The 144179-nt window shown below is 36.9% G+C and overlaps 4 protein-coding genes across 11 annotated transcripts; 2 read left to right on the plus strand and 2 right to left on the minus strand.

Annotated features, from left to right (window-relative positions):
* Positions 1-5804: 5804 nt before the first annotated feature.
* LOC130430200 (lisH domain-containing protein ARMC9) lies at positions 5805-42508 on the minus strand. 5 transcript variants are annotated; one of them, XM_056759219.1, is made up of 26 exons: positions 42349-42508; positions 41960-42045; positions 41747-41856; positions 41447-41617; positions 41010-41165; positions 36080-36172; positions 30723-30747; positions 28660-28817; positions 28459-28557; positions 27696-27731; positions 25570-25604; positions 24474-24585; positions 22405-22497; positions 21967-22057; positions 21665-21788; positions 21025-21164; positions 20784-20860; positions 18567-18641; positions 17644-17734; positions 17343-17410; positions 17044-17142; positions 16700-16806; positions 14559-14695; positions 11947-12055; positions 9936-10117; positions 5805-6431 (listed from the first exon to the last, which is right to left on the minus strand). In XM_056759219.1, the coding sequence occupies exons 3-26, from the start codon at positions 41819-41821 to the stop codon at positions 6409-6411; spliced, it is 2376 nt and encodes a 791-aa protein (XP_056615197.1). In that variant the 5' UTR covers positions 41822-41856; positions 41960-42045; positions 42349-42508; the 3' UTR covers positions 5805-6408. The 5 variants fall into 5 exon arrangements, with proteins under 5 accessions (XP_056615197.1, XP_056615195.1, XP_056615194.1 ...); XM_056759217.1 differs by having other exon boundaries at positions 17044-17143; positions 17350-17410; positions 41747-41872; XM_056759216.1 differs by having other exon boundaries at positions 9936-10114; positions 41747-41872.
* A 475-nt stretch (positions 42509-42983) lies between these two features.
* polr2h (RNA polymerase II, I and III subunit H) lies at positions 42984-45263 on the plus strand. The gene is made up of 5 exons (XM_056759008.1): positions 42984-43399; positions 43486-43569; positions 43817-43910; positions 43996-44079; positions 44837-45263. Exons 1-5 carry the CDS (start codon positions 43327-43329, stop codon positions 44952-44954), a joined length of 453 nt encoding a protein of 150 aa, XP_056614986.1. The 5' UTR covers positions 42984-43326; the 3' UTR covers positions 44955-45263.
* A 2347-nt stretch (positions 45264-47610) lies between these two features.
* On the plus strand, positions 47611-58138 carry mfsd8l1 (major facilitator superfamily domain containing 8-like 1). 4 transcript variants are annotated; one of them, XM_056759657.1, is made up of 12 exons: positions 47611-48067; positions 49197-49382; positions 50584-50646; positions 50724-50843; positions 51280-51359; positions 51442-51733; positions 52884-52957; positions 53503-53716; positions 53791-53913; positions 54110-54240; positions 54359-54448; positions 57512-58138. In XM_056759657.1, exons 1-11 carry the CDS (start codon positions 47992-47994, stop codon positions 54440-54442), a joined length of 1443 nt encoding a protein of 480 aa, XP_056615635.1. In that variant the 5' UTR covers positions 47611-47991; the 3' UTR covers positions 54443-54448; positions 57512-58138. The 4 variants fall into 4 exon arrangements, with proteins under 4 accessions (XP_056615635.1, XP_056615637.1, XP_056615636.1 ...); XM_056759659.1 differs by having other exon boundaries at positions 57528-58138; XM_056759658.1 differs by lacking the exon at positions 57512-58138 and adding an exon at positions 55677-55705.
* Positions 58139-93180: 35042 nt separating this feature from the next.
* LOC130430698 (uncharacterized) lies at positions 93181-108911 on the minus strand (the record flags this gene model as incomplete). Its single annotated transcript, XM_056759839.1, has 4 exons — positions 108872-108911; positions 108476-108539; positions 94143-94402; positions 93181-93947 (listed from the first exon to the last, which is right to left on the minus strand). Coding segments are annotated over exons 1-4 (1131 nt in total), but the record flags the coding sequence as incomplete, so codon positions are not given.
* Between the last annotated feature and the right edge of the window lie 35268 nt (positions 108912-144179).

Here is a 144179-nt window from a genome sequence, read left to right on the forward strand (position 1 = left end):
GAAGATAAAAAAATGTGACTTGTGCTAATACAACATTGCTCTATGCTTTCCTCTGATGTTTCCTGAGTGCGCACTGACTGACGTACACACCCCCCCACACACATTTTTATTGTTTCGCTGTTATGTGCAAGTCACCCTGTTAGCACACTCCATCTGGCTTACGTCTAGTTGATGTCTGCATTTATGGTTATCCGTTATCTGCTATCTGTTTGGCAGGTTACACACTCGAACTTCCGGCCAGCAAACCGAATTCATCAAGAATGCCACAGGGAACACCGTTTGTTCAAAATAAATATCATTATTTCTCAATAACAAATGTAATCTAAAATTTATATTGGCATAAATACTTTAAAAAGCAAGGCAGTCCCAAACTCAATACACACTTTACACCATCAAGATTCTAATTTTCACAACCGGTTTCAGCTTAGTGCCGTGAAGAATAAGCCCTTTATAAGGATGGTAAAGAAACAAAGTAAGTCACAAAAGAAAAGACAACCCCATGATGCAAACAACCCTTAAATCAAAAATAAAGCAGAGCAAGCTCTTTAACTCAGCTGTGTTTCCAGCATCACACACACTTTTAAATCCTTTACGTAGAGTTTAAGGTCAGCACGAGACACAAGTGAAAATAAGGTTCAGTGGTGCTCTGATGAGGTTAAATTTGATACGTTTGATAGCAATAAAACTCAGTAGAACTTCCGGGCAGCAAACCGAATTCATCAAGAATGCCACAGGGAACACCGTTTGTTCAAAATAAATATTGTTATCGTTATTAGATTAGATTCAACTTTATTGTCATTACACATATACAAGTACAGTACATTTCGTTACACTGTACTGTACTTGTATATGTGTAATGCCAATAAAGTTGAATCTAATCTAATCAAAAAGCAAAACAGTCCAAAATTCCACTCGACAGACCTCTATCGTCCCGTTCTGGCGGTTCTCAGCTATTCCAGACACCCATCCCTCAAAATGATGATACCTCTGACGATACCTTCGACTTCAAAGTCTGCAAGAATATATCCTACATAGGGAATATCCAGTCCATTCGTAGCGCTTAGGGCTAACCATGGGATGTCCCCTACTTTGACAGCTTTATTCTCAAACATTTCCTTGCAAAGGCTCTCTGTACAAATCCTCACTTGTGAATCTGTGTCGACTAGACACTGAACCAGTGTATCATCAACCTTGACCTCTACTAATGGGCACGTCCCAGCAAAAGTCTCTCTAAGGGATTCACGAGGTCCCTGCAGGGAAAGTCCAGCTACTTGCCCCACAGTAACTGGTACTCTTTAAAATCCCGCCTAGAATTTTGAACGGCTGAACATTGTCGTCGAATGTGCACCACATCTATCACACACTGGCCTGCCTTGACTATCCCACGTAAATCTTTCAGTCATAGGATGAACAAGAGGCCTCTGGATGCCATGTGTTTGAGCTGAATAGGACTCACTTCGGCCCAGGGTGGTGGACAGAAGGTTCTGATTCTGACGTAACTCTTCAAAATTTCAGTGAACTGCTCTTTTACCTCTGCCATCAACTCACAACACACCGTCTGTTTCCAGTCAGCGACAGGCTCCGCAGCAACACTCTGTGCAGGTACTAGCGCAGGGGAGTCCAAAGTTCTTGCCTCTCGCCCTCCAGACCCAGTGCCTCTTTCTGGACATACTCAAATGTCCATCACTCCGAACCTGAGCCCGTAACTCTTGTTGAACAGGGCCATCTCGCAACCCCATCACAAACTGGTCTCTCAGCAGCGTACCTCCAGGACCGACATTGGACACCCCTGCTGTATGGAGATGCACTTAGGGACTATTATCTTAGCAACTATGATGACATTTGCACCCCACAGGTAGTCTTTAAATTTTTCTTTGACATCCACTTCATTTCTAAAAGTTCTAATGTGAAAGAACTAAAGTTTGCATCATTTCTTTCAGCTGGGTGAAGGCTTCTACTTGCATAGGCTATTACCCGTTCTTTCCTTTCTTGTTGCTGTGCTAACACTGCCCCTAACCCGTGGTTACTGGCATCAGTATAGACGAGGAAGGGCTGTGAGAAGTCTGCATAGATTAGGATGGGGGCTTGCACAAACTCACCGCCCCACACTCGGTTCTCCATACACTATTCTGAACATTTCGGTCCTTATGTCGCCCCCTTCCCACCACCAATGCATTCAGAGGTTTAGAAATCTGGGAAAAGCCCTTGATAAACCGCCTATAGTACCCAGCAAACCACAAAAAGGATCGTACCTGCTTAACAGTCTCAGGAATGGGCCATTCCTGTTCGGTTACCAGCTTACCTGGGTCAGGTGCAACCCCTCCAACACTAACACAGTGGCCCAAGAACTTGACCTGTCTACAAAATAGCTGGCAAAATAGCAAAATAGTTTAAACCCGTACTGCTCCAGGGCCTGGAATACCGCATCTAGATGTTCCAAATGGTTAATTTACAGACATCTGATAGATGTGAGTCATATAGCAGATGAACCAACTATGCACTGCAGATGTCTTGCAGAACATTGCCACATTATCGTAGCAGCATGCTAACGTAAGCTAATCTGGGGTTCGAGTTAAGTCAAGTCTTTATTTTACGCTTCATGTAAACAGCACCGTTTGTCTTGTGCAAAGTTACTAAATATAGACATTTCTGTCATATGAGTTTCACTTTGATGCTTCATTAAAGGATAGTTGCTCACAGTCAAAGATATCAATATTAACAAGATCTGCAATGAATGGGGAGTAATGCAACTCACAAAATGGCCGCTCTAGCGAAGCCCTGCTTTCCAGTGAAATGAACCAATTGTAAATCCATAAAGACTAACGATTATCTGGGGCAGTGCTCTCGTGAGGTGCTGTGCAGCCTATGCGCACTCCATCTAGATGAAGCGAACGAGTGATTTTTAGCGCAATTTAAACTTCACAAACCAAAGTTGTAATTCGTTTTTTATAGGTTTAGTTATTACAGGAAATATGCTGTTCAATTGTGATTTTTCAAGCGATTTAAAGAAGATCTACCTTCCCCCATTCTCGTAAATAGGACTGTGGAATTGCCATGAAGTAACTGCCGGAGGCGTTGCAAATATGGCCACCGAGTGGCAAGACTTCCATAAACTGACTTTGTTACTGTATATATAGACAGTAGATGGGCATGATCCATTTGTACTCGGGTTATCATGACATGTTCAAATAAAACATCTCTCAAAAAATATGGAATCATATCAAAAAACATTGATATATCATAATACATGATGCATAATGTTTTTAACATTGTCACATCTATTATTAAGAACAACAGTTAGAGTACAGAACATAGCCTATACTGTTTTATACAAATAAACAATGTTTTTGTGTGACATGAATATGTAGGCACCCAAGCAGATGAAAAACTGTTGATGATGAACAACGCAGAGCCTCTGTGGTTGGAGTTTGGAGATAGTAAATATCAATGATACACATTTGAAAAAAAATCAGTGGTTGGATATAATATGGACAAACCCACCCTCTGGGTGGATTTATGGATATGGATTTATTTTGGTTCATTTAAACATTAAACGTTTGGATTGTCCATAGTTTACCCAATGATGGATTTAGAGTCTACGTTTAATTTCGAACATAAAAAAGCTTTAGCACTGAAATGTTCTGTAATGATTCTGTAATGGCCAGTCAGCAGTCACCACTTGAACTGACAGTTTCATTTTGAAATATTTTATAAAACAAGACTTGTTTGAGATAACAATTATAGTTTTAGGTTTTGCATCTCCGCTATAAACATATAGTAAGGTTGAAGTATTCAGCTGCTTTTTTTACATCTAGCCGTAGGGTTATAGCCTGTTGGAAACCGGGAAATGAAAAGTATCACACAGCAGAGGATTCAGATGTTTGGTACTCCGTCAGGCAAAACACAAAACAGCTCAGCATGAGTCATCAAAACATGTCAAGAGATCTCATCCCCTGTGGATGTCCAACCTCACCATGTATGCTGTTCCAAAGAGCACAGCATTCCATAAGTGGGACCATTTCTGCTAGAAGGATACTGCCATGCTTCAACTAACTTGACATCTCCTGCTCTTTAACTTTACAACCTCCTTGATATATATTGCTATCTGTGAAAACAAGCTCAGATTTGTCGGTAGTTAACAACAAATAACCCACTCTTCAATGGTTTCCTATGGATATCCTCATTCCCAAGAGGTAACAGATCAGATTGGAAGACTTTATCTGCAGGGCACACTCGTGTACATATGCTGCCAAGAGCTGTATAGTGCCAAGAGCATTATGGTCCAAATGTGTTCTCCTTTCAGGCCAAAAGTGGGGGGACAGGAAAAATCCCCCTTGAAACACAGGATGCACATGGACAGACCATGACAGCTAGAATACGGCAGGATATGGAGAGAGAACGAAAGGAAAAAAGGATTGTGGGACACAGCTGAAGTTAGATTAAATCATTCCTGTTTTGCATGAGTTTTTTTTTACTGCTTCCATAGCGAACCATCCAGGATGCTACAGATTCGGTGCCAACGTCAGAATTTGCCATGTGTCCATTGTTGGATAGTACCACAAAAAAGAATCCCAAAAATATTTTTGTTATTTTTACAAAATATGTGGTCTTTCTAATACAAATACATTACCAAGATACTAATGCTAAGCATCTTGCTGTAGATGCCAAGGAGAATGATATTTAGCTTGTTGCTATGGAAACTCTGTCTGATCGCATTGGAAATCTATTATTATTGGAAATAACTATTTTACGAAGTGGCTATAAATTCGCACAAAGTAAATTGTGTAAAAAATATGATTATAAGAAAAAGCTATGAGAACTGAGTTGAAATGCTCCTACTGCATCATTTTTAGACAATACTTTTAGAGAACAGGATAAGAGACGTAAACAGGGTGCCTGTTCCTTTTAGCATAAAATAAAATACAACTCTAAACACCAAACTAACCAGTTTTATTAGTAGAAATGACATTCAAGTCTTCTAGAGATTGTTGCTCAACATTTATTCAACATTAATCCCATCGCTTTATTGTGGTATATTCCCTACTTCTAGAAAAACTCATGCTTCCCCACACTTAGATATCTGAGACATTAGGTTACACAATACGTGTATAATCAAACTACAAAAGAGCGGAAGAATACTAAAGAGCCCAAAATAGACAGGTATAAAGTTCACTTGAGATTTCAACAGCGTTCAGCTGGGGTATTTTGTGTGTATGCAGTTGCTTGCATTTACAAATGTGCAGATGTTCAAGCCGGCGGGGGAAGGACGTGACACACAGCAGGACACAAGTTCTCATCTGCCATAGCGTGACAGTTTAGATCAAAATATAACGAAAAAATCTTCAAAACTTACTGTTTTATAAGAGTATGTACAAATAGGGCAGAGCAAAGTTTCAAAGTTTCACAAGTATCTAAATGTATTTGGTAATAATCAAATTCAGGGCAAACAAGTCTTTAAAAGTATAAACAATATATAACATTTTTGACCGGTTTCACATACCAGGTTTAAGATTAGGCCCAGACTAATGTTTGAGCTGTCTTAACTGAAATAATTTCTATAATAATATCTTATTATATGTAAATGCTGGTAATATCTATAAGATATATTTAATATCTATAAGAGCATAATATTTGTATATTAAATAAAATTGTTTTATATTAATTTATATTATATGTTTTATATTATTAACTTAGATTTAAGAGAAATCTTTTTTGATGAATTACATTGAAACAACACATTTTTATTTGCCCTTCATTTTAGGCTAGTTACATAATCTTTGTAAATAAAAACAGCAACATTTTTATATTAAATTTATTATTTGTATTTCATATACAAAAATATTCACAATTCGTAAGTAGCAAAGCCTTTTTAAACAAAACCAAGTCAAATAAAATAAAATAAACTACAGAGAATGTCCCAAGTATGAACCCCGTGTTAGTAACACTAACTAGATTTCTCAGTCACATCATGCAAAGCTAATTTAAGATTTTGAATGTATCACTTTGATATAAAGGGGTTAAACATCAACTGAAACCACAAAAAAGCTACAACGAAAACGGTTATCTACAATACAAAACACTGAATTCTAATGGATTACACAATCAAATCTATGGAGCGCAGCCTTGATTTTTTGCACGTTATAAATCTTCCTCATCTAGGTGAGGGTTCAAGATTAACAAAGAAGGTGCGGAGCGGCAGGCGTTCGGACGCTTTTGAGGTAATGAAAGTACTTGTGATTATTGCTGAAGCGTGTTGTGTTACAGAAGCGGGGGCTGAAAGGCCGTTAGAAGCGACAATCCTGAGCTTTGTTCCACCAGGCACACGGCCCCGATGAGATCTCTGGATGCTGTTACAGGAAGTTTGATGCTCCTCTGCTGATAGACCTCACTTGCTGAAATATCCAGTCTTCACTTCCTGTTCGACTGACTGCCTGCAAAGTGCATAAAAAACATTATTATTAACAGTTTGGGTCACTTATTTTAATAATAGTTGACCTATTTATTTTTAATAAAGGCTAAAGACAAACGTTTAATATAAACTCTTATTATAGGAGATGGTGGTCCAGTGGGTTAAACCACTGAACTGGTAAATCCAAGGTTGCTGGTTCGATCCCAGCAGCCACCACCAGTGTGTCCTTGAGCAAGACACTTTACTCCATGTTGCTCCAGGGGGATTGTCCCTGTAATAAGTGCACTGTAAGTCGCTTTGGATAAAAGCGTCTGCCAAATGAGTAAATGTATTATACATATTTTATACATACAAGTGAAAGATTTAAATAAATATATTTAAGAAGGATGTTTTTTAGTACCCTTTTCTACAAAAAAAAAGGAATGACTCCTTTTAAATTGTACTGTTATAATCCAAATTTAATTTCGACAGCCCTAATGTTGGGATGAAATATGATCCATATACAGTATGTTCTTAAGATGTTTAGGGAAATTCACTCTCCAGCATCAATCTAATATTGTGAATTATGTTGTTAAAACTCTATTAGTTCAGTTTATTTTGAAGAACTGATCAGATTGTGGTCAGAACAGACATAATAAGTGCACTTATTCACAAAATGATGTTCAGTAAGATAAAAGGATGACTCATTCTGAAGAGGAAACAGAAACATCATAATGCTTGATGTCATGTTTGCATTACAGTGGATAATTGACTTTACAGTAATGCATCAACAGGAAGCAGTGGCAAATAAAACACAGACATTGATTTAATATCATATTGTATCTGAGAGAAGCAGGTTAGAAAGACAGATCTACATAACATGTTTTATGATATAAGATAAAGTTTGGTATGCAATAAAGTACTTACTTTGAACACTGTAAAAAAATCAGGCCTCACCTTAAACTTTCGTATTGACTGGTAACATCTACATTTTCCTTTTGGTTCAGTTGAAGTTTTGTAAATTTAAGGAACAGTCTGTTGCCACAAGTGATCATTTGCAAGTGTGCCAAACGAAGAATTTGTAACCAGTGGCTACAAAAATTGTAGGCCTGAATTTGTTTTTACAGTGAAACAAAGACCTACAGTGATAGTGCTCAGAACACAAAAGCAAATGTACCTAAAACCCAGTAATGCAAGTATTAAACATGTAATTCAGTCCACAATAGTAAATATGGACAATGTCCGGTCATAATCAACAGGATATGATCCCATTTCATAAGAACAGAGTAGTGAAGAGTCAGATTATTCCATTCCATTCCATTCTCTACCGCTTATCCGAACTACCTCGGGTCACGGGGAGCCTGCGCCTATCTCAGGAGTCATCGGGCATCAAGGCAGGATACACCCTGGATGGAGTGCCAACCCATCGCAGGGCGAGTCAGATTATTGATAATAAATAATCAAGTAAAATGTTAAGAAAAAAAAAAATGGAGTTGAAATTATTTTAGAGAGTTTGGAGTGACACAAGAGACCTAAACAATGTAACATTGCCTGGGTCAATACAGCACATGGGCAATAAAGCACTTTACTTCACCAAATTACCAAATTATTTCAAACATGTCAAGTAACCATCCCATACATAAATCATACTTGCGTTGTATAAGCTAAATAACAGCTTTCCAAATAACTTAAACCTTGAATTGTTTAATCAATAAGGTATTACATCGCAAATATAGTCAAGGCTGAAATAAGTGGTTAGGCACAATGCTAAGAAGTAAAAATATTCAGACACAAACTAATTATTCCTTATTTAGAACAGTGATTCTGGTCAAAGTACGCATGCAGGTTAAAAAGGCTATTGACAAATCAGGATCTGGTAGCTAAACTGTCCATATTATGAATGGCTAGTGTCCTTCATTTTATGTAAAGACATTTGCTACTCTGCAGGACATACAGACTTGTGAAGATACCAGCCTTGGCTGTTCTGCAGCTGTTGTTCCTATTGTTTGACAGATGTTCAAATAAAAACATAAGGGTCAATAACCAGACATTTTTTTAAGTTGTCATAAATCAAAACAAAATGACACATAAATTATGTTTATTAAGAATTATGGCTACGGGTAAAAGATCTTTTACAGGTTTGTGCTCTGCTGTGGACAGTGGATCATAGGGTTAATCAGAGCTTAACCGGCTACCGGCTTCTGTAACTCAAGCCGTTCCCTCCGAAATCCAACACTATGGGAACAACAACAAGATTACCATAAAACCTCTTGTTCTTGTTCAAATCTGTTTTTAGGTACGAGCACAAGCAGTTTCATGACGAACAGAAAGATTTACAAACAATGCTGGAAAAACAAACTAAAGACTAGCTCAGGCAAACTTAAACATTAAGTAAACATCACAAACACGCAGTTCTAGGAAAAACAATGGCGAGCAGAGAAAGGAAATGTGCTCTTGACTGCAATACCAATGTAATAAATAAATATACTTTATTCCGTCTCACCAAATTTTGTGAATGTCTTATAAAGAGCATAATTGTTAAATATTGTTATGAATTGCCATGAGAGACTTATATTGAGCTTTTATCAAGATTATTATCACTGAATAGTGATGCAAATAACTATTTGTTAAGGTTAATGTTTTGTTTGAAACTCTGCCTTTAAAACGTGTGTTTGGTGTGTAATGTTCAACAGAGGCAGAGCTGTAGCTGAGCACCAGCGACAGGTTTGTCTCCTTCAAATAAACAATTTGTTGTATTTGTCCTGTTGTTAGGCATCAGGGTCATCTCTCTTTGTCCTGGATCGGGCTTCTTATTGTAACAAATCTAAATATTTGACTTGCAAATATAAAGTGACTCACAAGAAATGCATATGAAAGAAAAACTTCAGCAGCCGTGAAGCATCATAAGGGGGAGTTTCTTAAAAGTAAACTGTGTGTGTATGTTTACAGTTTTCTATACATCCTCAAAACTCAAACTGATTATTAAACAATCTAAATGATGTATATTTAATGGTGATGAAGGTGTGATGGAAGGTTTAGGGGATAGAATATATACAGTTTGTACAGTACAGTCTACAAACCTGTACATTGTTCACATTTGCTTTGAGAGGTGAATGTCAGTCATCCGTTGTTTTGTTTAAAAAAAAAAGAAATCTTATCCTTAAGTGTATTAATCTTAAATGTTTGATTTAATGTTGTATTCATTGTGTTAATATCATTCCTTTTTGGTATTTTTTTATAGTTGTTTAATCTTGTCAATGCTGTATTGTAAAAAGTGGCTTATATGTATTTCTTTGTCTTTTTAATTTCTTTGTCATTCTTTTCATTTGTATTTCTTTTCTTTCTAAAGAACATCCTTACCCCTTAATGTGAACGTGCTAAACAGATGGGTAGGGGAAAGTGTAGTGGTAAGGGGTAGAAATGGGATGGGTCTTAGTGTTGAATCACAAAGATAAAATAAACATGGGTGTGATCGGTGTCCAATTTCATAGATGGGGAAAAACACACATAAAAGTGTGTTTTGGTGTATGTTTGAAATGATACTTACTCTGTTGATTAAGCCGCCCACCGGAGCCCCCGGCCGATCCGGGCCTGCTGTTGCTCTGCTGGGGCTCGCTGTTGGAGAACTGAGGGGCCAATGTTGGGAGACGGGACCGGCCACCACTGCCTGCGTCACTGTCAGGAGTGCGAGGAATCTTTGGCTGGCACGTAAACCCGATGCGCTGCCTACTAGAAAGCAGAAAATGTACATATAAAACGTGTTATCTTTCACTCGCAGATTCATTTGGATACGAAATTTGGATTTCTCATTTGTCTTTGATTGTTCTCTGCTACCATTATAAAAAAATATATTGCACTATCATAACGCTGCAGCAGACTATTGGCACTGCTTGACATGTCAACTATCCAAATATATACAGGTATATGAGAATCATAATGATCCATAGCCACCAAATTAGCCATGCTTGTTAAACAGTGGTGGACACAAATACATTTCCCTGTAGTGCTCAGAACACTTGGATGATTTTAGTTGTGTAGTGGAAAGCCTACTCCTCCGTTTTAAACCAATGAGGGAAGGATGATGTGCTTTGAAGTAAATGCTCATTTGACTCTTTACAAGTTTATGCAACTTGAGTGAAATGACTATGCTTACATCAGATCCTTTGTTTAATTATATATTAAACTTATTTTACGTATATATAATATTATACGTTCAATAATATTTAAAGGGGTCATATGGCGGGAATACGTGTTTTTCTGATTCTTTGGTGTGTTGTACGTTGCCCGTGCATGTGTTGACTCAGCTTGTGGCATGAGTTGACTAAGACCGCTCAAATGTGAGTAAGGAAGTAAAAAACACATTTGCCTTGTTTCACAGACAAGGCATAAAAATTGGCATCAAACACACAGAATGCACCCCTTACGAAAAATGTAAAAAAAAAAATATGGTAAATTTTCATATGGGTTCTGTGTGTTTCCTGGAATTCAAGTTCATGACGTTTGTCCACAAAAATCTGCCATTTGAGTATAACGAACATTTGAATCCTGCAGAGCAAGTCGGACAGCTTTCCTGTTTATAGTTACCTGCCTCAATAATAATGTTAATAAATCTGGTTTAAATGTTGTACTGTAAAGCGTTTTGTTTTTCTTGTTTTACTGCAGGTAAAACAAAACAAAAACATTGTTAATCTAGTAAAACAATGGTTATCACAAAATAAACATGGTTTAGATTTTTTTTTGGTAAAAAACCAAAGTAAAATATGGTTACTGTAATAAAACCATGGTTTTGCCCCACGCAATCAATGCACCAAAAAACATTTTCACTACACTTGTTCTGGCAGTTTTTGGAATATAATGACGACATTTAGCATTCACGGTTAAATATGCTTGTATTCACACACATGTATAAAGCACATTTTAGCCCTTAGAAATGAGACACAATGAGCATTTACATTTATGGATTTGGCAGACAATTTTATCCAAAGCAACTTACATAACAATCAATGTTCACATTTTATCAGAATGTGTGTTGGTTGGGAATCAAATCCATCACCTTTGAACTGCTAATGCAATTCTCTCCCAAATGATCTACAGTAACAGATGAAGATGTCAAAATTTGCTTGATTAGATGGCAGTATAATACAGCAGAACGTGGTCCACACGTGTTCAAACGTTCATGGCATTCATAGGGCTCCAGGAATAAGGCTGGACAGGGAGTTTGGGAGGGAAGGGACCTGAATCAGCCCTTTGTTTAGCAGCTGCTTGAAACTCATGTCAGCAGCAATGCTGACTCAAGGTTCGATGCCTCGTTCCCACCCCCAAATTCCTTTGGTCTCTTTCCAGCTCACTGCCCTCCAGAGCAAAGTTACAGCCTGTGTACGCCTCGATAACACCGGATCCCTTGAACCTTTACATTTTAGATGTGCCATGCCACAGCGAGCAAGGAATGTCACACTGGGTTCCTTAAAACTTCTGCTAGCACAGTGACACAGTGGTGAAAGATCCAAAGATGGGCAACACTGAAATGAAACCCAAAAGCTAATGCACAGCTAACCCACCTGTAGGAGTGGCCATTGGCATCATCCTGGTCTGGCAGAGGGATGCATCTTTCTGGGGATCCTGCAAGCCCCGACTCCACCGATGAGCGCCAACATTCTGAATCTGTGGCTGGATGGAGAAAAAGGGAACAGATGTCAAACACGCATCTTGCACACGACTGACATCATTAACAAACATACGCCGCTGGAGCTGCTTGCTTTCGCAGGGACATGCTACACCCTTCTAGGACAGGGGTGCCACATGGTTGCCAATCGCGTAGACCAGCGGTTCTCAACCCTGGTCCTCGTGCCCCTTCCGCTCTGCATGTTTTTTGTATCTCTCTTGTTTAACACTCCTGATTTAAATCTCTAGCCAATTAGAAGAGAGCTCAATGAATGAACCGCGTTCCGATTGACGTGTTCCCTGAACTGTGCTCATTGCTCTCTAATCCCTGCACACAGGAAATCGGCTGAAGTTAATTTAAGAACACGAATTTGGGCAACACTACTGCCTGCAGCGTCTTCACACAGACAAAACCTACAACAGAAGATTGAAGGGTTATTTAACCGTAATCTTGACATTTGCGCAACATTATGCCCATTTCGAACTGGAATTATGGCAGAATATCTAGTGATGTTTACTTCGCAGGGCTCTTGCGGGCCTATTGAACAAACCTCCGAAGCGGTAGGAGAAGCATACAAAATATGCAGAGCGGGGGGGCGCGAGGACCAGGATTGAGAACCGCTGGCGTAGACAATGACAAAAAAAGGAGCTTGACGAAAAGTCACTGCAGGGAAAAACATATTTAGAAAATAATGAAAAAGGATAAAAACATTATATAAATGCAATATAGACCGAATTGCAAAAAGCCACCAACACTCGTGGAGTTTTTGAGCACCTGTATTTAATACTGTAAATATAAAAAAATGATATGGTTTTGTTGTTCTTGTAAAACTTGTCTGGTGTGTACTTTATTTTAAGCTACTTTCTGTTACTTTTTTGGTCAAAGGGCCGTCAACAACCCGGAAAGATCTGCTATCTCAAATATACTAATGGGAAAGCAAAAATATTCATTTCATAATGCATTTAGTTGTTGCATGTAACAGATCACTGCAATACTCGGATTTAAATTGTATAACAGAACTATTGTTCAGCAAGCTTGTCAATAAACATCTTGTTAGATTTGGTGAGTTTTTCCTCAGTTGAATTGAACCTCAGATTTACCTCACCTTTAAATAAAAACAAAAGTTTTCACACTAAAGTTTTGCCTTGTGTGCTCAAACAGTAATAAAAAGGTACATTTTTTCAAAGATATTTTGAAGAATGTAGGACAGCAAATTGTCATTTTCCTACTATGGTAGTGAATGGGGTCCAAGAACTGTTTAATAAAAAGTTTAATAAACCAAAACTGTACACATTTTAAATACTTAAAATGTATTTTACAATTATCAATATCAGAAATGTATAGAAATTTCTGTAGCACAGGGAAGGTTGGATGAAGCGATGATGGGTGACTTCGTCTGGAACTTGGACTGTATTAATCATAAAAGACAAAAACTATCAAATGTACAATTCTGAAGTTTTGGATGACTCATTTTTAGTGACTGCTGTTCTGCTTACGAGTAATAATTCCCTAATCTATTAATGTGTGAAAATATTTTTTTGTGTTCAGCAAGTTACTTAAAAATTAAAGCAAAACTACTTTTCTTAAGTTAGTTTCATTGTGAAATAGATATTAATAAGATGCTTCATTGCCATTATGGAGATGAATGCAACGCTCAATATGGCTGCTCGAAAAAGGTGATTTTAGTGCTGTTTAACCTTAGCAAACCAAAGTTATGGTAAAGTTTGTGTTTAATTATTGATCAGAAACATGTTATTTAATTCAGCTTTTTGCCAATTATTTAAGAAACATCAGCCTGTTGTCTTGCTATGATATAAATATCTTCGCGACGGCTTTGCATGGTAGCAGAGTTGCACGACTTTCGTAAATAGACTTTGCCCGTAAAGAGTGATGGCTTATTAGCATTTTTATTCATTTATATGTTTATTTAGTGTTAATATGAAACAATGGCAATCACAAAAATCTGGATTTTATACTCCATTCAGACATCACAAAACATACTACAAAAACATCATATAGAAAACTATAAAAGAATACATAAAAAGTGCCTACTACAATTTCAACGGTTTCAAAACTTCAAATCATCCAAAAACAGAAACATTTTTGGTAACAGTTTGTTCTTATCAGTCTTTTGGGTAGAGCATGCAAAGGGCATGCAAAAAACCTCAGACTAACACCCGCCTGCAGGCAATGGAAGGAAAATCAAAGTGGTTTCATCAACTCATGCATCTAAAACAGAATTCAAAGGGCCCAGAAGACACAAACCAGACCAAAAGCAACGGAAATTAAATAATTTCAAAAAATGAAGAACATGCATTAAAGCTGAACTGTGTTATCATCCTCCAAAAGGTTAAAAAAACAGGGCAGACACAGGGCAATAAAAGGTTGAAATGAAATTACGAAAAGGTCACGTGACCTGCTTTTTCAAATAAAAAAAGTCAATTAATAGAAGTATCTTGTTGTGACAGAAGGATAGAAATATGTTGTGTAAATTAGCGCTTTATGTACCCATTGTTTGCCGTAAGGATTCAGCAGTGCTGGGTCGGCTGCCGGTCCGAGTAGGTGGGCGAGAACTAAAGCGAGAGTGGGCGGCGCTGTCTTCACTTCTTCGGGTGCTGAGAGGGTAGACCACATCCCCACCAGCTCTGCATATACAAACACACATTCATAACCTTTACAATATTCCTAAAATATAAGTGGATACAATTTAATTTAAATGGATTACAAATGTAAATGCATGAAAGGTATTAATCCAATATTAGTGTTTATTAAAGGAATTGTTGTGTAATTTAATTTGTATATTGTACAATGTATATTACAGTCTCATAAAAGTACCAGAAAGAAAGAAAAACTATACAGAATGTATTCGGACTTTGAATATACAGTATCTCACAGAAGTGAGTACCCCCCTCACATTTTTGTAAATATTTTATTATATCTTTTCATTTGACAACACTAAAGAAATGACAATTTATCGGCGTGAGTAAACCGATAACACCGTGTCTACATCGGCGCGACGCAACACGACAAAAGACATTAGAAACGCATTTGAACCATCATAATTTTAAATTTTGTTTACACTGGATGTGTGGCCTGTCGCATCCAGTTCAGACACGGTGTTAGTGAAATTGTTACAACTTTACATTTTAGCAAAGTGTCTTTTCTACAGTGTTGTCACATGTAAAGATAAAAAATATTTAGTAAAATGTGAGGGGCATACTCACAGGGGTGTGTGATACTGTACATGATCTACATTAGATTCATTGGCCAACAGAGAGAAAACACAAGATGAATTCGAAATCAAGTAGAAATAGATCTATATTATCCTACTAAAACAAGAGCTTGGAAAAAATACTTTAATCTTGCACAATCCAAGTCCCAATCTTTCTTAACATTTCAACCATGTCACATACGTCACCGCCAAGGTCAAAACAAAGACAGTCGCTCAACAAACACAAGCAATTGTCCCAGACAGTTCTCATCAATGATCCAGAAACAATAAGGATATCCTAAAAAAAGGCTAGAGTTGTACAAATCCTGCTTGCACATTAACACATTATTTGACTTGAGGGCAGAACTATTTACTTCTTCGCTCTGTTGATGACAAGGCAGCCAAAGACTTAAGACATGTTTCCTGTGGATGTCACGAAGAGCCAATGTTTCGAACTTGCATAATCCAACAATAAAAGTTCTTTAAACGTCTTAAAACAATCATTTTGGTTAATGTATCAATAAGGAAGTAGACAGGTCAAGAAAAAGCAAAATTCAATAAGCCAGTGTAACGTGACATTGCAAGTCTGTAAAGTTTTTTGTTAGTTCCTAAATTTACATTTCTGATAAGGAATTTACAATGGAAGTCACATAGGGCAATGCGTTACACTTCGAACACCATTAAAAAACAACATGTCATCATGGCATTGATGGCAAAAACTTTTGTGCGTTTACAAGAGAATGACTCATTTGATTTTGTTAAGCAGTGTTTCTCAATCCTGGAAAATCCCCAAGACTGTACAATTTGAAGTCAACCATATCTCACACATCAGACACATCTGAACTGGGTGTGTCCGAAACTTGAAAACAGTTATGAATATACTCCCGGAACAGGATTGGGGAACTCTAATGTAAAGAATACTAATGCAATTTTGTTCGATTAGGCCAGAGGAGGCAATTACATGAAATGCTGATATAGAGCCCTATAGATAAATCAGAAACAACAGGGTGTCTTCAAAACCCTCCGTTTTTTAAAAGAAATGTGGTACTGCTTTCTTCCGCCTTCAATGCCAGCTCAGCATAACAGTTTAACAAACCTCCGTTACTAATTCCAAATCGTCACATCTTTAAAATATGCACTGGGCTGCTTCAGTGAAGGTATTAGTGATAAACAATGAGGTGGGACATGCGTGTGAATAAAAGAGTGAGACTGTAAAAGGCAACTCACAGAGAATGTGTTCTTCCCATTGCATTGCGGGAATTTCAACATATGTACGTTTACAGTAGAAGATTGATAGCAATTTCTGTAATGTAAAGTGCGCCTTGAAACCCTGGTGTACTGCACCGTAAAAGACCCAGAAGAGCTACTTAACTACTCCTTTAATACACCGAATACTTTTCTCAAGTTGTGAATATTCTTCATTAAATAAGATTCTTACATTGTGTTTTTGTGGGAACTGGGTGTAACCGGCCTCTGCAGGGGCTCATCAATACTTTGAGATGTAGGACATGATCTTCTTTTCGTCTTTACCATGTTGGTCATTATCTACAAATTGAGAGAGAAGTCCTTTTTGAAGATATAGCTTAACTTCTCTAAGTAATATCCAAACCCAAGGCTGAGGCCAGACAAGTTTACTAATAGATTAGTCATTTATCAGACACATTTTATCAAGCATTTTGAGTTCTGACCTCTTAAACATTTGGTGGTAAACATAAACACAAATTAATATATATCTAGGTTGGGTTTCTATTGTCATATCATAAATATCAACTGCTGGTTTACCCCTAAATACTCTGTTGTTAGTAAAGTCTCCCCAGTGAGCTCTTTGGGCTGAGGCTGCAGGACTTCTTCTTTATCGAGGTCTGCCTCCATAACGTCTTCCTGTTAACCAGAGCACACTTACATTCAACCACAACTATTTCAAAATAAACAGAGAACATTTGAAATGAGAATTCCTTCATCTGAGGAATTCACGTTACGCAAGTAAGCCAAACACTTTCATTTTTTACTTTCCTCAAAAAATTGTAAACGAAAATTTGAGAAATCCTTCGGGATACAATCATCTCAAAAGATTGTGTTACCTCATCATCATCATCATCATCATCGTCCTCTTCATCGTCCGACTCATGTTCATGCTGAGGGACGTCCTCTATGAAGGGCCAAAGCATACATACAGAGAGTACATTAAATAATTTAATGCGACTGTAAAACACTATAGAAATTGGTTTGCTAATCTCAACAGTTTTAAAGATTGTTAGAATAATGTTAATGAGTAGTGTTGTTATGGTTTCAGGTTTCAAATAATATCATTTAGTAATGCATTAAAGTTTTAACGAATAATTTATGCTTTGGTAATGTATTAACCCTGGATTAATATCATACCTGAGTTAAGCTGTTTAATGATGAACTCGATCTGTCTATTGAGTTCTGGGTTTTCATCTTTCGTGTAACAACGTAAGATTTCCTCCATACTCTGAAAACAGCAACACAATACTTTGTTATCTTACAGTATCCGTTTTCTGTTATAACAGTTACTGTGAGGGATTTAGTACAAAGGATGTCCAAAGAATAGTTTAGCCATAAAAGAAAAGTGATCGTTCACACACCCCCAAGTTGACCCAAATCTTCCTTTCTATTGTGATAGGAAACATCAAATTAGAACAAACACTCTTTTTGGTTGAATGTCCCCTACAATGTGAAGCTCTACGATGGACTCAAATAGGCTACACACATGGCAAGCATTGATGTGAAAATCACAAAGAGTTAGTGTAATAGCATTTAAGGTTGATTTGTGAGCTAGAAAAGTTTTCCTGAAGTTTGCATTTTTCATTTTGGACTGTAACGGCTCCAGTTTTTATTAAAAAATGAAATTAAAGAGAATTTAAGAGAACAGCAACATCCACACCACAATTATAACCATACAGTTAGAGAGGAACAATATAGTTGCTATCCCTTTCAGAACAATTTTTCCAGCGTTAAACAAAAACACTTACAGGAAAATAAAATGCCTTCAAATGTATAGGACTTGCACATTTGAAATGCAAAACTACAGGTTTAGAATTAGGCTATAGTTCTGGGTATGAACGGGTTAAATGAAAAAGAAAATGAAAGTCTGATATTCTTAAAAATTTTGCCCATGTTCTATTTAAACCTGAAGTCATATAGGTTTGGGAGAACTGTTTCTTAGCATATCAGCTCAGGTACAGTAAATATCCTTGGTAAACCTAAATAGTCTGAGACCTGGTGTTCTGACAATAGTATTAAAGCTGTGCAGAGCTGAGATAAAACTGTGATTTAATACACACCATCTTCCTCGCCTCCTCTCGTATCTCTGGCATGGACAGGATGCTGTACAAAGCTCCGTTCACATAGTACCTGATCTGTGGTCACACATACAGAATGTACATGAACATGAATACAATATCAAGAATGACTTTATCTTTATATAAATGCGGAAATGCCTAAAAATTAAATATATTGTGACGACATATGAAGATCTTTAAAACAAATAACGTTGGAGTAGTATAACGGGGTAAAATGACACGGCTAAAACAAATATTTTTGACTGTTTTAGATGTAATGCAATGTGTCTACACGATTTAAGGTTAGAAAACGCTGTATTTCTCCTCTTTGCCCCTCCTCTTTTGCGCACATTTTTAACAAAGTTCATAGCTCCGAAAAGCGAGGTGTGCTATGATTGGCCAGTTAACCAGTGCGCAGTGATTGGTCGAATACTGCAAGCGTGTGAAGAAAATGTAACGTCTCTTACCATATTTGGAACTTCAGGCTCCAAAGCAATTGTACTGACAGGTACGCCCACATTACTTACATTTGGGCAGTCTTAGTAAAAATCATACCACCAACTGACGTGAATATGTGTGGGTTCGGTTACACGAGGAGTTTCAGGCAGGTCTGGGTGAGCATTCGCTTTCAGATAGAATGTATCGTTTTTTCCAACATTTTAAGTTTTGCAATTTTACTTGTCTCATACATGCATGGGCAACTTATAACACACCGAAGCCACAGAATAACACGTATTTGTGCCTTATGACCCCTTTAATAGTATAGATTTAACAAGGTTGAACTGATTATTTTAACATAAAAATAATAATAAAAAAAAAAAAATAATAACAGTAGGTGTGTACATGTTTGACAAGGGCTAGTGTTGAATGAGGTTTTCTCAGTTTAATTACATTTTAGGAGTTACAAATTCAGTGCTTGAAGTGGGAAAAAAAAGTTTCCGGTACTCTCTTGTGCACGTTGCCATATGCAAATTATTACCACATTTGAAATTTCTAGAACGAAAAAAATGTATTTGGACATTGCTGGTACAACATATTTATTTACTAAAGGAACCATTTGTCAAATAACTGATTTAATAATATTAAACACAAATTTGACAAAAAATTTGTCATTACATTACCTGTGATATTGGTTCTGCAGTCTATTGAATTCTTCAGTTTATTAAATCTGTCATATACACACTAAAATCTTATGCCTTGTATGCTATGTTTTTAGGCATGTCAAGTCAAACACACATTACATTATGTGACAAACCATCCACGTTTACAAACAGTATAATACACAAAAGTAGAGTTGTTTGCATCTCATAAATTTTACCATTTATCATTTTTTATTGCCGTTGGCTTTGTTATGTTTGTCTTTTCACATCTCACGTCACAGTCATAAGCACCTGGCTTTAGTTTTTTGGCTGAAATGCTGCTTGTCCGTTGTAATTTGATTGGCTGAAATTCCAGAAACCGTATTGGATTGGTCAGTCTTTTGAAATTGGGTAGTTCCGTGCCAAAGACAGTAGATGTAAATCTTTAGCAAAAAAAGCATAACGGCTAATGTTAACTCTGTGGCTCCAGCGAAACGCAGGAAAGGACACCAGAGGCTAGCTTTTTAAGGGAAGTCAATGGGAATTGTTAGTCTTTACGCTTTCTCCAACTGGAACTAATCCCAATGGAAGCATCTTGGGTATGCCTAATCTGTCTCCCTGAGGCCGTTGATCGATCTGAGTGTTCATAGGTCTCATGTCGAACATCGTGTGCAAATCCAGACCATTATTTCTGGAAAGTCGCATAAGTGATCCCTCCCCGTAGCGAGATGTCATCACTATTAATCAACCATTCAATAACTCTTTGACTCGGATTGGTAAAGCACCGGCAACATGTGAGAAATGAAGGTATGCAGGAAAAAGTGAAGGTACGCTAAAGATTAAAATAGAGAAGTTTATCGGCCCACTTCAAGTGTACAAATTTACAAAGCTTTGAGGCCATTGAGCAAATTAAATATAAGGGCAAACACTTCATTCCGGAATTTAAAAAATTGGTAAAAGGGGAGTGAAATATTCAAGAGTAAACTTGCAAGTCAAACAATTTAAACCAAAGTTGACAAAAGGCTCATTTTAGTGACGTGTCTGATTTAAAAGCTGACGCTGCCCCAAGCTATTCACTGGTCAATGACTCAAACTCATACAACACATCCTGTTTCCAACTATTAAGCAACTGGTGCCTCACCTCATGGTTTTCGTGTCCCAGGAGCTCCGTCAGAACTTTCAGGACCTGCTCAGCCTCTTGTGCACACTTCTTCTTTCCTGTAATGTAAGCGGCGCAATAAATGAAAGTCGCAATGCTTACATGCTTTCATTGATCAAATCAAATAGGCAACCCATAAGAAGTGGGTAAAATTAAAAAATAGTGCATACTGTTAGTTCATTTATTTATTAATAATAAAACAGCATTTTGTAGGGCAGTTTACCTTGAGTGCGCAGACAGAGGTTCATGAGCAGAGAGATGGCGTATTCCAGTGTGTAGTCAGACAGACAGTCTGAATCGTGAAGCTCTTTGACCAACCAGCCAATCAGACCGTCTCGTATCATAGCCGACTGCTGTACTCGTCTAGACACATCAGAAAACATTGAGTCTCCATTTCTTGCAATTTCTACTATTCTATTGCATTTATATTTTCTGTTCATTGTTTTGACATGTCAATATTTGAAGGATTACACTTTTTCCAGTAACTCTATATTTTGTAATATTTGTTCATGCAAAAAGTTTTCTGTCAACATTTGTATGTCTTACAGTTGTCTGCAAATGTTGTGGTGCTGTTTTAAATTCACTTATTTTGTAAAATAAAGAACATTGTTGTGGAATTTTCACAATTGTTCACAAACTTTTACCTCATCAAGTTAATTTTGCTATTTTATCTTAGATCTAAACAAAATTATGCAATTATAATCTAAACACAATATTAAACCTGGTCCTAACTAGACACAATGCGATAAAAGTGTCTGTCTATTGTATAAATGTAAAAGCAATTAAATAAAAAATGAATTCATAATTTTTTCTCAGTACCGACATCCTTATAACCATGTGCACAACAGAACGAAACTGAGTACCTGAGGCTGAGCTTTTGCAGTGCCGCGAGCACATTTTCTCGAGTTACTGACTCTTTCTCTTCCGTCCTCAGAGAGTCTACCAGAAACCTCAGTAGCGAAGGTATCTGAGAAAGGTACATGCGGCCTGGGCGTGCATTGTGTAATAATGAATGAGATGACAAAACACATTTTAAAACCCAAGACAGATTTCATTAATTAAAAGGAACTTTCTGTCAATGTGAATAATTAAACAACAAAAAGGAAATTCCTTTCGACACACTGTCCTAAAAGGTGTTTTTAGACATGGCTAATTTTTTACTCACCATCACACAAAGATGCAAAGGCGTTGATAAGTCGTGCCATATACTGTCTGACAATCTCATTCTTGGATTTTATGAGATGAAGAACAGTTTTCTGAAAAAAGTAAAGAAAATGATTTTGGTGCATATGGTGTATTGGTGTATATGAATTTTACATTTTCTTTTTCAGAAACTTTATGTCATTTTTGAAATACTGTCAAAAAACTTAAAATTACAATTTTTTTGTTCCAGTTTTTGTTACGTAATTCCTTTTTACAATGTGTGTCGCATTGTGACGTGCTCAGTGTAGAAACAGTGTTACATTCCTGAGAAAAGCACCTCTTAATTAGCTCTGAGGCAACAGATGAATACAGATAACATCATGGGCTAAGGTAGACTCAAGACTGATAAATAAAAGCATAACTTTATCAACATTGATATGAATTGGGGATTGTAATGCACCTGTTTGGTACTATACCACTCCAGAAGATCACTGCTGATGAAAGCCTGCAGAACTGTGTCTCTCTGCTCACCATGAAGAGATCGAGTCAACCTCTATACATCCAAAAACACATAAAAGAAAACTCAGTATATCATATTCAAGAAACTATTTAAGCAACTTACTTAAAGTTAATATTTCAAGTTGAAGACCCCAGAGAGTAAAGGATAGAAAAATAGAATAAGAATTATACGCTAAATAGACTTCTGGGGACGTTTTTTGAGAGAGTTTTCTTTTCCGCATCTGAAAACCGCCAAAACTGGAAGTGACGTAACGAGAGGGAGTGTGGTCCATGTAGACAATAGGAAAGCAATGGATCGCGATGACAATGAGAGTTCGGAGAGTATTATAAATGTTAATTCATATGATGGACCACTGACATACAATTATGAGCCGGCAATGTGGACAAGAGAGCAGGGACAAAACGAGTAAAACATGTGGACACGATTTTCTGACCGGAAGGAGTTTGTGCAACCTCTACAAATACAATCATTTACCATGACGATGAAAAATTTAAATACATAACCAGTTAAATCAGACTCACTCACGACTGTTCCTACTGAATACATAGATACTCTGCAGTGATCAAAGGCAAAGCGCCGCACTCTTCCCCCTCCCGTGATGTCAAATGACGCGATCCATCCATCCATCCATCCATTTTCTACCGCTTATCCGAACTACCTCGGGTCACGGGGAGCCTGCGCCTATCTCAGGAGTCATCGGGCATCAAGGCAGGATACACCCTGGATGGAGTGCCAACCCATCGCAGGGCACACACACTCACTCATTCATTCACTCACACACACACTCACACTCACACCCTACGGACAATTTTTCCAGAGATGCCAATCAACCTACCATGCATGTCTTTGGACCAGGGGAGGAAACCGGAGTACCCGGAGGAAACCCCCGAGGCACAGGGAGAACATGCAAACTCCACACACACAAGTCGGAAGCGGGAATCGAACCCCCAACCCTGGAGGTGTGAGGCGAATGTGCTAACCACTAAGCCACCGTGCCCCCCCAAATGACGCGATAATGAAAAAAAAAAAAACTATTTTTGACGACTGTCAAAGAAACGGTCACTTCTACCAAATTTGCGCCCTTGAATTTTGAAAAACATTTTAAATCCGGCACTAAACTTTACATATGGTATTTTTTATACAAGGTAATATATTCATTTTATTAAAAAATCTACTTGCAATATGCACTTTAAAGAGACCCTATAAATAAAAATGATATTTTACTCATGCTATTCAAAACCTGTAAATGATTCTTCTGTGGAACACAAAATTATTTTGAGAAATTTTAGTGAGAAATTTCTTGGTGGTTTGGTGCCCATATAATGGAAGTCAATGGGGTCCAGTGTTGTAAGCAGGACAATGATCCAAAACACACCAGCAATTCCACCTCTGAATGGCTAAAAAATCGAAATTAAGGTTTTGCAGTGGCCTGGTCAAAGTCCGTACTTAAATCCATTGAAAAGCTGTGGCTTGACCGGCTGTTCATGTTTGAAGACCCTCCAATGTGGCTTAATTAAAACAATTCTGCAAAGAAGAGTGGGCCCAAATTCCTCCACTGCGATGTGAAATACTCAATGCGAGCTATCGCAAACGCTTGATTGCAGTTGTTGCCGCTGTTGTGGTTAATAGGTTTAGGGGGCAATTACTTTTTCACATAGGTTCAAAAATGTTTGGATTGTTTTTTACCTTTATAAATAAAACCATCATTTAACTTGTTTGATGATCTGGATCATTTAGGAATGATTTTTCACATCACTGTAAGACTGATTTGAGAATTTTGAGAAATCTCTCACATCCAAGGTTTGATGGGATTCAGCGTTTACAACATTCTTGCCCTTGCAAACACCACTACCGACTATAATAATGATAACATCGTAATGTGGTAATGCTAATTCAGTTTAATAAGGGATCATACCATCTCATAAGAAATGATGCCAGCTAATAAATAAGCAGTAACGCTTCAAGATCTCTGGCTTGTTCACTTTTGACATAATTCTGTTTTGAGTTACCCAACGCAAAGCTTGAAGCAGCAAAGCCTTCAGTCTGTCTGATCCATTTAATAAGTCCTTCTTCAACTTCTCATAGTCCAGAGAAGGAAGCAACGGCACATCTTTGGACCTCCTGAGAACACAAAGTAAGGAAAAAGTAATTAAAGTAAATATACTCAGTGGTCGACTTAAGTATGTAATTATTTAAGATGGTCATAATAATGGTAATAAGGCACTTCAAACATTAGTAATTAAACATATGAGACCACAATATAAATGCAACGTGCTTAGATCATTGTTTTCCTCCAATCGAAAATACTTTTAAAAAAGTGCCTCGCATTTAGGTTATTAATATTTAAAATGTTTGTTGAGTAAAGAGAATACAATGCATATCCAAAGAATCAGTTCTTTATTAACTGTTGCACTGCAAACAAGTGAAGGCCACATGTTTATGGCAGAGACACTACAAAATATGTGCAGCACTTCTATCACAAAAGGGAGTCGAGCAGATGATGTATTTTTGATCGCATAACCTGTAAGGGAGTTAGCATTTTAGGACTTGCGGTTACATATCTCCACAAAGTCTATGAGTTAATATAACTAAATATTTGCACGTTGTATTCTATGACGTAAAACACAAAGCCTTATTATGTCTGAAAAACAGTGGTTGCTAACACGTTGCTTAAAGTGAATAATTATTTTGGCGGGGAAGTAAGACGTCATCACGCATATAAAGCTCACAAAAAATACAACATGGGCACAAATCTCTTAAAACGTAGATATGGATTTATGCACGGAGTAATTATATAGGAAACACATTTTTAATAGTTTAAAAGAGCTGTGGGAGGCTTGATGGTGGTTTCGGCTTCAAAAGTAATAAATATTTTATCTAATTTGTAAAGATTATCTTGAAAGACAAAACCTGTAAACATCATAAACCTATAACAGTGTTTGTTTTTTACGATCTTTCAAAAGTCAATGGGAAAAATGCATATGCTTTCGGTCGAGGGAACAAGCGCGGCGCTAAATTATCTCTTTTTACCTCATCTGAGAAACGATCTGACTATACAAGTAGCACAACAAATTCCATATGTATTTTATACTTCAGCAAACTTACTGAGGTGCAACCGATGCCCGCAGCAATGAGGATGCCTAAATGAAAAACAAACACACATTACCAAATTAAAGTAATAACCACAGAAAGAATTTCAATACCAGATGGAGCTGTAAATTGATATGTTGGTGGATTATTATTAATATTGAAATGCAGGTGTTAATCATATTAGTCAGAAAACTCTATGGGACAAGGTCAATATGAGTATTTGAGTTGTTGCAGCAATGCACTAGCTAGTATGCGTTCTAAAACAGTTGTGACTGCATGCAGACTGCTTGAAGACGTGTTTGTTACCCTCCAAAAAAGATGTGAAAAAAAAGCGGGGGTGGGAGTTTATAAGAGAAATTCCCCTCTGTCATTATAGCACTGCACCTGTGGGATCTGGTTTCTTGAAGTACTAATGAACACAGAAAATCTTGGCCTCTCAAGGATGCAATTAGAAGCCTTTCCAGGGTGGTATGCTGAAACCTAACAAGGCCCGTGTGTGCACAGGTTCAGGTGAATGATTTTGTATGATTTGAAGCATAAGTAATGTTGGCATAGCGTGTTTGTTTTTGTTCTGTAAAGATGTGGGTTCGAGGACATCTTGTCAATTTATACAGAAGGATCCTTTTCTGATGAACTCTATATGTCACTGGTAACTGGTTTGTAAGGAAAATTCCAACTACTCATGTTACATACATGGAACATTCTTAGATATGCTTAATCTTAAAAGTTTGCTTAAATGATTTCCATCCGGCTGCATATATAGCTTTCGCAATAGTAGTCCTACAGGTTTGCAGATACTTAGTACATCCTGGTAGTTTAGGGTTTCAGGGTGGGGGTTATGTCAAGACTGTATAAACACTAAAACATTGTGTTAACATTGATCTATTTGGTCAATTCTTTGCACAGAGCATATTGCGTTACAACTTATTTATCTGTAAACTACATTTTCGCATGTAAACCAAGGCTTATAATAAATGGTACAGATGGTAAGTCTAGCTCATTGAATGCGATTCATAAATTTGCCAACTGACGTCGCTGAATGAGCATAGAATGTCATAAACTTTCCGTTTCTCGTTCAGGTCACCTACTGAGATCAAGCAACCATCAACATGTTTTTAGATAGCAATCTGTGGATAATTTTGTCATCAATTACTCACCCTCTTATCATTTCAAACCTGTATGACTATCTCTCTTCTGCCTGAACACAAAAGAAGATATTTTGAAGAAATTGCGACGGCACCCGCTTTTCGGTTACCAACTTTCGTCAAAATACCTTCGTCTGTGTTTTACCGAAGAAAGAGAGTCAAACAGGTTTGAAATGACAGGAAGGTGAGTAAAATGATAACATAAATTTCCTTTTTCACATTCAAGGAATAGTTCTTCCAAAAAAAAGATCCGTCATCATTTTCTCACACTCAGGTTGTTTAAAACCTGTTTAAATGTATTTGTTCCAAAATAAACAGAGAAAGATTTGGAAGAATGTTAGCAATTTTCCATTCTGACACATCATCCACAACCTGTTGAACACAAAATAAGATATTTTGAAGAATTTAGGAAAATAAAGAATTCTCGGGCACCTTTGACTACCATTCTACTTACTATGGTAGTCAATGATGTCCCAGAACTAAAAATTACAAACATTCTTCCAAATATCTTTCTTTGCGTTCATCAGAACAATAATTTATACAGGTTTGAAATTACATGAGCGTGAATAAATGATGACAGAATTTTCACTTTTGGATGAAATATCCCTTTAAGGCCCGTTCACACCAAGAATAATATGTACCGAACTACAGTATAAAGTTAACTATAACAATATCTTAAATAGCATCCACACCAGCCGACAATAATTCAATTTTTGTACTAATCTTGTGCACTGCAGTCTTGTATATGCATAAGCCCTTTAAATTAGAATTTCAGTTTTAGGGTTCATTGGTTAAAAAGTTAGTGTGGACTCTGCTACTCTCTTACAGCGGTTTATCAGATTTAATCTTTATAATTATAGTTTAGAGTTATAGTTATTTTCCTTAGTGTGAACACTCCTATAACTAAGGAACAAATGTAAAGGGGGAAGAAGACAAGCAGGACTGAGGGGGTTGACGTGCAAGACCAGAGAGACGATGAAACATTCAGCAACTTACATATCCATCATCATAAGGGCTCATGGAGTAATATCCCTTTATGAAAAGATGGTCAGACGCACAACAAACACACAGGAAGATATGATTGAGGACACACAAGTCGCAAAACATGTCAAATACCTAAATAATTTTGGCAAAGCAACCCTTCGGAGCATCTTTATAGTCCGTCTCATCGAACGTGTGCGCCGGGACAGCAGTTCACTTCTGGTCTGTGTTTGGCTAGTGTCTAATAATATAACTATTTCTATTTAATTGAATTTATGTTAATATTAATTTATACTATTCTTTTATTGTATAATAATTGTATTAAATAAACATGTTTAGCCAAGTAACGGTTTATTTTGCTTGTTATCAGAAATAATCTACAGGCACTCTATTGTTTGTGAATGTATACCAGAAGTAAAGGTCAGTCCACGAACGCGCACACGTAGCAGTAACGTTTGTTTATGTTGTCACTTTGAAACCGTATATAGTGCATAGTGGACAATTTGAATAAGACAATGTTTGCGTTATTTACTATATACAATCAGACATTGACTACCCAGTCTGAATGAACTTCATTTTGTTCATTTTCAAAATTTCGGTGTAAAACTGTCTTAACTAAAGATCGATTTGAATAACAAATTGTTTGAGTGCCAAACAAAGCCTTATACGCATATCATATATACAACCGTCTTGAGGTTTTGTGTACCAAATGTGTTCAAAAGTTACATTCCCGGCCAGGTTTAATCAAACTATGTGTGTAAAGGCTTCATAGACTTACAGTGCCAGGTCTGGTGAAGTCTATACTCTGAGCAGCACTCTGTCTCATGTGACCGTTGAAGAGCCGCATGCACACACCTTGGAGGTACTCTGGAGAGATCTGCAAAACAGTGAGTTTCCCATGAGAATGCAGGGAAGAATGTTGACAGGTGGTATTATCTGCCTTAAATCAATTGTGGGCGTAAGGTTAATGTTTCCTTGCCATCTTTCCACGGACTGTGGCCTCCAGCGACTCGACCAGCTCGGCTGTGACTACGATGAGGTTGTGATGGTCGGCCTGTAGCTTCGCAAATTTTCTCATGTGGCTGGCGGCCTTCCTCTCTGCCTCGGCCAGATGGAGCTGCATTTGATGAATCGCCTCTGATTGACAAGACAAACAAGCGAGACAGATCATCAGTCAGTTAGCAGTCAACAGGTCTCTGTGCATGATACAAAAATCATTACAAGGTACAAATATCATGGCTTGGATGATGGACAACCAATTCAAAATAAATACTTGCCACACTGTATGTCTAAAAGATGACGAATGATCAGAAAAAGGGGTCATATGGCACGAGCATTTTTTATCAGGTGTCTTTGGTGTGTTATAAGCTGCCCATGCATGTATTAGACACGATAAATTGCTCAAATTAAAGTGTCGGAAAAAGATGCATTCTATATAAAAGCGAATGTCACCCAGACCTGCCTAAATCACCTTGTGTAACCAGATACCCACAAATCTAAGTCAGTTTGTGATACGAGTTGACTAAGACCGACCAAATGTATACGCAAGTAAGGTGATAAGAAATGTCACATTTCCGTCACACGCTTAGAGTGTTCGATAGAGCTGCACGATTCTGGATAAATTGAGGATCCCCATTCTTTTGTTTCAAATAGAGATTGCGATTCTTTTACGATTCTGATTGATGACTAAAAGTAATACATAATTAACTGTTCTGACAAAAAAAAATGTATTTAGGTATGTAATATGTAAGACTTCAAAATTATTACATATTTCATGGTTAACCTACAGTAACTATGGTGAGAAATGTTTAACCACAAATTCCATAAGTAAACTAAGGTGTTTTTTTCATTTTTTTACTTTAAATGCATAGTTTAACTACCTAAAAAGTATAAATGCATTGAAGTAACTTGTATATGAAATATTTCTCAGTAAAACAAATTCATAAGGTGAAACTTTTTTATTTTATACATTTGCCTGATATCTACAGACCGCTTGAAGGGTTTTTTAAAGAAAGACACTAGTGATAAACATAACAATGCAGTATTCTCACCTGTAAACAATTTAAAATAACCTGAAAACATGAAATCAATCGCAACTTGACGAAAAACTCCAATAGCGCAGTTTCACTATTAGTAAATACAGTGATAAGCGGCACACACTATGATGACGTGTTGTACCACAATGACAGATATAAGCGCTCACTCGGATTTGTCCGCGCTACAAATTACAATCGTTAGTTTCGTTTCAAACATGTCCAGTTAAGATGTGAAGCATAATCAGAACAATGTAACAGAATCCTGAAAGACACTCATAAGAACAGTTTTGTTGTCAGGCTGTATTTACTTTATATGTTGGTCTGTTATTTGGTGTGAGACTAATTTGGGCAGAGTAGGAGCTTGTAAACGAGTCTCATGCGTGTGAGTTAGCAACTCTCTTCTTTAATCCCAGTACTTCTGTGATCATTTGACACAGAAATAATGATTCTGTGTGTTTTGAAAAGACGGTTTGTGACGTCGTTACATACCTTATAATAATAATTTTAACTTCTGCGGCAGCAACAGCAAATATTGAAGCATTATGATTTTCCGAGGTGTAAGTTAATAGAGAACACGAGAATCATTGATTTTCAATAATAAGATTGTGTGGTGTTCGAATCGAGATAACAAACTTTTAACAATTAATCGTGCAGCTCTAGTGTTTAACCAATCACTACGCTCTGGTCTACTGGCCAACAGCACACCTCGCTTTTTAGAGCAATGAGATTTGTAAAACATCCGCTCGTTTCAGAGAGGCGGGGCAAAGAGTAGACACAAACATGCAAGTTATGTGGAAAATACAGCGTAACCTTAAATCGTGTTTACACAAACCATAATAACAATAATATTCAGTTTAGCCGTGTCATATGACTCCTTTAAATATTTTATAAACTTCACATTCCTGCAACCCAATTTAATGGCTGGTAAATGCTGCCAATCCACCGGTTTCTTGGCAGATGAAACAACAATGTTTGGGCAATGTTTAAAAAACGCCAACTAGTTTACCTTTGTTTCCTTTTCCACCGTCCCTCTGGTTAATCTGTGTTAAGGAGTCATGTCATCAAATCATTTGTCTTCTAGGTAATATTCTCTGGCCCCCTTACTTCTTACCGTGGTGATGAGATTTATAGCAGATTATCACCACTAAATGGCTGGTTGTCTGAGTGGTGCCTGCAGAATAATATAGATTTTATAAATGACTGGAAAAGTTTTGAGGGCAGACCTGACCTGTTGAAACGAGATGGTCTCCATCCCTCCTGGGATGGGGTTTCCCTCCTCTCTAGAAATTTGTCCCACAGTCTTAATAATGCTAAAGGCTGACTACCTGGGGCCCAGGTCAGGAAGGAGACAGAATGTCTTAACAACATAAAATAGAGACTGTGTCTGTCCCCCGGATTAGCAAACATAAGATAATGCATAAACCTCTTGAAAGTAATTTAATAAACGTTAAACAAATCAATCATGAACAAAATACTGAAAATCAACTGTTACGACTCAGATTGCTTAATATTAAATCTCTCTCAAAAAAAGCACTTTTTGTTACAATATGATAACCGATCATAAAATAGACATGCTCTGTTTGACAGAAACATGGCTAAAGCCAGATGATTATATTACTCTAAATGAATCCGTTCCCCAAGATTATTACTATAAACACGAGCCTCGTCTAAAAGGTAGAGGGGGAGGTGTTGCTGGACTTCACAATAATTATTTTATCACCTCTCAGAAGTCAAATTTTAAATACAATTCTTTTGAAGTCATGGTACTTCACGTATCAACAGCTAATACTAAGGACAAAACATTTTTAAAATGTATTCTAGCTATTGTATATAGGCCTCCAGGGCACCACACAGATTTTATTAAAGAATTTGGTGGGTTCTTATCACATTTACATTTACATTTAGTCATTTGGCAGACGCTTTTATCCAAAGCGACTTACAGTGCACTTATTACAGGGACAATCCCCCTGGAGCAACATGGAGTAAAGTATCTTGCTCAAGGACACACTGGTGGTGGCTGCTGGGATCGAACCAGCAACCTTTGATTTACCAGTTCAGTGGTTCAGTGGTTTAACCCACTAGACCACAATCTCCACCATTATCAGAACTAGTACTGGCCGCAGATAGAGTCCTTGTCGTTGGTGACTTCATGTGACTTCAACATCCATGTAGATAATGATACAGATGCCTTGGGAATGGCTTTCAAAGACACTCTTAACTCCATGGGCGTTAGTCAACATGTGTCAGGACCCACTCACCTTCGTATTCATACTTTAGATTTAATACTATCTTACGGTATAAATGTGGACAATGTTAAAATCGTCCAGCAGAGTGAAGACATTTCGGATCATTATCTGATATTATGTTTGCTTCACTGGCCTACGGCTGCAAATCAAACTCCTTGTTACAAATATGGTAGAACGATTATTTCAACTACCAAAGATGCGTTTCTCGACAATCTGCCTGAATTGTCTCAAATATCTAGCATAAGTAAAAACGATGACGATCTTGACATTACTATAGAAAATTTTAACTCTACCTTCTCTGAAACATTAGACACAGTTGCTCCTCTGCGTTTAAAAAAGATTAAAAATGTAAGCCCAACACCATGTTTTAATGAACACACTCAGGCTATAAAGAAAGCGTCCCGTAAAATGGATCGGAACTTTAAGAAAACTAATTTAGAGGTATTTCGTATAGCATGGAAGGATAACACTTGAAAATACAGGAATGCCATAAAAACGTCTAGATCCGCCTACTTTTCATCACTAATAGAAGAAAACCATCACAACCCTAGGTTTTTATTTAACACCATGGCTAAATTAACAAAAAATAAGTCATCAGCGACTTCAGATTCTGATAATCAGCATAACAGTGATGAATTTATGAACTGCTTCAATAGTAAAATCCAAGATATTAGAGAAAAAATTATAACAATGCAACCAGAAGTGAAACCCGCTGAACAAACTAACTACAGCACCCCTAAGGAGAAAATGCAATAATTTTCTACAGTAGATCACGATGAACTCTCTAAAATCATTAGATCATCCAAATCAACAACATAGGTTCTAGACCCTATACCAACAAAACTACTGAAAGAAATTCTCCCAGAAATTATAGATCCTCTCCTTAGTATTATTAACTCATCTCTCACATTAGGACAAAACTCGACCCAAGAGAACTAGGGAATTACAGGCCTATATCGAATTTACCTTTTATATCTCAAGTTCTTGAAAAAGGAGTTTCAACGCAGTTATGCTCCTTCCTCCAAAGGCATGACATTAATGAAGAATTCCAGTCTGGATTTCGAGCATGTCACAGTACAGAGACTGCTTTGATCAGAGTTACAAATGATCTGCTTTTAGCGTCTGACCGTGGCTGTATTTTGTTATTGGTGCTGCTAGACCTTAGTGCTGCATTTGACACCATTGACCACAGCATACTCCTACACAGACTCGAAAATTACGTCGGCATTAATGGAATAGCATTGAAATGGTTTAAGTCTTATTTATCTGACCGTTTTCAATTTGTAGCAATAAAAAATGATGGTTCCCGCAAATCGCAAGTCCAGTACGCTGTACCACAGGGCTCAGTCTTAGGGCCTCTGCTCTTTGCATTACATATGCTACCTCTAAGAGATATAATAAAGTGACACGGAATTAGCTTTCACTGATATGCTGATGATACTCAACTTTATATTTCCTCGAAGCCTCATGAAACCCAGCAGTTCCATCGAATAAGGGAATGCATAGTTGATTTAAAAAACTGGATGAGTAACAATTTTTTACTACTGAACTCGGACAAAACATAAGTGTTACTTACTGGACCAAAAACCGCCCTACGTAACAACCAAGAATACTGCTTTACTATTGACGTATGCTCCATAAAATCCTCATCGTCAGCTAAGAATCTTGGCATTGTATTCGATAGTAAGCTGTCATTTGAGAGCCATGTCGCCAACACCTGTACAATTTTTCCATTTTAAGAATATATCTAAACTACGTCATATACTGTCACTGTCAGATACAGAGAAATTAATTCATGCATTCATGACATCAAGACTAGATTACTGTAATGCACTTTTAGGTGGTTAAAAAAACTGCAACTGGTTCAAAACGCGGCAGCTCGAGTTCTTACACGTACAAAAAAGTATGAGCATATAACCCCGGTTCTGTCAACCTTGCACTGGTTACCTATAAAGCATTGCATTAACTTTAAGATCTTGCTTTACCTATAAAGCCCTACATGTTCTAGCGCCGCAGTATTTGAATTAACTTCTATTGTATTACAATCCTCCACGTGCATTATGCTTTCAGGCGTCATGTCAGTTGTTAATACCTAGAATTTCAAAATCAAGTGCAGGTTGTAGATCCTTTTCTTATCTAGCACCTAAACTTTGGAATATTCTTCCCTGCACTGTCCGGGAGGCAGACACACTCTGTCAGTTTAAATCTAGACTTAAGACGCATCTTTTTAATGTCGCATACACTACACTTCCATAAAATTAATCCTCAGAGGATTTAGGCTGCATTATTTAGATCAACCGGAACCAGGAACACATCCAACAACAAATGATGTACTTGTTGCATCAAAGAGTGCAGAACAGTACTCTACTCTCAGCCAGTCTTGTCTTTTTGTTCCAAGGTTACCGCAAGATGCAGTTCATGCCCAGACCTGATGGTAGAGCTGAGAATGGGAAGCGGTGACCTGACAAAAGCTGAGATGATAGAGCTGGATAAAGGACGGGGCAACTTGACACTATTTTTCTACAACACTTCAAATGCTATTAGATTGTTAATGATAATCTTAAATCTATAATTTACCTTATTAGTAAGTTTATTTATTTTTTATTGTGCAAGCACTGCTGAGCTCGTGCAGAGGCAGCATCTTTTGCCAGAGGGGAACTGGAATCCCCTGGTTGGGCCTGGGTTCTCCTGAGGTTTTTTTTCTCGATGGGAGTTTTGGGTTCCTCACCACCGTTTGCATATTGCCTGGCCGGGGGGGCTGCTTTAGAATTTAGAAGTTAGACATAATTAATATTGCATATAAGAATTTATAGACCGTTTAATATTTGAACTGTGGTTCTCTCTCCTTTATCTAAAATGTGTGCTTTCACTGTGCGTGTGTGCGAGTGTGTTTGCGTGTGTGCGTCTATGTCAATGTGTGTAAGTATGTATGCATGCATGTTGTGTGTGGAGCATTTGTAAGTCTGTCTTTTGTTGTTTTCACCTTTTTCTTGTTTTTACAGGTATATGACTTTAGTTGTTTTTCTTGAATTCAATGTGTCTAGCTGCTTTGTAACAATGAAAATTGTAAAAAGCGCTATATTAATAAAGTTGAGTTGAGTAGGTAGATTAATTTCAGGTACACATCCCTGCCTTCCAACAACATTGCGCAAAGACGTTCCTGTTGGCTCTTCAAACATAACGTTTAGAGAACATATTTGCTCATCAAACACAACATTCAGAGAACAATCCACAAACCATCTCCCGGACAACACAGGCGAACATGTACATTTCAGGACAATAGACAATAAACCAGCCATTCTTATTCTTTGAGGCCTGTAATTATAATTGAATAGTAATCCTTAAATTGTCCTGCATTAGGACAGAAGTCTTGTCAATAATAGAAAAAGAAGAAACCACATACACTGATATTATTGTTTAATTCCAATGAATGTCATAAATTCCATCTCGTAATATGAACGTGCCGTCCGGTTTTAGGTCTAACAATTTCAAAACACGGGTGCCAAAATGTCTAAAAAAAAATTATAATAGGATAAAAAGCAGGAACCTTTGTTACTTTTGTTGAGAGTGATCTGGAACTACCATCCAAGCCTTGTCTGCACTATTTTAAAACATCAAGCTACATCTAATAAATTAAATGAACAGGAAGAGGGTGACTCACTGAGTATGAGGATTTATATTCATATGAATGAGATGGTTTACTTTAGATTATGCATTACAATGCAATCTTTAGCTCAAACAAAGCCTGCTGGGAATACTGTCAGTAACCACAAGAATCTGGTAGTATTAAAGATACTACATTGAAAAGGGTCTACAATAATGTTCACAGTAAAACCAAGAAAGTGTGTGTGTTTACATTTTATACATTTGGCTGATGCTTTTATCCAAATCAAGGTGTATTTTATCAGTATGTGTGTTCACTGGGAATAAAACCCATGATGACTTTTGTAAAGCTAACTGCAAGAACATTCTGATTTGACTCCATAAAAATTGAACTCACATTTCTTTAGTAAAATTAGTTTCAAGAATCTATGCACTTTTACTGGGAAAGATAAACACAGTTGATCCTAATAAGATTATAGGAAAAAAAAGTTCTGTTGTTGAGACAAAAGGATACATATAATGTCAGAAGCCTCGGTGTGTTTGAAGCTTTTAGCATTGCTGCCAGGAACTTCTCCAGCTTTGCTCTCAAATCTGTCATCCAGGAGTCCTACAATTTAATGACTGATCATTAATAACATAACGGTTGTCTGCATCAAACATTTACTTGTCTGTAAGGAAAACAAAACAATACGAGACTGTTCTTTAATTTTGTTGCATTATGAAGGGACTACCTATGGAGGACCAGGAGAGCCTTGTGTAAAGTAATAAAGCATTTCATTGTTTAATAACTTATTTTTCAATAAAAATAGGCATTAATCCATTTGTTTGTAACTTAATTTTTTAATTCAAATATAAATAGGCGAAATGATAAAGTCATTTATTATATATTGTTTTAATGGGCAATAAAAAGCGTGATTGTAAAAATAATTCATATATGAAATATGAATCGATCAATAAATACCTCAAATTAAAAAGGGACTTTTAAAAATCAACATAAAACACGAAATAAATACATCATTTTAAAGCGCATTAATGAATTCCTTTATAAACAGTGAAATTTCTAAATCTATTTGAAAATGCGATTTAAAAAGAGGAATAAATAATTGGATTTACAAATTAAACTAGAAATAAAAGTTTTAATCAGTCATTTAAAAGACTATTTATTTTACCATTTGAATTTCCATTTCCTCGCTGCCTTTCCTTTTCCAATTTGCTATTCGATTAGCCAAGTAATTTAGCTTATCCTTTTAGCCTCTCTATTTACTATTTCCCTGACACTCTGGGGCCTTGCATTGCTAAAAAGAGGTTAAACAATGCAAATTGCTATGGAGGGAGACATGTTACAAGCTCTCTGATGGCTAGTTCCTTTTACGTCATGTTCAGATGTCTGTTAGAGGATAGTCTGTTGTTCTCTACACGTGTACCCAACTAGTTATCAGCGCCTGCTTATTCATTAACAGAAATCATAGAAAATGATACTTATTGTTAAAACAGGTTAGAACATTCATACTGCACGTGGAAGCAGCAGTGCTGCGGTCATTTTGGGGCCGAGTCTATTTATGATGCGATGCTTACGCGCAGTTAACGTGAGTTACGGTGCTTATGGCCAAATGCTTATAGATTCACGGGAAATGTAACAGTTTTACCATTAAAGCATGTATCTGATGTCAGCGGTGTTTTAATCCGCCAATGTTGACTTTTTATGAAACCGCAAACAGACACCATGGTGTGTATTATATATGCATATAGTAGATGTTACTGTGTATTGACTATGAGGACAGGACTAATAATTGACCTTTTTTATTGATTTTCCAAGAGCACCGCACCACACACCCCCTCACGTTCCCGTTCCCCCGGTCTGCTCATCATGAGCCGTGGCCAACCGGTGCTGAGGGGAGCAATTGCATCATGCAGTCAATCAAAACTAAGCAAATCCTTGTCTTTCATTGTAATCTTCAGAAAAACCCCACTAAATGTACACATCATGTTCACTACTAATATTATTGTATGAGACTCACACTGTGAGTGAGGGGAAAACGATTCTAAACAAACTCTCCATCTCAATTCAGAGAAAAAAATAAAACGGAATATACACAGCATGCGATGTCAATAATTCCCTTCTGCTGAGCAAATCCTCGTCTTCGGTCTTCATTATCATGTGTTTTACTAACATGTCCATGTAACATACTTTATGTCGTGTGCCGAGGTATGTCAGATGAGCATAGTCGTATTTTGCGGGTGGGATATGTGGGACGTAAATGTAAATGTATATATGATATGTATATCCCCACCATTTTCTGGAAAAAAATGCTTTGGTTTTTAAGGGCCATTAACGTTTTAGATCGTGGGAAATGTAGGATGCATCGCTTTCTCTACTTGCCAAAGTATATACTTATATACTTCTCTATGTTTGAATGGATTAAACAACTTGATTACGAAATGATTCGAGTAGAAGAATACCTGTTTAATGTTTACTGCTTGTACCACTAGAACAGTGTGCTCGGAACATGTTTAAAACACACGAATTACATCTTTTCCGGATTATATAGATATTACAACTCATATGATACATTGATTTGCTTGGTTTTGATTGACAGTGTGATGCAGTTGCTTCCCTCAGCACCGGTGGGCCACTGCTCATGAGCAGACAGTGGGAACCGGAATGCGATGTGGTGCGCTTCTCTTGGAAAAACGTTCCAGGGTCACTTTTTAGTCCTGTCCTCATAGACAATACACAGTATCATCTAATATATGCATATATAATACACACCATGGTGTGTGTTTGCGGTTTCATAAAAAAGTCAATATTGGCGGATTAAAACACAACAGACATCAGTATGGTAATGGTAAAACTTTCACATTTAACGTGAATCTATAAGCATTTTGGCCATAAGCACCGTAATTTATGTCACGTTAACTGCGCGTAAGCATCGCATCATAAATAGACTCGGCACCAAAATGACCGCAGCACTGCTGCTTCCACGTGCAGTATGAATGTTCTAACCTGTTCTAACACTAAGTTTCATTTTCTATGATTTCTGTTAATGAATAAGCAGGCGCTGATAACTAGTTGGGTACACGTGTAGAGAACAACAGACTATCCTCTGACAGACATCTGAACATGACGTAAAAGGAACTAGCCAATCAGAGAGCTTGTAACATGTCTCCCTCCATAGCAATTTGCATTGTTTAACCTCGTTTTAGCAATGCAAGTTCCCAGAGTGTCAGGGAAATAGTAAATAGAGAGGCTAAAAGGATAAGCTAAATTACTTGGCTAATCGAATAGCAAATCGGAAAACAAAAGGCAGTGGGGAAATGGAAATGACTGATTAAAACTTTTATTTCTAGTTTAATTTGTAAATCCAATTATTTATTCCTCTTTTTAAATCGCATTTTCAAATAGATTTTGAAATTCCACTGTTTAAAAAGGAATTCATTAATGCGCTTTAAAATTATCTATTTATTTTGTGTTTTATGTTGATTTTTAAGAGTCCCTTTTTAATTTGAAGTATTTATTGATTGATTAATATTTCATTTATTAATTATTTTTACAATCACACATTTTTATTGCCAATTAAACAATATATAATAAAGACTTTATCATTTCGTCTATTTATATTTGAATTAAAAAATGTAATTAACAAATTAAAAAGTTAAAAAATTAAAAGTTAAAAACAAATGGATTAATGCCTATTTTTATTGAAGAATTAGTTATTAAAAAATGAAATGCTGCATTACTTTCAGTGGTGGACGAAGTACACAAACCATGTACTTGAGTAAAAGTAGAGATACCCAAGGCAAAATATGACTCAAGTAAAAGTAGAAGTGCTGTCTTTAAACTTTTACTTGAGTAAAAGTACAAAAGTATTCGCCTTCAAATGTACTCAAGTATCCAAGTACTATAATTTTTATTAAAAAAATTAATATAATATATTTTATGTGCTTTTCTTTTAGCATGTCATAAGAAATACAGAGTATATACAGAGTATATTATTTTCAGCATAGGCCTAGTTAGATCAGTCTTTGGAAGCTTTAGAAAATAACAATACCTGTTAATAAGGAGAAATCCACTCCAACAGTCAACTGTTTTAGCATTATACATGCACCAATGCAAAATTTTCTTATAATATAATCATTGTGTTCCCAACTTGTAATAATTACTTTAATTAGCTCATTGTTTCCTTCTTTAAATGAATACATGATGTTAGCTATAACAGCATGATTTGTATTATCTTAAAACTGTACATTTAGATAACTTAGACAGTCACCTCTCATAACAGATCACTCAAAATATTTATGTAGACAAATTCAAGCTGCTTTGAAACTATATGTATTGTGAAAAACGCTAATACAAATAAATGTGAATTGAATCGGTGCAGCCTAGTCAAAATATAATTAAGTTAAATTCCAACATAAAATGTTAAATTCGATTGATTCCCATTTCACAATATCAGAGCACTCAGCTTGAAAAGTTTCAAATTCAAATATGAAATAAGCTGAAACAGCTAAGTTTACTTGGCTGACGACGTGTTCAATGTTCATGGTAGCGTAACAGTCTATATTCTAACCAAAATGTGTTCTGCAAGCTACTGTTAGATTTATATCTCTTTATTTTAAATGAGTGAAATTAAAATGGCTTACCTCTATGTGTTCTCTTATTGGAAGGAGAATTCTTGTATGAAGAAATTGTACAGGACCGAGGCAGGCAGAGAAGGCACTTAAAAATTAAAGACTCGTTCTTCTTTTCAACGATGGGTTTTGAGCAAGGTTAGATTCTGCAGTTTCTTCCATGATTTCACTAAAGATATTGCCAGTCGAAATGTTATGTTGTTGCAGACAGTTGCACTGAATCTGATGTGTTTAATAGTATTTTCGCGCTAAGTAGATAACGTGACCAAGGCGACAACGGGGGCAAAACAATACAAGTTCAAAATAAAGCGTGCGATGTTCTGTGATTAGTGGCTCGTTTTACCAGTTAAGTTTTTACTGACTTATAAATAAAAAGGAACGACAGATTTTGAAAATGTAGTAGAGTAAAAAGTAAGATATTTGACTTTAAAATGTAGTGGAGTTAAAGTAAAAGTCTCCGAAAATTGAAGTACTTGAGTAAAGTAAAGATACACAAAAAAACTACTTAAGTACAGTAACGAATTACATTTACTTCGTTACTGTCCACCACTGATTACTTTACACAAGACTCTCCTGGTCCTCCATAACTACCAGACTGTATTTGACATTCATTCAATTGCATTAAGCAAAATTTCTAACCGGCAGTTTTTATGCGAACAAATAATGGATTCACTAATATTACCTACAAATTTGTCGGACATTTTTGCAGTGACAAACAACAATGTGATGGTGATTTTAAAAGATGTCTTAGTTTCTCAGGAATCAAGTTCAAAGAGTGCATGCAAACATGCAAATACTGTTTGCAGCGACGGTACCTGGAAAAGCTCTTGGAATGATGGATGTACCATAGGGTTGGGCACAAAGGGAAAGGCGTAAAACGGCAGGAATTCTGTGGTCTGGCTCAATGCTGCCCCTCTAGTCTCCAGGTAGTGTTTGAAGTGTGTAATTCTGTTGTCAAACTCAGATTTATCCTGCAATAAAATATGACATTTCACAAATTGCATCTTGATCAAAAGCTTATAACATTGAATCCACACATGCAAAGTTCAACTGAACAAAAGGTTAAGAAATGCCTTCTGGAATATTTGGTTTTGTGAGGACCTCTGTTGGTCAAACAGGAGGCATCCATTCATTGTATTAACCAATTCTATGAAACATACACACACAAATAATTCTCTATATATTTTATAGTATATATACGTTTTATAAATATATATGTTATAACCATCTCATACAATAAAAATACACTTACATGACTTCCGCCGGGGAACTTCAGTGGGTATATTGTGAAATGAATTTTTAGGTAGAATTCCAATTTCTGGGCAACTTGGTCAAAATCACAGATTTCTGAAGGAATATTTTTAGCCCACAGCTCGAAGAAAACCTTGTGGTCTCCATCATTAAATGAGCTGATGAAATCATCCTACAGAAAAATAAATATATGAATATAATTATATGAATCAAAAGAGGCTTTAAAAAGTTAAAACTTGCATAAACTGTCTAGGAAAACTAGAGTGATAGTTAACATGTATGACATAAAAAACACTCTCACGTGAATAATGATGATTTTGGAGTCTCTGCAAGAAGATCCTGAAGTCTTGAGAACAGGTTTTCCCTTGCGTTTCATTTCTTTTTCAAACACTTTTACAGTGTCTTCGAACCCTGCAAACCTTAGATACTGTAAACCATTTCATTGTTTGTTATTACGCCCGCTACACTCATAAAATTCTTCCATCTATCATAATATTCAGTAATAAGACCTTACCTCACTGATCATTGACAGCATATCACTTTCACATGCTAGATGTTCTCCCATATTCTGATATTTTCCCGAGCACATTGGTTTAACCTCTGTTCAGCAAAATAACACGAAATATTAAGTTGATTTAAAAGCAAGATTTTACTCATCCGTCTAATATAGGCACATTGAAAAATAAACAGATTTAACAAATGCGTCACTGTAACCATACAACAAAAATCGTCAGATTAAACGCAACCCAAACTTGTTAGAATCAAGAGAAAGTATACGAGCTGCCGAAAATATTACAATTTTTTTAGATAGAGTAGAATAGGCATATATAAATAGCTGTACGTTACGCCAGCTGGAGTGCTGCACTGTAGATCCGTTAACAGTTTAAAAATGATGAAACTCACATCAGTGAAGTTATTTTTCCCTTTCAGCAGTCACTGAACACATCTGTCCGTGTTTCCGTATTAAATACGTTAGATATATTAGACAACAACAGCGATTTATGTAGGACAAAAAGTAGCTGTTTGGCTAACCAAGACGGTAACCATGAGCATGACGCTTTCTCTTAGCAACCGTGGCGAAACTGCCGGTTGAAGTATAAATCTGTCGTAATTTTTTAATGACCTAACGTTATGTTTTTTAAATATGCTGTATTCACAGCAAATGCAAATGATAGATACAAAACAATAAAACATTACTTTATTATTTCTGTCTAGGTAACACAATATTTAATTCACTTTTCCACTGCATACATACAAAAATACTAATACACAATATAACTCTCAGGAAAATGGAATTTATAATAATATCATTGGCATGTTTATTATAATCTCATTTGCTTGTTTTACTTTAAATAAATGTTTTACATTGTTCTATCCGTATTCATAATATTAAATAAAAAAATCAGAACGCGACATTTAATAAATTTAAATGGCTTTTATGTTTTCATGTGAATTTTATATAATATGGCACAAATAATTGCATTTTTCTATATAATTTTATTTTGCTTTTTGTAACCCGGAAGTTATACGCCGTCACGTTACAGAGGTGAAGCACATTGTTCCGCGGCATGTTTCATTTTGAATGAGAGTAAACTATCGCTAAATCTGTTTGTTTTTCATTTATTTGTACATTCAATTCTTAAATTATAAAGCGGAACAATCCTACAGTTTGGTGAAATAAGACTTTTGCATTAAGCGTGCACTTTTTGTTTTAAGCGTAGACTCTAACGTTATTTACTGAAGCGATCCCTAAAAGACAGTGGGAATCTCGCATACAGACGGATCTTAGTGTTGTTTATTTCTAATTATCATTCTCTTTATTGTGGCAGTATAGTTCAGCACTAGATTTGGATTAAGTTTATTATTTAAATTCGTGAAAAGATGGCTGGGATTCTGTTTGAGGATATCTTTGACGTCAAGGATATAGATCCAGATGGGAAAAAGTTTGATAGAGGTGAGATAAAAAATATTTAAATGATAATTATTTAAGTCATTTATTATAGATAATAATTTACGAATCCACATGTTTTGTTGTTTTAGTTTCTCGTCTTCACTGTGAAAGTGAGTCTTTCAAAATGGACCTGATCCTTGATGTAAACATTCAAATTTATCCTGTTGACCTTGGTAAGTCTATATTGCTTATTTGTATCCTCTGGTGTGTTTGACAAATGTTTTTAATCTTGCTTGTGTCATTGAAGAGGTTGGATTGAGGCATGTTACTGATACACAAAATATGGAATTTGTTATTATATATTGCATGACTATGTAAGCATGTAAAAACTTGAATGACTGGCCCCAGACCTGCCAGAAGTAAAAAATAAACGTACTGTTTAGCCCAGCATTCTTACATCATCATATTTTCTTTTTGCAGGTGATAAATTCAGGTTGGTGATAGCAAACACATTGTATGAGGATGGAACGCCAGATGATGGGGAATACAACCCTCAAGATGACAGGCCATCCAGGTAGCATGTGTCTTTAAAGTTCTGACTGGAATATTACATTTATGCTCACAGACTTGTTTTTGTTGTGCTTCTGTTTGGCTTGCAGGGCTGATCAGTTTGATTACGTCATGTATGGCAAGGTTTATAGGATCGAGGGGGATGAGACATCTACAGAAGCAGCCACTCGCCTGTAAGTGTCCTTATTATCAATTTCTCCATTCTTTATCTACTTTCATAGATTTCCTCAACAACATCAAGACGTCAAAATGAACAAGGCAAAGTGAATATCTTGCTACATGCCACCATTTTTCTTGCAACATGATTTGCCTTCACCATATCATTTTTCATGGTTTTCTAAGCGGTTAGTAGGACTACAAATAACAAAATTCAAATTACATATTTTTTCCAAAACTACAATAACTTCTGTTGTAAATACAAGTTTAAAAGTAAAAAAAATCAAGATTGAATTTATCTTGTATGTAAATTGGATAGGTCTACAATCCATAAAATTCTAAATACAGTACACATAATTGTTTTTTTACATTTACATTTAGACATTTGGCAGACGCTTTTATCCAAAGCGACTTACATTGCTTTATCCTATACATTTTACATAGGTATTTGCAATCCCCTGGGATCGAACCCACAACCTTGCGTTGTTAACGCAGTGCGAAAAACCACTGAGCTACAGGAAAGCTTGTTTTTTTTGTAATTGTTTTTTTATTGTGATAGATAATGCCACAATATGAAGTTATACCCATTGTTTAATACATACATATGTATTATGTGTTGCTGCAGGGTCTAAAATGACAACTTCCTAAATACATGTTGCTTTCACTACAAAAATTAAACTGGACAGTTGACTGCATTTACAGTTATTTAATCATATAATTTCACCGTCATGTTGCCAATGTAATATTTTTGAATGATTTTGTGTCTCTTTACAGATCTGCATATGTATCCTATGGAGGCCTTCTGATGCGACTCCAAGGAGATGCAAACAATTTGCATGGATTCGAAGTGGACTCCAGAGTGTATCTACTGATAAAGAAACTTGCTTTCTAAATGATGTTGAGTTGATCTCATGGAACTTTTAGAAACGCTTGTTTCTGAGTAGTGAAAAAAAAGCCTTTTATACGAATAGTGTTTTCTTTTCATGAGAAAAGGATTTTGTCCAATATATCTGGAAACTGATCAATAACTTATGCAAAAAAACAAACATATTTGATTAAATGTGTTAGAAAAGTTTTTTTTGTCATTTACCAAATGTACATTCTGAACCCGAATAATAAGTTCACATACATGCAACATTACATATATGTTATTGTTTAGCTTTAAACTGTTTCAAAATAAATGTAAATTTTCTTTTAGTTACATTTAGTCATTTATAGCATTTTTGGGGGGTTAACACTTTACCACTAATACGTTTTTGGTAGCAGATAACCTGGAGGCTGATGTTGCATACACACAAAATGAGCATTGAAATGCATGTGTTAAAAATCCATGCAGAATTTATTTAAAAAAAATTAACTGAGGTGTAGACGTGGACATTATACTTACAGTATACTCTTGGCTGTGTACGCACGTTTTAAAGGGATAGTAAACTCAAAAATTTGAATTTTGTCCTCATTTACACACATCACAAGTTATTCCAAATCTATATACATTTCTTTATTCTGATGAACACAGAGAACGATATTTGGAAGAATGTAGGACAGCAAATGGTTCTGTGTCACTTTTGACAACCATCATATTTTTTTCTACTATGGTAATCATTGGGGGGCTTTGAGATCTGTTTGGTTATAGGCATTCTTAAAAATAATTTTCTCTGTGTTCATCAGAACAAAGAAACGTATATAGATCTTGAAGGTAATGGATGAGAGAATTTTTATATTTGGGTGAACTACCCCTTTAAGAATGAAATCTTTGCAGTGTTTTAATCACGAGTCCCCAGGTGCCGGATTCACAAAACATTATGAAAAAATGTCTCTTTAACTACCATATTTTTTAAGTTAAGTAAAACCTAGGTATGTTTTGTATTAAAAATAAATTCATAAGACCTTCATAAGGTTCTTAACACCTTTAAGTAAATTACAATCGCCATGCAAGTGGTGGGGAGACTTCAAGAACCAGCATAATTGGGAAAAGGACCTTCATTAACATACAGGAAAGTTGGAACCATTTAGCGACAACTAAGGACAGTGATAACCAGGGAACATAAAGTGATTCCTTCTATTGTTATCCTTAATTTACATTTCCTTCACCTCATTTACATAATGTGTAAGAAAGCTGGTTTGAAGGACCAGTCATAGTTCATACTGATCTAGGTTCATTCTTACTTCGCTGAACCCAAAGTACACCATGTGCTTTGTGGCTGCTACACTTCAATAAACTTCTTCATCGAAATCTTCGTCCTCATCCTTTCTTTCTTACAGAACCTAAACTGGATGCCTTTGGTTATAATCAATGTCTATAATCAATATCTTCTGTTGCTCTCCTGGCATAGTATGGCAGCATAGTTTGGGGTTCAAATGTAAATATGAAAATACATAAAAGGTAATGTTAACAGCCTACTTGTATGTAAGGAGAAGTTGCTACCAATCACGTTTAACTGTTTGCTGATTGGTTTGGTTTTGTTGTATTTAATGAGTCATTGAAGAAAAGATTTGGACAACATAATAGAGATTTTTTACTGTTCTCATGTCAAGAACACACTTTGGGTTTTTTTATTGAGTAGTTGAAAAAGAAATGTCTTGAAAGAATGAGAGGACATTTAATTTTCTAAAAATCATACAGGGATCAGCATCTCTTACAAAAACATATTAATAGAAAATATAATTATTTTGTTTTATTTGTATTAAAACAATATTAACATGTATGACCTCACCACAATAACCATAGTTTAATCGTATTATTCATTGAAACCAAGGTAATACAGAGATGATCAATTTGCCAAAAACATGGTTAGTACACTTTTACTATTAATTTTCATAAGGGAAACGGAAGTGACACAAGATTACGGATTACCTATCAGCAAGGGTTTACCTATGGTGTTTTCTGAACAAAGTCTCTTTAAGAAAAGTCTCCGCACTCGGGCAGCTCTTTCAGTCGAACAAGATTAAGTCCTTTACTTGATTCGGGGAAGTCAAGACATATATATTTAAAATCGCTCTCTAAGGTTACATATATATTCCCTATGTTTTCGATAAATAAACTGACATCCACTGTACCGAGATCTAACTAGCCATTGAGATAATATCTACGCCATTACTGGTATCACCTTACCCTATAACAATGCAAGATTTTACTTAAACGATTAAATCAACTAATATAAATCCAGACATAAAGATCTTATAGAAGTGGCCAAAGGGGATGTTGGCAGGTCATATTTGTTAAATATTTGCTTTAAATGTCCATTCAGAATAGATAAACCATCAACATATGAGCTGTACATTATGGTACATAATCGAGAAAACAAAACTTGGTTAAGGTATTTATTTTGGTCAGACATATTGGGGAAAAAAAGCAAAGTGTAGATTATCAGGGAATATGATGAAAAATTGCATTGTTTGGTCGGTCCTCTCTTGTTGCTTGAGCAGTCATTCTGAATCGCAAATGTTTACAGACTGTTCAGAACCCCGCCCCCAGAGAGTGGTCAGATTGTTGATTAGTCTCTTCTCCTGAAAGGCGGGACTTCCGTTGCTTGAGCGACCGTACTGAGCATTGCACTTTCCCCCTTCATTATAATAACACTGTAGCGTCCTGTTTCTCAATAGTCTTTGATCACGAACGCGGCTGCTGTCAAAATAATCGCGTTCAAATAATGGTAACTACAAATCATCTACTCAACATTTAGCAGAACTAGCAGAACTGTCCGGAGACTTTTTCCTTTTGTGTGTGAGACATCACCACGCAGGATCACTGATTGACAGTATGCTGAATATAGTATGCCGAGATTGTGAACGTGCTCTTCTAATTGGTCGCAGTGTCTTGTGTATTACATGCTGCGGGACGCAGACATGGTCAGATCCCGCTGATACATTATAAATCGTATTGAGAGTATAAAATTAATACCAGATACAGGCAATGTTGAGAGTTTAAAATGGACTTAAGTCGTAAACGCAGGCTGACATTCTTCACTATAGGACTTATCTTCTTACTGAGCGGCATCGAGTATGGTAAGTAAAGTATATTTTTTAACCTAACCTAACTCTAAATTTGTTTAATTTAAAAATAAATACAATTGTTGTTGGCAGAAAATCAAGAAAATATATACGTCACACTTTACAAAAACGATAATGGATATATATATAATATGTTATCTTGCATAATGACTATTTATATGCCATGTAGTTTACATGGTTCTTCACCACGTATAATGCATGGTACAATGAACAAAACATGGTATTACTATAGTAATTTTTTATCCTGTAGTTTTAATTTTTGTTTAGCATATTATTAAATGCCATGTGCTTTAATATGAAAATGTGGAAATTTAAGTTTATCTATGCCAAAAGACATGTGAATTAGAGCAATAGTTTGCATTATCTGAAGAGACTGGTGGGGTAAATAGTCTATGGAGGTTATATTTCAGGTAAAACAGGTTATAAATCTTCTATTGGAAAACGTATTCTCCGTCTCACTACTTCATAACAAAGATATTGTGTAACATTCTTTATAAAAACATAGATCCTGATAGTTATTGTTTGAATAGTGACAATATTAGAAGTAGACAATTGTGAATTGGATGTTTGACTCACTAAATGAAGGTAGCTTCTCTCAGGCATTCTCAGAATCACTCTTTGTGTAGACATACTTGAAATTTTTCAGTAGTAGGTCACATAAGTTTCTTTATGGTTATCTAACTAGCTATTGACATAATAGCCACATTGCCAGTAAATCAGGGATAACAATGTAAGAAATGTTACTTATTATAAGATTAGATTAACAAATATAAATATGTAAATAAATTCTTAAAATTTTTCAAAAAACATGTTTTTAATTATATTATATCATATTTTTATTGTGTAACTTAGCTGTATTTTTTTAGTTAGTATGGCTCAAATTAAAACAAACCAACTGCAGTTTGATATTAATGTGAATGTGAATATTTTTTATATTGTTATCTCATTTTTGAACCAGACTCTTCAAATAAATATATTTTTGGTTTTAATGTACCCTCAGGTTAGACTAGGTGTATGGTACAAAATTGAGAAAACTAAACTTGGATACTAAAATACCCATATTCTATTTCTTATACACAGATATTTATGAGCAAATCTAAATATAATAAATGTGTGTTTACAGCTGTGATTTTGCCCACAATATGGAGTTATCTGCAGACACTAAATGCGGCACCATACTTCCTCGGTCTCAGCCTATCAGCATTCAGCTTCAGCGGGCTTCTTGCCGGCCCTTTGTTTGGCCACTGGTCGGATCGCACACGCACCACCAAAAAAATTATCCTGTTTGCAAACATATTCGAGATTGTTGGTAAGTAGACTTAATTGACACCCTAACGTTAGAATATTAAGATATTATTAAATCTATCATCTACCTCTTTTATTTCTTTTTTTGTGTGAGTATTTAGTCTAGATGTGCAAGCACTGACGAGCTTGTAGAGATACAGCAGTATTGCCAAAGGAGAACTGGTTCCCCTGGCTGGGCCTGGGTTCTACCTTTTTTCCTTTCCCCACTGGAGTTTTGGGTTCCTCGTCACTGTTTTCACACTGGCTGCACATCTTTTGCTCACCGGGGGGCCGCTGACATCAGCTTTAGAATTTAGGACTTATTAATAGTATTTTAAATGTAACAGTTTGCATTAATTATTATAGCCCCATATAGGAATTTATAGTCTGCATAAGATATTACCTGTGTTTCTCTTCCTCTTCATCCTTCTCCATTCTTCATTCCTCCTTCATCTCTTGTTTCTGTCACTCTGTTTGTGTGGGTGTCTGTGTGCATTTATGTGTGTTTTGGTGTGCGTTGGTGTGTGTGTCAGTGCGTGTATGTTATTTAATGTATTGCTTATAGTTAACATGTTTTTATGTACAGCTGCTTTGTAACAATGAAAATTGTAAAAAGCGCTACATAATTAAAAGTTGAGTTGAATTGAGTTAAAGGGATCATATGACACGGCTAAAACGAATATTATCGTTTGTTTTAGATGTAATGCAATGTGTATACATGTTTTATGGTTCAAAAACACTGTATTTTCCAAATACCTTCCATTTTTGTATCTCCTTTTCGCCCCGCCTCTCTGAAACATGCAGATTTTTTACAAAGCTCATCGCTCTGAAAAGCGAGGTGTGCTATGATTGGCCAATTAACCTGTGACGCCTCTTACCATATTTGGAACATCAGGTTCCAAAGCAATTGTACTAACAGGTATGCTCACATATACATTTGGACGTCTTAGTCAACTCATACCCCGAACTGACGTAGATTTGTGGAAGTGTGGTTACACAAGGTTTTTCAGGCAGGTCTGGTTGAGCATTTGCTTTTAGATAGAATGCATCTTTTGTTCCGACACTTTAATTTTAGAAATTTTATGTGTCTAATATACACAGGGGCAACTTATTACACACCAAAAACGCAGAAAAACATATATTCACGTATATGACCCCTTTCTCCTGTTGAGACAGTGGGCCTCGTTTCAGTCTAATCCAGCATGTCTTTCTGTTTTTTTTTTAAGGTAATTTCATGTATTTTATGGGATATTCAAAATGGTTATTGCTCTGTAGTCGTCTAGTTGCAGGTAAGGTTTGGATCTGATCACTTTAATCTTGTATTTATATGATTATTAAGTAGTTTAACCAGGTTGTTCTGTTCTAGGCATTGGTACTGGTGCTGGTTCATCTATTTTTGGCTTCTTGACTAGAAATACTGTGCCTGATGACCGATCCACAGTATTTGCTGCTGTTATGGCCTGTCGGCAAGCCGGGCTGCTCATCGGTCAGTGTGATAAAATAATCTGGCCATGTCAGTTTTGTTGGTGGATTGCTTTTTTTCAGCCAACCATCAATACAACAAAATTCCACGTAACTTGTTTTTTAACCATTACTTTGTATGACAAATATGCCAAAAATGATTTACAAACCAAAAAGCACTCAATAAACTATTCAAAATGAAATGCTGTGTATTGTGAGCATCTATTTTTTTATTCATCTAAATAATCTTAATAACAAACATTTACATACCTTTAAACTTTTATATCTATCAGTATTAGTGGCATTATGATCAAATTATCTGTATTTGAATTTACTTTTGATTTCATTTCATGAAACTTTCAAACAGTCATCATCTAAATGTAATTGTATTTTACTCTATAATTTTCTTTATTTTTTGGTTACGGTGCCATTTACATTTGTTGTTTTTGTATCGTTTCCAGGTCCTGCATTTAACATCTTTCTTAGGCTCTGTAACTTCCAGTTGGGCCCCTTCGTAGTGAACAAATACACATCTCCAGGGGTAAGTTCTCAGATCTTCCAGCTTTTTAAAGCATTCTTGAATGCTTGCAAACTCGGCGTTACACAAGCATCTTGTGTTTTAGGGATTCATGTGCCTCCTGTGGATCCTTCTCCAGTTTGTAGTCATGTTCTTGTACTGGGATATCATTCCTCAAGACGATACACATGAGAGAAACAAGATCATACAAGAAGAGGTCGAGGAAGATGTTGAAGAGAATGCAGAGAGCAAACCATTAGTTGGGCCTCATGAGCTCACAGGGTCATATGGCACAGTCACCAGTGTCCAGATCAGAGCCACCCATGTTTCTCCTCCACCCACACCTCCACCCGAGGAAGTGAAAACAAGTCCCTTCAAGAACTTTAGTGCCAGCAGAGGTGAGAGGGGTTAAAATTAACTCTGATATCACCAAATAAAAAAATCAGTGTAGTGCATATAACTGCTTATTATACAACGCTCTGGAATACTTGATTCTGATTGGCCAATTGCAACATTCATAGTTCTGATATTCCTAGATAAGAACCGTTTAAACTAATAACAAATAGTAACCCAGATCCTGCAAATCATTTTGAAGGGTACAGTTTAGTATTACACAAAAAAATTATCTAAATATGTCCTTCAATAACATATATGACATTACAAATTATTAAAACAATTGCCTATTCCTGGCATTTGAACTTGGTGTCTTACATTAAAAGCCAAAGGAAGTGGGTATTGCCATAACAACCGGCTGCCTGTACATTATCTCTTACTTATCTGTATGAGAACCGCAAACTTAAACAAGAAGAGAGTGACTTGTGAGGCTAAAAACACTGTTTTGTGACACGAAAGGTTAAGTATAAAATTGATACTATATTTATTACAATTCTTATGCCAAAAAATAGTAATATAAATTAAAATTAACATATATTACATAAAATATAAATAGTTACATTATGACATTATTACACTGGGTTCACACCATACGCAAAAGCGTTTTGCGCAAGTCAATTACATACAAATCAATACATACAAATCAATTACATACACGTCAATGCACCGACGCGTAAAGACGCGGCAGGTGGTGCGAATGACGCGAATCCGGCGGCGCGTTTGATGCTAATGGCCGTCAATCTCGTCTTCCGCGAAGGTTTAAACTATTTGTTAGATCGCGTCATTCACGCGAAAATAACGAACTTTTCCCGTGAGTTATAAAGAGCGTGCAACATGATTGTTTGCGTTTGGTGTGAACCCAGCATTAGATACTAATCAAACACAGACCAAAATTGCAGTCCAGGTACACCCGTCCAATGAAATGGTCTAGTAACTTTATTTACAAAAGTTGATTAGGTTCATAGCATCGAGAAATTGTTTTTTTCTCTGTGTAAGTGGGCCTTTTTAGCCAAAATAACAGCAATCTCCAATCATTATGTCCAGTTTTAAAAGTCTGTTAATACCTCAGTTCGTATTTTTGTACAGTCTGTGTGGGTAATGGCATTGTTTCATATCTTCAGTATTTGTGTTTTATAACATTGTTTCTATCTGCAGAGTTTCTCAGAGAGGAGGTGGTGGTTCTGTTGGCAGCTCAATTTATCACACTGTTTAATCAGACCGCTCTAGAGGCGAGTACACACACACTAAATTTTTTACATTAAATTTACATCAGCAACAGCTGTAAATGGAACGACTACTGCGACCGGAAGTGGGCGGTTAAATCACCTTAGCTAAAGCAAATCAAATGTTTAGGTAAACTCTCCTGGAGAGTTGTTTTCAAACGTAGACACACCAATGAAAATGAAAAAAAATTCTGTCATCATTTACTCCCCCTCAAGATGTTACAAATCTGTTTAAATTTCTTTCTTCTAGTGAACACAGAGAAAGATATTTGTAAGAATTCTTGTAACCAAACAGTTCTTGGCCACCATGGACAACCATAGTAGGAAAAATTGCCTTATAAATGTCTTTATTCTGTTGAACAGAAAATATGTTTTGAAGAATGTAGGATAGGAAACAGTTCTGGGGCACCTTTGACTTAGGTACATTGTCATTTTTTTCTATTATGGTAGTCAATCAAACTCATGATCCTGATGTTGTGAATGGCCCACAAATTAAGCTACAGGACTATGATATATTAAATGTACTAACATGTTTAGTAACATCTCCGCAGACTATGGTGACTCCTATGACACAGAAGTTTTTTAACTTTGGTGAGCTGGAGAACAGCATCATGTACTGCATGTGTGGCGTAGAGGTGATAGCCGGCTTCCTGTTTGTGCGCTGGTTAAGTATGCACGTGGCGGAGCGAGTTGTATTGGCCGTCGGTCTCATCCTCTGCAATATTTCCTGCGTCTGGTGCCTTATATTTTTGGCTAATCCCCTGGGTAAGAACATACAACAGACAATTTTTTGGTCGCGAGCTGTAACATGCCTCAAAAGCATTTCTTTGTTTTTTAAGGTGGATTTGCGTGGCAGCTGGCAGAGTTTATCATTGGGGTTTTTCTTCAGGTCCTGGGCCTCCCTTTTGTGGCGGTCGCACAGGTATCGCTCTTCTCCAAAATAACACCAGAGAAGACACAAGGTCAGTCCGAAGAACATTAAAAGAGTAAAAATGAACTGTCTGTCTCCGTGTGTATATCAGTATATCTGTTTATCTGACGATCTTCCTGTCCTAAATGTCCTACGTTATGTTTGCTATTACTGATTACTTTGATTTTTTTTTTTAAAGTTTGTGGGGATGATCCCAAGTAAGTGTTTTTGCCTTTGTTGGTTGTCAGGATTCAGTCAGGGAATCCGGCGTTCTGTTGGTGGACTGGCCACCATTTTTGGTCCTCTCTGGGCGGGAGGTCTGACTTCTAACCTTTATCTGATGCTTGGGGTGATGATGGGTCTACTTGTACTTCTCACTGTGAGTGTGCACATTTGGATCTAGTAGCGAGTTAATGAGAACGGATGAATATTCAATTAGTTGTACTTTCAATTTAATTCCACTCTGTAGTTACACTTCTCTTGTGAACGATTCACAGATTATGGTGGTGATCTCATACGAGCGTCTGGTGGAGCCAGTGGCCACAAGAGACAATCTGACAGGCTCACAATCTGAGGATTGAGACGAGGTATTCGATTAATGCGATTAAGGTTGCAATTGTATCAGAGCAAGCAGACATTTCACATAAATGGAAGTGACTAAAGGCCTGTTCACACCAATAATAAAGATAACTGTAATAATAACTGGTTACACACACACCATTAAACAAAAACGTTCTGTTTTCAAAACTCGCACACTGTAGTTTCACATTTTAAATGTAAATTCAAGTCCTATAAATGCAAGTTAATTTTGATTGGCAATGTTTTTTTGTTTATCCATTGGAAAAAAATAACTCGGAAAATGATCCCGACTATTTCTTTCCACCGTATCTTTATTGTTATGGTTTTATTGTAGAAAAATGTATAAAACTTTATTTGGTAACATTTTAGGATAAGAATGTATCAGTTACCATTAGTTAATGCATTAGCTAACATGAACTGACAATGAGCACTTCAGTATTTCAGGATTTATTTATATTTGTTTATATTAGTGAATGCCAATACAATTGATCATATGAATGTATTGCGCACTAATGTTAGCAGTTCCAGCTTTTGATAATAAAATATTAATAAATGCTAAAATTAAAAAAACTTGTTGAAGTATTTTTTGTTAGCTAATGTCAACTATTTACATGTCAACAAAAGCAACTTTATTTAAAGTGCCTGCCTTCATTTTTTATATATCATTGATAATTTATATAAAACCAGTCATATGGGTCAATTTTTCGAAATTAAGATGTTTGCATTAACTGAAAGCTGAATAAAAAAGCTTTCAATTGATCTATGAGTTGTTAGAATAGGACAATGTCTGGCCGAGATACAACCTTTTAAAACTCTGGAATATGAGGGTGCAACAATCAAAATATTGAGAAAATTGCCTTTGAAGTTGTTAATCAGGGGCACTGTAGCAGGCCATCAACTTAAAAAATAAAGACTTTATATATTTAAAGTAGAAAAGTTAAAAAATATCTTAATGGAACATGATCTTTACTTAATATCCTAATGATTTTCGGCATAAAAGAAAAATATAAAAATTTGACCCATACAATGTATTTTTGTCTTTTAGTAAAAATGTTCCCATGCTACTTAATAGTACTTTTGTGATCCAGGGTCACATATATCCTATTTAAAGGTTTGAGAGTTTATGACAGACCAGATATCACATTGGAAAATAAATGTTTAAAAAGCCATTTCCTCAATTTTAACTAAACTACTGACGTTAATTCAAAGAATGAATCAAGGATTTACATTTTTCAGGTTCATATAGCCATGGAAATTCCAAATAGTGATTTCAAATCAAACCATTTCAAGTCATCAAAGAGCAGTGTGAAAGACTGACAGCATGAGAAGAGACAAGAAACTTTGATAAAAATCCAGGTTATCACATTATATACATTATATAAATATATATATATATATATATGTACACACTATATATATTTTCCCTAAAGACAATTACAGATATTACTTTTGTATTTCTTACAAGTGAATATGAACTTGTTTTCTTTGCAGAATCAAAGGTCTGAAAAAAAACACCGCTTCTTTCTCTTATTTTGACCTGTTTCTCCTGTTTTCATTTTCCGCAAAAAAATGCAAATAGAAACAATATTTTTATTTAAAATGTAGTAGATTTTTTTTAGCGATTCACAGAATGAAACCTATGAACTCTCCCTACATTTTAAGCAATACAAGAGGTGTGCTCATGTGGCCCCCACTAAACTACAACCAGTGACGTACATCTGGATTTATTACAAGAGCAACAAACAAAATGTCAGCTCATGAATTAATGACCTAATGACTTAAGGAAAATATATAAATAAATGAATGCACTCACTACGTCATCTTCCTTCCATGCATGCCGCAAAGCTTCTTTGATCAAGGAAACGAGATTTCTGCTATGTTTCCTATGGAAATTCCAGTAAATCAGACAGGATGATAGATGACAGGTTTTTAAATCAAATATGGGATATGATTCTCTATAGACCTCATGATGTAAACAACGTTGGTTCAATGATGGTCCAGAAGAACTTCAAGTTGCAGTCTTTTAACGCTACACAAACGTTTGAACAAAATACATCCAACTGAATATTTATAACTGATTTAAAATGTTTAATAAATATCTTTAAGATTTAATTATTTATGTAAGATCAGAAAAATACTTAGGAACTTGAAGTGCTTTCAGGTCTGATTTTTACTCTGTGTTAACATTTTGCAAAGTGAGAATGAGAATGACCCAGGGATTAAACACAAATAGACTAGATATACAAAACTCTGATGCCTATGATTATTTTTAATGACTAAATGTGTGAAATTGTTCTGTAGTTGAATTAGAACTGTACACTAGAGGGCGCCCTTAACTCAAATAAAACTATTCAGCAGCCATTCCTGGGGCCAAAAGGATGACTGATTAAATTTGCAGTGTTGTTTTTACGTATAAGCATTTTTTTTTGTCTATGCATTAGCCAACATGAGCTAACAATAAGCAAAGTATTTTACAGAACTTCGTTCTTCTGCAATAATAAATGATTTTTCTTTTATGTTATCTTATTCTTAACTCAACTTTATTTATATAGCGCTTTTTACAATTTTCATTGTTACAAAGCAGCTGTACATGAGACACATTGACTACAAGTAAAACAACTAAAGTCATACACCTGTAAAAACAAGAAACAGGTGAAAACACAAAAGACAGACATACAAATGCTCCACACACACAACATGCATACATGTTTACACACATCGACATAGACGCACACATGCAACACACTCGCACAGTGAAAGCACTGAGATATTTGAGATAAAGCAGAGAGAACCACAGGTCAAATATTAAACGCACTATAAATTCCAATATGCAATATTAATTATGTAACTTTGTGTAACAAATGAATGGATACAACTCTTGGTTTTAAAAGTCAATTTGTAAATGTTAAGATTCATATTAAAGAGGATAATTAATGGTGTCAAAGTATTATTTATAGTTAGTGTAAAGTAACACATTTAATAATTTGATAAATAAATGTATTGAAATTAAATTAAATTAAATTCTATTCCATTTTCTACCGCTTATCCGAACTACCTCGGGTCACGGGGAGCCTGCGCCTATCTCAGGAGTCATCGAGCATCAAGGCAGGATACACCCTGGATGGAGTGCCAACCCATCGCAGGGCACACACACTCACTCATTCACTCACGCACTCACACCCTACGGACAATTTTTTCCAGAGATGCCAATCAACCTACCATGCATGTCTTTGGACCAGGGGAGGAAACCGGAGTACCCGGAGGAAACCCCCGAGGCACGGGGAGAACATGCAAACTCCACACACACAAGTATTAAATTAAATTAAATATTGTAATTAAAATTAATATTAATTTACTAGATAGCGATTGTATTAATATTATGTTTGTATTGATGTTAACTAAATTATAACAGTTAAGTAATGTAATAAAATTGAACTACAAATGTCAAGTCTTACAATACAGTATAATATAAATATATTATTATATTCTACAAAGTGAAAAAAATATTACTAAAGTTGTTTCACTTTCAGTTTATATGAATCCCCCCCCAAAAAGAGATATGTTTCTTTAACATGTGCTGTTAATTTTACTTAAGGCAGACATCTTTAATCTATTCAAAGGTTCAACTTGTTTTTATTTTGAAATATTAAATTGTTTCATGAGTGTATCATGAGTTTGTGTTAATTTAAGGCCATGTATTGTTATGTGACACCAAAGAAATATATATATATATATATATATATATATATATATATAAGTATAATATCTATATAATAAATATAAAAAAATCTTGTTTGTAATTATTTTAAAAACACTAAACTGCTTTATGGTTTCTGTCTTTATATCTTAATATTTTTATTTGTCTTACTTGTTATTTTTAGATCTAGATATGCAACATTTAGTTCATTGAATGGAATTTTTTGGAAATTTAACAAAACCTGTGAAACTGCTTTATCTCTGAATTATCATTGATCTTGCCATCTTTTTGACATTATTTTGCTAAATAAAGATTGTATTGTAATTGTGTCAGATGGTAATGCACATTTTGGTTTTCTACTGTTACTGTATGTTTGCCTACAGATATCATGCTTTTAACATTGTAGGTATATATATATTAAAAGAGGATTTTTTATGTTTTTTTTTGAGTGGGATCTCCTTCCTAAACTACATTTTGAGTGGAAACCTAAAAAAAAGAAACATTTGATTCTACTTAATTACATAGCTTTTTGAGGAGTGGTTAGAATTTATTTATAAATCCATTCCTGTGCTTATAGGGAAAAGCAAGGATTTGTAATTATCACAGTACCAAGTTAATGTCCGAAACAAACCATTAATCGCATAATAAACAACACTGGTTTTAGCTGGGGATTCTTTGTCTCCCTGGATGATTTGACAATGCTCTAAGGAACATTTTTGAAAAATTCAGTTGTATTACAAGTCAATTGCATTTTACATATTACTTGTTAATATTTTAGATAAGATTTAACATATTATAATTGGTTCTAATGCAGATTAACATAGATCTACATTGCAATAATTTTTATTTTAGTCATTATATGTCATGATAATGATGATTTTGTTAAGAGCTTCTCAAACATTTTGTAATATAAAAAAAATATCTGTCATTGATTAATATAGGGTGTACAAGATTCTTATGCAGCCAACTATGAAAGTCGCTCATGTGAAAATGTGTGGGAATCCAAAATTTGAAAATGTTAACTTGAAAATGTTTCTAAACAACAGGGGGCGTTGTGATTCTACCATACCGAAGACAAAATGTATCTGTATGAAGAGATTGGAACACAAAAGATGGTTGCATTCTGTAACATTCCTTGTCAACAAGTGACGTTTTTTGAAGGGCGGGGCAAATTTGGTGGCCTTTCTGTGAACTCTGTGATGTTAGACAGGGGCAGGGGCTAGAAAAAATGAAAATACTGCATGTTGATTGGTAATGGCGGGTTATGTCGAATATGTCTTGCTGTACCAACCCTGGCCCGCAGGAGAAGTCTGACCGAACGATAACCCAGTGATTCAGGTCAAAAGTTCAGAAAATGTCACATGTCATAGCTAAAGTTAATGCCCCTGCATTCCCTACAAAAAATACAAGCTTGAAAGACATACTGGATATCCCCTTAAATCTGTAAGAAAATCTGTGATACTGTACACATGAACTGTAGTTGAACTTTAGCTTAACCTTTTTTTTTTTTGTTGCCGTTATCCTTTCAAGAAATGACCGAATTTTGACCTTTGTAAGCAAGTGACATATTCATCTATACTTTAAAAATACATTGCAGAGAGAGAGAGCGTAAAACCATTTAGTGAGCTTTTTCATGCTGGTATTATTGCTGAGCTTTATTAAACATTTAGACGAAAAAGAATATTCAACGGTGTTAGAGGATGCTTTTAAGAGTTGTACGTCAAGTATTTGTCACTGTCGTCATTTTTCTTTTTTTATAATTAATAATTCATATGGTGTGTGAGAACTGTGAGATTTATTGAAAGTGTGATGGCATGCGCTGTACAAAGGTTGCATTTGTATCCTTCATGATAATGGATGGAACATGCATTTAAATGAACGTCTGCCTGTCTTTCTGTCCATCTGCTTGTCTTGTAGTATGATTTACATCAAACAAACGTATTCAAATTAACCATCTTAAAAAGTAGTGGCAAATTCTCTTGAGATCATGCTGGATAGTTAATTTATAAATTCCAAAACCCAGTTGTATTTGAAGAGCACTGCATCTTATGAAACAAAGAAGAACAAGTGTTTTCATTTTCATCTCAGATAAAATGTCTAGATGCCCAGCTGTGTTTTTCTGCATCAGAGCAGAAATGAGATGTGGGATGTAAAAGGCTTGTGAAATGGGGCATAACTTTGTTCTCTTAATTATGGGAAGTCTCCTTAAAACAACAATTTGTTCTCTCTTTTGTCTCATTTAATTGCTTTAGTTGGTATTACAAGAGGTGCTCAGTGCTGAAATTTCCCAAACGCTTTCACAACAGCAAATTAAAATGCGTAGATAATCAGGGACAAATAACTGTCACTGCTACATAAAACACACTCACAAAAAAACAAATGGTTTATCTAAAGTGCAAACCTCTCCTGCCCCCAGTGCACTCACTTTAGTTTAGTGTTAGCCCCCACACTTCGCGAACCTGACGGCCCCTCGGCACCCCGTCCTCCCTGTGGGCGCTGGGATTACTGCCCCATCTGTGTCACCAGCAGAGAGCCACGCTAAGCCGCTGGGCCCTCTGCTGGGCAAGGCACCTAGATTGTTAACCCTGATTAACTTGATGTGGCATTCAGAGGAGAAACTGTGAAAATCAAACACATGGCATGACCTAGTGCCCCGCCGCTGAACCGAGTGCAGATTGGAGTGGGTGGAGACAGTGGCTTCCCAAAAACAGAACACAAAAAACATGTAAAAAGAGGCTAACGTGTCAATGTGAGTGGCTAAAAAGGTCTGTTCCCATAATACATTTTAAACAGTTTAAGTAGTTTAAATGCTGTACATATTCAATAAAATATACACATTTTAAATGAAGCTATATTAGTCTTTTAGGAGCGCTTAATTAAAATATGTTGAAACTTCAAATCTTATTGGTTCTCATGTGTCCCAAACCATATTATAGGACATACACACAAGAAAGACTTTTAAAGCTCTCGCCATATTTGAATGACATGAAATTATGAGAATTAGCATTATGTTGAGTTCACCTGAACAATTTTGATGGCGTGTGGCTGTGGTGATTTTAGTGGTTGTAACCATTGGTCTACAATCACTAAGATGTTGCTTTGCATGTCATTTCTAGGCACTTGCATTCTACAGTGTTTTAAGAGGCCATTTACACAAGACCGTTTTCAATTAAAGACAGAAAACCTTTTATGTGTTTGGCTGTTTAACTACAACACAGCAGCGTTTCGGGGGACCAAAAGCGCAAGCTTTTGTAAACAACAGTGTTATCGTCTCCGTGTAAACTCTGATGCAGTGTTTTCCAAAAAACGGTGATGTCATGGCATTCGTATTTCACATTCACTCTGGAGGCATGTGCGAGTTTTGCCAAAACAATAATTGGCTTCAATGCTGCATGTTTGTACAGCGTAACATATGTATTTATTCAACAAGAAGTACACACAGTAGGCACAGGAAAATAGGGAGCATTGAGATGGAAATCGTTCAACATCTCGGAATGCCGCACACGCTGCGTGCCATTTGAAGAGAGAAAGAGGTGCGGCTCGTGTTTTCTGCACGGTTTTAGACCTGAAATGTGAATTGGGCAAACTATAAAAACACATACATGCCTACAAAGTGTTTTGTAATTTTAGCTTTTAGCTTTTAGCGGTTTTAGCTTAAAACAGGATATGCATATGTGCAAAAGCGACAAAATGTCATTCATTTCAATGGTAGCCTAGCGACATCCAGCGACTCGACAAAATTGAGATTTGCTCAACTTTATGCAAATAATAAGCGACTACCAATAATAGCAGTACAGCAGTGTTATTGAAACGATCTGCATGTCGAGTTTACGTGAAACTTTCCAAAAACTTCAGTTTTTCATCATGTAATACTCTAAGTGTTTCTACTGGGTTGCTATGCAGATGCTAAGTTAACAACAATGCAAAGAAACAGGTGGTCATTAGCCATACATAATGACTATGCAATCCCAAACACAACCCACTAATACCCCCTTCCCAAACACAACTCCGTCCCCTCAGAAGTCTCTCTTTTGACTCAATCATTTAGCTGCTTTGGCCATTGAAAACTTTCACTTCTGATTCAGACAGGATTATGTGACCCTCTTTCAGTCTTTTATGATCTATGCACCATAAATGTTCCTCTATAAACCTCTGTGATTTCTTGTTAACTTCTTAATGAGGATTCTATTTTTGCCATCCCTAACATAACATTAACACGATTTCTTGTGATAATATTTTTTTATCCTGCATTTTGTATTATTACATTTAATTGAAAAATTACAAACGTATTAATTTTATTATCAGAACAAATATAACCAATAACAATGTATAAGAATAATACACAACAATAATATGAATAATTATACTCTACTTATCTAAATTGTTAACTACTTTGGTAATTCCAAAGAAAATAAATAATAACAGTTAATTTATTTAAACTTCTATTTTTTTATTTGCAAGCTGATAAGCTAGCTTTCTTTTTCTCTCTTTCTTCTCAGCTGTCTTTGTCTTTTTATTAAACTGTTTAAATCTTCCATCATTTCACTAATTCGAGATGAAAGGTTTCATTAATCAATAAAAATGTAAGAAATAAATTAAATCGTTAAATAAAATAAAAAAAATGATTGTCATGTTGGATTATAAAAAGACTGATTTATTTATTTATTTGTTTGTTTCTAATATAGTATATCTTAACTAACAACACTATTACTACAACACTATTAATACACACAATAGTAAAGGGCTATAAATGCAATTTAGAATTTTATTTTTTACTTCAATTTTGTTTTTCAATAAAGTAGAGAGAAGTGCTGATTCAGGTCCTTGAATAGCTTGGGCTGTGTCTGGAGACACGTTCGCATTACAAACCGCTGACCCGGTATTAAATGGCCAGGATGAGGCAATTTGATTTGATCATGCTGTGCCATGTTAAATCATTCATTAAATCCAATTAGCAGAGGTGTTTTTAACCGGCTGCAGAGAAATTACGTGTGTGTGTAGCCCCTGCTCTCTAAAATATCAGATAGAATATATTGAACCATTCTACAGAAGTTAAGCTTCCTAAGAAAAAAAAAACATTATCATAAAATCAATTGTTAAAATAAACTAATAAATAAAGATTTCCTCACTTCCATTGAAGCAAGATTTGGTTATTGCACATGCCAGTGCCATCTTAAGTGTATACAATTGATACGCTGGTCATATAATTCGTAGCAAAAAACAATCTTATACAAAATGTCCAAGTGTTTTTCATTCAAAAGCTAAAATTCAAAGAGAGAGAGAGAGCGAAAGAGGGATCTGACCCAGATTTTAAACACAAATGTGAAATAGGATAAAATATTTAACAAGGATGATGTGCAAATGTGTAGATTCACAAGTAATACCTTTAACAGCACAACCATATGCTAGGCAATCCACAGCTTTTTTTAAGTCATAAGACTAAAAAGTCTGCAAGCCATCAAGCATGCATTCTGCAAACTTGAAACATATTTAAATAACTGCATTACTGACTTCTGAATTTTTCTCTTCCTTAGATCTTAGTGTGGTTAACATGTGTAATGTTAAATAATTATTCAAAATTCTAGTGAATATTTGCCATATTTGAAGAAGAAACATAACATACATATATTTATAAAGCAATAGTTTAAGCTCCAGTTATATAGTCTTCAGTACCACTTCTATTTTTACTTTGAAGTTGTGATTTGAATACTTAAAAAGAAAGACATAAGAGTGTTGCAACATATTACATGTGAACTGAGACGCATACAAAATGTTTATGTTCATTAATTATTCTCAATTGAACCTATTCCTCTGAGTTTTAACAGGTGGGTTGGATTGTAACACCAATTGACAACATTGATGTTGTCAATTATGTTATTTCTTGTTGAGTGTACTGTGGAAATTAAATTCCCCCCAAAATATCTGCTATGTTATCCCCTATCACCCCCCACCGCATCACACATCCACATTGACAGTACAGGAAAATTTTCTGGGCTGATGTTAATTTATTTAAACCTGCTATGTTCATAAAGTTTAACTATGTAAAATAAATAAATTAAGTTGTAAGGAATAAGTTGTAGGTATTTTACATTTTGATATGTACAGTAACTTATGAGCCAATTACTGTATATAATGGTACAGTGTACAGACAGCCAGCCACTTTTTACGGACAACTTAAAAAGTCAGAGCAGAAACCACAGTGGACTCCGTACAGCGTGCTTTCAATGCAGGCAGTTATGAGAGTGTTCTATTTTTTTTACGGCATGCACTGGCAATATATATAGCTGTTGTACACATTTAAAATATTTGTAGAGATCTCACACTGTAAATAAATAATATATGCACACTTACAATAAACAATCTATAAATACCTTTTTTTAAGAAATCTCTCTCTCTCTCTCTCTCTCTCTCTCTCTCTCTTTTTGTATAAAAATAAAGATAATCTTTAGTTTTAATTACTATTTAGTGACATAATATTGCAAGAATAACAATATTGTATGTTAACAAAAATCTAAATGAAACTGTCCGTCTATCATGATCAATTAATTATACTTTTAATGATACTTTTTGCCACTTTTTGTCAGTTTTGCTACTAACTAGGCAAACAGTTTTGCAAAGTGAGCTAATAATGATAATAAAAGTTGGTCTTGTACATGGCCATGTAGCACCCCTTTCACATGTTTGTTACCTTTGACTTCTGCGGTTCCTATAAGGTTTTTGTTTCTATCATAAAACATTCCATAAGAGCTCTAACATGCACTTTAAGGGCTGCAGAAGTCAGTACTGAACTTTTGACCCCAACTAATAGGCTTGGTCTAAATCGAGCAAAACTATAAACTGACACAGCCAGTAAAGTCATTCCTTGAGGAGCTGCCATTATGTCTCACACTTACGATAGGGCAAGATTTCAAGAACATATCCTGCCCTGGTGCCCTAATTACATCAACATGTGATTGTGTCCTCTTGCCCCCTCTGGGTTGCTAGACCTGGGCCAGCTGTGCGGCTATATCTCTCCTCCTTGCGCTTTCTATCTGTCCCTTATAATCTTGTCATTGCCTGGGTTTGTATCTTGTTACTGTCACTTCCTTTTATGTAAATATCCACAAACAGGCTAATCAGATGGGACAACAGGTAAACCATCAAATTTATAATTTCTTTCACATCAAACAAAGACTAAGAACAAAGACAAGAAAACAGTTGCATATTTGTTTCACTGCTTGTTCCATAGAAGCTTTTTAAAAAGTTCCGCAAAAATGCTTGAATAAGATACTAGCTCGAGTACATCATTTCACTAAATGAAAAACTTGACATTACAAATGCTATAATATCCATGTAAACTTTCACTCAAATTTAGGTTGATAATATTTTGTTTAGAAAAGAACTTAGTGTGTGCTATATGTTACACAAAAGTCCATCAAGTTAAATCAAAAAGGGAAAAATAAAAGATATAAAATACAGTACATTTGAATTTAAGGAGTCCGTATTTTTAGAAATAAATGCTAGGGGTGGCCTACATTTCTAAATATTAACCTTCCTGTTCTTGTTGTGTGCCCTATTAAGCATGAACCCTTACATCTGGACACATTTCTGCTGCGGGTCAGTTGTGTATGTCCGTATGTCAGAAAATTATTCTGTTTTAAGATTCACCAAGCATAAGTAATTTGAGCAAGCTGTAGGGGAGATGTGTGTATGTGTGTCTGTTTGTGTAACACTTGCAAACTTGTTCAAAAGCACTGTATATCTCATGTTTGACAATTTGCATAATGTTTCAGCGAAAACAAGAATCCACAAACAGAGGTAAAAAAGCGGTCATATAATTTCTCTTGCAGGATAAAATATCCAGCAGTATTTTGCAAGATCTTTGTGACCGACGAAACCCATTAAGTCTAAAATATAAAAATTTCATCATCCCTTCTCTCAAAAACATTTATTTTGGAAGCACAGCTATTGTAACATTTAATTTATAGTACTGTAACACATTGTAATTATTTTATCTTGCAAGCAAAGACCGGGTTTTTATATAAAAAAATGTCAAACTGAATTGTATGATCCTTTATATAAATAAATTGTATATATTTTTTTCTAAATGAATACAACAAATTGTATCACTATTAAATCCAATGTATTATCTAGCTAGAAGTTATGGGGATCTCACTAAGTTCCCTTTTCTTAAAATTGTGTAAAAAACATTCAAGTGATTTTTTAAACAGCAAAAACATGTCAGTTTCAACATTTATGAAAAGCATTTTATGCTTTAATATTTACTTAAGAACAATCACTTAAGAACTATTGAAACTGTTATAAACATGGAACTGGCCATTTAGAGTATCTTCTCAAAAATTAGTCAGAAGCATTTATAAAAATTATAAAAATTATGATTCAACATTAGAATGAGTGAGTGTGTGTGCCCTGCGATGGGTTGGCACTTCATCCAGGGTGTATCCTGCCTTGATGCCCGATGACTCCTGAGATAGGCACAGGCTCCCCGTGACCCGAGGTAGTTCGGATAAGCGGTAGAAAATGGAATGGAATGATTCAACATTATTCATAATCATGTGAGGAAATGCCAGCTTTTCACTCCTGGGAAAGGCCAATCTATCTATACTTTATCCATCTATCCATTTCTTTATCCATCTAATCCTAACGTGACCATCCAAATCTAAATAAAAGATGAAAGGTTTCTGTGTACGTCAGTCAGTAACTATAACTTGGCTGTGATAAATAATTATAATTATGTGAAAAGCAAAAGGTTGAGGGTCTGTTGACAATCCACCTGTGCTGCATGTGAGTTTGAATGTCTTGAAGCATGGCATGACTGGAGAATCAATTCAGTGTGTCTGCTGAAAGGACATTTCAGTGGTTTCCGTCTGGATTTCTGCTGTTGAATTTTAGACAGACTCACCTTCCAAGAGACCGTGAACACTGCCAGGGCAGAGCTGCAGGGAACAGCACTATTTCACTTACTCACATCCAGCTGAACCTGCTTTTAACTGTGATTGCCTTCAGAAAGCACTGTGTGAAAGTCTCTAAAAAGCACGTCCATGAAACAAAAACAGAAAAATAGTAAAAAAAACAGCATGTTGTTTGCGATTAGACATTTTTAAAACATTACAATAAATTAGTTAATACAAACATTAGTTAATGCATTTGCTCACATGAACATGAGCAACATATTTTAACAGCATTTTTGGATCTTTGATCATATTAATGCAAATACATTGATTATGTTTCATTTGTGCATCAACTAAAATGAACAGATACAAGTTAAACCTTTGGTTTTTAAAAAGTATTAGTAAATGATGAAACTAGCTATGATTAGTAAATGTTGTAGAACCAGTGTTTATAGTTCATGATGACAAAAGATTATTAATGCTATATGGAAAATGTTTTGTGTAATAGGACATTATATAACAATCAAAATGTTCTACTTATTTTGGATTTTTTTCTCATGAATTTAATTATAGTATTATGTTTATCATATACTTATTATATTTTACATGTAATTTAATTAAATGTATTGTATAAAAATACACGTATTCAGTAAAAAATAAACACCAGAGGGCAGCATGTGACCTTGATTTTGCTGCTAGTCTGCAGCGAATGCCAGTGAAAGAGATGCATTGAGCGATGACCTCTCAATGACCTGCAGCTCAGCACAGCTATTCTCACTCCCTAAACCTGATAATTGAACAAATAAATTGCATATTAACAAGCACATGAGTGTGCATGCATGCATATATATGATGGTAAGATGACAGATCTGTGTAGACATGTTTTGACAACGGTTCATGTCTGTCAAGTCCAACGAGTACAGTTTCAACCTTCAAACCCTTTTGTCGAAGGTGACTGAAATGAGTTACGCATTTGATGAAGTGCATTAAACACAAATCTTCTGTTGTTTATCAAGTGTTTTTTAATTAATTAAATATTCTTATAACATTTCCCCCTTAAACATTTTATTTAAAATATAATTTAATGTAACATGTAATAATATATTTATTTATGATGTTTTAATGATGTTTTTAAGCTATGTTACTTAATATTTTACTAATAATATATAATATAGCTACTATATCTGGATAATGTGTCATAGAAAATAAAATATAAAAAACTGCATTACATTTACCATCAATAAAAAAACGTTATTTAGTGTATTAAACAATTAAAATGAATTAAACAAAAAAAAAATCATAAAAAAATGTTTCAAAACACAGATATGGTGCAAAGTCATGTCAAGAGTATCATATGGGAATACAGCCATAATTTGGCAGATGTCAAAAAGATGTAAGGCATTTCCTCAGGATATTCCATACATACGGTAAACAGTATACCACAGTGCAGTATATTCTAGTAACAGTCAGTATACTGCAGTATTGCAAACACAGCTGCTTGTTTTCAGGCTTGACAAAATTCATTCAAGCATAACGGTCCAGATAGCAGCTTTAGTTTGGCATATGATGGCCACGTACAGATAAGAACAGATTATATTTAAATATTTAAAACAATTTAAATGTTTCAAGATTTAAAATTGGACAGCTATTTACTTGAAGCTGCATAAAATAACGCAGGTACAAAAAAAGCCCCATAGCAGTTTCCATAAGACTATTTGAACATATTTGTTTCCAGGCCTTGATCTGCTATTTATCTATTTTCTTCCCGCTTATAGTCCATAACACAGGCAAGGATTTGCAGGCTCATGATTATGAGGTAGATAATTGGGTACAGATTCAGGTTTTGAATTCCTGCTAAGGGTTCTACAGCCAAGACTGCACACATCTGCAAACAAGTCTCCAAAAGGCTTGTAATTTCTTGTACAAAACACAGATCCTTTCAAGCTCCACAACTAACCTTCAGAGTTGTAACTGAAAACAAAAGGATCTAGTCCTCGGTGCCAAACCAATATTAGTCCTTTGTCTAAGTTAATAAGAGATCCTTAATTGACAGATGGCCCATGTGGTTTGTTTTGATTGACGCTGGATTGAAGGCATGCTCGGGTCCGTGTGACAGCAGTTTGATCTTTTCCTAAAGCAGGGTCACTAGGACACAGGAGCCTGCTGGCCCGCTAGTCATCGCTTTTAGCATGTCATGGTTAATACGTCTTGTCAGCGGGCCTCCTGTTTTTATATTTTTGAGGGATTTTGAGTGGCCATTGAGATGGCAGCATATTTATTTTGGTAATGCACACTTGGGGTTCTGCCTTATCAAAGGACAAAATCTGCTGTATTTATAGTTTGTAATATCAGGCTAAGACCGTAAAGAAAGAGGGTCGGAAGAAACAGCAGGACACCTGCACGTTTGCGTAATGTGCCCTGTGAACATTTTTAGACTGAACTCTCATTGTATGCCCTTCTATCAGATAAGAAATGCAGCACACACATCTCGCCTTTTGATTTGAGATGAAAAAAGCTTGTTGCCATTTAGAGGTATAAGGAAAAATTGCCTTTAAGAATGACTAAATACTATACCTGTGAGTGATAATCTATATATTGCCTCAGTAGAGGCCCCAAGTTATGGTGTTTTGACCATTGTCTAGAAAATGTTTTGTGAATGGGTTGTGAACTGCGGGGGGACCTAACAGTGCTAATATTTCTTGAAGTCAAAAAGAAATCACTTGAAATGTATTACTAATAGAGCTTGTTAATAGTCGTCACGCCATGTTGAATGTTGCGCCATCTTTAGAGGATGGCTGCTAGTTCGTTCGATGCAGTGTTTTGTTTTCCTTGTTTGATAAGGAAATATAACTATGGTAGGTTGAACTTGCTGTGTTAAAAACTGCAATAGCATAACGCAGAGTCGGTCAGGAGAAGCCCATATGGTTCTTATACTTTCGATTTCTCCATATATCAAAGAAAAAAGTAAAGGTACATATCAAAACAATAATAGCAGTGGAGATTCACCTCCACAAATGGCGGCGCCATTGCAACATGCAACATGATGCGTGATGTCAGCTTCACATTCTCTATCTAAAAGTTTTGTCAATGAGCCCTTGTTCGCATCTGCCTCATATTGGCAGTTTGTTTTCTGCAAAAATCACCCCTAAACTGAATCACCAAAAAGGGCAAATTTGTTTATATAAATTAGCTACCAATTAACTAAAGTGATACAAATTGCTATGAGATTGTGTTGCAACCCCCCCGTCACTCTTTACCAGCTCATTCATTAACCATGACCAAAAAACATCCAATTCTGAAAAGAGAGGAAAAAACCCTTTCTTTTGCTGGCACATCTAATTAAATTATGTGAAAGCAGTAGAAAATGTCACAGGGCTTGTTTGCAGCGGTTAGATGATTGTGACGAACCGTGGCTCTCATTTGAGATGTGCTGATAGTGGCCTGTAGAACACAGGATCACCCGTTCTAATCCTGCCAGGAAACTAGAGAGAAGAAGAAAGAGGCCGTCTTCAGCCCTTAAAATCTACAATAATAACTAGTGTGGCCTATCGCTGGTCCTAATCCAACCCAGGCCTCCCAACCCATTGAACATGTGACGGGACCTGTCTGGTTCCAGTTATAGGCCCGCTGGAGGTAGCGGAACAGATGGGACCTTATCTTGGGCTGCGATCGCAGCTTGCCACACATTCTTAGACGTCTCGGTAATGCCTCTGTTGTTGGCTAATGCTAACTTCACGTTAAATTACATGCTGAATTAACGGTGTGGGTCCGAGCAATTCTTGCTGTGGAACTTCAAATACCTTTGTTTTAACTTTGATATTAGCTGTTTGATATTGTTTCCCACTAAATTGATTTTCCTCCCATTGGTGGTCAATGGTAAAAGTCACTTTCCAAAGTTGTGCTTATCTGACCTTTGTTCTGTTCTGGTATAGCCCACATTCTGCCATCATCTGTCACTAGTCATCAGTTCACAATCGGAAACAAAGGTGAGTATGATTTTTCCAGCGGGTAAATAAACTGAGTTACACTCAGATCTGTTTATTAAGGGTGTGTGAGTGTCACTATTTTTTGACCAATTATTCAAAGCCATTCAAAGCAACCATAGATCCCAATTGGAAGAAACACAGCAGGCCGCTCGGCACCGAGCCATTCGAGCTTTCGTGAATATTCACCAGGTCGTTTCTCTTCCTGACAGGGGTTTAAAAACAACTAAGCCAAAGAAGCCGCAACCTTGGCACATGTTACTGTTCATGTCAGTTTGTTAGCAGGCCCTTAATAATAGCGAATCATTTTTACATGTTATTAAATCCTGTCACTCAGGGAAATACCTGGAATACCTTCTTTGCTTCAGGTCTTGGTGAGAGATGCTCTGTGTTGAGTATGGGAGTGAATAGAGAGGTTGAACTCACGCTGGATAAGGGCCAACCTCTCCGCTGTGGGGTGAGAAGTTCATGCTGGGGTATTTCAAAAGACTGAGCAGCACACCGAGATGCTGAAGATCTGACCTGTTGTTTTGACTGAAACATGCATCACAAAAACGCGGCAGTGACTAGCAGAATTGTTGATTTATTTGTTTGATATCAAAGAGAAACTAAGGTAAAAGAGAAACGGAAGTCATTTAAACAAACGGACAAAGTAAAATTCTATTCTATGCAAGGACGTTTTTGAGGGTTTATCAACAGTTAGCATTGACAAAGCCAAGAATGTGTGGTCAGAGAAAAATGTGTTAAAAAAATTGTGCACGTTTTTTCCATAAAACTATTTGTGTCTCTAATATGCATGTGAATAAATAACTTTAACAATAAATATTTTATCCAAAGTATGGTAGTCAAGAGTGCCCAGAACATTTGCTTTCCTAGAATCTTTAAAATATCTTCTTTTATGTTCAACAGAACAAAGAAATATAAAGCAGTTTTTCCTACAATGGTAGTCAATGGTGGCCAAGTGCTGTTTGCTTACAAGCATTCTTCCAAATATCTTTCTCTGTGTTTAAAAGAACAAAGAAATATATACAGGTGTATAAACAAATGTATACACATTATCTGTCAGAACTTTTAAAACGTTTTGCTATTTGACGTTTACTTGAACAATCAAAATTCAACAATTCAGTTGACTATCACACTTAAATCACATATTTGCAATGGGTGAATATAGGGTGTATAGAGTTTTTAAGGTGTCTAAAGGTTTCTTATTTTTGCTTTTGTTCTCTAAACAGTGATGAGATCTACTGCCCGGCATACATACATAGTGGCAACTTGGATAGTTGCCCATAAGGGCAAGGCCACCCACTGAGAGCAACTGGAACATTGTCATGACAGTTCTTAGAAGTAATTTTGATATTCCATGAGGCATGATACCTTCAACAACATAGTTTTGTGACATTAAAGGTCAATGGTTACCCTCTTTTTCAGAGAGTATGTTAGGGTTAATACCTTTTTTTGGTGATTGATCTTTTATCATTGTATTTCACAATATACTTAGTACAAGTTAAATTTACCTTTGGGGCTCTAAAAAAACAATGTGTTCTGTTATTGTTTATGTGTTAATGTATAACACAATTAACAAACAAAAGAACTGTGGTTGTAATGGTTCTCTGATGACACACCAGTCAATAAGTTTATGGTGACCAGTGGTCACATTGAGGTATTTTGTGTAGCCAGGGAATGTAAGAGGAGAGTTATTGTAACACTTCTGTCCCACGTTGTGCAGCCGAGCTGGCAACCGTCCTGTCAGCTGTCACTGAGTGCCTCTGTGGACAAAACCAATGGGACCAAGTGGAAATCCTGTTGGAGACAGTGCGGCGCTTACACACATTCACGCACGCACGTATGCACGCACGCACGCACACGCACAGACACACACACACACACACACACCTACACACACATGTTTGTACAGCTATCTTTATGAGGACATACATTGACGCAATGCAATCTCTAGCCCCTTACCCTAACCATCAGAACTGAGTACCTGACCCTAACCCTCACCCTAAAGCTAACATAAACCCTAAAACCAGGTCTTGACCCTCAAACAGCCCTTTAAAGGGGCTCAGAAAGTGAGGACCGGCCAAAATGTCCTGACTTTACTCTCTTAGTCCTCACTCTGCTGGTCTAAAACTCAAATTGGTCCTCATAAAGATAGATGTACAAGTACACACACAAAACACTGATGCTAAATATCTTGATTTGACCACAGCAGTGTTTAATTAACGAAACAGGAAATTAAACAGATTACAATAAACATTTTGGTTCGTGGTTCCCTGTAACCTGTTGAAACCAAACATGTATTCATTAAGCTTGTGGGTAATAAACATTTTATTTGTTCCCCAGACACATTTGGTGTCTCATTACAGTAATTAAATTTCGATCCTGCGAGTCTTAAATTTCAGTGCATTTGTCAAATTTCCTTCCATTTCCAGGAAATTTGTCTAGAAAACCATAAATGTGTTTATGATTTATTTCCTACAATTGAGATACGGTCTTACATTAATCAGACGCTGCATAGTACTGTAGTTAGACGTACAACACTTGAAAAGCAAATTATAAACGATAAAGAGTACTCATCATATTCAGTAAAACACCAGGTTTTGATCAATTCCTTGGTTAATAAGATGTGAAATGGTTTACATTTTGTGTGTGTTGTTGAGAAAAATATTAATATTTTAAGCTTTTCAGTAAAACATTAACCAAAAAAGCATATCCATGCTCTATTTTTTTTAAAAGTGACAAATTCAAAAACACTGATTCATCAAGTATTTCGAATCATTGGTTCTCAATGGTCAAATCAGGGGCGATTCTAGGTTTTCAATATTAGGGGGGCTCAGCCTCCAATGAGGATATATATAGAGAGAGAGCCACACTCTTATCACCATATATTGTATACGTTACTAAAATAAATAATTAAGAGAGAATATGCAGAAAAGCATAAATACAAATTATTGTTATTCAAATGAATATCACATTAATCGGTCAATCTGCAACATTTATATTTCAAAGTGACAACAACAGCCACAATCCATAAAATAAATGTCACAATCAACTGCTGAATCATTATTTAGTAAAAATAACTTAATGTTTCCCTGCCATTCATTCTGTTTAGCACTAGCGCTGTCACTCTCTCTGCATGACTGTGTGTTCATCTATTACCTCCACAATATGTTTTCAATTAATGATAAAAATACTGAAGCGTCTGAAAAACGACATGGAGCGTCTGTACTCTTTTATTTCCTCTGAACTCAGAACAATGAATAACACTGCCGCACCGGGCTGATCTACAGTAGGGCCTAACTCTGCCCGTCCTCTTTCTGTAGCTGTCAAAACTACCGTCGACTCTCTATAACTATAGCACATCATCATTAATGACACTTTCTGTGCGCTACAATATCATCTTTATCGTCGAGGTATGCCGTCATTTGTGTTTAGTGATTTCATTTGGCTTGAGGTAACATTAACAAATAGTTAACGAGGGGTGAACGCACATAAAACTTTTAAACAGTGAATGGGAAAGGGTCTTGTATCGCTTCCACATCACATTAAGATGCATTTATAACAAAGAATGGCAAAAATGCAGACGTCATGTTAATGAACACACCTTGTAAAGTTACTGCTAATGACGTTAACTCCAATGTGCTACTGTGTGAACTGAAGAATGCGCTAAATAACGCAGCCTAACGCTGTTTTCATAATAAGAGTTTTAAAGGGGGCTATAAAGCGATCTCGAATTCTTGTACAGATTACATTACACACAATATTTTAGGGGGGGCTGAGCTAGAACTTTAGGGGGGCTTTAGCTCCCCTAAAAAGGGCCTAGCAACGCCACTGGGTCAAATCTCACTTATTTGAAATTATTGACATGTCTCTATATTAAAAGTTATTGTCAGATGTGCTTATCAATCGCACACACCTAGCATATCAATGTATTATTCCACTGGAGCCTGATACTTTAATTTAGCTGTTTATTAATATAAACATACTATAAAAGTTTAAAAAGATGTGAATAGTGCTAAAGAATAAACACCTTACCTCTGAATGTCCTGTTCGTATATATGTACTGTTTGGAGGTTTGAAACTTGACTTCCTGTTTCATGCTGTTTCATTTGCTCAGTGTAAAGCATAACTTGTCTTACCAAGCCTCTACCAAAACATTTCATGTTTTGCCTCAGGTGTATGAGTCTGGATGTCTCTGGATTATTGTACAGCCTCTGTGAATTATTGGATTGTGATTTGAGCAGATTTCTGCATCACAATTCTGACTTGTTAATGATGTTTTGATATCATTTAAACTCTTTATATGAATTATACACTGACTATGAGGATGAGTTTGTTACACTCACATGCTCACCGAAGCGGAAATAAGAAACACTGACCTGAAATTGTGTCTTACACATCCAGAGGAAGTTGTTGCGGCGTCAGAGTTGTGAACTTATTTCTGATAGCTACAGGTTAAAACCAAATTAATTGGAATTTTGGATGGATGGGTGTGAAATGGGACTAACAAAAAAAGTCTCTGTTGCAGTGTGGTAAAATAGCATATCTTAGAAATGTCAGGGAAAAGGGCATAAAGTGTTAATAGGTCTGGAATTCAGGGTGCAGTCTCATTTATTTGCCGTAAATGTTTGATTGAGTAGCATGAGATACAGTAATTGCTGAAGAGTTGAAGAAAGGTGAGAAGGTCCTGAAGTTCCTCCTGATTGTGAACAAGAATGAGTGGGAGAGAGTGGATAAGGGATTAAGTGATTGAACACTCAAGGGGAGGTGACCAATATTGTATAGATTCTATAAAAAAAATCGGATTTCTTGGATGACTTGGGTTATTGCTTCTTGTATTGACATTTCTCAAAGAAATTAGTTTTATCAGGTCAGAAGAAATTAGTTTTATCAGGTCAGATATGTTTCTTGCACCATGTTCTACCAACTGTAAGAAATTTAAGAGGAACAAAGAGCACATGAAATGTTGAAGATCGACTGGGACTGATGATATTCACAGCATGAAATTCCAATGAATAGATAGTGAGATCATTAAAGAGGAAGATATCCAAGGCTGTGTGATAAATGGACATTGCTCCTGCTTCAAAATGAGGCAAAGGGAGTGTGAAGATCACATGTGGTGCTGTCTTCAGGGGTTATCAAAGCTCCAGCAAAGGAATTGGGGATACATCATTTTGGCATTGGCTGATAAAATCTGCCTTATACAATGGGCTACCAAAGTTTAGAGATAAGTGCAAGATAGATTCCTTTTAAGAGGGACCAACTTTTGTCTTTGCACCATAACACATTTCGAAAAGCGTTGTGCAGGAGTAGGCCCAATTAAATTGTGAATTATGAGTAATTTTTTACAAATATTTGATGAAATATTATTAACTATGTATGCAAAAACAAGCTTGTTTTCCTTGTTATGACAACTTAATGGGTGAGTATCTGCTTAAGCTAGGCAAAGGTGGTTCATTTGTAAACCTCAATATTGCAAATGTTTGAAAAGTGTATAGAATATATTTACATTATATTTAAATTGAATTGAACTTTTCTTTGATGGTTCAAATTGGTTTAGCTGTTTTCCAAGCCCGACTGGTTGGTTTAGATGTTCTTGTTTCCTGGTTGACCAGCTGACCAAATGCCCCAAATCCCTCTCAAAACCACTAAAACACTATAATCACCTCCAACAAAAGATATTTGTATTCTTAAGGATTTATTTTCTTCTTTTCTTCTATATTCTATATCAAATATATTAACTTCTTTCCATTTTCATGATTCAACGACAAATGCTAGTTTTGAACATTATGCTTTCTTTATAATGCTATTTTGAATAGCTATTTGATTTCTAAATTATTCCCAACTACTTAGTTATGTTGCTCACTATATAGTTCAGTGGAATGCTTAGGTGTGTGTGAGTTGGTAAGATGAGGTAATTTGTACCGCCTGGGGATACCAGTGATAGGCAGTGTCTGAAAGTGCCTTTTCTGGTCTTTATCACTGTACGTCTAAACTCTGGCGCAGTTATTCTGCAATAAATACAAATGAGTGACAGTTGACATGACATTGTGACATATTTATTGGCTAAGAGTTCTATACAAACTCCAGATCTCCATTAGCTTGCCGACAAGGACGCAGCAGGGCTTTTAAGGCGGGAGTGGAAGTGACTTTCACCCTGAACTCTGACCTCACGTGGGTTTGTCAAGGAGTCGGTCACCCATGGGAAACACTGTGACTCCATTAAGTGTTGCAATCAGGGTAATGCACTTGGATCAGTGTGTGTGAGGTGGAGAAAGCCTCACACATGTTAAGAAAAGAGGGAATTGCGTTCGAGTGTCCTTTGCATGTCCATCTGTGTCTCATTTCAGCGGAATACCTAACGGTAAACACAACTGAATAATGTTAAGTGTGATTGCACCATTAGTTTACCAGAAGCCAAACTGCATAACACTGTATACTAGATAACAAATACATTTGGGATTGGGTATTGAAAACACAATGTAAGCAAGCCTTTTCTATTTGGTTTGATTGCCATCGTCTTTGACGTTGCGCAAACAACCAACATTGGTATGTCACACCAAAGCAAACAATTAGCTATCAGTTAATAATTCAATTTCAATGAACCTCAACGTAAAGCTTTAGTTTCTGGTAACTGACATCTTTCATTAAAGATTAAAGGGGAGCGGTGAGCTAATGCAGAGTAAACTCAGTTGCCTGGCCTCAGTGACCACTGCGTCATCGCTCAGTCCTGCAGCGCATTTAACAAGCGGCTGCCGTCTGTCCAAATGAAAAAATTAATGACAGTAATGGTCATATTTCTGCCGCTGATAGACAGGTGACCCTCGGCCCCCTGGGGATAACTGTTAATATGCAGCAGCAGCGAAAAGCCTGAACGATATTAGCCATCTTCCTTACACACACACACACACACACATTTTCTTTTTCTCTCACAGGGGTATTTTCACAAACGTTCTATCCAACTATTTTTAATTTTTTAGAGTTATAAGTTACTTCACATAAAATGAAGGACATACCATAAAGAATTCAAGATATCAAATTGACATTAAAAATAAACTGAGTTTAAAGGTGCTGTTTGTCATTTTTTGGAGGATCTAAAGACAGAAATGCAATATAATGTCTTCATAGGTGCAATAAAGAGCATACATAATGAAGAGTTCTGTTTAATACCTTAGAATCAACTAATTCTATCTAGCATACATACACTGCGGGCCCCGTTAAATGGAATTCATCAAGTTGTTTCTACAATAGCCCCTAAATGGACAAACTGCACTAAAGAGTGTGTTTGGTAAATCTCATTCGGCAAAGCGAAAAAGTGACAATATCTTAGTTCTATGTCAGCCACCCTAGTGGAAATTTTATAAACAGGACCTTTAAACATTAGTAGGATTTCTGCAAGATGTAAATACTGGTCGGAAAGCACTTCCGGTTTCATTTTTATATTTTAATATTATTACTTTTTAAAATCTTATATATTTATTTAAATCTTAAAAATAATCGTTTAACAGTTTCATCGTTAAATGTTCTGGTTGTGTTTTGTTCAAACATTAAAAAAACCTTAAACAAGTTCATTTGGACCAGCGTTGGAACAGCTTCAAAAAAGGTTTATCGCCAAAAAAAAGTGAGGTTGGGATTGGTCAATTGTTTTTATTAACCAAAAGTAATGGAAAAAAAAACAATGCAGTCATGCAGGTTGTGAACAACAGGATGGGAGAGACCTGGTGTTTATATTTGGGTGAACTTTCCCTTTAAATCCATTCTGGTACCCTTTTTATAGAAAATGTCACCCACTCACACTTTTTCCCCTCCCAAGGGCAAACAGAGCATTGCACCATTCCTCAAACCCACTTTAATACATACCTCCTCATGTCCTTCACCAATTGTCTGTTTATTCTTGCAACTTGATTTCATATTTCACCTGTACCACCTGCATTAGTGCTAGGGGCGAGCGTTCAGAGAGAAAGGATCCTTCTGAGATGGAATCTGATTTAAAAGGGGTTTTATTTTTATTATGCAGACCTTTGGTGGACGTCAGCATTGGATATAATCCCATCAAAAGCAGGCTGGAGGGGTCTGGAGATGATCGTAGAGGCTTTTTTATGCAGTCTGGAGATTCAAACAAAGTACATATGGTGTTGAAGAGATGAGAAGGATATGAGGCGATGGGGTACATGCAAAGCCTTATGGGAAGGCAGTGCTGTTTGAATTTCAAGCCAGGGTGTCATAAATAGTCATCAAATAGTATTTCCCAACAATTCCTATGAAGGGATTAAACAGATGACTATTGTTTTAAAATAAATAAAAGACATTGGTGTCATACTGTGACAGTACTTGAGACTGCGAAATAAAAGGACTGCGGACACAGAAATCAACAATTCATTATCTAAAGTCAGATAACAAAAAGGAATATTGATAAAGAACATAAAAGGAAGAGATTAAAAATGAATGTGGATGTGTGTCGAGAGGAGCTTTTGGTGCTGTGATAAAAAAGAGTTGAGTAATGCAGCTGTATCTAACCTGTATATTTGACTTAACAAACTGCTTCCTAAACAAATACTAACACAATAAGTTAAATAAAATAACTTTTCAGGTAATAAATCAGGCATGTACAAATGTATTTTAAACTTTTAATATAATTTAAAGTAGTAAACATAATACACTGTCGCTGTATTCACCAACCTTAATTTATCTCAGTTTGTGTTGTGGAAACAAAAACATGAAACTTCATGTTTGGTGGAACTACTCCTTTAATGGTCATGATCAACTTTTAATCCGTAAACTGTAATTTTTCTTTCTCTCACATGCTTTCATCCTGTGTCCTCCACAACTCTTTCTCCTCAATGGCACGTTGTTTATGCACTCTTTGATTCATTTTACAGACCAGATGTGACTGCTTGCAGTTAATTTGTTTTCTGTGCAACATGTTTGCACAGAGCTCCTCTTGTGTGCGTGGGAAGGTTTTTGGCGATGGTCGCTGTCGGGCTGGCCTCTAATGAATCCCATTAAATCATGCACTTTGTCATTACTCTGCTTTTTAAGAGCCAGAAACGCACTTTGGCTTTGCAAGTGTGCAACCCCTTTGTGAGTGAACGCTGTGTTGAGGAAAACAAAGTACTTGACATCGGTAGACTCCTGCAAAAGAATCCATCTAGTGTCTTCTCACTAGGCAAACAGAGATTAGATTGTTTGGCACGTGGAACTGTGGAAAGGTGAAGAGCACCTTCCAACATCTACAGCTCGCATAAACACTTGGGGAACAAGGATTCATCTCCGAGTCATCTGCCAAAGCCGGGTAACATGTGTTTGGAGAAAGACTCCGATAAAGTATGTGGACCATACACTGAGCAGAACGGTCCAATTAATCTTTTGCTCAACTTTACAAAAGCTCTTCTTGTCTTTACTTAACCCAGAAACCATAAAAATTAGCAAAAGTGGAGCGAAACATTGCGTAGCAGTTGATATTGCAATGCTTTAGTAGGACTAAGGTTGTGTGTTTGATGCCCAGGTAACACCAAAGTGTATGTACAAATTATTGTTTACATCTTAAAGCTATAATTGTTAACTTTTTTTAGTTGAAAATAAACAAATATAAGATGTTGATCAAATCCATAACAAATCAGTTTTCATTACTGTTTTCTTAACCTACCCTGATTTGCAATGGTAAGCTTATAATAATGATTTATCAGTTGAGTTGGTTGGGTAAAAGTTTGTCAGAGATGTAAGTTTGACTCAAGTAAAATAATGACAAACCTGCAATTTAATGCTTCAAAAAAAGGTGGCGATAATGAATCAAAAGTTGATGGTCTCCGTTGATGTCCTAGTGTAAAATTGATTCTGTAAAATCTTCACATTTTCCAAGTTTAGAGTAGGGCACCGGGGTTGCTAAAAGTCTTCAAATATACCAATATATATTGTCGCTAGAATGGAGGTTACTATTTAGACACAAGCCAGAGCAGCTCTATTCGTCTGTCTGAGTTAAAAAGTCCAGAAACCTTTGACACAGACTCTTCAGTGTTAGTTTGGAGTGCTGGCAGACAGTTGGAAAGCTCTTAAGTCTATTCTCTGACTACAGATATCTAGAATTAGATCCAAGCATGCAAAAAATAATGGTCATCTTGCTAGACTACTTATCCTTCAACCCCACAGATCTTTTCCATCTCCCCCAAGCCCTCCGCCTTCCTGAGACAGAAAATAGAGCCAGTGGGACACTGAAGATATATCAGAGCCAAAGTATTTTCTCACAGTTTTCCATTTCCCGTCTGTAATGTGGGAAGACCCATCGGGCCATTTCTCACAGGTGCAAAGATGAACACATGATTCTGTAATTTCCTTAATTTTGTGAAATCGGAGCATTAGTAATTTACAGTCACATTACAAAAGTGACATATTTTGGCTGTGGACTACAAAACACAATTTGTAAAGGAATGTTTATTCTGTATTCATTTCCCTCAAAAGGATAACACAGTACATCTAGAGAATAAAGGAGTAGCCCAACCTCAATAAGATGAGACAAGCCCTACATGTGTTTCAGTGCGGTTCAGAGCCAAGCTTTTTGAAAGTCACTAATTCAAATTCTAGATATATAGCACCAATATAGAAGCAATAGAACCTACTGTAAAAAAGATTAAATACAGCACCGTTCAGGGTAGGCCTGAATTTGTGATTAAATAAAAAGTTGGACACTTAAGTAGGTTCATTAATTAAGGAAAACGATAGGTGTGGAGTTTTGAGTAAATCATGAGAACGTTTAAAATTTTGGGTTAATCCTTTACATTTTCTACATACTGAAAAGGAAACTTGAGAATCATTTGTTAAAGTGACAGTTCACCCCAAAATAAAAATTGACTCACCGTATTGTCATTTCAAACCTGTATGATGTTCTTTCTTCCAAAGAATTGTTTTGTTAACTGGCCCCATGCAATAGTGAATTAAAAGTTACAAACTTTCTTCCAAATATCTTCTTTTGCTTCCTGTGGTAGGAAAAAGTTTTAAAGGTATGAAATGACAAAATGGTGAGTAGCAAATGATTTTTGGGTAAACCATTATCCTATTCTAATACTGGGTGTTTCTATAAATTGACACTTTTGGCACAGGGGAAAAGAAACATCCGTAAAACACTTTTCACATTTTCTTAGTTTGTTTATTTTTCTGCAAACAATGTCGGACAGTAGAAATTCATGTACTTCAGAAGAACTCTGACATGTTTACCAAACTGTTATTGTTATAAATCGACAAACGTAATTTCTGTCACATTTTAAATGATGCGTGTTTGATAACATACTCTGGTGGAAATAACAGTAGTGTAAATGACATTTCAAACATTTTAAATGTGATTGTAAATGATACAATAAAATGTTCTGTAAGCAACTGACGATACACATATCTCATAAAGTAATTCATCTCAGAGAGAACTTTCATGACACTGTCTTATTTAATCCTTGGTGGGAAAAGCTTTTAAAAAGTGATATTTTAACTGTTTAACTGCTCGGTTTGTGGCCCAATTACTGTAAAAAAGATCAAGGGAAAATAATCACCAAAACCTCCAAAATACTGAACCGACCTAAAACCGAGATGCAAAATAGTACAGAATAGGAAAAAAGGAAAACAATAGAAGGAAAACAGGAAAAGTCTTCATTTATTTATATTGCACACATTTGTAAGTTTTTACGATAAAATAAAAACATTAACTTTCTGCAATGCATTTAAGCCGTATCATTGGTACTGTCTGTGAGGTTAATCGTCAATTTATATATGTTATATTGCATGTCTACATGCTGTATTTCAGCGCTGTTTTCTTGAGCAACACTGTCATTTATCACATTTACATTTAACGGCTGTCTCAGACTCTATTGTTTCTGGACAGGTTAATGTTAGGAATTTTTTATAATGCTGTTTGAAAAACATTCCCAGACAACAACACAGACACCATAAAATGTACCATTACGCTTGCCAAATGTTTTCGCATTAGATACGGCTAACACACTAACACGTGTACGGTCCTTAAATTGTACAGGTTTAAGATCTTTGACATCGGTGAATCATGATATGTGGATTGGTTTATGTTGCTTATATTAGATCTAAATTATAACATGCACTATATTTTCTGCATAGATTTTTATACAGCTGAGAACTACAGGTAAACACAGAAGCTTTCCTGTGGCACAATGGTTAGAGCATGACACTAGCAATACCAAGGTCATGGTTTCGATCTCAGGAGATAGCACATAGTCAGAAACAAAAACGCAATGTAAGTCGCTTTGGATAAAAGCATCTGCCAAATCCGTAAACGTAAATCTAAAAGCAGTTATTGTTGCTCAAAGAGTATAATAAATAAATAAGAACAAACAGATAACCTGTAAAAAGCCTATACATATCACCCATAGTTATACACATATATATTCTTGTTTACTTTAGGTAATTTCAGTAGTACAATCCAAGGAAAAATAAAGTATACTGTACATATAAATAAGATGAGATTTTATGTTAACGATTGTGTTAAAAACTATCAAATATTAACTCAACTCTGTTTATTTATTTATTATATGTTTTTTATTTAAACATTTTGAGTTGATAAAAGCAACATTTTTCTGTACTTCATCTCTAAGGACTTTAGTAGGAATTTGTAAACAACAACCATTAATCATAAACATAACCCCAAGTGGTTACTTAATTTGTCTTGCTTTGTTTTTCTCATATGTATTTATTGAGTCGAGAAAACACAATAATTATAGTTAATCGCCTCAAAGGAATGAACTAGTCTCAGAAAGTCCAGCATTATCATTAGTAAAGCATGGTAAAAGCTAGTAATTTTCCAGTATATTTGAATTTTTTCCTCCCTCTTGTTCCTGCTCAGTGTCAGATGCACAACAGATCCCCTCAGCATAATCTGTTTGATGTCTGCCATGAAAAGAGAAGTCGTTGTCTCTATGTCATTCTTTTTTCTCTCCTTTATTCTCTCTGTTTTTACTTATTTATCTCTAGCGTCTCACTCACAACTGTTTCTTTGTGCTGCACCCCTGATGTCCTTTCCCGAAAGGATCTTACACTGTTCAATCAACATCTCCCACTCACCAAGACTGTCCGGATCTCATGTGCCCTGACCTGACAAGAGCTGGACCTGTGTGCATCTACTGTAGGATATAATTACACGGATGACAGTGTGAACTTATAGTACTCCAACATGGTGAATGGATTTAGAGATTCTTTATTCAATGTCTAGATCGAAGCTTTCACTTCATACGCTGGAAATTGTATTGAATTGGCCACGGCCCACAGGATATTGCATTGGAAATTGCATTCGGAGTGACAAAGAGAGACTTACAGAATTGCACTTCAAAGAAATTTAATTAGAATGTCATTATTCCAGAACATAATTATAACATAATTACAAGTTCAATAGTATAATAATTACTTTACTAAGCATGCAGACTTACTTAGCTGTTACTTTCTATTATGTATCATTTTTCTCCGGTAATCAAACAAAATATGTTTAAACTAATTAAACACGTGAAAGTCATCACAACAGATCTAATTTGACATCCTAACAAACTTTTGGCCGGAATTACAACTTGACATCATGTTTACAACTACGTGAGATTAAGAATTGTTTTTTATATGATGCACAAACGATATAGTCTAGCACCGATATATCGACCAATAATCGGTAACAGAGGATTTCTTGGCAAGAAATAAATCATATGACATGATTTCCAATGTTTAATCTACTCAAAGATATACATACTACAGCAATCAAAACAAGCTCCATTATTTAATTTTTTTAACATAAAAAATATATAAATCAATGCATTTTTAAGCGATAGTAAAAGTATTTATATGCAGAGGATGTTTAGGAAAAATAGCAATATTTTCTGTATTGCCACTGTTCTGGCACCAACTGGACACAATGGTGCTTACATTGATTAATTTGTCTCACGACAGCGCTTGGTCTGTCATAACTCTTATGTAAACATTTCCTTAATTCTAAAACAAATGTGATAATGTCAATATTTCTGCTGATGACCAATAGACAACTTCTCGCTTTAAAGCACACACCCAAATCAGAGTTTCTGAATATATAAACACTTTAGATTCCAGATTCCAGATGTGACAGTTCTCAACTAAAATATAGAACATGCAGTCCTATATCTCAAAAGGTCAACGATACACTCCGTGCCTTGAAGGTCTGGATATTATTATTCTGTGATGTGAATCTGCACTTCTCAAACTACACTCCATCATTACTAACTTTCCAAACTGGGTAACAGGACCAGATGGTGCAGTTTTCCTAATACAAAACTGCCACATATTAAGAAAATCTTCAGTGTTTACACCACTGACAGACACTGTTTATCACAGTAAACAGCTGTCAGACAAGGCCACGTTGTTGGTAGCCGGCAAACACGTGGCAGCTCTTCAAAACCGAGGGGTTTGGTGGGCTGTGACAGATGGGTTTGCGTAGATGGCAGAAATGCTTTTCGTCTCACATTGTACTCGAAAACAATGGCTTACATTGTATTACTTATAACTGTCTTAACATAATTAACTTTTTTATTTTATTTTCATTAAGTTTTAATGCTTTGAATATTTTATTGAAGTGGCTTGGTACTCCAACAGATGTTGCATGCTTACCTAGGACTGTGACAAATCTGTTAAAACAAGTTTGTTCATCGGACCCCATCAGACTGTAATGGAACACTATTATTGTGTTATTTTGGAGAAGATATAGATTAATTGACCCTTTATTGAAGATCCGTGGCTGTACTGTGTACTGCCTCCACATCATCAGAATGGAGGTTTGGGGTCATGTGCCTCAACAAAAGATCTATACGGGTCTCCTGTCATCCATACCATATTCCACACCCTGTGTTATGAAGTCCTTGGCAAAATTTTCTATACTCCTAATAATCCAGCTGGTTTCCATTTTGGTGTTTTATTGAACCATGTCCATATCACCTCCATTTTCTTCCATTCACGCTCACACCGTTTCCCTTAATAACATTAACTGTATTACTCACTAGCAAAAGAAGCCATACCAACATCCTTTAAATTACTCCACATGTCACTGTTTGTTTTGAAAATCCATCTTGCCTTTGAAATGATAAGATTATATTCAATTTAGTTTTATTTATTTGATTTAGCTAACAATGACAAGGTTAAAAAGGCTGCTCTGACATCTGGGGTCAAGGTTTGTGCTAGTTCAAATACTTTAGGTGAAAATGAATTCCTCACAAACAAGTGGGGCCTTTTAGTAAGGGTGACCTACAAGTGTTTCTAGCTTCTTGTTTAAATACCCCCAACCAGGGTCAGTCTCACTCCAAAGGGCCCCGAAACACTTTTGTTGTACTAAATGCATAATGCACAGCTACTGTAAAGATATGTACTTTAAATAGATGCCACATTCAAAAAACAACTTAGTCTTAAGTGTTTATGGACCGGATCTCCCCAAAGGCCCTACAAATTTGTTGGCTGGCCTTGTCTCTACCTAGTTAAAGTAGAAAATATAATAAATGAAAACTATATAATTTCCAATGGACTTGGGCTCAGCCTACAGCTGAGAATTATGGGATCGTTTTATGGTAACACAACACCACGAGAACGCACCTTAAGGCTTCATAGAACTTACACAATAATATAAACCTGGAATTTGTGATTATCTTTCCTTTACCTTTTTCTTTCCAAAACAAGAACCACATTGATTTTCTTACCTCACTGACTGGACATTAACAGCTGACAATTAAAATCCTCATTTTGACGGACTAGTTTAATATTTTAGAGGAAAAGGTTTTCTGGGGCTACAGACACATTTACAAATTAGAGATTTTCACTTGTGGTTTGGACTACGAGCAAACGGAAAAGATTTGAGCTTTTTTCTGAGTTGTGCCGGACACATGTTTTCCAAAGTCTGTTACAAAAGTGCAATTACATTACATGTTTGGGATTTCCGCCTTTTTGAAATCAGTAATTTGCTGTAATTTGTGCTTTTATCAGATTTCTAAAACGTGCACAATGGCACTGGATATAATGGTCACATTGATGGCGATTGAGATTAGCCCTGGCCCATTGCATTCATGAGCGCTTAAATGATTTGGCAAGCGCCGCTGTGTCTTGACTCCTGTCAGGGGACATTTGGATTTTTACCCCAATCGCACATACTCAACAGCACATTCACGAACCAAATGCTTTCTTCCTTTGCTCGATTCACCAGAGATTCAGAGAACTGGTAAATTTATGTCTGGTTCCTGTACTGATCTGTAGGGGGCGCTGCAGTATTGGGAATAACAAAACATGCATACACACTTCATACCTGTACAAATGCAGTCCAACTGCTTATTTAGAGTTTATAGGAATTATTTTCATAGGAAAGGCAAAATGACACATCTCCTTGGGTAATGTACACATTAGTCTCCTGTTTTACAATCACCAACCAATCATTACAATTAGACATGACCTATTTGGTCTTCATATAGCAAAGTTTGAAACTGTATGCCCATTTAACCCCATGAATAATCCTCCCGGCATATTCTACTTTTAATTTAATTAACATTTATGAGATCGTTTAATGTGTAATGTTCTTATTAATGGACGTGGATAGTTAAATTCTGTCTCCCATATATTGCATAATGAATGTAGGAGATCAGTAGGTCATTTAGGAATGAATGATGGTGATGCAGAATTATTCGCCCGTACGAGAGAGCTAGCAGACACGAGTGATTAGAACCGTGGATAGATGCCCAGATAAATGTTGGCTAAACCATTATTCAGACTGGAAAGGTGTCGAGGATGACTGCATTTGACACGTTGCACCTTTGTGTGTGGAATTATTTTTTCTGTGGAGCCCTTTAAATAATTATCATAATCAGAATGTTCATCATTCACTCTTTGTGAGTGTGATTATAAAACATTTTTGGTCATTTGATAATGGACCCATAACGGTGCTGTTTCTCACATAAACTTTGAATTGTGCTGGCCCTTGGATGGAAAACACTGGATACACTGGTATCTGTGAACCTCTCTAAGGATCAGTTTTTCTGTTCTAAACAGCAGAACCCAAAATCATAGATGTTTACAACTTAAACAGGATGTTAATTAGTCAAGAAGGTTTGCCAAAGCAATACTTGCTGTATACAGTAGGACCGAACACTACAGAATAATAAAGAACGCAAAAATCTTTCTCATTCCTGGCACAGTATCAGCTGTGTTTACAGTGTTTACACATTTTATCATGTTTTATGTAATCCAGATCTTTTCCTTCTAAATCAGGGCACAATCTTTTTTTTAATTTTAAGCATACCGATTAGCACATACTGTATGATATACTGCCTATTTTTAATAACTTTTCCGTAAAAGGTAGTCTTCTACAATAAAATAACAATAATAATGTGTCAATTTTCTATTTAGGAGCCAAACACAATCCTATAAAGAACAATGGACCATATAAAGTGTGCTTTATGCTGTAAGCCTTAAGAACTCTGGACAGTTTTACAATATATTAAGGAATAAAAGAATGTTTGTTTGTCTGTAAGTTGACAGAGGACAAAACTATTCTAAACTTCAGAGCAGTCTTTTGTTGATGCCTCGTTGGCAAACTAAAAGTAACATAATTTCCTCATTTCTTATTTGAAAAATATATAAACGATTTTCATGATGTTTGTTCCAAATGCGAAATCTTAAATGTTTGAAATTAACTTTGTAGGATATTTGTGCCTCTGCTTATTAATTTCTGTTTTTGAAATGTTTTTGAACTGAAGATGATTAAATGTAATATTAGTTTATTTTGTCACAACATAATTCCCATTTGACTAACCAATTTGTGAAATAGTCAAAGTTTTAATGAGTTTTACCATTTTATTATTTACTTTTATTTTAAATTTGGAAAAATATAAATAGAGAACTGTCTCTTAAATCATTTTGCACAGTAAATAATTGCACATGCCAATGTCCACAAAAAGCACGTACTGCCTACCCAAAGCGCAACTTACCTTTTGTAGTCAACTTCATTTTAATTTCTTCACGATTTAATTGAAAAGATTGCACAGTACATAGATTTTAGTGTGGTTATTCATTCATCAAATTATACGTAAAAGGATATACGGTATATCATGTGGCGTACTTAAGAGTGCATTCAGTATTTAAAGGGCTTATTCGATTGTCTGGATAATAGCGGTAAAGTGATGCTGTACAGACTAGTTTCAATAAATCCTGCCAGATTGCAGCAGCCTGCTCTGTTCTTCACAGCCTACAAGTCTGTAAACTGGGGAATATTTTGCAAATTGCCTTCAGTCCTACTTTTTGGTGTCTTTGCTGTATTTACTGATTTGCATATTTCTCAAAGTAAATGAGGTGCTAACCCAACACGGACAGCACATGCAGACAAAGTGTACTATCACTGGTTGGAATTCATTCCTAGTGAATTTTCCTCTTTAATATTATGAAAAAGCTGTATTTTATTTATTTATTTATGACCAACAGGAGGCACTGTCACCAGTTTGATATCACATGATCATGACACATGTATTTGATAAAATGGTGTTTTCAACTTAATGCATTGCCCTGTGACAAATGCAATGCATTAAAAAAATCAAGCGACTCTAATTGTGAAGTGAAAGTGACCTATTTGTCAGATATGGTAACTAATACCCAAAATCTTTGTTGTGAACACACACAGCAGTGGGCAGCTATCACTGCAGCGCTTGGGGAGCAAGCCTTGCTCAAGGGCACCTCTGTCATTACCTGCCTATCCTGAGAATCAAACCGGCAACCTTCAACACTGAGTCCAGTGTTGGCCTGCTCACCGGGAGACTGCATTCATTAATTTATTTATTTAATTAGATATTATTTATTAGAATGATCTTACTCGTTGTATAAATACCATGCACTGTGCTGTGTTTTAACTTTTCTGTTTTTCCTTTTTGCCCCTGTAAAGCTGCTTCGAAACAATACACATTGTGAAAAGCGCTATATAAATAAACTTGAATTGAATTGAATTGAGTCCGACTCTCTAACCATTAGGCCACGACTGCAAAAACCTACATTTACATTTTCGTTTAGCAGACGCTTTTATTTAAAGTTCAGTGAAATAAGCAATATGTCCTACAGGAGCAATATTGCAATAGGTGCTAATACAAAGTTACTTGTTTCAACAAAAGCTTGACCAAAGTGTTAAGAAAAAGAGAGAGGACTAGTGTTTTTTTGGGGGGGGGGGGGGTTGGGCTCTCATTTTTCTGTCAAGTATTCAAAGAATAGATGGGTTTTAAGTAGTTATTTAATGTAGTGAGAGAAGTGGTTGACCGGACTGAGTTAGAAAGAATGTTCCACCAGAAAGGAGCTGTGAAGGAGAATGAGAGAGAAAGCCATTTACTGCCCTTATGAGAAGGCAATACAAACACCGCTGGTTTGCTGAACGAAGGGGTCTTGATGTGATGTGGGAGTGTAGGAGGTTGTGAAAGTATGCCGGTGCAGATCCAGTGATAGTCCTATAGGCAAGCATTAGTTAAAGGACGTAAAGTCCACATCAATCGATGAAAGTGTTGTCTAGATACAACCAAGGTCCTGTATAACCTTTAATCATATCATATTTTGGCATCCTGCCATCTACATTTGTTTATGTCATTATAGAATCATGTGGTCTATTGAAAAGCTTTCAAGAAGTTCTTGTCTTGACTTGTGAGTGTCCCTTTATGGCACATGCAAAATGTAGTGCAAATCAGATGGCTAAAGAGAAGTTTGAGCAGATTTTCAAGAAAATTTACAAAAACTACCAAACTATCAGTGATTGGAATTTTAATAATTGCTCATTGGTAGCAAATTAATAAACAACATTTCTTAATCAGCACAAAGGTCATGGGTTTGATTTCCAGTGAAACACTTACTGTACTGATTTAATGCACTCTAAGATCCTTTGGATAGAAGCATCTGCCAAATATAAATACTAAATGGAAAATTCTACATTAATTTGCTCTTGAGATAGTACTCATATGTCTGGTTTCACAGACACGGCCACCAGACTAAAATGACATTTTAGTGTTTTTAACAAAAAAATAACTCGCTTTGACATATCCTTAAATAATTCAGTGCCACATAACTGGTGTGTCTCAAGATGCACACCAGTCATATTTTTTATGAAAACGTCTTAAATATCCAAATTTAACCAAAGCATAGTCCTGGTTTAAGCTAATCCTTAGCATAGTTTTTGTCACATTAAGTAAGTGCAAAATGAAGGCTAAAAGTAGAATAGCTTATATCATCTGATAAATACTATGATATATATATATATATATATATATATATATATATATATATACATATATCAGTGGCGGCTGCTGATCTTTTAAAGAGGGGAAGCTCATTTTTGGCCTAAATCATAATTTTTTTCCATTGAATTAATACGATCTAATATATATATATGTATATATATATATTTAACTCAACGGGAGGAAATGTGGGAATTATGTTAAACTGAAACAATGAATGTGGTGTGAAATTGTGTGAAATATACGATGAAGGTTGCAGCAGTTTGTCTTTCGACTACACATGCAAAATCCGCGATGGGACTGAGTTGGAAATGGAGACACAGAGTGATACGCGTCATAATCTGAAGACCACGTCGACACCAACCGTCTCTTTGCATTGCGAGAACCTGCCGCCTCCTTGTCATTTATGATTTATAACAAAAAAATGGCTAAAAGCTGATATGTGACAATGTGTATAGTCCGGGCCAGCCCACTCCTCCATTCATCCCAGAGACGCTGAGCGTCTGTGGGCGGGACAAAATCGCAGCATTATCCAATGACCGTCTTGTTTCTAAGCACTGAAAAAAACTGTTTAAAGCAGCCCCATTGAAGTCAATGGACGCTGGGCTTCAACAGAGTAATGCACTGTACGCTACGGGAATGAATGAGAAGGAAATCGAGTCAGCCGACCTAAGTAGCTGATTCTGAACGAAATTGTTTTCGTTCGAGATGAACGTGTTTAACGCATTTTTAGTCAATAAAATGTTAACATAATAGTACATATATTTGACCATTCATTTTTTGACAATTATAGGGGAAGCTGAGCTTCCCTTGCAGTCTTAAAGAAATCGTGTCTATATATATATATTCTTTAACATGTGTATGGTACTATTTTAATATATAATTTATAAGAGGGTGAGTTATCTCCTCACTTTCCTGGGCTGCTTTATTTCTCTTCTCTCATAATCCCCCTGGTGCCCAAGCATTCTACCCTCTTGCTTCCATTACCCCACCTTCGCCCTCTCACACCATCGTGCCAAGAACCCGTCATCAATCCAGCCAGCAGCTCCACTCCACATGTAGCCTGCGGTTCGATGCTAGTAAAGGTCCTATTAACCTCTTGCCAAGCTCTATATTGCTCTTAAATAATTAAGCCCCCCTCACCATGCAGAAAAAACCTGCTCCATTATTAACCAACTGGGGTGCCTTTTGAGGTGAAAGCACCCGCTTAATTATTCAGAATAGAAATCATAGTAAAGACACCTGTTAGGACGTCTGCTCTTTCCTACACTTATACGTACACTTACAGTACACACATGTGAGTTATACTGAATCATTTAGAAGTGTGCCATCTAAACAGCTTCATACCAAAAAACTGTAGGGACTAAGTGATATGACCTCATACATCTAACTCTGCATGAGGCTCGGCACGGAAAAAAAATCTGTAATCAAAAATTTGTGATCTCAGTTGCTGTATTTACACTGCATGGTTCAGTTGACCCGATTCCTATTTTTTCAATCAGTTGACCATCGGTTTCAGGCCTCATTCGTAGATAAAAAATAAATCAGAATCAGATCCTTGCATCCAACCTAAATGACTAAAATGCCAATAGCACTGAGTCTCACACTTTAGGTTCTCTTTAACTTAACAGATATTGACTGCACTAAGTGTGATGCTTTGCTCTTTTTTGACTACTTTAATGGGTCATCCTGCTTAAATTTACATTTAGTCATTTAGCAGATGCTTTTATCCAAAGCGACTTACAGACAATGGAAGCAACTGGGACAGCATAAGTACAACAAAAGCATAAGTGCAATCAAAAAAGAAGACTGGTCTCATATAACCTGACACAGTATACAGAGCCATTCATTCATTCATTTTTTTATTTTTTTTAAAGAGTAGAGAAGAAAATAGAGTCAGAACAGATCAGTCAGATGTTGACGGAAGAGATGTGTTTTCAGACGTTTCTTAAAGATGGCTACAGAATCTGCGGATCTTGTAGCAGCAGGCAGATCATTCCATATAGGTGGAACAGATCTGGAGAAGGTGCGCGAGAGAGATTTTTTACCTTTTTGGGATGGCACCACAATACGGCGTTCGTTTGCAGAGCGTAGGGATCTGGCGGGTACATATGTCTGCATTAGCGAGTGAAGATAAGGTGGTGCCGAACCAGTGGTGGTCTTGTAGGCCAGGAGCAGAGTCTTGAATTTGATGCTAGCGACTATAGGGAGCCAATGTAGCTTAATAAATAGAGGAGTGACGTGTGCTCTCTTCGGTTCATTAAAGATAACTCTTGCAGCATCATTCTGGATCATCTGTAGAGGTTTGGTTGTGCAAGCTGGAAGTCCACCCAGTAGCGCATTGCAGCAGTCCAGTCTGGACAGGTGCAGAGCCTGTACTAGGACTTGCGTAGCATGCTCTGATAGGAAGGGTCTAATTTTCCTAATATTGTAGAGGATGAATTTACAGGACCGGGCGGTGCTGGCAACTTGATCTGTGATGTTGAACTGATCATCGATCACCACTCCCAGGTCTCTTGCCTTTCTGGAAGATGTGATGGTTGATGTGCCCAGTTGAATGGAGAGGTTGTGATTAGTCTTTGAATCGGCTGGGATTATAAGCAATTCTGTTTTTGAAAGGTTCAGCTGCAGGTGATGGCCATTCATCCAGAGTGAGATGTCGGCTAAGCAAGCTGAGATGCGTGCAGAAACAGTCGGATCGTCTGGGCGAAAAGAAAGGTAGAGTTGTGTGTCATCCGCATAGCAGTGATAGGAAAAGCCATGTTTCCGTATGACAGAGCCTACGGATGTCATGTGTACAGAGAATAGCAACGGACCAAGCACTTAGCCCTGATGCACACCTGTGTCGAGATGTTGGTACTCAGACAGCTCACCTCTCCAAGATACTCTAAAGGACCTACCCAAGAGGTAAGACCTGAACCATTGTAGCACCATTCCGGAGACCCCCATAGCCTTGAGGGTGGACAGGAGGACGTGATGGTTAACGGTGTCAAAGGCGGCAGATAGATCCAGTAGGATGAGAACAGATGAGTTAGAGGAAGCTCTTTCCAGTCTCAGGGCTTCAATGACAGAGAGCAGTGCAGTTTCAGTGGAATGACCGCTCTTGAAACCAGACTGGTTGCTGTCTAGGAGGTTGTTCTGGGCGAGAAAGGATGAGAGCTGGTTACATACAACACGTTGTAGAGTTTTCGCAACGAAGGGGAGGAGGGATACCGGTCTGTAGTTTTCTAACAGGATTAAGAGTAGGTTTTTTTAGTAGTGGGGTAATACGGGCCTCTTTGAAGAGTGTAGAAAATGTACCAGTGGTGAGGGACGAGTTGATAATGTGGGTCAGAGAGGGAACAACTGATGGGGAAATGGCCTGGAGGAGATGAGTGGGGATGGGATCTAGGGGGCAGGTAGTTGGGTGGTTAGAAGAAATGACCTTGGAAATGTCCTCTTCAGATAGTAGAGAGAACAAGGGGAGCAAGCATGTGTCTGGGGATTGGGCGTGGTCAAGAGGCGGTGGCGCAGAGAATTGATTGCTGATGGTGGTCGTTTTCTTTACAAAGAACGACGCAAAATCGTCAGCTGTTAAGTCCGATGGAGGTGAGGGGGTAGGCGGACGTGCTTCCTCTGTGACAGTCTAAAACAGGAGTCACTTTCCCTGAGATGAAGAAAGACTTTTACAAGAGTGTAAGAGTGAATGTAGGAGAGAGGGAGTATTTCTGATATGTTTCCAAGCTGATGTATCACAGATACAGGAAGACAGTTTAATGCAAAAACCTGAATCATTCATAAGTGATGCCTCTTTTTTTCGCTAACCGGGTCTTTTCTGTTTTCGTAGATCCTCTTAAAAACATGGGATCGATTAGGACATGTTTATTTTTGTCAGTAAAAATGATCATGGGACTATAGAAGGTATGTTTTGGTCCTGAAAGCTGATTGGTCATTGTTAAAACTTTTTCATAAAAATAAAGCACAGATATGACCTTTTCTACTGAGTCACTATTTGTACTGGTGCACAAAACCCTTTTTATTATAGGATGATATGGTATATGGAGTTTTATTTTATTTGCCAATGTTAATAGATGCTGGAACGTATATTGAACAGGGAGTGCAGTATTTTTGTTTGGCCAGCCCAAGGGTGAAGCAGGGTTTGAATTTTACTGTGGGGTTGCGCATAATTTATATCATTGCTGCAGATCTAGCTTTAATAATGCGGGACAAGTTTGCATAATTTTGTGTTTGCTTGATCTCTGATAAAATAATGAAATAAACCCACTGACGTGAAAATAGGAAATCAAAACGCCAAACAGTCTGTCTTTATACTAGAACTTAATTACACAGTCAGCGCCACACCAGCCCCCTCTGATCATGTCTACAAAATACTTCTTTTGCTGAGCCCTGTTGAGCATCTTAGTGTTTCTCACAGTCAGTGTGGTCTGTCTCGCGCTGTGCACTCACGCTGATCTCATCACCGGAATTTACCAAAGTGAGCCAAAGAGCTTATTTACTGATTAACATTATAAGGCCACATGTTTTTCAAGCAATACAGAATAAAAATAGTTAAAAATGGCCCATCCTGCATCAGGAGTCTGAACTTTAGCTTGTGTGTTGAGTTGTAAACTCGACACGGTGCTATTAAACAGCATACAAAACTAACACATAAATAAATGTTATATGTATGTGTAGCAGGGTGAACCTCGTGATTCCGGTTTGGTTAGGGGGATCACATGATCCCTGAGTGGCGAGCTGAAGCCATTTGGTCTGATAGAGTTTGTGTGTGTATATGAGCAAACTTTGGTCATGGTTGCCAGTTTTCCGGTGACATCATGAGCTGTTGTCGTCAGGAACTGCTGTGCGTTCTGTGGCTGGGTCCCGGTTGCCTATCTCTCTAGATGGGGCGTTTTATGTCATGTTGCTGGCTGAGGGCCGGTCAGGAATGACGTGAGCTGCAGCGCTTGGTTATGACCACATAGAAGGGTTTTAACAGTCCTGTGGAGCTAAAACGCTGACCACAGGGCTTCTCTGCTGTTTCGCCTTTATTTGATTCTCTTCTTCCACGCTGTCTTGGCTACCAGCGATACGACATTGGTATTGTGTGGCTCCCCTGTACGGTGTTCCCCTGGTACTTGCTTCAGCTCGTGCTGTGCGAGTGAGCCTCTGTACCTTGTTTGCGTTTCCACTGCCTCAGGGGCACTGGTGTCATGGTCATTGGCTTGGTGTAGCGTGTGTTTTGTTTGTTATTTCATTTATTGTTATTATTTTGTTTAGTGATGACTTTGTATGAAGTGATTAATTTCTGGATGATTATCTCCAGTCCCAATTACGATTTGGGAGGTAGCAAGTAACTTAAACCCTCGTTGTACGAGCTGGAAGTTTTGTTTGTCTTCATCATTTGTTAATTTTGGTAATTTATGATTGTTAAATTTCTTTCTTTTTTGTTACAGGAGCCAAGGTCCCGGGCAGGAGGTTGTGGTGAGGTTCTTAATCACAGAGTGCAGTGCAGTGACAATTTATTCCATTGTGGGTGCAGTGAGACTTTTGCACCTGGTGTTGCATGTGCTATATAAATTGGAGGCTTGCGGCTGGCTTCCTACTCCTGGTGACCTTGTGCGTTATGCCTATTGTCTAACCACAATTTGCTGTACGAAACTGAAACCTGCGCGGCAGTAGTTTAACACAATCATGTAAACCATGAGCAAGTTTTTCTTTCCATCGACGACTACTTCCCGTGGCTATGCCTATGTTATGTTTACGGGCACAATATATTGCTTCCACACTTGTTTGGCACAGTACTTAACTAGCTCATTCGAAATTGTGAGTCGAAATTTACAATTGCCTATTGCTTAATCATTCACCTTTTAACATTCTTTGCCCTTTGTATTGACCTAATGAATTTCAATTCACAAGACAATTTGACAAGTTATGACATAGACAACAGAATAACCCATAGACAATTTGTGTTATATACAATTTATGCATCTTCAGGACATGAAGACTTCCTTGTCTTAGGGTACGTTCACATGACACAATGTAAAAAAGAGATTTAAAAAACGTTCTGTGTACAGACAACAATGCTATCGAAATGATCCTCATTTAAATGGATTCGTGAAAATGGACTGCATTATGCTGTAGGCCTATAATGCATGCCAGACGAGTAGTTGGCAATGTCACTTTTTAAAGAAACACATGTGACATCATAGACTGTGTCATAGACTTATGATGAAATCGAAAGTGAAAGAACCATGGGCTTTTCCTGAACGACGCTGCTTAATGCTATTGCAGTTTTTAATAGAACAAGACTGACCTACCATTTCCTAATCAAACAAGAAAAATAAAAGACTGCATTGAACGCACAAGCAGCCATCCTCCAGAGATGGTGCAACATCAACGCGGAGCGAGGTCGATTAACAAGCTCTATACAAGTGTCTGGAAATATTTCTGAAGTCACTTATTTGTTTAAAGAAAACTGGGTTAGATATTATATTCTGGATTGGCCGTCGTAAATTCTGCTATCTGTAGCTATTCACATCTCTAGCCCCATATCATGACGATGAAACACGTAATTACATTTCGTCCGCCTCTACAATATTGTTAAAGAATTGGGAACTTTCAGAGTAATTTAAGTATGGTCTATAAGTTACTTTATGTAAGCTTGAAAGGCCATTCTCTAACCCTTTATTGTAAGACCACAAACAGGCATCACATATAAAGACGTCAAAAGTGAAGTAATTGTCTACGTAATGCTTCCAGACAGACCATGTGTTCCATATGCAATTAATAACACATAGGGGACTTTGAAGATGAAAACAACCATGCCTGGCATGTCAAAGTAAATTAAGCACAACTCATATTTCTTTTGCATCCCAGAACCAGTTGCAAATCCACTTGAAACATGCTATTTTAGCACAATATGGCCGGTTATTTTATTTGTTTCCAATCTAAACCAGAAGCAACCTGTTTGGAAAGTGAGTGTAAACAAGCAGTGATCCATACAGTGAATTGGCTCAGTGATATTACTTAAATATCAAAACTCTTGAACCATTTGTCCAATCAGATTGCTCCCTTTATAGGCCGAATTGTAGTTGGTTTGTTGTTTTTAGCTTTCCTACCTCGTACTGCAGCTAGCTACATTATTTCTTAAGCTAATGTTGATGGTAGTTAATTTTTTTAATGATTAAACTCCAGTTTTAAAATACCTTCCCAAAACTGCTAACTGAACTGTGGCTGACAGTACTGTCATCATTTGTGAATTCATCCAATTTGTCAAGACTAATTCCCTTCTTTCTATTCGACTATATTCTATGGCTTGTTTTGTTTGTTCAACATTCTTTGAGGCGTCATACTTGTTTCCATTAATATTTAATGTTCTTGGACTTGCAATATTCATGACTCTTCGAGCTCTGGGCGCACGCGGTTTATTTTGGGACCTGTATTTGGTGGGAGATAGAGACGGTAAGGTTAAGTGCATGTGTGAATGTAAGAGAGATGATGGACATATGGCATCATTATGATGCTGTACTGTCACACTGAACTGACACTGTGCATGGGATTTATGAAGAATGAATGGCAAGTGGAGTATGGTGGTAGGAACAAATTGGATCAGTGTTACCCTCAGGCTATTTATTTTATATTTATAATTTTATTTATAAAAAGCATGTGGCTTGTGTACTCTGAAACTGTAAAAGCAATCATATGAAGTTATTTCAATAAAATGTATTTACAATACACAATTGATTTGCATATTTACCATTGCTATGTGAATAGCACGCACATCAATGTTATTTCATAGTACTGTAGCATATTGTATCAGATATAACGTTTTAAAATGATTTGTTACCTTGCCTGTGAAAACCCATTCATTTGTTTATTTACTGTATTTTTGCATGAAATCATCCTACATAATGCGTAAATATAACCTTGATATCTTCTTATTGATATTGACTGAGTAAGGCCATGTCATGTCCTCATTTCAAAAATAGATTATGAGATTTACAGTTAACCTATAGTTTTCACAGGCGGGGTCACATTTGTTATCAGTTACACGTCAGTAAAATGCAATTGTTTTAACATATTTGGTCAATTTAAAATATATTTTATAATCTTTCCTCTGTAATGTGATCCAGTTAAGAAGGAAAAAGAAAATGCAACAAGAAATGAGTAAATAGTGAATTGTTAATAACTTCTGTAGTAAAAGCAATGTTAATGTAAATTATATTTGTTTCAAACCATATTTCTTTGTTTTGCTGAACAAAATTGAAAATATTTAGAAGATTGTCAGTAACAGATTTCATCCCCCATTGACTACAATGGCAGTAAATGAGGAATGAAATCTGTTTGGTAACTGACATTCTTCCAAATATTTATATTTTCTAGTTTTCCTGTAGCTCAGTGGTAAGAGCATTGGTTGTGGGTTCAATCCCTGGGGATTGCACATACCTAAGTATAAATGTATAGGTTAAACCAGCGGCATCTTGTATTGCCTTCTCATAAGGACAGTTAATCTCGTTCCCGCTCATTCTGCTGCACAGCTTCTTCCTGGTGGAACTCTGTCCTGTTAACCACATCTCTCACAACACTTATACTTAAAACCCAACTCTTCTGTGAATACCTGACAGACAAAAAAAAACTAACCCTTTCTCTCAACAGGCAGCGGTCTAGCTTTAGTTGAAACCAGTAACTTTGTATTGGCACTTAATGTGTTATGGTTCCTGTGTGACATATCGCTTATTGCTCCCTAACTCTTTGAAACACATTGCCTCTCCTTAAGTAGTTTTTTTTTCAACAGTAAACATGCTTAACTGAGCTGAAATGTGTTTCTTATCAGAACCTAATGAAAAATCATACTGTTGTTGACACATTCACGTAATAGATATACTTATGAACTGCAGAAAAATCTAATTCTTCTGTGACATACATAACACTGGTCACAACAGGTGTAAGACCTAGTTCTAGTCTCAGAGTATTGTTCAGTGAGCAGGCACGGTCACATTTCTTACCAATCTAAATATCATAAAACATATTAATGCTAAATGAAAAAGCAACTATACATAAAAATGAGCAACCATAAACTAAAATAACCTTGCCGTGTTCATCAATACCAAGAAAATGGCTGCCCAGGAGAAGTTTGTTGTTCTCACACAGCCGAACGTTTTCTTCTCAAGGCCTTCAGCTCGTCCCCACAGATCAATGGAGGGTGAGGAGTTCATTATCTCAGATAAATCTATACCCAGCCCAGGCGGCACATCTCCACCCCGCTCCCTCTCGCCTTTTAATTGCTCCACAGTCATCAGTCACTGCAGACAGGGCTCTTTCTCCCCTCCCCTCTCTTCATCCAACTCTAACGGCATGAAGCTAATTTTATACCCACCAATTGTTCCATCTAATTACTTACTGTCTTTCTGCTTCAACCTCAATCAATAATGCCCTTGTAGAAAATTATCACGTTTCTTTAAGTTCCTTCGATGCCTGTAGTGTTTCACAATTGTCACAGTATTGATACAAAAGCTTGACAAGTTGAGCTAGAGTGCGATTTTGTTGTGAAGGTGATAGCCGCATGTCCCAACAGAAAGGATTAGATATTGTGCTGTTTGGGTTGGATAAATTGGTCTGTATGACTGATAGTTTGATAGATATGATTAATTATTGTAGATGGTCGCATCCCATTTGGTGAATAAAAAAAATGACCACATCAAGACTACTTTTGGTTTTAATTTCTTAACGTCCCCACGAACCGGAAATTACATTTTTACTTCCGTATTTTAACGCATTTCCAAGTGAAATGGAATTTCTAATGAGAAAAATAGTGGCCGTGGCTTTCGTCTTTCTCTGTGATTTGATTGGATGTATAAGAACAGCTGTTGCATTTTTAAATGGAACTGGCAGCAGACTGACGGTTGAAGGGGATGAGTTAACGAATGCTCCACCCAAGCCGTCTAACATAAGTCATTTAAGATGGATAATCAATACAGGAAGGAACAACATTTTCAGATTTTAACTAAAGATTTTGAGGGCACACAAATTTTAAAAAGATTATGACCCACATTGATAAACTCTTCACAATAAACGCTGCAATATTTCATGAAAAAAAAGGCATTGTAATTTTTTATTTCACTGGGACTTTAATAAGTGCAACATTTACAACACAAAGCATTCACAATTTTAATTGAACTCTTTTTCAGTTATTTCTAGGTGGGCATGTTCGCTCACTTCTTTTTATGCCATGAACCTATATAATAAACCTGTAGAAATGAGGGTCTGGCCATCACTGGACTTCCTGTGGTCATGATAACATGAACATAACATGTCACTGCAGTAAAAAGGGACCATATGGACGGAGAATGATGCTGTGAGTGAGTCTAGTCGGCGGTGGTAATGTTAAAAGAGCTGCAATTAAAATGAAATGACTTTACAGCAGCCGTGTATTCGCCAAACATACCATTCGCGCACAACTCATTCATCTTCATCTGCTCAGTGGCGCGTTGGCAGGACAAACATCGCTGATCTCCTTCATCTTTCCTTCTCCCTCTCCCTCCCTTCATCCAGCTATCATCTGTAGCTTTCTGTCTCATTCTTTTTGTTTACTGTTTTATGGATACCCCTTTATCGCACCCCATGAGTGGCTTCCTGTTGTAACTTATTCATTTCCTGCCCGTCGCACCTTTCACATCACTTTTCATTTCTCTTCCCATCTTCGCATCCATCTCTCCATCTTTCTCTATCATCTCTCACACACCAGAGACCAACAGGAAAATGAAATGCTGTTTGAAGGAGAGAATGAAGATGGGCATATAGAGGAAAAGAAGTCAGACAAAGATGAAAACTGAAGAGGACAGCAGGAAATCAAACCTAAACTCACTCAAAGGGCAGCAAAACAGCTATGTAGTAGAACCAAAGCAAAGTTGGGTGGAAAAGGATTTTTTAAAGAGTTCATCCTATGAGTCTACCACTTAAATTAATTTATTCAAAAGTTTAATGGGATGCCTATATCACACATACAAGTGAACCAAAAAACGGAATATTATGAAAAAAACATTTTTTGTATAATGTAGGCCTAAATGTTTTACACCGTGAGTAAAATATATACTTAAATTGAAGTGTTAGTAGTATTTGAAATACAAGCCTTTTCTGTTAAAATTTTTATGAAAATCTAGCATGAAAATCACAAATTCAGTATCCCCAATAATTAAAATATTTCCTTACATCAATCAAAAAGGAGTGACAATACATTAATGTTACATTTTATAAATGTATACTGCAGTGGTTCTCAAACGTTTTCGTCGCAAGGACCCCTTTGTAGTGTGTGGCCCCTCGAATAAGGATTTATAATCTTAAACTAATAATTTTATTTGAACAAAAAAAAAATTATGGGGGGAAAAATGCTGGAACATCAATTCTTTAGATTTTTCTGATGTTTGGTTGCATAAAATGTATGATACATTTCGATATTGTATAAAATGCCACAAAATCTGTGGCATTTTTGACCAGAACTACTGCTATACTGCTGTATTCACTGCACTCAAAACTTGTCTGGGGCTTCTTTAGTTCTGGCACAGCGTGGCGGTGATCAGCCTGTGGCACTACTCATGTGTTATTAAAGCTCAGGTTGCTTTGATAGTGGCCTTCAGCTTTTCAGTACTGTTGGTTCAGTGGTTTCTTATCTTCCTCTTGACAATACCCCATAGGTAATCTATGAGGATAAGGTGCAGTAAAGTGAGTTGGCTGGCCAATCAAGAACCATAATATAATGGTCACCAAACCAGTTACTTGTAGTTTTGGCACTGTGAACAGCTTCCTGCTGGAAAGGGAAATCAGCATTTCAAGTACAGATTTTGCCCCCCATTGACACCCATAGTAGGACATTTAAAAAATAAATTGTTCTGTAGACATTTGAAGACATTTTGAAGAACATGACAGCAAACAGTTCTGGGGCACTTTTGACTTCCATTGTATTTTTTCCAACTATGGGAGTCAATGGGGGGCAAAATCTGTCTGGTAATAAGCATTCTTCCAAATATCGTTCCGTGTTCATCATAACAAATACATTTATACAGATTTGGAACAACTCAAAGGCGAGTTAATAATGTAAATAATGAAAGAATTTTTGTGAAGTATCCCTTCATTGGTTGGCAAAACAAACATGTTTTGTCTCTTTTAATTTCCAGTCCCTGTATTCATCATAAGCATTGGAAGCCATGCTTAGCATTACTATTTCTTTCAATTATTCATTCATTACTTCTTCTTATAAAGGATGCACATGCACTGTGATTCATACCAAAAGGAATAAGGTGAGAGGTAGAATTGAAAATGGCCTTAATTATTGAGGAATAATTCATTAGCAATCGATTTAGGAATTATTGGTCCCTCCATCATGTTGGTAATTGAATAAGCCAAGAATCTCTAAATAAGTAAACACCCAAATGATAAATTATACATTTTGCTGTGTAAAGCCGACACTCAGCAGCTGTAAAGTGTAGTGCTCAAAGTGTTAATTTATCGCTGAATCTCTGTGAATTATAGAAGTATTGGACATCTGCGGGTGAGGACTTTCCTGGGAGATTGATTTGAATCCTGTTTAAGATTTATTCTCAGATTTTCTCACCAAGGAATAAAGCATTCTTACAGGCCAATAAAAAAAACGAACAAACAAATTAATTGTGTGTTGTCTCCTGAAAATAATCACCTAATAAATTGCATTACCGAGACTCCATTAAAACGAACAAGGAGTTTTTAAGTATGGAGGTGGGAGATAAGAACTATTCAGGAGAACCTCCTGTGCATTGGTCGTGTTGATGTATGTCTAATCTCATTGTAAGGAGAATAAACTATAAATAAAATGTTGTGAAATAATGATGGTGTCAACAGCCTCACAATATTTCAAAGGGTACCCTGAATCTGGTTGGTTACCCCTCCATGGGTTGAAACAACCAAGAGTTTATGGCTTATTTAATGAACTAAAAATAGTTTTTTTAAGATATGTTCCCGTAGTTGGGCAGGTTAAGCAGGGCACTGTATGCAATAGTTATGCATTTGAATCCCAGGGACCACACATATAGATAACAGTGTCTGCTCAATACATAAATGCCGAGTATGAAAGGGCTTACATTTTCAATGTCATTAGGGAGCTGTGCAAACTGTTGCTATGACCCCTACCGTGTCATTCCTTTTAATATAGGAGAAACCGTCTGCCAATGGCAAACCACTTTCCTTTGATTTATGACAGTCTGCCACAGTCATAATCTCTGTACTTTTTCATTGGCTTTGGTCTCAGTTCTTTCAGCCCAGCCCACTTTGCTTTCTGTAGCAAACTCACAAACACACACAGTCATACACATCTTTCTCTCAGTGGAGACTTATTCATCAATATTATTGCTCCGACAGGTCCATTACAAACACAGGCTGTTAGGAAACACACAGATGGAGAGAAACTTTTGTGGAAAACTAAAGCTGTTTGGCTTGGTGCAGTTTGCCATTAGCATCATGGCCAAAGCAATGTGTCATGTGAGCCTGTCATATAACCCATTGTGTACAGTATAAATCGATGCATTATGGTTTAATATTACATACTAACAGTGAGTAAATCACATAGCGTTTGATTTCTGACAATAAACAACGGTTAATCGTAATTTTATATGCTTGTTCTCAAACGAATAGATTTCATGATGCATTGCAAGGTAAATTGCATCTTTGCTATTGAAAAATACAGTATTCCAATTCAATAGCTTATATATGTTGATATTCTGGACATTGTTTGCGGGCTGACTTATGACATTGGCATTTTTGTTTGGTGTTACTAGGGGCACATAAATAACACATAAATAACTTGGCAAAATTGGCTATGGACTCTTGTATTACTTTTAAAGGCCTCTCGTTGGATATCCTCTTATTTTGGAACTCACACTGTCAATAAAGTATTATTCTCAACTCAACTCAACTTTATTTACATAGCGCTTTTCTCAATTTTCATTGTTACAAAGCAGCTGTACGGGAAACATTTTGACTATAAGCAAAACATTTAAAGTTATACAAGTAAAAACTATAAAAAAATGTAAAGGGGTCATATGACAAGGCTAAAATGGTTATTATATTTTGTTTAAGAAAAACAAAGGTTAAAAACTGGGTATTTTCCACATACAGTGCATGTTTGTTTCTCCTCTTTGCCCTGCCTCTCTGAAACGCATGTATTTCTTACATAGCTCATCACTCTGAAAAGCGAGGTGTGTTATGATTGGCCAGTTAACCAGTGCGTAGTGATTGGTCGAATACTGCAAGCATGTGACTAAAATGTAACCCCTCTTACCATATTTGGACAGGTACAGGTACAGACAGGTACACCCACCTTACTTGTGTGTACATTTGGGCGGTCTTGGTCAAATCATACCACGAACTAATGTAGATTTGTGGGGGTGTTGTTACACGAGGTGTTTCAGGCAGGTCTGGGTGAGCATTTGCTTTTAGATAGAATGCATCTTTTGTTACAACACTTTCATTTTTGCAATTTTACTTGTCTAAAACAAACATGGGCAACTTATAACGCACCAAAGACACAGAAATTCGTGCCCTATGACCCGTTTAAAGAAATATTAATTCAACAATGACATCACCATTTAAATACATGCAAAAAATTATTAAGTTTTAAACACACAGAACATATAGCTCAAACAAATCTCTGTCAAGAGAGAAATCAGGAGATTGAAAACAGCCATTTAAAATTCAATGAGCTATTAACTATATTCATTCTAAACCTTCTATTTTATAATTGTTATTTGAGGTAAAATGTTGACATTCCAATTGTCATTTTAAAACATCCTATTACAACCAGATATCTACATAAGCAGATGCCGTTCAAATCTATCTTATATAACCTTCGTCTTTTAATATATTTATTTGGTTTACATATTTAATTGAAGCCATGACCATGAAGTTGTTAGTGCCATGATCTACCAGTTCAGGTACAGAAATACTTATCCGTGCAACACCTGTGTTACATTAGTATCTCTCATAAATAGTTTCTTAAAAGGTTTCTTTGCCTGTTCTATGTTGCAAAATAAATTGCTGCTATCTGCTCTGAAGAACTGGCCAATATTGTTGACAATATTCTTAACTCAACAGTATAGATATTCAAAAGTGCATTAGAATTATCATGATGTACGTTTAAAAGTCTCAAGGTAGATGGATTGACGGATGATGAATAAAGAGAAATGAAAGGGGGAGGAATCCGAAGTTTACATGAATGGGTTTTTGATGGATAGTGTTTGTACACAGACACCGAGCACTCCCTGCCAAAGCTGTGAATGCGTGACACAGAGCTTAGAAGCTGATAAGGGCTGAGGGAGAGGATGGCATGGAGAGAGATAAGCTCAGAGAGGGAGAGAGTTGCCTGGTAGCTGCAAGCTGATATTACGCTATGGATACCCTGATTTTGCATTAGGTATGGCGAGATTCAGTCCTTTGCTTCAAATGGTTGCGAATGATAGTGAGGTTTTTCGAACTGCTGCTAAATCAGCTGTTAAGAGGTTGCAACACTTCCCTTGTTTGGATTTTCCCATTTAAACAACATTACCATTTACCTGCTGTCTACCTGACACTCCTACAGTTAAAATAAGGCATACAAACTGTAAGATGTAGGTGCATTTGTTATTGTCAAATTAAATGTCATGCTTTGTTCTTGTCTGACTGTAATGTTATAGGATTTTAGCAAGAATTGCCTTGCTTTGTAATAAAAGGGTGAAAAAGTTTTTATTTTATGACCAAAATGGATTTTTTACACTACCTTTTACGTTTTACAACCTGGTCCCACATTTGGTATGCCATCATCAGATGATTTTGCTTTGTATATCTTTTCAAGTGATGTGTTGAACAACAACAACACAGACAGAAGTAATAAAATAAAGGTTGTTAATGGTTAGGTTTATGAACAGTTCACCGGAAAATTTAAATTCTGTCTCCATTTGCCCTCAAATTGTTTCGCATCTGTAAACATTTCTTTATACTGGTAAACACAAAGAAAGATATTTGGAAGAATGCTTGTAACCAAACTGTTCTGGGCCGCCATTGACTGTTCACATATGAAAAATTGCATCATAAATGTCCTTGTTCTGTTGAACACAAAAGAAGATATTTTGAAGAATGTAGGAAAACATACAGTCCTTGGCACTTTTGACTACCATTATATTTTTTCCTACTAGCCAATGGTGACCAAGAACTGTTTGGTTACAAGCATTCTTCAAAATGTCTTTCTCTGTGTTTATCCAAACTGTTAATATTGTTTAACAGAAGAATCCCAAAACTCCAGGAACGTGTCCTGTCCCTTGATTTTGCAAGATACACAGCTTTATTGAGACTATTTGCACCTCGCATTAAATGGCTCCGACATTTGCTTCTCTCAAACTTTTCCCCATTTTAACACTTACATGTACTAGCTCAGAACGCCCAGTTCCTGCACACAGATCCCTGAGAAGTTAGCATTTTAAGATGCAATGAATCTGGTAGTGTTGTTCAAAAACGATTTATTTTTATGGTTTATCTCTGAAAAGTTGAAACCTCCCAAAGTACACCTCAGATTTCCATCCCATGTCATTGAGCACGTCATTCAAACTTTTTAACTAAACTTAACATGTAAACTTAAATTTTATTTATGCATTTTTATTTCACTTTTATCTATTGGAACGTACACCAGTTGGTACATACGCTATTAATCAGACCTTTAACGTTGCTAGCACCATGTGTTATTTTCAACCCGGACTCATTGGAGATATGTACCTCTGCCTACATTTCTGCATAACATGAAGCTCCTGGTACAAATTTGTATCCTTGCTTTGTAACCTTGAATGTACCCGCATCAGAACTTAGAAAAAAACAAGCGCCTCTAGTGGATGTTCCACCCAAAAGATGCAGTGATTTGTACCTGGAGCTACGTATTGGAGAAACATAACCTGTGGTACGTATTGGGTCGTCAATGGATGGCCAAATCTTCTAGAGATAACATGGTGGCTTGCTTACTGCTGACAGTTCAATGACTGCTTTGTGAGCCACCAACTCTCAAACTAGAAATCCCAGCAACATGGATATTAAGCCTTCGCTGAAATGGGTGAAGTTCCTTCAAGGTGGATTTGATGGAAAATTTAAGTTTGAAGTGACAACTGTTCTGTCTTCAAACCTGAGGCAAGGGAAGGTATATGGAAGCTTTTTGGAGAGCTAAAAAGTGTTCTGCCTTGTCTTGTGCTACCATCTATGTTTTATATTGAGTGCTGAAGTCTCCACAGAAGCCCCTGGATCAAGAGTCTGTCTACCTATGAGGAAAAAAGGATGAAAAGATGAGATGGCTATGTTCCTATGATTGTGCAAGTAATTCCGCATACAGAAAAAAGGTTTCTTTTAGGTTTAAATATTCCCTGAATCAATAAACTTAAACAAGAATATCAAAATTCAGTGAATTAGATAAAGGTCGACTGCACAAACACACACACAAAGCTTAGAGAACAAGACATCATTTTTAATCACAGACACCGCTGGAGTAGCATGGCTGCTCTAAAACTGCATTACACTATCAGCATTACTACTCCACTCACCTGTCTCCACCAGCACCTGTTCTTACAGCTGAAGTTATCAGTATTCCTCTCACCTTCCATGCTCTCCTCCTTCTCTGGCCCCAGATGAGCCATTGTTAAAAAAAAGAGGAAGAGATAAAAAAAGAGATTGGATCTGCCTTGTTTACTACCATCTTCATGGTTCTTTAAAGGGGGATTTGGATCCAATTTAATCTCCATCTAATATCACTCTGTCGGCTGTTTTCTGATATAAAGTCGTATAACTCAAGCATTCCAATGGGCTGAAGGGGTGGCCCATTACTCAATCCGAGGGAAAGCAAAATGACTTCCTTGTAGCCACGTGACGGGCCGTCTTTAAGTCCCAAGTGCACAATGTCTAATTCATCCACCTGCTACATATTCCCTAATGATGTCATCTGTGAAGACGATTATGATGTCACAATATTCTTCTGCAAAGCACTGGTGTGCAATTGAGTGAGAATATATGGTGTTTATACCTTTTACCTTGATTTCCTTCCATTAAGACACCGCATTTCCACTGCACGTCAATGCATTTACCTTCTGTCGTAGATAAAGCTTGTCAAAAGGCATGGTATGAGCTCTCCAGGTTTTTTTCAATAGTTCTCCAGCTTGCTTGTTTTTCCAGAATTTTGCAGATCTGTTCTTGACAGGTATAGATGGAGCGGGTGGGGCTAGGGGAGCGTTGCATGAATTGAAAAGGAGCTTTTTGAGATGCCGCTCAGGTTTTCAATTGGCATTTTACAGTCTGTGCCTGACTCACCAAGACGACCAAGTGTCTCTGCTATTCCTCTGGAAAGCAGGAGCGGAATAAGGCAACGGAAGTGAATCTGGTGTGAGAAGGTAGAGAGAATGATGGATGGCCGTTGTTAGATACAGTAATTGTGCTCAGGTAATTGTCCCTCCCTCGCCATAATATCCCTGAAACCTTCTCCATTTCCACTGCAGGAGAAACTATCAGCAATGCATTTCACAGGCAGAGCATGGCCATTATATGCTACTTGCAAAGAGACAACTATTTAGTTTGGTTATTGAATTTGAATTTGCCTGGGTCTAGACATTGATGGCCTATAAGAGAAACAGTCTGTAGAGATAAAGTGGTTGAGACCAACAACAAGCTACAATGATGGAGAGTTGTGACATGCTACAGGATTGTTTCTGTAATGGTCTAATTATAACCTTATTAGCTCCTTTGTGATTTGTTTTGCTGTTGTATCTGACATATAGTTTCTTTTAAACGGAAGCAGAGGAATCCCCATTAGGCAGCCCATTTCTTTTCTGTAGTACCTTTTAAAGTCTTAAATAATAAATATGCATGTGTAATTTAAGGAAGTAAATCAGAATTAACTACTGGTTAAATACGAGAAGCTTAATTAATCATGACTTTGTTATTCATATAATGATACGAACAAATATTTTGGTCTGCTCCTCACATCAAACACAAACTTCAGAAGCCTTTTAATATTGTTAAGTTGAATAGATGACTTATGATATGTATTCTATATGATGCTTTATTGTGCTTGAGAGCTCCGATTTATCAAAAGAATTATTAGTAATTACATTAATAGTATTATCCCTACTCATAGTAATGGCATATAAAAGCTTGGCGTGTGTTTTCTTTAAATCTAGTACTCTCAAAGTTGTGTGTGTCACAAACATAATAAGTGTGTCTGTGACTCAGAAGTAGAGGTTTTGAGTTTGAATCCCAGGAAACACAGTAATCCCAATGTTTAGCTTGAATGCACTGCAAGTTAGTGGCTAAATGCAAATAAGACAGATTGTTTGGTAAACTTTTACTTTTATAAAATGACAGTTTTTCAGACATTACATGGGAGGTTAACAAGATATATATTTTAAATCAAATATTTAAGAACAACTGAATTTATTTTTAGGTCGGTATGAAACGGAAGTAGTGGTTGTCTTTTTTTCCGTATCGTAACGTATGCCCGAGTGAAATAACTTCTTAAAATTGAAAAAAATGTAGGGCGGGACTTGATTTTCTCCACCGAGAACTGATTGGGTGGTTGAAAATTGAAAGATTTGAACGCCAGTTTGCAATCAATGATTGCGCCCTCGTCCCCACCCTGTCACTATTCCTCTTGACCAGAAGTGAAGAAAGGTCATTTCGCATGGATAAATAATTTATAATAAATACTTCACCACTGGGCAAAAGAATTTGAATGATCATTTTTAATTTCATGCCGACTGTAAAGTGTAATGCATCATGTTGTTATGTTTCTTAAAAGTTTAAAAATGTTTTAATATCTTTAGACATGTCAGTTAAGGTACCTGTTGCATGTTTTATTGAGCTTGTTGCTAATTGCTGCTTGTGGTATTACTGCAATACAATTGTACAAAACAAAACTAAGAGACAAGAGAGAACAGAGAAGTTTGTCCTGACGTTCCCTTTATTGTGATTTGTGTTAGCTAAAATTTATGTAGTGGGTCAACTACTTTGGATAAAATGTCTGCCAAATGCAAATATAATGTAAAAGTGAGAATAAACCATCAAAACAACACTTTTATCCACCCACAAGCAACAGAACTAGTCTGGTCAAGCAAAACTACATACGCTTAATTCATTGGAGATGTGATAGCATGAGTGTAGTCTTATCAACGCTGCCCTCTGAGCCACTCCGATTTATTGGCCTGGAGTGAAGGCCTAGAATGATGTCATGCAGTTGACGGTAAACACTTTTTTTCTTTTTACGGCCACTTCATACCTCTGTCCAATCTCACCCCGCAAGACCTCGAGATAAACCAGACCAATGTCACCCTTCAGCACTCACCATAAAAGCAAGCTATATCTCACCGACACAACTCAAGTGATCTCATCAGGACCTCCATGCCACACAAACCCTTACGCATCACTCTCTTTCATCTGTTGTTGTTGCATTCATTTTAGTGAGATAAATTTCCAAGCAAGTCACGCAAACTGATATCCATTCTTTTGCTGTGCTCTAGTAGAACAATTGTTTGTTTGGTGGAGGGCTGGGCTGGGTGGTATAGCACACTATACAGTCAACTCAACATTATTTACAATTTTCATGAGACTGTTCCATGATTTAGTAATGCGTCAGCTGGGGAAGAATTTGCTGTACTGTTTACTAGGTGGTAAATATGTCTGCATGGATATCAGTGGGCAGGACTGGTTTAAATTATTCACACACAAAAAGAAACAGAACACAAAGTGTCCTGCTCAGTTCCTGTTGAGAAACCTAATGGAGTTTTGTTTACGGTTGTCATATTAATAGAGGATTTTTTCGATGTGCGCTGACATTTGTGTGTATATTATAGCCTCTTATTAATGTCCATTATCCATTAATCCATTTATATCCATTTAGTATTTAGAGTCAGAATCACCCCTTTTATAATGATAGTTTTATCAACATAAACACATGGGTATTTACAACAATTTGTACAGTTTTATATGGTTATGTACAATCTTCTTTTGCGTCAGTGATGATGGTGAGGTGAAGGGGTAGGGAGTGATTAAGATTTTTTTCTAATAATCTTATGTTTTTGCACGATTCAGTTCATATGAATGTATATGAAATGCTGAGTCTTGTTTGTAACTCATAACATGATTTTAAAATAAGTTTTTTCTTTTTTTTTTAAACAAAGTAAAAAAAAAAGATAACTTTATACGTTACGTATCATATTTCCATTAAAGATAATCAACTCTTATGTTATGATACAGTACCATGATATATGACTTAGTCCTAGTCATACCGTCCATCCCGTTTTGACAATGTTTGTGGTGGAGTAACACTTTTACTCGGACCACCTCTCTAACCGTCGCTCACTTTTTTTTGTTGAATATTTAATTCCCCCTACTTCATCTGCCTCGCTGTTTTAATATCCTTTCTGTTTGACATCGGTGTGGCACTAATAGGTAGAGCAGGAGGGGTAAATTACAACAGCTTGCAGTCAGCAAGTGTCAGACTGCTCGGATCCACCACTGTTTATTGATTCAATCATGACATTATTAACGGCTGGTGGAAAAGGTGCCCAGGGTGCATTTCTTACAACCAAGCTCTATTTCGTTAACAGTGGCATATTGCACCTTGTGGAGCGATCCATTTACCACACCTCCCTTGACTAACACACCCATTGGGCAGACAAACACACATGCAAACAAGACAAACATTCAACGAGCTATGAACTTACAGCGTTTTTTGTCACTTTACCGTGAAGCTGCCTGAACTTAGAAATGCTTGATTTTTGAGACTGATTGAACATGTATTTTATATTCTTTATGTTCTCCAATTTCCTTTTAAAGTTAGCCAACCATCGTCTCCTTGGAGCTGAACTACATCCAACCTATTTTATCTGTTTTTCACAGTAGATGTAGGGCCCTTCTCAACACTGAAAGCCTAAAGGGATACTTCACCCAAAAACGAAATTCTGTCATCAATTACTCACAGACTTGTTCCAAATTTGCATGTATTTCTTTGTTCTGATGAACACAGAGAAAGATATTTGGAAGAATGCTTTCAACCAAACAGATCTTGCCCCCCATTGACTCCCATACTAGTAAAAAATACTTTATAAATTTTATTGTCCTGTTGGACACAAAAGAAGACATTTTGAAGAATGTAGGACAGCAAACAGTTCTGGGGCACTTTTGATTACCATTGTATTTTTTCCTACTATGGTAGTCAATGGGGGGGCTAAGTCTGCCTGGTTATAAGCATTCTTCCAAATATCTTTTTCTGTGTTCATCATAACAAAGACATTTTTTTCGGACTTGTAACAACTCAACTTTTCATTTTTTGAGTGAAGTTTCCCTTTTAAATTCTGCAGTCTTGAAAAAACTGTTCTGCAATGTGCATGCAACAATCAGAAAAATATATTACCTTAAATCTAATGAGTTGCACATTAGTTAAACTTTAACAAACAACACAGTGTCTTTAAGCAATGCTAAACAGTGTGTACTTTAAGTTCCCCAAAAGGCAATAGCGCAATGATGTTTTTGTTCGGAAAAGGTGCGCATTTGATAATATGTTACCTAAAATTCTTGGCTTACTTTATTTTCGAATGTGCATGACATCATTTCTGACTTCATTCTGCTAGGGTGCTTTAGTTTATTCTGGGAAAAAAAGTTCACCTTCTTTTACAGTATAAATCAAGCTTGCCTTAGCCTCATGTCATTCCAAACAAACTTCTGTGAATAGGAAAAAACAAAAAGAGTTTTCATGCTGCTCTTTTCTGTATAGTGACATTTCACGGAGATTATAGATCTTCAAATCATTTACCCCTCCTGAATTAACGTGTCAGCTGGGTTGGAAAATACCACATGATTCGAAATGGCTGTGTTAAATAAGCCATCCATCCAAAATGTGAAGTAGAAGCTCAAAGAAGGGTTTCATTTTGCCATTCAACCATAATGCAAAGCTTTTTTTCCCCGCGGACTCTCTTGCTATAGAGTATCTTGGCAATGCGTGAAACGGAAATGACCCAGTGCCATAACTCTTTCCTTGGTACATCAAAGCATTATTGGCACCAGCCAAATAATAGGATGAAAATTGCATTTGAATCTTATGTGAGCCAAGTCCCGCTTCAAGCTGTAGACAAGTGGTCGATAGACATACTCTGACATGGCTGAGCTGTGCTTCTCACATTTGTGATGTGGGTTTGCGTCTGATTCAAACTCTCTGTCAAGCTCAGGTACGATGTGTGCTAAAGTGCACAAAGCATGCAGTTCAAACATCCACCAGTGGCAGTTTCAGCTGGTTATGTGCAATAAAACTGCTCTGAAGCACAATGAAACGGGCAGGCATTTATAGCTTGTAAATCAAAGTATTTATATTGCACTTGACCAAGGCAAGTTTAATGAACCTTTAAATGACTGGAATCCATTAAGCTGTATATTGCAACTGTGTGTTTCAAAGCTGGTCTTTTCCATTAAACATCCATCTGAAGAAGTATTGACTGATGAAACAAAACATATAAATCAATACATTTTAGATATTCTTGCTATATTACACATACACAAGGTGTAGTCTTATAAATGTTATCTCAGTACACACATGTGGTCCAAAGGCTAAAACACAGCTGGATGAAACATAATGTGTTGTGTTTTGGCTCGGTTAGTATTTTCAAAACGCTAAATGGAGTCTAAAATCTTGCTGACAGCAGACAAGTGGCAATTTGGGACACATAAGTGCGCCGTGTGCTTGGCTTTTGATTAACAGTGTATTAACTGCCCATTAACAGCACAAAGGCTCGGGGAAAAGCGCCTCTATTGCCTCACGATCACTTTGATGTCAGTTCGCAATTACTCTACTGTTACAGACCATTGAGAAGACAGCAGCGACTGTGTTTACTTACCAGTTTTATGCTTAGAGATGTACGAAATCCTTGTTGCTGCTCATTTCTGCTTATCTAATGAGTGAAGGTAGGAAATTAACAGCAGTATAGTACATTGTGACCAAGCTCGTGGCTTCACTTAATAATATTTACCTTTTTCGACGCCTCTGAATTACAGGGGTCTATCTGACATTTAGGTCACGATTTTGTTCATATCAACTAATTTACATTATCCCATGTTTGTTTTTTAAATATGTGCATTTAGGGAAATTTTTTAAGGAAGGTAATTTTTTCAAACTCAAATTATAATATGGTTCTATCTGCGAGCAAATCACAATTGAATGTAAAATAGAAAACCATTCAGGACCAGCTTTCTTTTTATGTGACCAGACACCTCAGTAACAGTGAGAAATATCAGAGGAACCCTCAAGGTTGACTGTTTTATTGATACTACTGCCTAGGAGAGCAGCTCAAACTACAGTATTTTTTGTTTTGTTTTAGGTTTTGTTGAGGAGATTTTCTTATATGTATTGACACAACACTAGCCAGAAGCGCTAGCTTCCTATTTCCTGTTTACACACACTTTCATAATGTGATTAATGACTTAAATTTTAAAATATTAGGGCCTAAAGGCTGAATAGTCAACTTAATTACAACCATAAACATAATCATGTTATTTCAGTCATCTCTACAAAGTAATTTTACCTGTCTCATTAATACAATTAGCATGGCCTTTAATGCTTAACTTGAACAAGACAAAAGCGTCCTAAAATAAGTGTCATAAAACCATGTAAATGTATCTTTTTACAGCTTACCCTGTTGAAAAAAAAACAGCATATGACCAGCTTAAACCAGCACAAACCAGGAACCAGCATCAAAACATACCAGACCCTGCGCTGTTTTTTTCAATAGGGTATTAAATCTCGAATTTCATGTTCTCACAAAAATAATGAGTAAATTGTTTGTGTTGCTTAATTTTTTTTTTTTTAATGAATGTTTTGCAGATAGAACCTTATAATTCTAAAATGTAAGGGATTTTTTAGAATCCGAAGGCTGTATGTGTGTTTGACCTGTTGAAAAGAAAAGGTTGATATTGTACATTGAGAATATATTCGACGTTTTACCAGAGAGGGTGCAGTGATATTCAAAAAACGCATTAAAACTTGGGTCAACACAAACAACTGTGAAGGCTACATAAGGCTACATTCTTTAAAAGAATGCAGCTTTGACAATCCCTTTGGAAAACCAATTTCAAATAATGTATTTATTTTAATAATGGATGGTACCTAGAACCAGCATGCTCACATAAAGGACTTATATTGAAACACAAAGAATAGCAAGAACCAGCTAGAAGGCAATTTGACAGTGTTAAGCGCTGCAACACACAATATTATCAGAGCTGACACGTCATCTCTCCTGCACCTGCTAAGCCCAGCTGTTCCACCAGTACCCTGATAGATGTAATAGGCAAGACCACAATCACACTAGCTGAACTAACTAAACATTACTGTTAAAGATGATGGACATTTACAATTTGTTGGTGTGAGTGCTCATATAATTATTGAAATGGTTATCTTTATACTTAGTGTTCTTTGTGTTTACAAGCCTTAAAATTGTCTAACAGTAACCAAAAAAGAATCCTCTCTCTTTCTCAGGTAGTGGTCTAGCTTTGTTGAAACCAGTAACTTTGTATTGGTACCTATTGTATTATTGCTCCTGAATGACATACAGTAACGCTTATTACTCCCTAAACTCTTTGTAAGTCGCTTTGGATAAAAGCATCTGCTAAAAGTAAATGTAACAGTCCCAAAATTCGACTTCACCAATCGCAGTCCATCCACTTTCGCGAAGTGCATATTTATCATATAAGACGCGCCGGCACTATATCGAGATGGAAATAGTTAAACTTTTCAGAGTCCCACGCGCACATCGCGGGTCATTTGACTAGATAAAGCGGCGCGGCTAGCCCCTGAGAAGTAAATATTAAAGTCCCAGTGAACCGGAAGTTGCCAAATACTCAGATTGAAATGGTCTTTCCCTGCGATTTGATTGGATCTATAAAAACAGTCATTACATTTTGAAATATAATTGGCAGCAGACTGACAGTTGAAGGGGTCCTTCGCCCAAGCCGTCTCACACACTGTACCTCATTTAACATGGATAGTCATTACAGGAAGGACATGCACTTTCAGATATTAACATATTATGAGGGCTCACAAATTTTAAAAAGAGAATGACCCACATTGATAAACTGTACATAATAAACACTGGAATATTTAAAAAAATAGGCATTGTCATTTTTAATTTCACTGGGACTTTAAGGGGGATGGAGTTCCACCTTAAAAAGTAGATTTCCATCTTTTATCCATGCAATGTGCTAAATACGCTATGCACATTTCATACATAAATAGAATGCAGCTATGGTTAAAACATAAAGGAATATCCCCAATTAAAAATTACATTTCTTTAAAAACAATTATCTGCCATATCTGTCATAACTATAAGCTTTAAGTTATAAAAATGTAGTCATGAACTAACTGCTTTTGCTGTCTTTTAGGGAAAGTAGAATATGTTTTCTGAAGACTTCGACAGGATGGGTAAAATGGAATGTTTGTTGCTCTCACACACTGAGAATGCAATAAAACACAATCTCTCAGGCTTTTCTCCATTACATGCTTGGAGTGCCTTGTTTCAGGTGCAACACTTTGTTAAAACAGGTGCTTAATTAGAAATCACATTCCCAAATAATGAAAGGCAGCCAGAGAAAATCTTTGTAAGCTGGTAGAATAAGAAGGCTTGATCCAGCCTTTGTGTTCCGATTTAGAGAGATTAAGATTTTTTCCTCTTTGTTCGACATAAAGGGACGGAAATTTACACTTATCCAAACTGTCTTGCCTGAATTCTGCTTTCTTTAAGTGTGTGTAAGTGAGGTTTAAGTTATGCAGTATTATGAGATTAGGTAGTGGAAAGGGTAGAAGATATTGATGTTTCATATGTGACAAAGAAGGTCTGATATTTGAGGAGGTCATAATAAGAGAGGGACACAATAGCGCCTGTGGTGATAAATCTCTTTCCCATGCCTAATGAAACCTTGCAAAAGAGTCAGATAGAGATTCAACACATTCAGGAAAAGTTACGCATTAAATCAAATTTCAACAAACATAAACATAAATTATAACCAAAATATAAACACAAACTTAAACATGCACTGGCAGTACTTGTCACGTTAGTAGAAACATTGTCAAATCCATCCATCGTCACTAAATTTATTAAATAAATACAATGTAACTGTACACCTATTTTGAAATATTGACAATAAAAATAATGGTTGTCAACAGTTTTAATAGCATAAAACAGGAATTGTAGAAAGATGCGTTTAGTGAAATACCTCTTTATTTAAATGCACTAAAACAACAAAAGTTATTTACTTACAGTACAAATCATTATGTTTATTTATTTAAAGAAAATTAAACAGTTTGCATGCAAAGAAAATAAATTGAGAGATAAAGAATTTGTTGCATTAGCTTGTTTTAGTAATTCTATAAAAATAAATAATTTGACAGCAATGAAATGTAACACTTAAAGAGTGCAAAAAAAAGAGATTTAGTATAATTTCATTAAACCCACTATAAAAATTATGAGGTGGAACAATGTTTTTAGGGGGATTTACTTGCAGATCACTTTGCTAGGTAATTTCTATTGGTGGAGTTTGATTTGTGTACGAAGTAGATATAAAATTTTCACAGCCAAGCTCAGTAAGCAACGTGAAGCAATTTTCTGTAGTAGTCAACTTAATGGCAAAAATTCTGTTGCCACAGTTTAACCCGAGACCTTTCTTTTAACACAGGCAAATATGTGTTGGGTAAAAATTAAATCCTGTCCATTTGCCTTTATGTTCTTACATAACTTTTGCCGTGTCTTGTCTAAACCTCCGGTAGCCGTTCTTATTAACCCACGGTTCCAGAAAGCAACCAAGGGCTCCACAACTCCAGATAACTCCAATCCCTCAGGAGCGAGAAGTCAGGCTTCATATTAACGGCTTAGCCTCAACACACTGTTCATTTTCATTTATTATTATTATTTGTAGTTCTAGCCTGACTGTGAATTTTAATGTGCAGGGAAAAGCCAACCTTTTCCAGCCCGGTTCTGCCCGAGTGCACGGCATGATTAAAATGCAGTGAAGCTCCGGCAAGCTGAAACAGACATTCTGATAAAATCCGAGGGACCAAATATTCATGAAGGTGGGGCTTTGCAAAGGGCTTAGGAAAGGCCATTTCATCAGCAGGCTGGCATTGGTGTTTTAAAGAGGGGATGCTAAATCCTGTTATTTACATTAATTCATTTGGCTGACTCTAAAAGCCACTTAAAGTGGTAACTTAAAAGGATTGTTCACCCAAAAATTCTGTCATCATTTATACTCTCATGTAATTCCGAACCTGAATATTGCTCTTTCTAAGTGGAACACAAAAGAAGACATTTTGAAAACTGTCTCAATGGTTTTGTGTTCATATACAATGAAAGTCGATGGATACCGCTAGTGTTGGGTTACCAAGATTTTCAAAACATATTATTTTGTGAGAGAGAAAGTCATACAGGTTGGAATGACAGGAGGGTGAATGAATAGTTTTCAATAAAAAAATGCATAAATGTATCCTTTGTGTTGACCGAATACATGTAGTTAATTTCTTATGGTATTGTCTTAAGTAAAATATTCCCAGCTCAGTTGAGCGTTGTCACTTTGTAAGTGTCTAGCAAAAGCATATATATTGTCAGGAATAAAGTACATAACAGAATGGGCTAAAAGAGAACCAACACTTTTCTTCTTCTCAGAAATTGACTCGTGTTGCCAAAGTGTGGCCTTTAAAAATATTTTATTAATTTCTAAGGCCTTTCCGTTTTAGATTTGCTCTGCTCGACCTTTTTAAAGATTTAAGATTTCAGCAAGACAAAAACAATAGGAAATGGACACTGTACAGCTATTAGGAGATGTGAATATTTCCCATTTAACATGACATTCTTCTATAGGATCTCACATCTGGGGTGATGCACCGCCTGCGCCGCATTGCTCTTAAAAGTTCATCTTGAATTGCTCTGCCAGTCTGAATTCTAAAATTGTGAAACAGTACTAAACTAGATTGACTGCAGACTTCATATTGATCTTGCTCCAGTGTGCTCCTATGATTTGTAATATTGCCACTACCAGCGCAGCTGAAACACCCGGATCAGTGGCAAAGCAAATTATGATACGGTACAAATCAATTTTTCTGAAATTAAGCTACCTGTTATCTGGGGGTCCAAATGAGGTGTGTGGGGTTGGAGGGAGGTAACTATTAAAGTCTTTGTACCATCCAGCAGGCAGAATGAAACTACAATTTCTATCGCACGCCCAAAAATCAATTTGTGCAGTGACACAAAACCTCAAATTTGATATCGGAGTAGATTCTGTTTTGTTTTAACAGCGAATGAGGAGTTCTATTTGTAATTCAGAGATAACAAAGCGTGCCTCATTTAGCATAATCACAGATGACAAAGCTTGTGCTCTGTGACATGGAAGACAGAATCCTTGTTTGCTAAGATAAAAAGGCAATATATAGACCCTTAAATTCTTCTGATATGCTCTACATTCTCTACTCTGTATCTTTTAAAGTTATAACATTATGACAAGTTCTGTAATGGATGAAATTATTTTAATTTGGACAAATCAACTAATAAACTTAAAGTAATATTATTAAAAGACTAAATGAATAGAAAAGTAAACCAGCGAACATAGTTACCAACATTACCAAGAAAACGTGTTTGATATAAAACAGACTTTGTTCTGCCGAACACAACTTTTTTATGAAGAACATTGGTTACCAAACACAACTGGCACCGATTGAATTTCATTAAAAACCACTGAGACAGTTTTCAAAATACCTTTTGGTTTCTGAACAATGAGGATGCATGGTGACAGAATTTTTCTTTCAAGTGAACATTTCTATAAGATTTATAATGAATGTGATATGTACATAAACATTCTGCATAACAGAAATAACCCAGAAATAAGTATTGTTAGCCATTCTGACGAAATGCTGGTATTGCCCATGAGAAAACATGTACGCAAAAGAAAGCAAGAAAGGCAACAGGGGACAAAAGGGGGAGGGTTTGATAGATTGTAACCAAAAGCAGCACTAATCGGATACGACATGCCAGAGCGAAGGACAGTTCTTAAACTTCACGGAGAAAAGAACAAAAGGAAATTCCCGTTTGAAGGCATACAAGAGTGTGGGATTGGTCGACGGTCCGCTAGGACCTTGATTCATGCTTCAGGAGCAAAGTCAAAAGCAGAAAATCCTCTAATTGTGACAAAGCATCCAAATGCGTTGTTTTGAAAGTCAAGGGGTGCGATGTATGATATAAGCATAAAGGATTAGCGTTCCCTCGCTGAACTCCATCACACAAATTTAAATGACTTTTACACAAATCTTGTTTTAGGTTTTTTCCAGTATTTTCCGAGAACAAAAGACTGAATTTAGCACATTATTGGCTTTAAAAAAACACATAGGCATGTATAATTCACTCTTTTCATTTTCTCAGTTGTGTTCCTTTTAAGAATCAACTAAAATGTTTGTCTATGTTATATATATGATAACATACTGTATAAACTGATATAAGCCCTCATATTTGTCAACTACATTCCCCCCAACTACCAATCCAAATTGTTCCCAATGAATCCAATCAATTCCACATAAATTTTATGTATAAATATTTTATATGTTTTGTCCAATCAGATGTTAATGTCCAACAAATTATCACTCCTGACTCACCGCATATTGACAATAGGGCAGCACCCATCGACATCGCCTTTTAAGGTGCGGGTACCCCTTTAGCATAATTTGTCTACGTAAAGGGTAAACAGTTGCTTTTCAAGAGAAACCATTGGAGTCAACACGCAGACACGATGGGCACGCAAATTTTACTGTCATTATGAAGTTATTTATTGGGTTGTAATTTTGCAATGATGACGAGATGTGGTGGGGTATGATTTTCAGTTTAAATCTATCTGCCCTAACACAAGGGGTTTCTATATAGTAGTACTGCATGCATCGTATCTTCGAAGAGTATTTAGTTTGATCACATTTATAAACGATCCAGCTGTACGATTACTTCCGTAACCATACGGCACATGCGGGAGGAGGTAGGCTGAACTAAAGCACAATGTCATCAAAACACAGACATCAGTTTCACTTACCACATGCGGTTCATATCTTTTAGCGCTGTGACTGCTCCATATATCAGTTTCAAACGATCTCCAAATCCAGCGTTATATCCACCGTTTATGTAACATTCATCACCCAAATGCAGTCAACAAACAAACACCTAAACTTCGCGAACATATGCTCTCTCTCCTGCAAACAGTTGAAAGTTATGTCTGCGCATGCTCCTTCTCCTGCTCTCCATGCTGCCGCGTGCATTTCCGGGAGAATTGTTAGAAAACTGTTTTACATGTTCGAACAAAACTTTCCGAAACCTGTACGATTGCTGGGGCAGTGTATTGAGAACAGCAATACTACGTAATACGCCCAACTCGTTCTGATGACAAGTTGACCATGTTACGCATGAGAAGACAGCACATTTAACATTGTAAAGAAGTCAGAATGCATGACACATCAGCACGCCTTTAACAGCCAGGATAATCGTGACGCTATTCAGGCAGTTCGAGCAAAAAGTTACAGTTTATTTATAATATAAAAAACACAAGATATAAGCAGTCACAGTGTCATTCCAAAAAAAAATAAGTGTGCATGAGGATGAGGAACAGATGCGAAAGCTATCACCATCCTCTGTACATCTCAGGTCGGGTAAACGCAGACTTTCAAAAACTGCAGTCAAGAAGAAAGCATACGTCAGTTTAAATTGTGCAGTTCGCCGTATAAAGTTTTCGTAAAGCGATCGGTTCTGCAACGCGTGTGTGTCGGTGGCGAAGCAGGAGGGGGATCCAGGGTGGCACTAAACACCCCTGGCATGCAATAAGCAACCCTGGCTGGGACTCCAAAATTTGCTGCTTATGTTGATTGACATCTGATTTCACTTGTCATTGAACAAACCTTTTATTTTGACGTTCAGCGGCAGCGCTTGCACATGACGTCACAGCACACGCAAGTCAAGCGAGTCACTTTTAGCCAGAAACATTGAATGCAGCAGCGTTTATCATTACTCTGTTTAGAACGAGAAAAATTTGTTGTGCGAATGATTATACGGCACAAAATCTGAGATTTATTATAAAAGACTGACGAAAGATAGAAAAGAAGCAAATGGATCGCTGCAATTTGCTGAAACAAATGGAACATAGAAATGTGGATGCTTGCTAGTCTTTTCATGTCAGACTCAGCCAGGTATCCTTTTTTGTTGAACCATACCATAAATGTGTTATCTGCATACTTTCTAATGTTACACTTTTGTTGCGTAAATGTAAAGTTGTTTTACTAACCTTAGATAAAAACACAATGATGGGAGAGATCCCATATTTCTTTTGCTCAGCTACAGCTTTGAGCATTACAGCTAATCACAGTTCACCGAATGAATATACTGGCCAATCAGAGGCGTTTAGATGATTCACCGGCGAAGGAGTGTTGTGTAGTAGTGTACCACGCTAAGAAAGTTTATCATAAACAACCGCGGGACATAGGCGACATTAAAAAGAGATTCATCATGTAGAGTATTCAGACTCTTTCATGTATAACCTGAAGCCATTGTCTTTTAGGGATGTTGAATGTTCTTTGATTGTTTCTACGTTTAAATAATTTACCATTTTGATTTTCATGTTCCTTTGATAAAAGGGATCATTCACCATTCAAAAATACAATCATTCATAAATGCTTCTCATCTTGTTATGCAGCTTGTAAAATGTTTTCATGTATTCTGAAAGTTATAATCAAAACAATATTACAACATCAAGGGCAATAATCAGCATCAACGATTTTGTTTCTTGCAGTCCTGTGGAAGGAGTATATGTTTTGTATTTATAACAAATGAAAACGCTGCTCTGATCCACCTCAGTTTAAAGACACTTCCGGTGCTGCTTTGTTTCTGTTACTAGGGTCAAAATAAAAGGTTTGTTCAATGAGAAGTGAAATCTGATGGTCGGTAGTTATTAGGGTTAAACTATGTTTTCAATATTTTCATCACTTATATTTTATATTTTTCTATTTCATGATTATATCTCATTACATTGCGCAATTGTTTTGTATAGGATTTATCACATTTGTGACACAGATTGAGGAACTCTGAGAAGTAAATTACTGCTTGTAGCTATATCAGAAATCTTAGGATTTATTTATGATAGTTTGATTTCGGATCAGGGTTACACACTTTCTTGTCATTGTCCCTTAAGTAGCCTATGCCACCCAAAATATAAAACTCTAGCTCTGCCACTGGTGTGCGTAATATTTTTATACTGTTTCTTGGTCGGTTTGTGAAATAAACACATATGACTGTAATTTTATTTGCGTGTTGTTTTTTATATGCTTGAAAAGTGGTTATGTTTAGGGCGGTGGTGGTGTTAGGTGCTCCAAATCACTTCGAATCCATAAATATTTATGAAACCAATGATTTTTTACAAATGCAATGAATTCAACGCTATAGGAAACAACCTTAAACAACGGAATACCCCCCTCATCGAAAAACGACGCCAAAGGGATACCCTGCGCGTTAAAAAGGCGATGTAAAGGGGTGCTGACCGAACGTGTGATTAGTCGGGAGTAATAACGAGTTGGAATGTATCTGCCCCATTTTAAGGAAATACACCAACACTAGTTATAAAACTATGATTGCCAAAATATATCCAAAACTTCCAAGAGTCCAGTCAGAGAGAAAAGTAAATAAGTATAGTTAAATAGCATGAAATTACTTCATAATTATCCTAACGCCATCCATAACTAATGAACCGTAATGATGAATGACTCAGATGTCTAAAAATAAAATTTTTTTTTAGGTGTATACCTGTCTGAATCAAGTCTTGCTCGCAGTTTTACACCTTTTGATTAAATCCCGGTTACCTTTGTTTCTCTGCCCTGCAATTTAAAATGCTTAACCTGTTTATCTAAAACCTTCAGACTCCATCAGGCTCCAGCTACCTGTGGACTGGATGCCCATCAAAACATACAAAGAGACACTACTTTAAATATAAATGGATTTGCTCATTTGTCTCTTTATAGGTGGAACGTTCTACTAAAGTGATAGTTCACCAAAAAAGGAAAATTCTTTTATCATTCACTCATCCTCTTCTCATTTTAAACCTGTTATGACAAGGAACACAATAGAAGATGATTTGAAGAACGTTCGTAACCGATCAGCTTCGGGATTCATTCACTTCTATTGTATTGTCACAAAACCAATTCAAGTGAAAAGGTTAACAACATTCTTCAAAATGTATTATTTTGTGTTCTGCGGAAGTGGAAAGTCAACCAGGTTTGAAATGACATGATGGTGAGCAAATTATGACAGAATTTTCATTTTTGGGTGAACTATCTAAGTGATAGGTGCAGGGCTCTCACTAAATTCTTGTTTTTTTCAGTCAGTCGACCTCACACGGGGGATTGTTGGTTTGTCAAGTTTATTAAGCATAGGTAGTCTTCATGGTTTGGGTTAGGGTAAAGGTAAGGGTTTCGTTAGACTAGAAACACCAACGGTTTAGTTAAAGGGATGCATCATCCATAAATGAAAATTCTGTCATCATTTACCCCCCCTCGAGTTGTTCCAAATCTGTTTAAATTTCTTTGTTCTGATGAACACAGAGAAAGATATTTTGAAGAATGCTTATAACCAGACAGATTTTGCCCCTCATTGACAGACACAGTAGGAAAAATGTCTTTATAATTGTTTTATTCTGTTGAACACATTTACATTTACATTTAGGCATTTGGCAGACGCTTTGGAGCGACTAACATTGCTTTATCCTATACATTTTACATAGGTATTTGCAATCCCCTGGCATCGAACCCACAACCTTACCACTGAGCTACAGGAAAGCTCAGTGCCTTTCACAAAAGACACAAAAGACATTCTGAAGATTGTAGGACAGCAATCATTTCTGGGGCACTTTTTACTATCATTGTATTTTTTCCTACTATAGTAGTCAATTAGGGGCAAAATCTGTTTGGTTATAATACGCATTCTTTCAAATATCTTTCTCTGTGTTCATCAGAACAAAGAAACTCATACAAATTTATCTGTAAATGATGCCATAATTTTCATTTTTTGGTTGAAGTATTCCTTTTAAACCAACAAGCCATGCCCACGGATCTGTCTCGAGATGCACACCATTATTTGTTTTACAAATGCATTTAAAAAAAGTGACTTGAATATTCTAATTTAACTAAGACTTTGTACTGGGTTAAATTAAGCCTCGTCTGTGAAACCATGGCATAGTATTGTACCTCTCGCTTCCATATGAACACATAGTCACCAGGGAGCTACTGTACATTCCTTTCTGGATAAAAAGCTTAAGTAGATGACTTGTTACTACATTGGAATATAAATAAAAGTGTCATTAACATTTAATTTTATAAAAAAAATATTTGGTTCTTGGTAGAAATTCAATAAGTTTTATTATAAATATGACGGAACTGGCGGGGATGCGACCTGGCAGCATGCTCTGGAGGCTTGGAAGAAGGCTCTGACGACTTGGAATGTGCTGCGGGGTCCCCTTTAAACAGCTCAACCAGTACTGAAGGGTCCTCTTTAAAAGGCTTGAAATGTGCTGCGGGATCTCCATTAACATATAGAGCATGGAGGAGCATGGGTAATGAAGTCCAGGGAGAGGCAGAGGGATACCATGACAAAAACATCACTGTTCAAATTGCTGCGGAATCCGCATTAACATGTAGAGCGTGGAGGAGCGTGGGTAATGAAGTCCAGGGAGAGATAGAGGGAAACCATGACAATAACATCACTGATCAAATGGTTGCACATATTCTTAAAGAATATAGATGTTTGAAGTTTTTTCATTTTACATTAGAAATTCTATATTCTATATTTAATAATTCTAACCCCATAGAACTTTGGATTGTTGCCTTTGTTGACCAAGTCATGGGAGGCCAATTTGTACCTTATTGATGGAAAGTGCCAACTACAGGTCTGATGCCTGTCAGCATTGGCGCTCCTCTGTCCTTTTTCATTCACTCTTATCTCTAATGGTGAGGTCATAGTTTGTGCTTCTCTGAGCTTATCTCTGTTTCTCTGGCTTTGCTTATGAAACTGACCAGCCAGTGAAAGAGACACACATCACTGCACATACATCTCCATTTAAGATAACACACATGCATAGAGAGGCTGATCTAACATTTTATTCAATGTTAAATGTTCAGCTCTGTTAAATTCGAGTGGTACACATGATGCTTACTCATCTAGCTGCTTATCTCGTATAAATGTTATAGTCACAGTAACTGGAGCTTTAGTTATCAGACAAGGTATTTCTTTTAAATTGTCTGTTTATGTCTCCATGTTATCGTGTTATACGCTTCAGCTGTGTCTCACAGCTTTAAACTAAAAATGCTTTAATAAAAAGCAACAAAGGAAAGGAAAAAAAAGTTGTGGGCCAGTAAGAATTCTTTAGCATAAAAATAAATGATTTTATCCAAAAATAAAATACAATAAAAATACTTTCACCACTTACTTTCACCATACCATTTACTTTTTGTTTGATGCATCTCAAGGGGTTTATTCAATAAGTAAATGCGAAAACCTGACCTCATGCCATTTCAAACCTGTATTACTTCTTTTTTTCTACAGGACACAATTTGTTTTCACCAAACAACACTGCACCCCATTGACTTCCATTGTATGGACACAAATTCACTTAGACATTTCTCAATTTCTCATATACCGTTTTGAATAACTTGAGGAGAAATATATATTCACCGAATTAAATTTTTGGGTGAACCAATACATCAATAAATTCTGTATTATTAAATACTATATCAAAATAATATACAGTATATTTTATGTGTTAAATAAACACTTACTTAGCTCTGTATACTGTGTTAGGTTATGTGAGACTAGTCTTTTTTTTTTTATTGCACTTATGCTTTTGTTGTACTTATGCTGTCCCCATTGCTTACCCCACCCCTAAGTCGCTTTGGATAAAACCGTCTGCTTAATGACTAAATGTAAATGTGTTATATACATTATATAAATTTTAATATTGTGTTATATGTACTTTCTCTGTGTTTCTGGTAGCGATTATATACTGTTTTACCATACAACAAAAACAATGGTTAGCACAAGCACAGTTTTTTCTTGTTGAAAGTAACCTTCTAAGTTGGCATAGGCCTGTCTTGCTAGCTTCTTTGCTAGCTTTCAACATAAAAACTAAATATACCTTCTTTATGTTATTATCCTATGTATTCAGACACAACATTAAAACCCACTGACTGGTGAAGGCAATATCATTTATTATATCATTACAAAGGCACCTTTCAATCAGTGCATGGCATGTGGGCAGGAAGTGGACAGTTAGTTCTTTCAGTTGTTGAAAGCAGAAAAAAAATGGGAAAGCGAAATTGTCGGAGTGACTGACAAGGCCCAGAGATGACTAGGTCACAGCATCTACAAACTGGCAAGTCTTAGGTGCTGCCGGTATATAGGTAACACCTATCAAAAGCTCTGCAGTAATGGACATCCTGTGAACTAGTGTCAGTATCATAGGTATCAAAGGCTCAATGATGCATGTGGGTCATGAAAGCTCGATTGTCTGGTAGTAGCTACACTACTGCTGACAAACATATTGTTGCCCATGACAAAAAACGTGTTAGAAGAAAACTGTGCATCACAATTAAGTTGGAGACAGGTCAGAGAGCACACGATGACCCACGTCCATCACCAAAAGCTAATACAATGGGTTACAATCAGGTGAAAACATAGAGCCCAATCGCATGTTGATATTGAGTGTAACATCAGTAACAGTACCATTGCTTTAATAAATCTCCTAAAAGATTTCAATTTAAAGCATCAGTGTAATGTATTTTTCATCTAGTCTCTTTATCGGTGACTGTAATGTAAAGTGGTACCTTTGGTTTCTCCGGAGAACATCATGATCTTAAATGTATGTGACAAGAAAGGCTCCATGTGAATCAGATATCTTCACTGCAGCGTCCAGATTATCTATTCGATCAATTGATCCCAAATAGCTTTTGTTCCACAGCCAACTGCAAAATCTGCAGCCAATGTCAATACAAGGGATAAACTTTGTAAATATCCCTGATATCAATATCATATAATGTTTCTTCTTCAAAAGGCTTACCGTAATCCCCGGTGTGACATGGCTTCATAAGTATTCAGATTCTTTTGCGATACAGCTGAATAAGATTACATTTGTTAAGTTCTGTCATTGTTTACTCATGCCATTGCAAAATCGTGTGACTTTCTTTGGAGATCACTAAAGATTTAGAATACTGTCTGACATAAGGTAAACAAGATACTGTATATATCCTTGAGTGGTAAATTGTGTCAGGGACACCAGGGTGTGACCTTTACAGCATGTATTCTGTCATCTGTAGTGCAATACAGTACATTTTAAGATGAACCCACCCCGGTTTGTGCCACCGACCCCATGGGCTACACCAGTAAAAAAACATCTGGACTTGCCTGGCTCCTAATCCTGCATGTCCCTCGATCCATGTCAAGATCATGCTAAATATGCTTGCCCCTCATATAAACATTTATAGCAAGGATCCAGACGGTGATTAACATTTTTATAAGACACTGACTGATGTATCAAGCGATCTGAAATCTACAAGTTGGTCTCCCTGTTCCCAGTGCATCTAGCCTAGTCTGGCCCAGTCATCTAACCATCTGCCAAAAGTCATTCACAGTGCTTCTGGGAGCTGTTATACCCAGACAGTTCTTAACTTCTGTCTGCTTGAATCCTGTTCCTGGCATCGCATGAAAGTTTCTATATCTTTTCCTAAATTCTATGATTTTACAGTCTGATGCATTCCTATTGAAATTAAGACTTTCCTTGTCTGTAGGTAAACAGTTTAAAGGTTTGTGTTGTGCGTGCTGTCTATAACATGTCACCGTGTCTTTATTAGCAGTGTTTACCTGCCTTTTGTGTCATGAAAATATTTGTTTCAGTATTTTCAGTAACTAGAGCTGTTAAAGCTTTCACAAGTATGTAAGTGATAAAACTGAAAACAAAACCATATGGGCATCTGGACTTTCTGTCACAAGAGACACAAATAATTGTAATAGTCATCCATGAGCTTCTTGACTGTCCTCAGTATATCCTTTAGTCACTTGTGAACATAGGGTAAAATATGCATTTGTTGAAAAAGCAAAGATTGCGGAGAATCTAGAGGTCTAAAGATCAGTGGAAAGTTAAATGACTCAGAAAAAAAAACATAAATTACTTTACGTAAACATCTGTAAACGTATGAAATAACTTGTTTAGGGTAGTATTCAATGAAAAACAAACCCTTATTTTCAAAATACCTCTTATTTTGCAAACGTTTTCAACATTTTCCAGATTCTGCAAGGTATTTGTAAACTTTTGAGCACAACTGTATGTGATTATTTAAGCGTAGCCATGTTGGCTCCAAAATAAGATGATAATATGACATTTCATTTTATATTTTATAGCAAGTTTTTAGTAGTTTAAAGTTAAATAAAATTAAATAAAGTTTTAAAATGTTTTGTTTTTGTGGTCATACATACAGTACATATCAGGCCTCCGCGTCCTGCCAATTCAAACACTTATGTTTTTCCTCAATGTATAAATTAAAGACGATTTTTTTAATACTGTCTGAGGTGTTTTGTCTGTACAGTGAAACTGAATAAAGACCAACATTTTAAAGCAAAAAAAGGTTGAAATGCTGGGAGATAAAATAAATAAACCAATGTACAAAGAGGAATATTTCAAGTGTTTGGTCTCATGTTGACTGTTATTGCATGAGTCTTCTGTTTTTTTACCTTTGCATTTATGACTGATTCATCATCATCATCATCATCATTAGCAAAATGTCCCTCCGAAGCTACAGGACAAGTAATGAAATACTTTTTGCTTTATAATACATTTAAGTGATCAATTGTAAAGTGTTGTACTATAGCTTTGTTTTAGCATATGCATCGTTTTCCAGTTTCCTGGATACAGGGATATGATTATGTGACTCTGTTGCAAATGCTGGTGAAACTTAATACATTGTGAGTCTAAAGGTTAATTGGTTAGATTATGAGAACAGGTGTGTATTCAGTCTGGGGCTAAAACACACTTGTAAAGGTCATCAATATATCTCCTCATACAAATAAAATAACAGCACAAGTAACCAATAAAAACAACTATCCAGTGGTAACACTTTACAATAAGGTTAGTTAACTACATTATATAACATGAACAGACAATAAACAAGACTTTTTCTTTGCAGTATTTATTAATGACAATTAATGTTAATTTTGACTAAAAACATTGGTTAATGTACCATTGCACATTTGTAACAAGTTTTAACAAGCTGATTTATTGGTTATCGTGTATGCGCATGTATATACTCTTAGATTGTTTAGTGAATAAGTTGGAAATGTCTGCATGTCTGGCACCAAGAACAACTGTATTTGTATTAAGTAACATGAAACAAGGATGATAACAGTTAAGAATGATAACATTTTTACATAAATATTGTTCATTGTTTGCTCATCTAAGATAGCTCTATTATTGTGCACGCACAATCAAGTATGTACTTGATATATAACATCTTAATAAAATAAAGCTCAAATCACTGCTCCTCCGTCCAGCCATGTTCTAACTAGCCCCGGTCTCACCCACAGTACCTTGAAAATGTCCAAATCCCCCAAAAAATACGACAGACAATGTTTAACAATCATTTGTAATAACTCATGGCTTGTCCCACTGTTCCAGTCATTGCTCTGGTTCAATCTGCTGTGGTTTACCATTCTTCAGAAATCGTCATCTCAACTGATCGCTGGTGCAGTGAACCGTCACAAGCGATGATTGAAGTGCTGAATCCAGACAGTTTTCAACAAGGTCAGAGTCAAATTCCAGGTAGGGTCAATCCGTGAACTGAAGATGCAGTATCAAAGTTCAAGAGCGAAAGAAATTAATTGATTTTCTTTTAATAGTTACGCATGTCAAGTAACTTTATAATCATGTGAGTCCTGCAGTAGATTAAAAAAACTGTGATAATGTACAATATTGTGTTTTGGACAAAAAATTGCAGTTTCCCCATTTTCGAGGGGAGGGGCATAAATCCTTTCTTTACAGATTTATAGCATGCAGATCCATATGACATTGTTCTTTTGAGATGTTGGCTGGAGTAATAAAACTTCGAAAAGCAAAACCGGTCTTCCAGAAGCTACAAATGACAAAATGCATTTTTACCTCAAGGAGTTGGATACTTTCTGTAATTTATTACAAAACTTATTCATTCTGCTGTAAACATTTTGTCTTGTGAAAAAAACTTTGGTAATATCTGTCTTCACAAGGCAATATATTTTATAAACATTGTTCAAGGGCTGTTTTGTTGAAATGAAGTGATGATTCATGAAGTGATGAAACGCACTAAGAAAGCGTTGAGATGAATTTAGGGTCTCTGCGGTGAATATGCAGTTATATCACATGGAAGGGACTGGTTCTGAATCAGTCTAACAAATGAACAGAGCTTCAGGTATTCATCATAAGCTTAAGTGTTTTTGCCAGCTTTATTTTGACAAATGCTAGTATTTTTGAAACCCAGGGACAAACCCAGATTTTGTGTTAAACTAATCAAATGTTAATATTTGACCCAACAATTGGTTAAAACAACTCTGCATATGTTAATTTACTACCCAGTTGCTCCAACGCTGGGTTGAATATATTCCATCATTTTTAAAAGTGTGGTTAATCCTGAAATGTCAGAGAGGAATCAGGTGGTTATAGGCAAGGGTTGAATATTAAGGGGAGTTTGTGTCACCAGCCAAGTTGTTTATAGGCAAAGGAAGTTATTACTTATTTTTTATGTAGATATGAAATATTATGTATGCAAACATTTTCTTGGAATGAAATGGAATAACTTTCAGTGTTCAATCATTCACAATATCACCAGTAATGTTTATTGACTTTTTCACGTGATTTAAAATAAAATGTGAAATCTCCATTATATTTACAATAAGGTTGTATTTCTGAACATTAGTAAATGTACACAACTAACCTGAACTAACAATGATCAATATTTTTCAGCATGTTAATCCTTGTTAATGTAAGTGAATGTCAATACGTTAATTTGCGTTAGTTCATAGTGGATAACATTATAGCTACAATCCGTTTTGTACTGTACAATCTAAACGTTTTTTGGTTAAAATGACAAAAATAAGTTATTGAGCCAATACATAAACGCAATTATCAACATAAACTAAAAATCATCAAAAAAAGCATTTATATGCTAATGATTTATATATATATTTATACATCTATTTATTTATAGATTGGATGCAAGTTTTCCACAAGTTGGTATGATTCTTTATGGTCTTCATGAAATGTTTGAAACACACTTTGGTTAAAATTCCTCAATTGTCTTGTTAAACAACACCATCTTTACCTTGTCAGAAACAATTCTGTTCAAGGCTACCTGTCTCTTTAATTGAAAATAAAAATAAATCTATAAAGTAAATGCTGAATGGAAATGTTCAGTCTAAATAGAAAACATTGTCATTGGCAAGACTATTTTTCTCGAACTAAACTATACTTGAAAAGTTCTTCATGAAATTATTTTTATCAAGCGTTTTAAAATTCTAAAAAATTCTAAAAAACTATTTAAATGTTGAATTGTACTTTTCATATTTTTGGAAGCTTGAAAGGACCTCCATAAATGAAACATTTTTTCATACATATTCATTGATCTCGTGGGGCAGCAGGACGGATGAGAACACGAAGAGTTAGTGAGTGTGAGAGGCATAGTTTATGGTCTCTCGGACAGATGATGAAATCGTTCGCCGCTTTGATACCCGGGGCCGGACTCCCTGCACACTCATGCACACACCTCACCCTAGCAGGCTGAAAGACAGATGAGCCGCCCAGGGCAAGATAAAAGGTCAGGCCTACGTCTTAACAGCTTCCCTGCCCTCTCCAATAGTGATGGACTGACTTCCCTCCACTCCTACTGGAGAACGAAAACACCAGGAAAAAAATAAACATCCAAAATGTGGTCAGGGGAACACTTTGCAATTCATTCACAGGGAAAATCGCTAAAGGGAAATATCCCATAATGTGCACATCTAGCAACTCCTTGCGTCACAGCGGACTAAATACTACCAAATGCCTTCTCTTTTCTCCCTAAAGGAACTTGCAGCCGGCCCTTGTCTGTCTCTGATTAATAACGTACCGGTTAAAGCACATAATTTCCCGTGTGCAGAGATTATGGGTTCAGGCTCTGTTAAACAGCCGCTCGGCTCGTTCATTTATGGTCTTGGATTCCATTACACGAGCATTACCGAATACCAGAATAGAAGGAGCGATAATGGACAGTTTTATTCCTCTAAATCAAGAGATCCTGTGTGGCACCGTTCAGCTTTCTGAGCTGCACCATCAGACAGAGAGAGCACCATCATTCAGAGCTGTTATAAATCAACAGAACACACCAAGACACACTTGTGGGATATAAAGTGTTCTGCGTAAAGAGCCTCGGAGTGAAGGAGGAAGTGAAGTAAGTGTTCGAGAATAGATCTGTCCTACTAAAGAATTCAATTCAAACTTATGAAGTGCTTTTCACAATTTTGAATTGATGCTAAAAATCAATAACAACATTGCAAGTTTATTTAAGCATGCTGACCTGCATGAATGTTAAATTTCAAATACTCAAATAACACTATTTCACATCATATATAATATTACATAATCTGAATACTGCAGTTTATACTATTAATATTAAATATAAATATTGCTAATAACATTTACAATTTGCATATTTGTCTCGTTTGAACTCCTTGGACTAAACACACCTAAACAACACCTTAACATCCAGATTACCCCATCAGGGTTTGTTCTGTATATTCTTGTTATAATGTACACTATCCTCTACTTACTGTTAATGTAACCTGTTTCATTTAAATGTTTAAATTTATATTTTAGAATCTCGGATCTGAAAGTAGGTATGGCTCATTGTTTTCAGGTCTGTGAGCTCAGCATGCCTTTAACAATGATTTGAAAACATACCAGCCACGTAGATTCAAGATCAGGCAGTATTACCACTGACCCACACAAAATGAAAATACATTCACGTGAAAACCGATAAAGCTAGAAGTCGTGGGTTGCTGTTTAATGGGAGAACTATATGGGAACTTTTTTAAGCTTTGAGAGCCTAAATTTTAATACACTCTTTTTATCAGTAATAAGAGCAGACTTTCAGAGGTATGAATTAACGCGCCTTCCTTCTCCCATCGATAATCTTTACCATAAAATGAAGTCAGGCCTGAAAGCTTTAAAAAGTGCTTTAAAGTTTCATCCAATTACTCGCTTCATAGTTTCATTTTCCATTAATGATGAATTCTGAAGAGTCTGAGATCTAATCTAAAACTTTTGGCCTGATATACAGGGCGTGGATCAGAAATCATTCCGGGAGAGATCAAGTAATATTGCATGTACACGTGTATGTATGTGTGGGGTGGTAGGTCTGAGTGTGGGGGCCGGAAATGTACCTCACAGGATTTCTGCACTTACTCAAGCGTAGCCTGTAAGCTCTTAAAGCTCTGTTCCTCATTTTCGGCACAACCCTTTTCTATTGGCCGGCAGACCTGCGTTCCCCCTGGTAAAAGTAGCTAAGCGATGCAGTGGGCCCGCATCACATTCCACATCCTCTTGTAAAACACGTGCAGGACTGGGGTCTACAGCAGGACCTCTTCCACATCCTGTACTTTTATTAGCACAGAGAGCGAAAATTGACATGCACAAGCTCAAACACACCAACTGCTTGTTGTTTAATCAGGAAACATAGAAGTTTTAGTGAAAACGTTTTGGAGCATAAAACACCTCTTTGATTGTACTTATCATACTGAACATTTTGCCTTAAACCAGTGTTAGGAAGCTAACACCTGATGAAGATCTTATAAAGACTTCATTACAAGCAATAATAAAATAATTCCTTGAATCCATTTTAGCAGCTAACATGGAATGTTTTAAGGAAATCTTGCAAATATAGCAAAAATCTTAGCAAATAAATGTAAACTCAATGACTTACGTATCACAGTGTGTGTCAAGGCAAATCAGCTTTATTTAAACTGTATAGTGCTTTATACAATACAGCGTTCAATGTAGCTTTACAGCAATAAGAAAAGAAAAGCAATTATAAATTATGCAAAATTCAAAGCACATCCATATGTATATACAGCATATCAATTTGTTTGAATCCTGCACGACAACGGCACCTCTTGACTAAACACAAATCTTTGTAACATTGCCAATAGTTTTGGCTCAACATTAGGTTCATATCTCAAGAATAAAGCTACTTTTTCTAATCATGTTATTGTTTATAAAATGAACAGCCAATAAACTGTGCCATATGTTATGTAGCCATAGCTGTTTTTTAGAAACATTAAAACATTTTAACAGTAAACTTAAAGAAAGACCAAATAGCTATTGGTTAACATTAACCAATAGCCTGTGACATAAGACAGGTTTGCAAGAGGGAGTGAAGATTCACATAATTTTTATTTATTGCTATTCTATATTTCTTTGAGAAATTAAATACGACCCATTTGACTTTAAAGTTAATTTAATGTTGCATGGAACGAATTTCTTATTACAAATTTTGAGTAAGTGTTAATAGGCTTTCCTTTGAAGTCTATAATAACAGAAACTCTTTAAGGGTGGCTCCATTAGGACCAGAAATTAAATAGAGCAGATCAATACCACAGGGAGGCAAATAGACGTAAATGGATCCTAAACATATTACAGTTTAGATGTGGGCCATCCATTTATTCCGCCCTATGAGACCTAGCCTGCCAATTGGAGGTGAAGGTCTGGAGTTATGCTAGATCTATACGAGAGACTTTGCCCTGTGCAGTTTGTAGTGTGTGAAATAACCCAAGTGCCAAAAAATGGTTGGATGGCAAGGCCGAACTGCTTAATTATCTCCACGATTCTCATCAAATATGAATAAAGAGCCTTAGACTAATGTGTTCATTACAAAGACACTGTTAAGCACGAGTCTGGAGATCTTAGACACTGGTACTGCTGCAGACACGCACCCCGAACCATCTACCAAACCTTCATCCATCTTATCCTAAGCCTGACAGGAAATCAATTTTCAACGGTTCCTAATAAAGTTGTGAGCTTGCAACATATCTCCATTTTCACTCTGTCACCAAGAGAACAAGCTCTTTATTCTAACCCATCCCATTTACAATAGAACCTTTATTTATGGCCACACAACCAGGTGCATGGAATTTGTTTCTGCAATTTACACACCACTCTACCATTATCACAGGAAAAAATGTCATCATTAAATCAAAATGTACAGTACTCTTGTACATGGGCGCTGGAAGCACATAAAATGTTGGTCCCCTGTAGAGTGCCAGCACACGCGGGCATGAAAACCACACACGCAGAACAGTTCCACAAGCGTAAGCACACCCTCGCAAGAGCGCATTTAGCTCCGCGAGCGCGCAGAACCATATCCATGGACAGAAAAGAATCCTTGAGAGGATTGTTGGCAGACTACAACAATGTAAAATGGTGAGTGAATGCAACCACTTAACGCTACACATTAACCAACAGTCACTTCAATTGAACCGCAAAAAAATCCATCCCGGTAACAATGTTCTTATTCATAGACAAGCTACATTCATGTCTATCCATGCAGTCATATAGGACTACGTTCCCGTTGCTCACTCCACCCCAGCTTGCTTACCTGTCATGGTTCTTCAAGGGATTTCAGGGGAAGACATGGTATAATCCAAATGCAGGCAGAGATGGTGTAGACAGGGGTATTTATTTATAACAATGAACACTATAAAAATGACAAAGCAAAACCCACGATGGGGAAAACGAGACAGGGTACCTTTAACAGAAAACAAGAACACGGACTGACTAAACTAATAAAACAAACACTCGATATAAACACTTACATTAACAAATCTAGACTTCCTAAACACAGAGGAAACAGGACTTGGCAGACCATAAAACCATCAGGCAATGCCATGGCTCCACTTGAGACAAGAATAAAACATGACATGATAGTGGAATCATGACATAAGCCCCCCCTTAAATGAACACCTCCAGGTGTTCATCAAGGGGTAACTAACAAGACAAGACTAACTGGGACAAGGACATAAACCAGACAGACAAGGTGAACATGACAAGGGGCATACAAGAAATAATCACAAATTGGTTGGGGTGCGATAATAAAAATAACAAACAAGGGAGGGGGGATGGGGGCAAACAAGGAAACATGGGAGGACGTCCAGAAGGGGTAGGGCTGGGTGGGGAAGTTCCAGCCCTTGGGGACGTGCCAGAGCACGGAGCCCCAGGGGGCTTGACAGTGGAAGTCCTTGGGGGAACTGTCCTAGTCCCCTGCAGGACTGTCGGGCTGAATCCCGGCTTGAGTGCCGGGCTGGACCATGGCTGGAAGGTCGGCTGGATAGGGCTTGACGCCGGCTGGAACGTCGACACGACAGGGCTTGGTGCCGGTTGCTGGACCGGGCTTGGTGCCGGTTGCTGGAGAGAATCTGCGGCCGGGCTGGCCGCTCGGACCGTCACATCCCCATGGCGCCCCCCAAAAAAATATTTGGGGCCTGACACGACCGAACTCGGGACCTCCGGACTCGGGACCTCCGGACTAGGGACCTCCGGACCACCGGACTCGGGACCACCGGACTCGGGACCACCGGACTCGGGATCGGATGCTGCACCCGACTGGACGCTCCTCTACCCTGCCTCCTCCTCTGGAAAATCGGACCCTTGGGTGGGCCCGAGGAGGACAGAGGGGTTTCTGGGACAGAGGAGTCTATTGGCGGTGTCCCCGAGTCTCTCGTCCCCCACTCATCTCGGACTCCACCAAAGGGACCGGCGACCATGGAGCTCAAGCCAGCTGGTACCGAGTCCCCCAGGGTAGCGGCGGCCAGGAAGAGATCCTTCGGAGCGCTCGACCGCGAGGTGGAAGTCCCAAGTGGAACTTCACCTCCGGGATCACTCCGGTTGCTCACGAACCTGACCATGTACGCAAACCCCAGGGGAGCCAGCAGCCTCTTCTCTGATGGCGTGAGGCGCCGAGTGAGGCAGCAATTGAAAATTGTTTTCAACTCTTCCTCTCTGAACTCGGTCATCACCGCCGCCGTCGAGAATAGCTTGGCAAACTCCCGGTCACCGACACTCCCCTAGCGGAGACCAAGCATTAATTGGGCCTGGAGAGACCGTGGGACTGACCCCGTACCATCCATGCTGCCTGCTGGGTTCGGATGTGGCTCATTCATTCTGTCATGGTTCTTCAAGGGATTTCACGGGAAGACATGGTAGAACCCAAATGCAGGCAGAGACAGGACGAGATGGTGTAGACAGGTGTATTTATTTATAACAATGAACACTATAAAAATGATAAAACAAAACACACGATGGGGAAAACGAGACAGGGTACCTTTAACAGAAAACAAGAACACGGACTGACTAGACTAATAAAACAAACACTCGATATAAACACTTACATTAACAAAACTAGACTTACTAAACACAGAGGAAACAGGACTTGGCAGACAAGGAAACAGGATACAGCGACTAGGAAACATCGACATCAAACAAGGTATGGTATACAATGAACGAGCACAGGACAATGAACACAAGGGTGTTTTAAAGGGAACAAACACAGGATCATAACAAGGAACAGGTGCTGGGGATTAGCACTAAGGAGAGGCTGACGAGGAACGAGATGTAGGGAACAATGACAAGACACGAGAAAGAACCATGTCTTTCCCACATAAAACCATCAGGCAATGCCATGGCTCCACTTGAGACAGGAATAAAACATGACATGATAGTGGAACCATGACACTTACCAAATTAACCCGTCAATTCCCTCGCCACCCTGAAACTAGCATTTTCTGATTTTCCAATGTACCCTCTCAGCCTCATAACCCAAATTTATTACTTCAAACTATGCTCAGGACAAAACGCCTAATAATCAATCTTTCAGGCCTCGCAACTTCCCATTTGCAAAAATTATAGCCTTACCTCTAAGAATTTTCATTTTCATATCACTAGGACGACTAAGCCAGCACCTTGACCTAAACACTGGTTGCGGAGCATGGCTGGCCAAATCAACATCACTTCTGCTTACATAGTTATGCTCATTCATCTGGATCGTTGGCAACTATTCGGCATACGCTGCTGCGGAAAACATTCTTTTTCTAACTTTCAGCCACAGAAGCAGCCCTAAAATTCTCGAGGATCAAAGACCTCGGGGGAAGGTGCTTTCGCAGGCAAACGCCGTACCAGCTGCCGGTCCTACACGTTGCCATGCAAGACGTGTCCACAATCCAGCAGCTACTCTCTGATTGGAGACAGCCCTCCCCTTCTGGTGATCTCCAAAACAGACAAAGAGCTGATCTGCCTCTCACGCCCCTTAGGAACCTAATGATCAGGTCGTGCTGTCCAAGAGACTTTCCAGCAACTGAGTTGTGATACGACATTCCGCTTGTCCCGCGGCCAGCTGTGCGCTAGTCACAGGGAGGCCTCGGACAGGGAGTACCATAGCAGGCATCCAGTGTTGTCCAGGGAGGCAAACAGGTCTACATGAGTCTGCTCGAACTGCACCCAAATGAACTGGACTGCGCAGGGGTTGAACCACCACTCTCCGCTAGGCATTGACTGATGAGAGAGCGCGGAAGTTCGGACGTTCGGAAGTACGGAAGTTCGTATCACAACTCAGTTGCTGGAAAGTCTCTGGGACAGCACGACCTGATCAGTGTCTGGTTCAGGTCGCCTGGGATATATCTGGTCCAACCAGACCAGTTGTGCAAGTAGCACAGCCAACAACTCTTGGCATTTGATATGCCAGCGGAGGTGGGGCCCGTCCACCACCCCGCACTTTGTGTCCGTTGCACAATGCACCCCAACCCTGCATGGAGGCGTCGGTCGTCACCACAACGCGCCTCGTGCCTGTCCGAGAGGGACCCCAGTCTGTAAAAAGGTCATTGAAGACCAGGGGGTTAGGGTGCGTTGGCAGAGAGGCGTAATGACCATACTCTCTATGGGGAACTCAATGCAATGGTCTTATGTGCTAAAATGTTTCAGGCAGTTCAACACTGAATGTCCGCGTTCTGTGGTCAGGTGTGCTTTCACGTAGACAGAGTTGAGTTCCATACTGAGAAAGAGGATGCTTTGCACGAGGGGAAAGCTTGCTCTTTTCTCAGTTGACCTGTAGTCCCAATCGATCGAGGTGCCAGAGCACAAGGTCGCCGTGTGTGCATAACAGATCTCGAGAGTGAGATTACTGACAGGGTGGTGGTCTCCTTTTCGACTTCTTCATGGGGGATCGCCTGAGTGGGGGCACCGTAGCACACGATGCATAGGATCTCGTCAGCGGGGAGGGTATTCTTGATAGTCTCTGGCTGCTTCTTTACTGTCCAGAACTGCTGCTCGACAGTATCACCAAACAGCCCCCCCCCTCGCGAGATGGGTGCGTCGAGGAGGCGGACCTTCTCGCCGTCACTCATCTGTGCAAGGTTCGGCCAGAAGTGTCTCTCTTGGACCATAAGTGTGGACATTGTCCGACCCAGGGCCGGCACGGTCACCTTGATCGCCCGTGAGCAGTGGTGGTGCGGAGTTCCTGCATAAGCGGTGGGTCAGTCTTACCCTTGTGGAGCTCTCTCAACGCCTTGGCCTGCAGGATGGCCATAGCGTGGAGAGAGGGGGCAGCTTGGCCCTCAGCAGTGTAAGCTCTCAACACCAGAGATGCCGAAAACCTACACGCTTTGGACCGGAGTCTACATCCAGCCCCCCAGGTGGCAGCCGTCTGCGGTGCATCGAGACGGCACGTTGGGGGACATCAGCTGGGGGACATCAAAGTATCCTCTAGCTGTCCCACCATCGAGGAAAGAAAGGATAGCAGAACTATTTTGACGTGCACCCCCCGAAAAAGGGGGCGTTTCCAGATCTTACTAAGTTCCTCATGCATTTCCGGGAAACACAACACATTTCCTGGAGCCACGCTCAACCCTGAGGCACCACGTGTCCGGCCGCGAGCTAAACCCAACGGCCCAACCCAAAACTAATCTTTAGCTGTAAAATTTGTCGCTATGGTTACCATTTTGTCAATCATCCAAATGCAGGAGTGTGTACATGGCTGAAGTCATTCGCGTACCAGTGGGCGGGGCTACATAAGTAATAATATTTCACACTTTAAGTTTGATCAAAGACAACGCAGGACGCCATAGGAGGAGGGCGGAGAAGAACAGCAGTCAGAAAGGCCATCGTCCTCAGGAACTAAAAGAGGCAGAAATTTGCATGTAGATCACATTATAGTCGTATTATGTTAGTGTGTTCTTTTGTGTTGTCATAATGCACGTCTTTGGATAGACCTAATAAGTGCATGTGCGCAGTTGCATGCAATGTTTGTATACTTTAACCACCTCCGAGGATAGTGGGGGTCTCTACTCCCTGGTACTGTTATTTTGGGGGTCACGGGCTGAATTGTTTTGGAACTCTTGGATTATAGTATCTGAAACCTAATCATGAGGCAACTGAGGCCATTTTAAGTGCAAATCTTTTTCCTGTAAATTACATTTTCTCTGAGAAAATCAGAGGATCATTACATATTCAGAGCACTTTAAACCTAATAATAAGGTCTTTGACATCATCTATTACATCAAGGTGATTATTTGGCTTTAATATTGGATTTTTTTAAATGATTAGTGTCTGTTCTGCTGTTCAAATGGCCCCCTGTCTTATTTCAACTGGCTGTTATTTGTGCAGGCTGGAATTAAAATGATTTTGCTGTGGCAGCAATTCTTTTGAGGGTAAACCTAATTAACTTCGCTTTAGTGGTCAGAGATAGCACTGGACATCTAATTTCTGATATACCGTAGGACAAGGCCTTCAGCAAAGCCAAGCACTGCCAACTTTATGGCCCCAGACTTCAGAGGGCATGAGGAATTGTTGATGACTCACTGTTTCTCCTGTTGAAAAAGCGCCTGGAAAATCTATTTAATCCACAATCCTTGTGCCCAGGGGGATACACCGCACAAGCTACCCCACAACTTCTGCCTCCACCAGAATTCTGCACTCCTTTATCCAGTAGATTATCTATTTTAGCTTCCCAGAAAGCTCATACTGTGAAGGTTGCCAGATCACACACACAGGTCTGTGAGGTCCTGGGTGAGACCTGCCAGTGTGATCATGGGACGTTTGAAATAAGGTAAATGAATGAATGACAGTGTTACATTTGTAGTTGTGCAAGAAAGTTTACAGCAGCCCATCTACTCAGTTCTTATCAGTTTTCAGAAATCAGCCAGCTAAAGAAAGATGTTGAAGAGTTCTTTCTTTATTTTTACAGTTAGGATATAGTGTACATCTTATGAAAAGAATTCAAATGTACCATGTATTATAATAGCCTACTATATTTCATGTATTTTATAATTTTCCTGTTTTTTTTTAATGTCAAATGTGTTTTGTTAAGCTGCTTTGCTTTTGCTTTGCAAAACTGTGAAAAGTTAATTGCATGTTACGCTTGAGACCTAACCTTATTCCTAACAGAATGTTTCTTCTATTAACACAAGTAAAACTTTTGGAAGCTAAATTACAATCAAGTTAAGCAAAATGTTTAATAAATGAACACAAGAAACAGGGGATGTGTGTAATTTTGCGAACGTTGGTTGTTTCACTGTGTTAGTGTCCTGAATGTTCTGTAGCTTTCTGCTGGTACAGCAGAACAATTTTTTTTGTGCACCAATGCCATTATGTGTTGAAATGTATGCTGTTTTAAGATGATGACCACAGACTACAGACTTTTAACAAAAAGAAACTTAAACTGGGTGTTACTATCATGAGTATCCCTAAGACCACAGATCAATTAAATCTTGCCAGATTCTCTGCTGCAATTTCAG

The sequence above is a fragment of the Triplophysa dalaica genome, chromosome 10, assembly GCF_015846415.1.
Source record: "Triplophysa dalaica isolate WHDGS20190420 chromosome 10, ASM1584641v1, whole genome shotgun sequence".
NCBI lineage: Eukaryota > Metazoa > Chordata > Actinopteri > Cypriniformes > Nemacheilidae > Triplophysa > Triplophysa dalaica.

Coding starts and splice junctions, on each gene's coding strand:
- LOC130430200 (XM_056759215.1), bottom strand. CDS start 42,034: ATGTGCTCGGGAAAATATCAGAATATGGGAGAACATCTAGCATGTGAA. Junction 20,861..21,024: donor CCTCTGTCTGCGCACTCAAG/GTAAACTGCCCT, acceptor CTTACATTACAG/GAAAGAAGAAGTGTGCACAA. Junction 10,118..11,946: donor GCCAATGGCCACTCCTACAG/GTGGGTTAGCTG, acceptor TCTGCTTTCTAG/TAGGCAGCGCATCGGGTTTA.
- polr2h (XM_056759008.1), top strand. CDS start 43,327: ATGGCTGGGATTCTGTTTGAGGATATCTTTGACGTCAAGGATATAGAT. Junction 43,400..43,485: donor TGGGAAAAAGTTTGATAGAG/GTGAGATAAAAA, acceptor TTGTTGTTTTAG/TTTCTCGTCTTCACTGTGAA. Junction 43,911..43,995: donor CAAGATGACAGGCCATCCAG/GTAGCATGTGTC, acceptor TTTGGCTTGCAG/GGCTGATCAGTTTGATTACG.
- mfsd8l1 (XM_056759657.1), top strand. CDS start 47,992: ATGGACTTAAGTCGTAAACGCAGGCTGACATTCTTCACTATAGGACTT. Junction 50,647..50,723: donor CTGTAGTCGTCTAGTTGCAG/GTAAGGTTTGGA, acceptor GTTCTGTTCTAG/GCATTGGTACTGGTGCTGGT. Junction 53,717..53,790: donor ATTTTTGGCTAATCCCCTGG/GTAAGAACATAC, acceptor TTGTTTTTTAAG/GTGGATTTGCGTGGCAGCTG.